We start from the raw sequence: 144,179 nt of genomic DNA on the forward strand, positions 1-144,179 counted from the left end.
ATTCCGACTTGAACTTGAAACAAAGAAAATCAAATACTAACTTATACAACCAACCAATGCCCACTTCAAAAAACAATACTCCATACTCCAATACACAAAAAAAAAATTCTAACAGAACATGCATCAAACAATACTCACTATAAAGGGTGGAGGTGGGTGGTCGCTACTTTTTTATGATCGCGAACTTTCCGGAGCAAAGTGGAAGATGGAAAGAATAATTTCTCGTGAGATAGAGGTCACGTGCCCCTATAATATTTCAAACAAACAACTTGATAATGTTCTAAAACGATACAAAAAAGACAAAGATCAATACCAACCTTGGCGGAAGCTAGAAACCCAAACATCCGTGAAGCGGCATACAAACAATACTACCCCTCCAATCCTTGATAAGAGTGCAAACTACTTTCCAAAGGCTTGATACTTCAAAAATTTCGAAAACTGATGTGTGGAGACATGGGCGCGGGCACGCTCTTGGCAAGGCCAATTTCAAGCGCGTGCGCGCCCTCAGTACTGTTATTTCGCGAAAGTTTTTTTTTCTTCCTTTCATGGCATGGGCGCGTGCGCCCTTTGGGCATGGCTATACTTGAGCGCATGCGCGCCCTCTTCACTGGAAAAACAAATCAGTACATAGAAAACTTACTTCTTTTTCACGGCATGAGTGCGTAACAGAAGACTTAGACTTCGCGCATGCACATCTCGTCCAATACTAACTTCAGAGACTGCAAGATACAGAAAGGTTGTGCCCCTCTTACTAAGACAGAGAAATTCTGGAAGAAGGAAACTACGGAAGCGAAATAATACTATGAATCCAATACTGAGAAACTTCGGATCTCTCTCCTAGCTTTATTCAAACAAACTTTAAACACCAGTGGAATCTTGAAAACTTACTTCGAACCATAGAGAATAATGAGATGAGAGATTTTGAAACTTAAAATACTTAAACATGTTGATGAAGCGATCGCAAAGCAATTGCATGTGAATAGTGTCAGTGAACAGTAATATTGAATAGTGTCAGTGAACAGTAAATCCTTCCAGAGAAAGATTGAAACTTGAATTGAGATATAAGAACTTCTTCTTGTGAGAAATCTTTCTTCTTCTTGAAACTTGACTTGAATATTATACTAAAAAACTTAAATAAACTTGATTTTTTTTCTTGGTGAGGGATTCATCTCCTAGCATACTACTAAACCTCGCTCTGATACCATGTTGAATTCTATGTTAGTGGTGATGCTAGGAGAGTTGTGACATTGATATATTAGATAAATCAAGAAGAAGAACATAGAAGACTAGAGATTGATTAGGGTTAAAGAGTTCTTGTATTTGAGTTCTCTATCCAGAGTTACATACTTATACTAAAACTAAAATATGATAATAGAAATTACTAGATATAGATGTCCACACTTATAGAAACATGGGACTTTCCATATTGGACATATTCTAATACTGAACATATTCTAACAGCAATTTAAGCCATTATTCACATATATTTCCTTGAAAGAATGTTTTATGTAGCACTTCAATTTGCTAAATATTATACAAATCATATTGAGGTACAAATTATGTAATTGGCAGCATGTCGATCTTGCATCTGCCTTAGGCTCTGTTTGGCAGTGTGGACAAGGAGTCCATATCCATGAATAGGTGACGTGGTATACATGTTTTAGTTATCTAGTGTTTGGTTGGTAACAAACTTGAATACCATATATAACCCGGTGGATTGCGCAAACACAAAAGCAGGTATATAGGAATCAAAGGGGATATGAGAGATACGGCTAATCTTGTTTCCCTAACTAGGAGAGAGAAAGTAAAATAAAGAACAAAGTAAAAGAAACGAAAGGTTTTTGGTGGAAAGTGGAAACCCTTGTCTCTAGTCGTCTTCTCCACACTTCCAACTAGCTGCCCTCATCTTTTGCAACTCTATCCTCTGAGGTAAATCTTTGTTTCTATACTCCTTATCTTTTCCTCATAATATATATAAGTCGAGCAATCTTTGAATAAGTCAAGCAATCTTGCATGCTTGGGGTGAAGTGCTCCACATGGATTAGGTGTACAGTTCTCTTCGTCTGTTTAGGGGGTTGGGAGCTTTTCCTATCATTATATTTCTTTAAAGCTATTATTTGCCTAATTATGGGTATTACATTATATGCACTACTCAGTAATCACAAAATATCTGTTGTCAATTACCAAGTACATGCAACCTCTGAATCTTGATATTGTGTTTCTTCTTTCAATCCATGTTTGGTTGTTCCTTTATTTCTGTGTTCTACTACTCAAGCAAAATCATAATTATATATTTTCTCTTTGATGCCATGTCTGCGTAAAGTGACTCACAAAGTCACAATACCCATGAATAGTATGATGAGTGATGAACACGTCGTGAAGTTTGTGCCCACCCTTGGGGTTTTTTAGTGTGCTATATTTTTGAAATGTTTAATTTGTTTGTGGACACTAGAAAGGCTCTTGGTGAAAGTTGCTAAGGCTGTAGGCGATCAAATATGGTTTGGACATCACACCGTACCTTTTCATATTGTAGTAAAAAACTAAAGAATACTCACTAAAGGCGGATGTAATTAAAAGCGCCACTCGGCTCTCTCATTTTGTATTGACAAAGAAAATTGATATTTTGGTATTGTGTCACATTGCTTTGGACTTTTGGTGATCACATATTATCTTAGTCTCACATGGAGTTAGCTAGTATTATTCTTATTTTTAGCAGATTGTTTAGAACCTTATCACTTTACTTTTATGTGTGTTATTGCTACATGTATAGTTTATTTAGTTATTGATTATACTATAACTTATTGGCGGTTAAGCTCATTTATCTACAAGATCATGCATCTTGTACTCAAATCGATTTTGGTTTATGGAGTTATGAATATGATAAATATTTCTTTCATTTAGAACAAATGGAAAATGAGATGAAGAATTTTCAAGTCCCTTCAAGTAAGAGGACCAATTGGGCGACACCAATGGATTGATATTTTGTTAAAGCCGATGGTGGATCAAGTGCATGCACAACGGCAATACCTTGATGGTCAATTTAGCAAACATGCTTGGAGGCAAATGGAGGAGAAGTTTAAAGCTAAATTTGGGCCTTCTTTTTACAACTGAACTTCTAAAAATCATTATTGGCGTTGAAGAAAAACTACAATCATTATAAAGACTCTTCTAAGTGAGAGTGGATTTGGTTGGGATAATGAGAGAGAAATGGTTTATCTTTGATCATGATCATGTTTGGGATGATTATATCAAGGTACTTTCCTGGTCCTTTAATTCAATATAAGAACCTACTATTTTTTCTTAGCAAAAAAATAATTAGAGACCCTTATATACTTATTATTATGCAGGCCCACCGAGAATTTAATATGTGGAGAACTAAATCTATGTCTGGCTATGAGGACTTATGCATTGTTTTTTGTGATGGGGGTGCCACTGGAAAGTACAGTCGTGCGCTTGAAGAGAAAGATGTGATCAATGAAAAATCTAGTGCGATGAATGCGGAAAATTTGAATGGAGAAGGGTCTTAAAGTCCAATTCTTGCTAGTGGTGGTCTAGGTTTTGATACTCAAGAACCTATAGACTTAGATAATGAAGTTAAAACTCCCAAACCACCCAAAAGAAGTCGATCAACAACGCTATCAAGCTCTCATAATGCTAAAAAACCATGAAAAACCACTAGAGAGGGTATGGTAGAGGCAATTCATGGCATGGTAACTGCAATTACTGAAATGGCTTGTAATAAGAAGAAAGGAGTTCTTGATTCTAGTGTTGAACTTACACAAGAAGTAAAGTTGATTGCTGAATTAGAAAATGTGTCTGGGCTTGATAACTTAGCTTTCATGCAAGCTTTAGAGCTCCTTGAGGATGAGAAAAAAGCAAGGGTGTTCATGGGATTAAGGGTGGAGAGGCGAAGAAAATGGTTGCTATTTCATCTTCATAAAAACTAATTTAGGATGTGGGAACTAGAGTGGTGATCCATTTTTATGTATGTTCTTGAAAATGTGTATTTTGTTGGGGATCATTAGGTGTTTTAGTTTTTTTATAAGTGAGATTTAGAACATGGGGACTAATGTGGTGATTTATTTTGTATGGTGCTGAAAATATATATTTTGTTGAGATTATTAGGTGTTTTAGTTTTTATGAGTCCGATTTAGAATGTGGGGACGAGAGTGATGATCCATTTTTTGTATATTGATGAAAATGTAAATTTTGTTAAGGATCATTACTCATTAGGTGCTTGTGGGGACTTGATACTCATGACTTAATGAAGTTACAATTTATTTTGGATGTGATGATTACTGTTTTATGTAACTAAATGCAATTTTTTATTTATTTCCAATGTATTCTAATTGAGATTTATTAAGTGTCAAAGTATTATAACTTACAAATGTGTAGATACAGGGTCTACCAAACACCGGACAAGTTTAAACCGTGACAGAATAATTGAGGATCAAACAATTTTCAGATTAATCATTTTTATGTAATACATCTACAGAATTGGAAAATCTAATCAGTGTTAAGCAATACAAAATCTTCTGCGGCCAAACAGAGCCTTAGTTCTCGTCATAATTATAATCATAGGACAGATTAATTTATCTCGGTCAAGAGAAGAAGCCTCGACTGGATGGGATCCCGGATGGTGCATACTGAGAAAGATACTTTGGGAATTATTAGTGGCTCCTCCTCTCTTCCGAAATCATTTCAATAGGAATAAAATAGACGTTCAATTCGTTTGAGGCTTGAACCCTGCACACAAGAAAATATCAATTTCGTTTCTTGAATGAATGAATTATTCCTATTCAAAAATCTAGATGTGGTTTACAAACTTTACATGGGCACATGGACCAAAATATCGCCGATATATCCGATATATAATCGATATATATCGGTATTTTGGTACACCAACATCAATATTTTCGACATATATCCACCGAATATAGAACTCTTTTTTTTTCCGATGTATATCGGAATTTCTGATATAAAACTTTATATCGCCGATATATTCGATATTTACGATATATATCGATTGATTTTTTGACCATTTTTTAATATAAATCCGATATTTTCAATATATTTCCGATATATCCGATATTATATGTCTGATATATCCGATATTTCCAATATTTTAAATAGTTCGAAATAGTCACCAAAATAATAGATATATCCAATATATATCGGTTTTTGGATACACCGATATATTTATCCATATCGATATCTTGGGCCTTGCATGGGCATAACAAACGTATAGTTGCTATTCGCACAATCGTTTTGTTTTTTGGATAGTGCTATTCGCTCAATCTAATAAACCATTAAAGGAGAATTCTGAGGGCACGGACGGTCGGGCCTTTCTAAAGTGATTCTCATATCTTCCAAACAAGCCGATTTGTCAAATATATCACTAATTATAAGAATATTTTGACGAGATCCCATCATCCAATAGGAACCTACTCTACTCCGGAGCCCTGTCAACTTCACTACTTCAGTGATTTTCTCTGTTGAATAGACAAGGCATTTGATGGGACAAGCTTTGTAGGAGTGCCCTTTTTTCTATAGTTATCGAATTTAGTCGAGTTTAAAGATTTCTTAGTCCTAACTCCTAAGTGGTGGAACGAAACATAAACCCGAGAATCTAAGGTACGTGGCAATAAGCTTCCTGCCAAATACTTCCAGTTTTCCAACTCCCAACACTAGTCGAAAGTCGAAAGTCGAAAGTCGAAACATTTTGCTTGTTGCAAGGAGAAAAAAACGTAGAAAAAACACGTTATTTAACCGTTAAAAGAGTGGGCTGAAAACAATAGTAGGCGAAATTATATTGGGGATCTGGACTGTGGACCATAAACAGCCGCATATTAGGCTATAGGATTGAGCCGGCTTTAGACTGTGGGACTATAAGCAGCCGCATATTAGGCTATAGGATTGAGCCGGCCCTGTCTACTGTCTATACACTCGCTAGCTAACAATGAGAACTTGGTCCAAAATTTGCCTATCCGCAACTGAAGCACCTTGAAATTCAGAGATGATACACGGAAGAGCTTCCTTGAGCATAGAGGAAAGAATCTTTTTTTTTTGATAAAATTCTTCATTTCATTAATCTAAACCTGATGGTGTTGGATACCCATCAAACATACATAATTCACTTAAACCTTGTTCTTTTGACAAAATGGCTAACCCATTTGCCTTACTATTACCCAAAGTGACCATGTTGATGTTCTCCACCAAGGATCTCCACTGCCAGTTATAGTTCAATTGTGTAGTCCCCAAGATATCACTTATTAGTTTTGAATTTCTTTCCAAAATTACATTGGTGAAGCATTTTTGTCTACCAAAAGTAGCTGCAAGTTCAGCTGCCATCAACTTTGCCTGGTCCTTTGAAGTAACATGTTGAGCATGGGTAGCTGCTCCCAAAACTGCTACACTATCATTCCTAGCAACCACAACACAAATAACATTTATAAATGCCTCCAATAATGCTTATAGGCCTATATGCAACTATGAATCCTTCTTTTTTAGGAAGCATAGTGATATATGTGGCATTGTTTTTCCTATCTAAAAATCTAGAGTCCTGGAACTTATAAATCACCGCCATAATATCGAGACGAAGACTTCTCAAAATTAACAGAAAATAGGACCAGTCGATCATGCTAGATACACATATACCTCTTGTTGGAGTTATCTCTTACATGAGAATGAAAAAGAAAAGAGAAATCAGTTCTGTTCGCATGAAGAGGTCTAAGCGCGCGCGCTCAGACTGGTCTAGCCCAAGGCGCGCCCGTGCCCTTGTTACTGAAAAATGGAATAGACACTTTAGGGGGCGCACGCTCGAAATTGGCCTTGCCGAGAGCGCTAGCCCATGTCTATTTTCGCAAGTTTCTATCTACGATAATTCTTAATCAGTTTTTTGGATATAAACCAAAAACAAGGTTTTGGAAAACCTAACACAAAAGTTCTGAAATTGAAACCCAATTTTGAGAGCAATCAAGATTGAGAGAAAACCTTCTGAGAGAAAAAACCGTAAAAGAGAGGAGTGATCTAGTATGGTGGAGAAACTTGAGAGGAGTGATTGTAATCTTTCTTCCCACGTTATAAAAGGATTAGCTCTTGTGGAAGTAGGCATCATTAGCCGAACCACGGTATATCTTTGTGTTGTGGTATGCTTTATATTTTATTTGCACTATTATTTGTTGTTAATAGTTGTTTAGAGAGTTGGGCATGCTAGGTTGGTTGTAGTGAATATTTAGAATTTGTCTGAAGTAGTATTGTATTCATATTACAACTTATCTGTGTAGTGGAGATCGATTAAAATTGTTATTTCCCAACAAGTGGTATCGGAGCCAGGTTGGATTAACCTAGGTTGTTATCCGAATTTTGCTCGGAAGGTATTTGACAAAATTTTTGAGAGAAGATTTGAGTTTAAATAACTTGTAAATATGGACAATTCAGTGAACACTCACAAGACTAGTCTGAATAGAGCGAACTACACTATTTGAAAGGCCAAGATGGAAAACTTGCTCTATTGCAAGGACTTGGCACAACCCATTGAAAATGGAGGAGAAAAACCAGAAACGATTGTTGTGGCTGAGTGGAGCAAGCTTGACAGAAAAGCTATTGGGTACATTCGACAGTGTCTTCCACCATGTATCCCAAGAGACTACAGCTTTTGGCTTGTGGAATAAACTTGAAGACCTCTATGAGAGAAAGTTGGTCGGAAACAAAGTACTGCTCATTAAGAAGTTTGCCAACATGAAGCACAAAGAAGGTTCTTCAATGTCTAAGCATCTTAAAGAAGTACATAATATCATCAATCAGTTGCATTTGATGAAGATTGATATGGGTGACGAAGTTGAGGCTTTGTTACTATTAAACTCTCTACCCGACAGTTGGGAGACTTTAGCAGTTTCTCTTAACAGAGCCGCTAAGGATGGAGTTATTTCCATGGAGATGGCTACCGGGGCATTGTTGGATGATGAGACAAGAAGGGGTTCACGGCGGCCCTCTCACTTTAAAAGATACTTGTCACGAGAAGCGGGGAGAGGTAAAAGCAGGAAACCATCTCATTTTATAGGTGATGATAGAAGCAAATCTAGGGGTGAAGCTAGAACTCCTAAGGCAGAGAGACAATGTTACTATTGTGCCACCAAGGGTCATTTCAGGTATGAGTGCGAGAACGAAGAGGGATGAGAAGAATAACCGCGGTACATGAAGATATGGTAAAGAGGAACGAAAAACAGTGAGAGATACTACCGCACTAGTCGACGATGGTCTAGTGGGAATTGTGTCAGAATGTGGTGTGTGCTGTCTTAGTACCTCATGGCAGGATACAGAGTGGGTGATAGATACAGGAGCATCCTATCACGTCACACCACACAAGGAATTCTTCACTACCTACAGCTGTGGTGAATTTGGTGAGGTAAGGATGGGTAACAGTGGAGTCTCAAAGATTGTAGGCATTGGTGATGTTCATGTAGAAACCATTGTCGGATACACCTTGACACTTAAGGATGTAAGACATGTCCCTAAAATTCGGCTAAACCTAATTTCTGCTGGGAAGTTAGATGATGATAGCTTTCTAAACTCATTTGGTAACGGGGTATGGAAACTGAGGAGAGGTTCCATTGTAATAGCCAAAGGGAATAAAATTTGCTCTCTTTACAAGACACAAGCTAGTTTGTGTAAAGCAGAAGTAAATGCGGCAGAAGAAGAAGTTTCATCTGAACTATGGCACAAAAGACTGTGTCATATGGGAGAAAAAGGAATGGAAGTTCTTGCCAAGCAAAAGGCCTTGTCAGACGTCAAAGGTACGCATTTAAATAGATGCACTCACTGTTTGGTAGAAAAGCAACACAGGGTGTTTTTTCAAAGATTTTCGTCTCACAGAAAGGACAATGTCCCTGAGCTAGTAATAATCGACTTATGTGGTCCTATGAAATTAAAGTCCCACGGGAGCTTTGTACTTCTTGACTTTCATTGATGATGCATCAAGAAAAATATGGGCATATAGTCTGAAGACTAAGGATGAAGTATTTGGTGTGTTCAAGATTTTCCATAGCATGGTGGAAAGAGAGACAGGGATGCCTTTAAAGTGTATTCGCTCAGATAATGGGGGTGAGTACATAGGTTCGTTTGAAGAGTATTACAAGAGTCATGGGATTCATCATGAGCAGACCGTTCCCAAGACACCACAACAAATGGTATAGCCGAGAGGATGAATCATACCATTGTAGAGAGGATGAGATGCATGTTGTCTCACTCTAAGTTACCTAGAAGTTACTGGGTAGAAGCAATGCATACCGCCGTGCATGTGATCAACCTATCGCCATCAAAGCCTCTGAATAGCGATTATCTAGAGAGATTATAGTCAGGTAGAGATGTTGATTATGGATACTAGAGGGTATTTGGGTGCAGGGCATTTGTTCATATTTCCAAGGATGAGAGATCCAAGCTTGATAACAAAGCCAAGCAGTGCATTTTTCTGGGTTATGGGGATGAGAAGTTTGGTTACAAATTCTATGATCCGATTAACAAGAAGGTAATTAATCTGAAGTCGAGATGTTGTGTTCTTGGAAGACCAAACCATAGCAAGCATTGAGGATGGTGAGAAGCTAGAAGCTTTTACTAATGATCTTGTTGATTAAGAACCAAAAGTTCCTACTGTGGAACGTGCAGAAGGCATTGAGAATGCCGAGAACCATGGGTTTGAAGCTCATGATGATGATCCTATTGCTCATGATGGGATAGAACCTATTGATATAGAAGATGTAGATGAAATACATGAACCACCACTTGAGCAAGCAGAAGTGCATCCTCCTGAGGCACAAGAAAATAGGGCAAAGAGGTCCGTCAGAGAGAGACAAGCTTCAACCAGGTATCCACCACATACATATGTTTTACTATCTGATGGTGGATAACCTATGTACTATCAAGAGGCTCTTGAAGGTACAGACAAAGAGAAGTGGTTGAAGGTCATGCATGATGAGATGAATTCTTTGCATAAGAATCACACTTATGAGTTAGTTGAGAAACCGAAAGGAAGAAAAATTCTCAATAATAAGTTGATCTAAAAAGTCAAGCACGAGGAGAATAATCCACACCCAAGGCACAAAGCTCGCCTTGTTGTGAAGGATTTTGGTCAAAGGAAAGGTATTGACTTTGATGAAATTTTCTCTCTTGTAGTCAAGATGACTTCTATCAGGGTGGTATTGGGTCTGACTGCAAGTATGAACCTAGAGGTTGATCAACTAGTTGTCAAGACAACTTTTATTTATAGAGACCTTGAAAAAAATGTCTACAAGGACCAACCGAGGAGGGTTTGAGGTCGTGACAAAAGAACACCTAGTATGCAAGCTGATAAAGAGTTTGTATGGGTTGAAGCAAGCACCGAGAAAGTGATACATAAAGTTTGATTCCTTTATGGTGAAACAAGGATAAAAGAAGTCTGTTTCCGATCATTGTGTGTTTGTTCAGAAATTTGTAGATGGGGATTTCATATTGCTCTTGTTGTATGTGGATGATATGTTGATAGTTGGCTCGAACATCAACAAGATATCCAAGCTGAAGAAAAACTAGAGTAAGTCCTTTGAGATGAAGGATTTTGGTCAAGCAAAGCAGATACTTGGGATGCAAATCACTCGTGACAGAAAGAGTGGAAAGTTGTGGCTTTCTCAAGAAAGCTATATTGAGAAGGTGTTGAAGAGATTCAACATGGATCGCTGCCGGTCGGTTGTTCGCTTGGTGGCCTGTTTCGCATGACCAAAGAGATGTGTTCAAAGGGTGAGCATGAGCAGAGTCAGATGGAAGAGATTCCTTATGCATCTGCAGTGGGCAGCTTGATGTATGCAATGATGTGTACAAGACCGGATATTGCTTTTGCCGTTGGTGTTGTAAGCCGTTTTATGTCAAATCCGGGTAAGGAGCATTGGAAAAGTGTACGTTAAGTAAATATTGAGATATCTCAAGGGCACTTCTAAAGCGTGTTTGTGTTTTGGTGGAAGTAATCCCTTACTTGAAGGTTACACTGATGCAGACATGGCAGGTGATGTTGACTCGATAAAGTCTACCTCCGGTTATCTGTTTATTTTTGCAGGGGGAGCAGTTTCTTGGCAATCTAAGTTGCAAAAGTGTGTTGCCCTCTCCACCACAGAAGCCGAGTATATTGCAGTCACAGAGTGTTGAGATGTTATAAATGAAGAGGTTCTTCGATGAACTAGGGCTAAAGCAAAAACAGTTTGTAGTTCTATGTGACAGTCAGAGCGCCATCCATTTGAGCAAGAATCCGAGTTTTTATTCTAGATTTAAGCACATATATATGTGCGTTATCATTGGATTAGAGAAATACTCGAAGACAAGAATTTGTGTATTGAGAAGATCTATACCGACAAGAACGGGTCGGATATGATGACCAAAGTTTTACTAAAAGATAAGTTTGATGTTTGTTGTGTTATCGCCGTAATGGTAGCAGACTCCTCCTGTTGATTTGGGAATACATGGAGGTATCCCTCCTCACTGTTCAGGAGGGGGAGATTGTTGGAGTTGTCCCTTACGTGAGAATGAGGAAGAAGAGAGAAATCAATTCTGTTCGCGTGAAGAGGTCTAAGTGCGCGCTCGGGGCCGTCTAGCCTTCTCCCCGCGCCCTTATTCTTTGTTAAAGCGGAACATGCACTTTCGAGGGGGCGCGTGCACTTTCGAAATTGGCCTTGCCAAGAGCACGCCCGCGCCCATGACTATTTTCACAAGTTTCTATCTACAATAACCGCGAATGTGTTTTTTTTTTGGGATATAAACCAAAAACAAGGTTTTGGAAAACCTAACACAATAAGTCATGAAATTGAAATCCAATTTTGAGAGCAATTAAGATTGAGAGAAAACCTTTGCAGAGATAAAAACCTGTAAATAGAGGGGAGTGATCTAGTAAGGTGGAGAGACTTGAGAGGAATGATTGTAATTTTTCTTCCCACGTTATACAAGAATTAGCTCTTGTGGAAGTATATATCATTGGCCAAACTACAGTACATCTTTGTATTGTTGTATGATTTATATTTTATTTGCATTATTATTTGTTATTAATAGTTGTTTAGATTAAATTGGTTGTAGTGGATATTTAGAATTTGTCTAGAGTAGTAGTGTGTTCATATTACAAATTATCTATATAGTGAAGATCGATTGGAATGGTTATTCCCTAACACCCTAGTTTACTAATGAAAAAGAGGTAAATATTGGGAACAAATGAAATTGATGTACATTATGACGATATCATTTAAAAGGCCTTTTGAGATTGTAGATGTGGCCCTGGCGTGGCCAAAAACATATAACAATAACTGATCAGGTTGGTGAGGCCCATTTTTTAGAGGAATGAAGTGATGTGCATGTGAGCATGTGTTTGAAAAATTCCTATTATCATGTAGACAATGTACATATTATAATGTCATCCACAATAAATTTTACTCATTTTATCAGCAATGATACTGAGATAAAGAGGTTCCATACGTACCAGTTTTTAATCACTCGTCTCCTTGATGAACAATGAAGTTTTTGGTGGGTTCCTCTGCCATGAACATTCAGCGTGCATGTCTTTAGTTTGTACCGACTAAATTTTAAAAAATATCAGATTGGCTAATAAATCCATGGGACCAAAATTTCGAATGCTGATAAACCTTTTAAAGTGCTGACTGGCTTTAGCATTTCATACATTTTGGTTTTCAAATAATAATTCGGGTTAACTTTTGAGTTTTGACTTAAAAAGAAAATTTGCACATCATGATGTTGAATGTTGCACATCATTATAATGATGCCCTGTGTCGATCTTCCAGTTAACTCACTTGGATCCTCATCATTTATCCTTTGATCCCACGATATGAATGAAGTTGGTCAGATACTCACATAACCTCTCTTAGTTCATTTGTTTTCTTAGGATATGTATACATATAATCAGCTAATATCCATGTATACATTGCAATCTGGCTTAGAAATGTTGTGGTAGAAAATTTTTTTTTTTTATCAGTGCAGTGGTGACTGGTGAGAAGATTCTAATTGCCAGTATAACTAATTATCTGTCATGCTGGTCTTCATTTTTGTTTAAATCTATAATTGATCTTGCCATCTTGGAGTGAACCAGATTGTATTTCTTCAATTATCAGAGTGATCACTGATCAAACATTTTTTGGTTTTTGGATTGAGAAATTTCACGATATAATTGGTCAGAGTGATCAGACCTTATCAGTCCAACTTAATCAGTAAATGTGTAATTGACATGATATTCATTAAAAAAAAACATACTAGTATTATGCACGTGCAGACGCACGTGTGTGATATGGAGCCCATAATCTTTTTTTTTGCAGGAAGCATGTAGCAGCTACGGTCATTTTTCGATTTTTCTTTATATTCTTGCAACACAACATTTATTACCATATTTTGACAAAACAACTATTCAAATTTAATAATTTAAATAAAAATAAAACTGTCAGAAGAAATATAGACCAAAAACCTACAGGATCAAGATTAGTAAAAGATAATGATAAGTAATTGACATGATATTTACCTCTAATCAATCTTATACTACATTATTCTTTTTGCTTTTTCATAAATACCACTCTAATAGTCTGATTACAAGTATTTTTTGTTTTTTTTTGGGATTTGAGCTACCACGAGAATATCCCTATAGGAATGAGTGTTTCAAGACCGTTGGATCCAACGGTTCGAAAATCAAAAACAAAAAGAAAGAGAGAGAATATGGGTTTGTTTTTTTGGTGGTTTTTTTTTTTTAAGTCACCACGACTTGATCCCATGACCAAACTAGCCAATATGAATAAATTACAAGTTAATCTGGAGTCTAGTTTACTAACTCCCCTCTTTGGCATTTGTGAAAGACTCTTTGTAAAATTGTAATTCACATGTAAACTAACAATCACAACAACATTAAATATGAATCACAGACAAAATCAAGATTCCAAGTTTGATGTGTGTTTTGGCTCAACTTTGTTAGAAGTAAGCATGCACATTGATCCAAGTGCTGCAGTTTAATAAATCCTGAACTCAAATCAGCCTCCTCCTTGTTTGGCTGATTCTTCTTACAAGATTATATATAAATGAGCATTGAATCAGTAAATCAGAGACAAAAATTAAGATTCCTAGGTTACATTCGTCTTATGTTTGGCTTAACTTAATTTGCTAACAGTAAGCATGCAGAAAGGTCCAAATGCTGTAATTATAAGAATAGGCTTTTAACTGATATCAATTTCCTTCTTATTTTGGCAATTTGGCCGACTCGTCTTGAAATAATTTTTATTGATCGGATGAAAACAAGATTCCCTACTAATGTTTATGTAAGTTAACTGTAACTCTTTAGTAAAAAAAAAATGTAAGTTGTGACTTGTAACTAGCCAACTTGTTCATATAAAAAAGCCTCATAGTTACAGAGAAATGTTACGTTTATTTGGATCAACTTTCTGAGTAATTAGCAAGAGGGTCCAAAATCCAAATGTTGTAATCACAGTGAACTCAATCAATTTCGATTTCCTACAAAGGAGGTCTAATTAAGAAAATTTCCCTCTCCAATAAGTTTAGTCTAATCGAATTGCATTTGTGGATGCTTAATAATAAAATAACAAATTGTTCAAACTGCATATGCCGGCTCGATCAATGACTATATTTACACGCAACATGTGTTGCTTGCGGGTAGACACAAAGTTGCTATCAGTAGGAAATCCAGCAACCATCTCAATCCCCATAATAATCAACAAACTTGCCCAGTTCATCACAAATGCCAAATTATTCTCTTTTCTAGCCTTTGAATAATTTAATTAGTTGCAAATAAGTGAATAACCACTTACGTCAAAATTGACTCAATTTTTTCATGGTTTCGAACATTTTGATGAAACAGCAACACTGGTGCTAGCGTGCTACATAATTCATATGTACCTTCCTGCATTTGACTATTTGATCATTCGTACACGGTACCGTCAGTACACATCATACCATATCATCCCAAGATTCCTATTGCATATCATTGAATCTGAACTAAAAAATATAGTGATCACCGAAATTTTAAACATTGGACATTTGGACTACATACTTAGCAAGCAAATATGCATTAGGGTAATTGTCCAATTAAACCATGATAATATGAATGTGTTTCCAATTAGACCAAAAAAACTACTCAATGCAAAAAGTTACTAACATATCCCTATGCGTTTACATTATCATGGTCCCTATATGTAGTATGCATTATTATGCAATATATATGAGTCCTCACTCCTCAGTCCTCATTGAGTTCACATATCAGATGAACGATAATTAAAAAATAAAATAGCAATAATCTCAACCCTCAATCCATTCCAGCCTAGACCAACTATCATATCTTAACTGTAGTTGAATACTTGAATCTCAAAGACAAAATAGTAGTAGCTAATATCTTTCTAGGATCTTGTTTGGTTCCCAAGCAAAAGTAAATAACAACAAAAAGCAACGAGATAAATAAAAAACTGAATAAAAAATATCTATATACAGACAAACATACACTTAAAAAGAGAAAGTACTTCCCTTGATGCTAACTTTATCCAAAATGAGACAAAAGAAAAACATTACACATTACACTTGTCGGAACGAAACAGTATCGGAAGTATCAGAATTCCGGCAATCTTGATCATCATCTTGAGTCTTCACAAGAGAAATGAGTAAATCAGCAAAAGCACTAAGAATGTATTTATGAGCATGTTTGGGATTTAAAGCTAGATAACAAAGTAACAACTCATGTAAGAAATCCCAATCATTGGTAACATCTGAACACTTTCTAGATTCCACCATTTCTTGCATGGATCTTCTGAAATCTTTATATGGATCTGGTGAATATGTAGATAATGGTACACCCCCTCCAACTAATGTACTATTATTATCAGATTCTGATGATGAGGTAGTACTGGAAGATGAGGTGGAAGATTCTATGATAGAGTTAGAACGACCAGGTGATGAGAAAAAGAAACGTTGGGATGTTAAAATGGTGGCAAAGTCGGGTGTGGTGGATTCGGGTTCGGACTCGGATGTGGAGAAGTCGTCACTTGTTCTTGAAATGGTTGTAGATTTTGATGTTGTGGATTCTGGTGTGTGGTCGTAAAGTGAGTTGAAGTTTTTCATGTGGTTCTGTGATTCTTGGGGTGGTGAGGAATCAGGTGTTAATGGTTTTGTGAAACAGAGGTGGAGGTTTTTGGGTAATGTAGTTAGCATTGTGGAGAGAGGGGAAAATGAGGATGGTATTGTGTGCCAGTGTTTATATGAGAGTGTGTGGGGGAGATAGAGGAGGATGGTGGGCTTTTGGTGCTGTGTTTGTTTGCATTGAATGATTGAACAGTGACCAGACAGCCGTAAACGACATTAATATAAATATGTAATAAGGGGATAAAGTTGTAGTCTACGACCCTAGGCTGACAATGGGTTGCTCAGGGCCATGCATGGTTAGGACTCTGGAGTCAGGACCATGTAAGGTGTTTGAAACTTGTTGTTGTGGTTATTTTGAACCTTAGATGTGAAGAAATTTGGATATGGATTCATTATTAGAAAAAAAAAACAATATATTGAGCAATTTTAGTAATAGCAGAGATTTTATGTACTGGTAACTAGTAAAATGGATACTGGGAGTCTGGGACAATCCAATTTAGATCAGCACTTAGTGCACTCATTTCGATGTAGTTGGCGTTGGAATATAAACAAGAAATGCTAAATAAACAACTCAAGAGTACGTGCTTTGTATATGTGTAGTCATTTTGGTATCGGCGCAAATCCACTAAATAATTGGTGTGTATGCAACTCATGCTGTAACTATGTAAGTAAAATATGTACCTCTTAACTATATATATATACTGTGTGTACGTCAAAACGGTACATTTTTATTCAATTCTATATATATATTTTGCTTGCATTTTTTTATTCAACAAGTGAATGAAGTGATCGATCATCATTTTCAAAAATAAAACATGCAAATGCATTCAAAAAATAATATTTTTAAGGCAAAGTCATAATTAGAGCATCCGAAACAAACCTATATCTCTATCTTTTAGTGTCGTATCCCTCTCTCGATACCCTATACCCTTCTGTCACGAAATCAATTGTTGTGTACTTACAAGTTATATGAATTGGTTGGCAATGTAGCATACTAGCGTTGTAGCATCAATAACTTTCCGCTTTGTTGGAACCGAAGTAGGAGGCGGCCTATGTAGCATCAATCAATTTCGCTTATCCAAGTTTCCGACATCCTTATTGCCCTAGGGGATCCTAAACGAAGACTTACTATTAAGTCGTCCCATTAAGTTAACTTTTCCATGGGCTATATTTTTGCATGCCTAGACAGTCAAAACAGAAAAGACCTAATACCAATTTCTTGATTTGTTATGCGAAGGTAAAAGACACCTCTCATATTCCACAATTTTTATTTATTTATTTATTTATTTGAAATATTTAGAGGGTTAAGACTGATCCACACCGGTTATATCGAAAAATCTTAGTCCAATAGCTTACATTGTCCGAAGACTCATCAATCCCGGAGAGACACTAGCCCGAAAGCTTACATTACCCGAAGGCTCATCAACCCCAAAAGAAACCTAATCCGAAGCTCTCACTGATATGTCATTTTGAATAGACCCAACCACCTCCACCTTATCCATAAAGACTTGTTTTCGCTCCTTATTACACAAGGTTTTAATTCAAACAAATAAGCTTATTATCGAATAAAAGTGCATTGGCGCATCTTCCTTTAAGTCTCAACTAGTTTATTAGTCCAATTAAAACATTTTCGTAATCTCAAAATTTTACGAATCAAGACGCAAAAATCACTATTACTATATTTGTTTTTCATAAAAACCTTATCAAAACATAAAATAAATAGAAAATTTACTCTGATTGCTACAATACTTTTGATATATAGTAGTATTGTAAAGTTTTTGGAGAACAATTGTTATTATATTGTGGGATTTGTGGCGAACAATAAATAAAATTTGAAAATTAAGTAGACATTTAATTTTGTCTTGTTTTTATTTTTATTTTTAAGGAATAATATGTGGTAATTAAAGGCCAAATTTACATAATTGAAGATCTTATGAGAGCAAGTCCAATGGGTTGCTAAAAGCCATATAGCACCTCAAACACCAAAAATTCATTCCAATAGATTGCTAGAAGGCTCTTAAATTGGGTTGGTATGATAAACCAAGTAAAATTTGTAGCATTGTCTCGCAGTTGCCATAATAAGTTTAAGGTGACGGACGACACAATTTTTGACGTCTGTGTATTAAATATCGATGGACGACAAAAATTGTGCCAACTATTAAAAAAAAAAATCAACTTAAAGTTATAAACTAATGAACGGGTGGCGAAAGTGTGCCGTCCGTATCATTTACCACTTCAAAACACAAAAGAGCGATTGGAATGAAATTCAAGTTTGGTCAGCCATATTTGGTCGGGCAAAGTAAAAATCCTATGTGGCAAGGATTAGCAACTCATTTTAGCAGCCCTCCATTAGACTTGTTCTGAGTATCAACTAAGGTAGAGAAGACCCTGATTCCCACTGTCATTTTTATATGTCAATCTAAAATCTAAAATAAGGAGAATTCAAAATTTCCCTAGCAATAGCAAATATTTGTTACATTTATCGTTGTTTCCAAGAAACAATGGAATTTACATTTTCATTCTAGCTAACAAGATTTGTGTACATGAGGGCCCTTGAGTTACAGAGATAATGTGGTCCTATAACAGAATAAAAACAGGAAAACGGTTCTCAGTTATTTGAAATTCATATTTTCAAATAATTATACTCCAACCTTAAAATGAACAGAAATATCCTAGGCTTGAAATCAATCTATTAATTACATCTATCCAGACAAACTTCAGCAAGCTTAAACAAATTGAGCTGTTCAAATGCTGATTCATTAACAGTTTCTTTCTACGCCATGTGGACAGCAGAGCAGAAGCTTGGTCATTTTCTTGGAGATTACAGTATTTGGACCACAAAGCACTCAAATAATCGTGATCTTATAGTAAAGAGAGACAAGTCCAATTATCCAGCAACAGCAATCAGCAACAAAGATGAACATGCAGTAGTCTCTTTCCGTGACCAGCAACAGGTGCCCATGCAAATGCTTGATGTCCACTAAATTTGGGAACTATTTGAAACTGAGTCACGTTCATCTACTTAGTTAATTTCTTTTAAAGTACTGTTGATGATTTTGAGTGTATTACTTTCTTTTCCAGTGAAGCACTGTTGAACACTGACAGAACATATAGTTGGGAGGAAGTGAATCAATTCTTCTTTGAGTGGTAACGCACAGAAGCGCCCAAGAGTGATTGTAATCAACTATTGCCAATGCCCATTTTCCCAGCAAAAAAGGGCACTTCATCTTAGGCCGAAAAGTTATGGTTTCCTTTTGTGGTCCCATACTCCCATCATCAGGAAAAAGGTAATATTCCTTTTTGCTCAAGTCACAAAGCTGGGGATTTAGAGCCTTGGACAAATGAACTTTCTATGTACGACATAAATCAATTTCCTTCATTCTAAGCATTTGATCAGTATAGCCTTTCGAAGTTATACTATTTTTTGGCAAAATCATATTTTTCTTAATTGTGATGGTTATATCTACATCTTATGAAGTTATAAGTAAGTTGCAGCGATGAAACATGGGATTGGACATGGCGAGGTACATCATTCTCTTTTTAATTAAACTTTATTTCGACTATGTATTGATCGAAGGACTTGAGTGATTACTCAATGTATATATCAACATAAATTGATAAAATTAAGTGTTTAGCTCACTAGCAGGGGTTATATTATCAAAAAAAAAAAAAAAAAAAAAAAAAAAAACTCACTAGCAGGGATCTGCCAATGTCCTGGCGGTTAAGTACCCTTCTCGACAAGTTAGAGGTTGTATAATTAAATTCTTTTTCGGATAGTCAAATGCTAAAAGGCGTTGTATCCAAATTGACAAGATCATCAAGCCTACGGATAAATCTGTTTAATTTAATTAACAATATATTTCTTTCGAAATGTAGTTCAATTAATGATGACAAATAATGGAAACGGTGCAATTTGTTTGGTATATTTGTAGTTCAAATGGTTAAATCGAATTGATAAATCTCACTCCTAAACTAACAACAAGAAGATCATAGACCCAGTCTTAATCGTCTCTCTATTATTCCATGAAGAACTTTAGTCGCAATCACCGACGAGAGTTGTATTCAATTGACATTTCATCAACATTAAGGAATGTAGGAGCTACCTTAATTCAACGTTTCCTTCATATAACATCTTCAGTATTGATTGATAAATAAGCTGCCTTTGTCTACAGGGTGTATGATACATGTATAATATTAATAATCAAGTCATATGATCATGTTGATGAGTTGATCCTATCTTTCCGAGTACCTGAACCACCGATATTGTTTCATTTGATGACCACAGGAAAAAGAGACCCACATAATGAAAATTTATTTTGTATTTATGGTATATCTAACTAATTATAGATTGGTGGTACATACTTAAGGACCTACATACCAATGATCCAAAAATTTGTTGTGCCCTTCAAAGCAAGTGTATTCCAACTTTTAACCACAAATTGAGTCACCGATCTCTCAGTGTCTACACATTGTAAGAAAAGATAGCCACTTCGAATTAGATCTAATTATGATAAAAAGAGAATGAATTAGGTTGATTACAATGTTAGTGGCCTTCAAATATATACATTTCAATCATGGGGATTTGGGTTAACGAGTATTGCCCCCCACTAGATAAACCAATTAACCGTGGGAGGAGATCCTAATTTCCCATATAATCTTAGGGTAATACCAGTTAACCCTTCAATAATTAATATCTGAACGATAAACATTGTCCTGACTCCTAAATAGAATGGAATAGCTAGATATGATCTTCCATCCATAGTATAAAATATCGCGATATTTATCGAGATTTTAGCAAGAGATATATAAATATCACGATATGTTTAAAGATATATAAAACTATAAATATCGGTGATATTTATGATATTTTATGATATTTTGTATATATAACAATTTTATTTAATATTTATCATTATATTTTAAATAAATATAAATAATATATCATGATATATCAAAAAATATCTACAATATTCACGATATTTGTTGATATTTTAGATATATTAACAATATTTACATATGAAACAATACAAAATATTTCCAAAAAAGATAATATATTTGCAATACATATTAAGAAATTGAATATCAGATATTTTATACCATACTTACATCCACATCTAATAGGTAATTTCACCCTTAATTTAATTGCTAAAATACACGCTTTTCGTTTTCCTATATATACATTTGGAAAACACCTAAATCAAGCTAGCACGCAATAGTCAGAGCATAGATAATGGGCACGAAATACATAATGTATGATTATCATCGAATCAAAATAGTTAGTACTAGAACATAAAAGCTGCACGCTGTGCTAGAATATGCCTGATACATCAAACGACTATTCAATATTCCAATTCTATATTTCTTATTTATCATTGAAGAAGTCAGGAGATTCTAATGATGAATTTATAACATTGAGATGAATAAAGCGTGATTGCATTGACAACGAATTGCGTTGTATTGGAATATTGGAATGATGATTATTCAACGTCACCTGCGCGCAGATTGCATGATTGTCCTTCAACACAGACCTCACCATAAGGTGTCATGTCCTCCTTTAAGCAAAGTACCAGACGGTCCTACTTTCCAGCCTCCAACCCCAACTCCAACCTTCTCTTGTGACTTCAATAAAAATTTCAGTGAATGTACTCTCCAAACATTGTGGTTGGCTACGTAGTTACATGACAGGTTGAACAGAGTTGGGACCCAATAACATGCTATGAGAAGTTTGGCATACATACATGATACATCTATAATTGTCCCGGGTAATATATTTTACAAGGTAATGTTTGGCTGTTTGCTAACTATGGTCTATACAACATATATAGTACGTTAATACAGTTAATACAGATACATTAGTAAAAACAACGACATCAATAAAAAAAAAATGGAAGTGATAGGTTTGTTATTATTGGGAAAACACCTACAAACAGCTTTTCAATATCTTGTGAATGAAATCTTTATTGTCTAGTTGATATTATCTTTTGAATTAATATCACATGATTGCAGAGCACGTGTACCGTGAAGCTTAATTTATTGAATATATTAACTCATGTGATTGATATGTGGCAGATGATAAATAGTTTAGTTTTGGCATTGCATGCAAACCTTAGCACGTTAACTTGACTATGCTTGACTAGTAGACACAGAACAAAACTTGGCTTCGTCTTCCAGTATAGATGGATTAGGGTGCGGTCTCGGTCTCCTAATGATTTGTAAAATTCATAGTGTGATGGTAATTTGTTAGAAAAATGACTAGGCTATAAAAATTCGCACTCCTAATTTTTTTTACAAAAACTCAATCCACTACCCTATCCCTAGTTCAATTACTGGATTGCAATACTTTTGCACCCGAAACATTGAATTTTGGTTTTGTACTTGCTTCCAAGGACTGATCTGAGTAGAAAAGTAATGAGGCACAAGGAGATCCGTCGTCAGTGTGCCCATGGCCCCATGCAGAGCATCTTCAGACATGAAATCTTAGATCATAGCTGTAGAAGCTTGTCCTTGTTTGGAAGTTTAGTTGCAATGACAGCCAAACTTTTTATTATATAGTAGCATATGCACCATATGGTTTTTTTTGTTTACTCTTCTTTCTGTGAACATTTTGTGAATTAATTATTTAGATGCTTTAGCTGATCGACCAAGAGTAAAATCTTTCATTTACAAAGTTAATATTTAAAAAAGTGTATATATCCTTCATCAGATTTCAATTATTCCTTCATTTTATATGAATTTGGATCATTGGATGCTCTTGTGATGAGTTCAGTAATTTTTAACAAAGTGAAAATAGTTGTTGAGCTTTTCATGTTACTTGTGTGGTTAGGTCGGGTTTGCCTGTAGACATTTCCAGTAGGTTTTTAGATAGCTAAAGAGGGAGAAGTTGTCCAAATAATTGGAATAAAGTATATGAAGCTAAGGGCAGTGAGGGACAGCCCTAGCGCATAACTTCATTTGATGCATACAGTCCGCCCCATCACCTTCGCACTCTGGCCAAAGCCAAAGCATCCCCAATGGTTGTGTCATATATATATGACTTGCATAGTTGCATACGTTTCAGCTAGTACTTTGTCGTCTCTGGCCCAGCAGACCTAAATTCTGTTCCAGACTGATCCGGCCTATGCCATATTGTTTGGATCTTTATACTCGAAAGCTTGAAACTATATATGATGGCACGGCAGATGAGGTAGGAGTTTGTTGTGATGGGATTACTGACCTCGCTCACAAGTACTTCCACTGAATTGCCCAGTTGACTTCTGCTTAGAACTTGATGATTCTTGCCTAGCCAAATACTAAATACTCTTGCTTCCATTTTGGACTGCGCATACAGATTTGATAGGCTCTAATGCTCTATCTTTTCGATATCGATATTAAACATAGTCATAGCACTTCAGCATATCAGCTGCATTTGTCCCGCTTTGAGATTGAATTATTCTTGTTTAGCCTCTCTTGTTGTAGTCACTCATTTATTAAAAAGTAATTTTACCCCAAAACCACCAGCCTTTTGTTGTGCTCCACGCATACTATCTTCGTTCCAAAACTCGAAAATATGCTTTTGCAATTCAACAGCGCGCAACATCTTCTTATTCTTTACACTTCCGACCATGGTGTCTAAAAACTATCACAAAATCATCGGTTATTTCCCTTGCCCAAATTTGGCCACAAAAATGGCAAATGAGATGAGCATTTTAGCAATTGACATTTTATTGGGCCCATTATCGGTTTTTGTACCGAAGGCCTGTATTACTTATGGGCTTTAGGGGAATATATACCCGCCTAATTTCTACCGGGTCATATATATATATAAAAAAAACAGACAGATACTCTTTTTCTCATTCATTCAATCAAAGTCTCACTTCTCATTTCTTTCTCTGATCTCAAAATGCTGAAATCGTGAAAAAAAAAAAAATTCATTTTGAATAAATGGCTTTCATGACAGTCCTCGAATCAGATCTACGAGCTTTATCAGCCGAAGCTCGTCGCAGATACCCCGCTATCAAAGACGGAGCCGAACACGCTATTCTCAAGGTCCATTTAAACACTCAAATCACTTACTTAAAAAATGAGATCTGTTATTTATTTATATATATCGAAATATCAAACCTTATTAGATCTGTTTACTGATTATTATAAACTTTGTTTGCAGCTACGGTTAATGACTAGTCCTGATGAAATATCTCATAATGAGGATGTGTTACGTGTTTTTCTGATGGCATGTGAGGTTAAAACTGTAAAGTTGAGTGTGATTGGACTTTCTTGTATGCAAAAGCTTATTTCTCATGATGCTGTTCAACCCACGGCTTTGAAGGAGATATTGCACACTCTGAAAGACGTAAGTTTTGGTGGCAGTCAAATTATTATTGAGGTGTATTAGAGTGTGTCTGTTTGTTGGAATATATAACTGAGGTGCATAGGATAATTATATTTAGAATACCTGATTTGAGTTAGTTAGTATCTCCTATTATCTAGGCATTATATCGACGTAGTTAATATTAGTGGGTTAGTTAGGAGGCTAGTGATTTTGGTTACTAACGAGATTGTATCAGATTCTATAATCAGTAATTTGTTACACCAATCCAGTGGTATCTCACCATTGTTGTGGTTTATGGGGAAAAACAGACAAGGCACCTACAGGCACAGCAACGTGTGCTGATAGCTTGCAATGTAATAGAGAGTGGGGTTGGCACTTGTAGCACCAGGCCAGCGATACGCTGTAAGATGAGTGTATGCAGCAAGTGATAAAGCTTTATGGTTGATAAATTTTTATGTCGGAGTCTTAGTACTTATAACTTATAAGTAGTATATCTTTTACGATTTTGTTTCCTTCATTGTTGTACAATAATCTTTGTGTTAATTTATTTTCTCTTTACTGAATGATGATCATATCCATTTTGAAGCTGATATATTTTTTATGGTTTTATTTATTCAGCATGCTGAAATTGCTGATGAGACTGTTCAGCTTAAGACCTTACAGACTATACTTATAATCTTTCAGTCACGTCTTCATCCTGAAAATGAGGTAATTGCTTTGTGATGTTATGTTGCTCTTTGCCTTTTCTATTTCCTGATTGCTTTCTATAGAAATGGCCAGTAATGTCCTCTTTTTCCTTTTCCTCTCATATGATACGTGGTACTCTTGAACTGTACATCTTTAATGTCTTCTTAGATTCTTTCTACTGAAGTTGCTTTATGTAGTTAAATATGTACGCCATGTAAACCATTATTTACAATAGTAGAAACAGAGTTCACATGTATAATAGGGATTAAAATGTATATTGTTCTATGCACTACTATTAATCAGTGTCTGTATGGCATTTGGAATGGAATTGCAAAGAAACATTTATTGTGAAATGTGAATCATTGTGTCTAAAGTTTTACTTTTCTTTCACGTATTATTATAATAAGAGTAGCAAACTAACAACATCAATATGCCCAGGTCTGAATTTTCAAGACCTTATATATAAATGATCTATGCTGGTAATCTGAGGATTATTTTGTATCCGTGGTGTTGGTGGGTTGGAGGCCAAGTAGCATCTACGAGGACCCATAGTTTGAAAACCTCTTGTAAGTCGTTGATAAATTAATGAGATCACTTGTGCCAAAAGAAAAAAAAAGAAGAAGAAGAAATACTGCAGAATAATTTCCGCTGGATTTGTTTTCATCCAAACGGACAGCCTTCGTTTAAAGGCATCATCATAGAACCAAATTTTGCCTAACCGAACTGGACCCTTTATTTGAACGTTCTAGTGAGGCATCCTATATTTCTTTGCCAATTGTCCACTACATTAGTAGGTTTACAAAATTTCTGTCTTGCTCATTGTTTTTTTTTAAGTGCAGAGGATGTCTTCGTATTTCATTATTTATATGTTTTTTAAATAACTAAGGGTTCAGCCTTCTCGCCTTGTCCTTTTTTTTTTTTTTTTTTTTTTTTTTTTTTTTATTTTGTATAAAAAATTTTATTTTGTTTTCTAGGAGACCCACACCTGCGACTTACTAGAATGCAAAAGTATCGTTTCTCCTTTTCCATTCCTTTTTGACAAATCCAAGACAACATGCAGTCTTGCATTTGAAAATGTATTATAGGATGTATAGCCATATAGTAGGTCCACCTGTCCAAGTGTCTAACTTGATTTCCAAAGAACTCTTTCTTCCAAATAATTAGTAGCTGGGAAACGTAACTTCTTCTTCCTTGAACTAGAATGCTTCAAATTTCTAATATAGCAATGTGTGATTTGGAAAAATTTCTAATTTTGTCAAGGAAAAGGTTTTCATGTCATCATTTTGAATTTGATAGATGTGCATTAATTATATGTATGTTATGTTATCTTGTGAATGCCAAAGTGGAAGTATCTTGTTTTGTGGAATAAAAGAAAAGAAAGAAAAGGATCAGTTAACATTAGAATGCAATCTTCATTGATTTTGTCAGGAAAATACGTCTCAAGCACTTGGCATCTGTCTCCGGCTTCTTGAAAATAATCGATCCTCTGATAACGTGCACAAGTAAGTTAATGATGATTTTCTTACCTTTGATGTAAGGTAAGGTGCTTTCTTACCTTTGATCGATTATTTGATGTAAGGTAGATGCTTTCTTACCTTTCTCACCCCAGATTTTCTTAGCCATGTGAACTTTTTTTATACAGTACCGCTGCTGCTACCTTTAGGCAAGCGGTTGCGTTGATTTTTGATCATGTTATCTCTGCTGAGTCACTTCCTGCTGGTAAGATGAGTTCTTCAAGTCATGTATCTAGATCCAGTTCTGTCAGTGGAGATGTTAATCGCAGTATCAACCGCTCAGAGTAAGTACTTTTTAAGACATCATTTAGTTACTGCTTCTCAGTAATTTCACTTTCGTGTTTGTTGAGATGTTAGTATAGTCCCACAAGGGATAACTATAGCCTTGCATAAAAATATATAGTTCCTGGGGTGGGTCGCTCCACTCATCACCAGTTGGTTTTGGGTTGGATGCTCCAAGGTTTAACGTGGTATCAGAGTAGGGTAGTGTGTTTGGCCCAAAGCCCCAAAGGCCTCGTTTACTCCACATCACCCAAGTATGTTGGTCCCGTGTTGGGCTCAAGGAACACCCACAAGGGGCGTTTTTGCAATGAGTTTACATGAGAATGTACGTTAATACTATATACTATGCAGATCAGCAAATCCGTTACTGTCAACACCCTACATATTCATAAGTTGTGTAGGGTACTCTTTCAAAATGCATGGAAATATGGAATTTGCACTTTCAGTCCATTCGTCTGTCACTTTAACTAACAGAAGAACTGACAGGTCATTGGAGAGTGAATTTGTCTCTGGAGGGTCATCGCTGAAGCGTGAGAGTCTGACTAAAGTAGGAAAGCTTGGTGTTCGTTTGCTTGAAGACCTGACAGCTCTAGCTGCAGGTGGATCTGTATGTGCTGTTTTGAAACTAGTACTGTGTTTGCTGATTATATCCATATCCCTGTATCATTGATGTTAGCTTTTGGAACATTACATTGAAGTCTATGCTTTCCCAACTTCCCAATTCACAGTCGATCTCTTAAAATTGTGATTCTATAGATAGGTATCATAGTCTGCTTGTAAAAAGTTGTACCGAAGATTAACATTTCCTTTGCATCATGCCAGGCAATTTGGTTACGGGTCAGTTCTCTTCAACGGACGTTTGCACTTGATATTTTAGAGTGAGGAATCCTCTTCTCTTGTTACAGACTTACACTTTAACATGCAATGTGGTCCGTGAAATCATATGTTGTTTTTGTCTTGAAAATTTACCATAAAAGATTAAGTTAGGACAACTAAGTTTGTATGAGTTCTACTCTTATAGACGGGCCTCATAAAAAAAATATTATTTTGGTCCCATCATATGTGATATTCAAGCTATTGCAAATTGGTGTGTCTAGTTGATTGTCGATTTTGACAGTAATCTTCAATGGTTGGAAATTTTGTGGTTGACCTTATCTTAAGCTGCGTCCTACATATATACATATATAATACAACCAGTTCTCTCGAATCGTAATACACGCTCAAATTGAAATGGTGAAAGTATAAACAATATTTTGAACCGAATGATTCAAAATGATTTTTTTGGAAATAATTTGGAGAATATGATTATAAGTCATGTACTGTCGTATTAATGCAATAACATCTTATACACATCTATTAATACAAAATCTGTCCTAGTGGACCGTAAGCGTTAAACCACGTGTCATGTCAACATATAATTGCGGTCTATGTGCAACAATTGGATTTTATAAATCACAAGCTCTCGTTGGCCGCACATTTTATTTCTCAGTATGAAATAAGGAGATATAATAATTAAATGAAGAAGTCTTGTTGCCCCACTTTGGACGAGTGGGGGATGTTGATACGAGACATCCAGAAGTGGACTAACGAAGCTAAATACTTTAATAGTATTCAATCATCGTATTTAGATTGATATAGTTTCCTGCTGATTATGTAAGGTTAAATCAATCAAAGCAAATCTTAGGTGAAAGAGTTTGAGAGATAAACAACTAGGTACCTTGTTTTTGCATAAAAAAGGGGGTTGAGTTGTAGAGAAACACTACAAAAACTGGATGATCTCCTCCCTCTCTCATAACTCTCCTTCAAGAGATCTAAAGTGTGAAGAGAGAGGGAGGAGAAATACTTTCAAAGTGGGGGAAGGTTCATGCTTCTTTATATTGACCTACATTTTGATTTTAAACAAGATTGGTCAGATTGTCATGGGTGCTTGCTTTCTGCAGGTTCATTCTATCAAATTATGTGGCTATCTTTAGGACTTTGGCGTCATACCAACAGGTGATTTCTCAAATTACTTAATTTGGTAATGTCTTGGAGGCAGGCTGATAAAAATTGTTTTCCTTGTTAAGATCTCGTGTTCAGTGGTTTTAAACACATGGTCTTAGGCAGGCTCACACTGGGAAAGGTGGGTTTGTTTAAAAATTAAAGTGCATTGAAGCAGGCAAAAAGGAACCACTCTATAAAGGAAACACTTAATCTAAAGATTCAAATCATTTGTAAATGGCCGAACACTTGCCCCCTATATTTCTTTACAATGCCACGTGTTAAATTGATGTAGAATATAGCTAATATCCTTTCCTTTGGTTTTATACATTGTGGTGGTATAGATTATCTTACTCTATAGTACGTTAATTGGAATACAAGTTGGTGATATGAATTATCTCAATCTATACAAATTTGGTTACATTGACACGGGTACATGTGTCTGTATCTGAGACGGATGCGAAGTGTCTGGCAAGGCAAAATATAAAAAATTGAGGTATTTCACATACAATATGTGTGTGTGTCTGCCCCAGACACATGGATACGTATGTGACACAAATTATTTTTGAAATATGGAGTGTCCATGTAACATAGCAATTTTGGGCTTTTGGACATTGAAACTCCTTGATCCATGTCTCTGCATTTCAAAACTTTCTTTCTTTTACATGTCAATTTAGTTGTGACAATCACAAAGGCTTTCTGAAAATTTGTCAGATCTTGCGTCATCAAATATGCTCACTTCTCATGACTTCGCTTCGGACAAATGTCGAGGTAAAATTGCATTTATGATAATCAAATTGTAAAAGCAGTGATGGGCATATTTTTCTTTTCTTTTAATAATTTATTTTAAAAGGAATTGCCATATGACTTCCTCCTGCCTATTATGTCCTTCAGCTTGATGGTGAAGTAGGAGAGCCTTCTTTCCGTCGCTTGGTCTTACGGTCTGTTGCCCATGTCATCAGGCTATACAGTTCATCTCTTGTCACAGAATGTGAGGTATGTGTTGCTCATTCTTGGATTCTGAAAAGTCACACTTCACTAGGTCCACTAAAATCAATCCAACATAATAGAGCAGATTGATCTCGAGGAATTTGAGTATTAAGTAGTGGCCTAATTGAAACTCCCAAAGTTAACTTATGACTTAGATCTAATTTAATGCCTCGAAATATGTATACAAATAATTTAGGACTCCAAAGTTTGAGGATTCAAAATGGGATAAAACAGTCCGAGTTTATATAGGAGACAAACTCATAATTAATAACGGCACTACAATTGTGCTAAGTTTCAACTATTAAGGAAATAAAATCCCTCTTCAATCCCAAATTTAAGGCTTCACGTAAGAGTCTTTTCCTTTATACTGTAGTAATTCGTAATTCACGTAAACTGTTCAGATTGATTTAGATAAATTCAAACAATAGATTAATCAAATTTGAATGACGGACTGAGAGGGTCAAGAAACAGCTTAATTAATATATAAGGTAATATGGAGCTTTCTTCAAAATTTAATAAAAAATATCAAAGGTAAAGACAATTTTTATAAATTTTGTTAGCTAGGATCAAAATTAGAGTAATACCGACGAGCTAATGCACGGTTTGGGTTTTAGGAAACACATATATGAAGCTCCTTATGATCCATTGGTTTTTTCGAACACATAAAAAACAGTTGCAATTGAAGCACATAATCACATGATAATTGGTAGCTCTACAAATATGAATTTTATTAGATAATTAAAACATACATTTTTGACAATTATGCAATGTTTTGTTCAATATGTTCAAATTGAACACGATCATTTGAACAAGGCGACTGAAAGAAGCCAAAACAAATTAAATTGGAATTGTACATCAAATTAATTACCATGTATGTGTAAGTTAACATTTAAAATGAGATACCAACTTAGATTACCAAATTAAATGGTGTGACAAAGTCACGGGCAATTTCTAGTCATTATATGTATAATGTCTTTGTTTGGCTAGTTTCATGACTAAAGTAATTTTCTTAAATAAATAGCTTCACCAGTTAATAAACCCTTTCTCTGTCAAGTATTCATAAAAGACCACCCTCTGAAACTTATTCATCAGTATTTTTCAATAATGATTAATGAATAACTCTAGTGGTGTGGAAAGTTGCATGACTGCAGTTTTAACCTTGAACAGTTGTATTCCTTATGCAATTTTTCACCAAGGAGTGAACATCTGTTTGTCTTTACAGTTTTATTGAAATTGTTCTCGGACTATACTCTGCATACTGAATCTTCAGTGGTATTTTTTAAGGCTTTTGAGGGCTATTGTAGTTGAGCTTTTATCACAATCCTTGTAATTTGTTGCTCATGAGAATGCACACTGCAATACTCAAACTGCTGTCTTGACTCTGTTCCATTGTAGACATTTACTAATATGTAGCTTGTGATTCCTGACTTTGGTTTACTATCTGACTTTGCATGCTTGACTTGGTAAACTGTCGTTTTCCACTGCTTAACTACATTTGGGCCTTTTTTTTTTTATGATGTTGGATACCCCTGATAATGTAGGACAAAGAGCCTATGGTTTATTGCATTATTATGGTTTAACTACTTTTTACGTTTTTAGTCAACGAAATATACTAAAAATAAGGAAATCTCATTTATGTTATTTAAGCAATATTTAGAAAATGTCTATAAGTCTAGATTTATTTTATTTTTATTTTTGTTGTTTTTGTTTTTGTTTTTGTTTTCTATTAGGTTTGTATAGATAGGCTAGGAAAGTGTTTTTTTTTTGTGTTTTCGAAAGTTTCTAAGATGTTTTGAAAGAGTTTTCTATGAAAAAAGCTTCTAGGACGAAAATTGTTATTAATTCTCCGCATTATTAATAGACTGTTTCTCAAATTTATCCTTTTAGTGTTCTATTGAACTGTTTCTATCACTGCCGCTTCATCTCCTCTAAGTTTTATTTCTTAATTAATGAATTCTTAGGATTGATAACATAACAGTAACCAATGCATCTTTTTTTAGAAATGTGAAGTAGGCTCTGAATTATTTTATTCTTTACTAAATGTAACTGTGTAGATACCATTTAGAAACTTGTAATTGTGTAGATGATCTGTGCCTTTTCGTATTGGTTTTTCCGTACGGCAGGTTTTCCTCAGTATGTTGACAAGGGTTACAACTTTGGATTTGCCATTGTGGCACCGGATTCTTGTTCTTGAAGTGTTGAGGGTAATGTTCTCAGTACCCACTATGTATATGTCATTGTTAGTGAAATTGTTGAATCCAGTAAGTCTGATGCGTAAGTTCGTACTTCAACAATCCAGTTAGTGAAATTGTTGAATCCAGTAAGTCTCATTGATCATTCCAAAGGTGTAAAGGTAGATACGTACATTCATATAGAAAGACAAACTCATGATGCGATGACTGTTTGAGGTTATAGGCAACAGACAAATCTATTTTACTGGAATCATCAGTGGCAATTAGACCTAATGTAAATATACACACAAAAGGAAAGAAAATCAAATTCGAAGCACTATGGTCCCATCTAGGCTTACCGAATTTGCTAATGATCTGCTTATCATAAACTATTCAGTAGTAGGTGTATCAGCACAAGTAAATGATACTTGAACTTTCTGTATGTCAGGGCTTCTGTGTTGAAGTACGAACTCTTCGTCTTCTTTTTCAGACTTTTGACATGTAAGTTATCAAGTTTGGTCCATTTTTTTCATATATTTTTTACTTTTAGTTTCATTGATACATGTTGATTGCTAGTGAGTAGTGATATATAATTGCTAAGCCTTTTTCAACTATTATTGTGATTGGTAATATGTGCGAACCTTCTGTATCATAATCTATAAATTAGTTCAATACTGTTCCAACTTACAGTGTGCCCTTTTCAAGTTTCTAATGTGGTATGGAACCTTTCCTTACTGTACATTCTCTTTTGGTTTTGCAACTGTGGCATTCTATATGGTGGTTGAGATTTGTATCTTGAACCTAGCATTAAGAAGGGCTTTCATTGCTTCTTATTATAAGTACATACACTGTACACTATTGTTTTTTTTGGAGACTTGTGACCTTTTGTAAAAGTCTTTGGTGCTGACCATTTTAGTTGTCAGAAGGGCCGAGGGCATACTTTACGGAAACGCCGTCCCTTGTTGCATAGCTACGTGGAAAACAGGGATGAGTTGGGAGTGGGGGGAGATGGGGAGAAGATGCATATACACAGAGGTCATGGGTTCAGTCTCAGACGACTTGCTTAACTTTATGTACACATTATTCTGTTAACTGTGTAATCGTCATACCTGTAAAATAGACAAACAATGGAAAAAATGAGTTTAATTTTGACACCAAAATGGCCCTATTATTCTCATTGGGATATGGTCCACCGGACAACTGATACTTTGTCACTTTGAGATGCAGCATAGTCGCACCACATAGTGTACTGGATCAGTGCTTGTAATTCTGACAGTTTCTTGTACTGTAGTGCCCACATTCCTATTTCATATATCAATATTAGATAGCATGGGTACTCAAGCCCTTGCTGTCCAACATCTCAAGTGGTCCATGACTATGTAATCTTAAAATTGAAATTGCTCCACTTGTACGATGTCCAAGTCAAAATCAAGGTGAAGATATTAAAGTTTCCTTCTTGTTACTTTGCTTGATTGTCATCTAGGAACCCCAAGAACACAAATGTCGTGGAGGGCATGGTAAAAGCTCTTGCAAGAGTTGTTTCATATTTGCAGGTGAGAATATTACACTATATTTTGTATTGTTCACAATTACTTTGTCTATGTTCCAGTTTATCGTTTCTTGTTGTAAAGAGGACGTCACAATGGCCTTTTACAACTATTTACTCCACTTCTCAAAATTCGCCAGGTGGACTGCGCTTGCTCAGTATTTAGTCTTCTTTGAAAATTGTAGGGTTAACTAGTATTACCCCCCTACTAGATGAGCCAATTAGGGGAGACCCTAATTGCCCATCTAGTTGAAGGGGGGATCCTAATTGGCTCATCTAGTGGGGGGGGGGGGTAACACTAACTAACCCAAAATAGTAATTCTTCTAATATTCTATCATTCTGAGCTTTTTAGAGATCTTGTGTCACTCTCTGCACCCATCCACAGTTTTTCGTCCCTCTCTCCCTTCCCTTTCCTGCCACGATCTTTCTGTAATTTGTGTGGAGGACAATGGTTTAGCCTCCTCCGTCTTTTTTACCCTTCTCTTCTTTAGTTAGAAATACGCATCAGGACAATGTTGCCAAAAACAAATCTTGGAGATGTGAAGATTTAGGTGACATGGTGTGAGAACTAGTGCATTGCCTTCAGAGTTTCATAACTCTTATTACGTATTATAGGTTGCAGATTCAAGTGAGGAAAGCCTTGCCGCTGTTGCAGGAATGTTTAGTAGCAAAGCTAAAGGTATCTTATTTATCTATGATTTTGTCTAATCTTTCATTGTATTGTAGATGCTGCTTGTTTGTATTCTTTGCATTATGCATTTTATCAATGTGTTTGGAACGGCACTTAATCCATTGGTGGTATTTTTTTGGCTGTTCTTACTTGCAATTAGGCATTTGGCAAAGTTTCATGCCTTTTTACTATTATCATTATTGTTATAATTATTTCATCTATTATTATGATTATTATTACTATTATTTCAAAAAATTGTAAAATATTAAGTTAAAAACAGTCAGTTAGCAATCATTTACTGCCACACAAGGCACACATTCTTACGGGGGAGCTGAATCATTGTGTGACAACAGTTAAACTTAAGTTAGAAGTATTGTCCACACAGGATATTAATAACTTATTGCTTGTTGTTTGTGTTAGTACCAGCTGACCACATCTTTCGTTTTTGTAGAAGGTATATTTGTATGTTGTAGATGTTGTTTAATAACTTGGGTGTTGAATGTTCTTTATTCTTAGTTTGCTAAGTACCTAATTTGAAGTGTAGAAGTAGTGATTATCAATAATTATCTTTAAGGTGTACAGTGGTACTGGTCAAGCCTTGAGGATGTTGGGGTGGGTAGACGTGTTGTCATGCCACTGATGCACAAGTTGGATTTTCATTAAAATTGGTGTTGCTTAAAGAGTTTTCAGAAAATCTTTATTAAAAACATTGTTGATAAATTAAAAGTCAGATTTAAAAGATTGTAGAAGCTTTCCTATAAGACATTTAGACTTGTCACATATGTATAATGTATTTGGATTTGTAGTATGGGTACTTCTAAAGTTCTACACATGTTTTTAATAATTTCCAATCTGTTAATTACTCTATTCAATTGTCCTAATTGATATGGAATTCAATGAGTCATTTATTGACATATGGAGACTGGTGTCATTGATGATACTATATTCTTCAGGAATTGAGTGGAGCCTAGACAATGATGCTTCCAACGCTGCAGTCATGGTTGCTAGTGAAGCCCATGCGATTACTTTGGCAGTTGAAGGTCTTTTGGGTGTTATATTTACAGTGGCTACTTTAACAGATGAAGTTGTGGATACTGGTGAGGTAAACATCATTCGTTTCTTTTCACTTTATGGGCGTTTGTGCATCACATTATAATTATGATTCCTTTTTACTTTCCTTTTAATATCCAGCTTGAATCCCCTATCTGTGATAGTGATGAATTAGTGAAGTGCACTGGGCAAACTGCATTACTTTGTATAACGATGGTTGATTCAATGTGGTTGACAATCCTTGATGCGTTGTCCCTAATTTTGATGAGGTATGTTGAGATGGCTATTCGGAGCTTGTGATAAATTATTTTACGAGGTACAATACAGCTGCCTGATCTCTTTCTGATTATAGGTCGCAGGGGGAGGCTATTATTTTGGAAATACTGAAAGGATATCAGGCTTTCACTCAGGTAATTATAGATTAGACATACTTTTGTACAACTTATGCAGATTGTTCAATTTTTTGGTTTTTTTACTTTGTTATGGTTTTTTTTTATATATTACAAAATTTGTGGACAAATGTCTATAGTGTTTTGTATTTTTCTTAGAAGTGTTGGCATCATTAAATCAGAAAAGGTCATCCTTGTGCTCCATATATCCACGCTTTATATTTAATAACCTGTGGTTAGAGTATTGACACCATTCGTTGCAAGCCACATGCCAATGATTGTTTGAGATTATATCGCAGGCCTGTGGTGTTCTTCATTCTGTGGAACCGTTGAACTCCTTTCTTGCCTCCCTCTGCAAATTCACAATTAGTATGCCAATTGAAGTTGAAAGAAAAAGGTATGTTGTTAGGTTCGTGGTTCAAAATGTAGGTTATTGGCGAAATTTGACCCCTCTAAATCTGGAATACTTTGCCGAGCTTTTCCCTTAGTGTGAAAAGTTACGTTCTTCTGGTGATTGGCAAAATAATGGAACAAATTCTGGAACTGTTGGTCAAATCTCTAGAACATGATTGAAAACAGATATACACACCTAAGATGTGCTAGACATCATAAGTATTGATAGTCTTCCTAGATTGATATTGGCTCAAATACATATGTACATGCAAATAATTAAGAAAGAACAAAAAGAGCAATTATGACAAAGTGAATGATGCCAAAGGTCAGACTTCAGTGTAAACACATCAAACTAATTACATAGGACATGCATGTGAAAAGAAATGTTAGAAGGAAATAAGACACTCTTGCCCTCAGCTCTGCCAAAATGATCTACATCCTTCTCAACAAAAGTATACAACAAGAATCCCCAGACGGTGCTTCTCTGCCTCATAATTTTTTTATAATAGTGGTCCCACATCATCAAGTGATGGAACCAATGCTTGTGTCATCTGACAGTCTTCTCAGTTCTCAGGCATCATCAAGAACGGCCATGCTTAAGTAACTCATCACTGGATAACCAGCATACTTGACTGGGCTCAGGCGTCCACTTGGTCGCCTAATGTTTTACTTTCTCCCATTACTCTGATCAAGGAATTATCTATCAATTCGGTTGTAAAGTTGCAAATTTATCAATTGACCATAAATAGATTATTTTTCAGGTATAACTTAGTAGCAATTTATATCTTTCTTCTGCTCGGTTGGTTCTCCAGAGGTTCAAGTTATCATAACTTCATAACCCTACTTCCAATAATTGTAAAGCCAGAAGCCCAGAACCATTTGTATCAATCTCCATATCTTTTTTATTTTTCAGTTAAAGGATAGATGTTCGTATCTTCGTTCGGGTATTGACTTACTTGTATGCATTTACGTCTCTGATTATCTAATTTTATCAAGTTACTGAAGAATAGTCTTAATATTCAGCAATACCTTACAATCTCCTGGGTCAAAGCGTGCTGAATTTGTAGTAGAACAGCGAGATAGCATTGTCCTTACCCCAAAGAATGTTCAGGTATGGAATTTCTTTATTTGTTAACCTTTCAGCCAACACATTTTACTTTGCCTGGGTAATTTCTAAACATGCTATTGGCTGATCTCACCGGCCAATAACATGTTTTTTCTAACATGTTAATTTCTATCATGTTTTGTTTTGCTCAGTCTATATTATTTATAAGTGGTTCATCTAATTACAGGCCTTGAGAACCCTCTTCAACATAGCTCACAGGTTACACAATGTGTTGGGCCCATCTTGGATTTTGGTATGCGGATAATCTTTTCGATTGTTTTACCGGGGTAGATAGAGTTTCCTTTAATCCTCAGTTGTTTTGCCAACTGTGTAGGTGTTGGAAACTTTGGCAGCTCTTGATCGAGTAATTCACTCTCCACATGCTACAACACAGGTACTATTGAAATACTAAAATCCATTTCTCTTTAGTGTTTATGTGAAACCAAATTGTTCTAATGACAAGATAGTTACTAAAACAATTTTCTAATTTAGTTATGATACATAAAGCTTCCATGAGAACCTAAGTTACATTGACACGGATTCAATGTGTCTGACACAATATCAAAATTGAGGTATATCACATACAATATGTGTCCGACACGGACACATGCATGCATATCCGACAGACTTTTTTTAAAAAAAAAAAAAATGGCGTGTCCATGTAACATAGATAAGAACCTATCATCTGGTGATTCTCATTGAAAAAGTGTTAGTTGAAGGTTTAGTACTGTTATGTCCTTTTGCAATGGCCTGCAGCTTGTTTTTGTCTGTATGCAGGAGGTCTCTGCTGCTGTTCCCAAGCTGACAAGAGAATCGTCTGGTCAATATAGTGATTTCAACATATTATCTTCATTGAATTCTCAGGTGACTTAGTGATTTTGCCTTTTGGTCCCTTCATGACATAAGGATTTATGAATGTATATTCATGTTACACATTCTAATATGATGATGTCTCTTTGAGAAGCTTTTTGAGAGCTCAGGATTGATGCACATCTCTGCAGTTAAGTCCCTTTTAACTGCTCTACGTCAACTATCAAGCCAATGCATACCTGGAAACTCAAGTGGTTTTGGACAAGCTTCCAGTCAGCATATTGGAAGCATTGGTTTTTCAGTGGACAGGATGCTATCAATACTTGTTAATAATGTTCACAGTACGTATTCAAATTTTAGATTGAAGAATTTGAAGTCCACTGTCCATTTTCTTGTATTACGTTTATATTTGCATCTGATTCATGGTAAATCAAAGGTTTGTCTATTCCATGGTTTGGCATGAACAGCAATATATCCATTTTTCACATGTTTTTAAGATTTTTTGGTAAGTTTCTAGTCCTTCATGATATCTAGTTTTGTGGTTTAATTCTCACCCTGTATATGGTGAATAATTGTTTCCCCCCCTTTTTTTTAAGGGTATCATTTTTTTCATCACAGTGAATATTCTATCAAAGTTTTTAAAATCAGTTGGGGGCATAGATGCGGAGTGACCGTTATTCTAAGATGCCATCTGGATGGTTTTCGGAAGGACAATGGGGAGATACCCACCCGAAACCCATCTTTTCCATAACTGACCTTGCATTCCATCTTGCATAGAGGCCATTTTTTTTCCCTTCGACCACCCATTTCCCCAAAACCACCCTGCATTGGAGTGCTCTAATGCTGTTGAACTCATAGCTGTGACAGTTGGCTCATATTCGAAACTTCCTACTTTTTCTTTTTTCCCGTTTATTTAACATTCTGATTAAGGTGTTTTTTTTTGTTCGGGTCTTTTGAATTGCTCTCTAAGGGTTAGCGGCTGAATGGTTGTTGAAAGCTTGTATGCGTAGCCATCAATACTTATTTCAGTTTAGCCAATTATTTTGCAATCATGATAATGAGGTTAATGTTGATTTGAGATCCTTCTTAATTTGTCGCCACCACCTATGTCTTACTGCTTAAATGTAACAATAAAACCAGGCATTAAAATACTTGACTCATTTTACTCAGAGAGCTTGTGTCAACTTGAATTTCAAACCTTTTTATTCAGTTTATGCTTATCTATCTACTACATACCAGGAGTAGAGCCTTTGTGGGATCAAGTTGTTGGCCATCTTCTAGAGGTAGTAGTTGTTGATTTTTTTTCCTATTTAAAACATTTTTTTTATCGGTTTTTTTTATCTATCTATTTATTTATTTATAATATTTAGGTTGTTTTGCAGCTTGCAGAAAATCCTAGTTCTCATCTACGGAGCATGGCACTTGAGGCATTAGATCAATCAATTTCTACTGTCTTAGGTTCTCCCAAATCCGAGGGCTTTAGGCTTCATCAGCTTGTAAATCAGGAGGTTGGAACTGGGAGCTATTTTATTTTTGAACTGGGGTATGTGATACTGGTCACTCTTTAATCCTTAATCCCCTAAACTTTCATTTTGTGTTTTCAGATGGAAACCACAGATACTGAATTAAGATCTTTTGAGTGTGCAATCATATCACCATTAAAGATCCTTTACTTCTCTACTCAGTACCTTGATGTCCGAGCTGGATCTTTAAAAATTATGCTGCATGTTTTAGAGGTACTTCCGGGTTTGAATTTAGTTTCTTATTTAATGCTTCTTCTTGGAAATTCCTCTGCGCGTTTTAGGGGCACTTCTGTGGTTATTACAGTTTCTTATGTTTTCCTTCATCTAGTAGTCATTTTGGTTTTATCTGATTTCCCTCTTATTGAACTTAGAGATATGGGGAGAAGTTGTATAATAGCTGGCCGGAGATTCTTGAGATGTTGAGGTCTATATTTCTGCTTATTGTGTTTCCTTGTTGTTTGTTAGACTTCCTTTATCTGACCTTTCTCTCTCTCTCTCTCTCTCTCCATCTCCCAGGTCCGTTGCAGATGCCACTGAGAAGGATATCATTTCATTAGGTTTCCAGGTGAAAGTGATCTCCTTTGGTTGATTTGTATATATGATGAAAATGGTATAGCTGTGCTATCCCAGCTAGTATGATGTTTAACGCCTATTGATTTTAACTCATTTGTCATTTCCACATTCTCCCTCTCTCACTATGAAAGATTGATAGAGTCCAATAATCCTTTTTTTGTGGTGCAGTATTAAATCCCTTTCATTTTGTATTTTTCTGTCTTTTTTGCAGAGCATTCGTGTAATAATGAATGATGGTCTCTCATCTATACCAGCGCACTGTCTTGATGTGTAAGACCCTATGTTCTTCACATTATTTAAGTAGTTTACTGACTTCTCTCATTGTTTGGCCTCTCTTTTTCCATATCAAGACTAAAATTTCTTCTCATGTATATGTTTTGTTTTCCTTTCTCTCAAATCGGATCAACTAGAGTCATATTCTATAAATTCAAATGAAAAGAAAGTAGTAGGATTTGATATCCTACATACATCAAGAAACAATGGAGAAAAGATGGGAAAACAATGACAAGATCATAAGTATGCATCAAAGGTCCAGTCTGGATCTTCTCAGCCAAGAGTCCCATCTGTAAAAGAGGCTCCCAAAAGGAGACTCTGTCAAGTTCATCCAGCCAATTGTCAATATATTCTCCTCCAAAGGAGAAGGATCTATCCTTAAAATGCGTCCTGAACAGAAAGCTCCCATCACGTGTGTCCTGACGTTTAATTAATGGATTTTTCAATGCAAATTGCCTTCTATTTACCAGCCTTAAAGTTGGGAGAGGGGGGATCCACCTAGTGAGAAGGATATCTATTCGCGGAAGAAGCCTAATAATGTTCTAGGTGCATAACCGTGGTTTCCTGGGCAATGCACTACGTATTATTGTTGTTTTTCCTAGAGTTGCAATGATTGTAGGTGACATAGGGGAGAGACAAACGAAAAGATGAATTTTCACAAAAAGTCGTGTCATGATATGTACTCCTTGGAGTGGAAAGCTGTCAAATTGAATGTAAACTTAGTTGGTAGCTGCAAGAAAATGAAATTTGGTTGTAATAATGATTGAAGGTTGGCATTCTTCTGATTCCCCCCTAGTTGGTAGTTAACCTTCTTTCCCACCAGCTTATTCTGGGTTTCTTTATTTATTTTAAAGAAAGGAAAACTTTTGGTTTTTGTTTGTCAGTTTGTTGAAAAACAAAAAATATGCTCTTTACAGTGGTTTTGGGTAATGATAATTCCACGTTTATGTTTGCAGCTGAATGAAAGACATTGTAACTAATCATGAGTTTCTTTGAATATCTGAAATTCAGGATTTTTCTTTTAATTAATCTTTTGAAATGACTCCTTGGGATAAGATCTACAATAATACCATTTCAAAGTCAAAGTAGCACTAAGAAATGTTTCTCACCATGGTTTAGAACCTACTGTATGTTACAAGGACAAGCCATATTTTTATAGTACCATGTCGGATACTTGTCAAGATGTTGCTGTCGGACACGACACATGGACATATTGTATGTGATATATCTAATTTTTTGTAATTTGTTGTGTCGAATGTGGACACATGTATCTGTGTCAATGTAACTTAGTTTAGAACCTTAGTTTTGAGGCATGTTCTTAGTAAATTGAGTAATCAAGTTGCCTTGGCGGAGAAAGGCATCACCTGACAGTACTGATAGCAAACAATGCATTGAGAATGATATATATATTTTTTTCTTAATTTTGTTTTCAATTTTAACATATTAAGAATGCTAAGAGGAACCCCTGCATAGAGTTTCATGCAACTGCCAATTATAGTGTCGTCTGGCGTTTTTTTTATGGGTTGGGTTGTATAGATATTTGTAGCCATCTTTCCATAGGTCTACAAACAACAGCATTCTGTTAAATGATAGCTGGCTGATTATAGCTTTTCCCAAGGGTTTTCATCTGAAGAACAATTTCTGACAACAGTTTTTTAAAACAATGATCAGAATGCATCCATCTGTCTTCTCTAGAGCTTTGATTGTGTTCCTGACCAATTACGTACACATACTTTGTATTCAAGTTCGTATACAATGCTGATTATATATATTACATATCTTTCTATTAAGTTCTCATTCTAAACATAGGTAGATCTGCTTTACTTTCCGTCCGTATACAATGCTGGTTATAAATATTCCATATCTTCCTATTAAGTTCTCATTCTAAACATAAACTTGCAGATGTATAGAAGTCACAGGAGCATACAGTGCACAGAAAACGGAGTTGAATATAAGCTTGACAGCTATAAGCCTTCTCTGGACTACTACTGATTTTATTGCCAAGGGGCTCGTTCAAGGACATGTTGACGAAAATGAAACAGGTTGCCTGTATGAATATTTTTTTGACTGATTTCTTGACTATTTCTTGAGGGTTAGGTGGTTAAGACATTCTATATTATCTACTTCTACAGAAATTAAAAATGTCCAATGTACTCCACCGCTAAAAGGAGAAAAAATAGAAGGGATTCATCATGCTGACGAAAACGTTCATGGTAAAGTTCCATTTGTGGATACAGTTGATCGTGATAAGTTGCTATTTTCTGTTTTCTCGTTGCTTCAAGAGCTTGGATCTGATGTCAGACCAGAGGTATGGACCTCTTTTTTTTTTGTAATAGCTGACTGTTTCTCTAGTTTTCTATGGTTCACACTTAAAACTATTGCTGTGCAACTCAGATTATTCGAGCACCTATATCCTTTTCCAAAATTAACTTTTTCTGTGGCCTGCCATGAGGAATGCTAGCGTCCTGCCCTTTTAGGGGGTAGGACCATCCTATCTCTGTAGAGACAAAAGAAAATTACTAGTTACTTGCAAACTTCAAACACCATCCTACGAACTGTTCAACTTAAAATGACTCACCATTCACCCCCATCTTCCATCCTCTCCATCATCATCTGTCACTGTCAACACCGTCCCCACCTGTCACTGTTAAACAATGACGTCGCCACTCCCATTTCTCTCTTTATTCCTCTTTTCTTTTTCTTTCTTTTACTTTTTTTCACTCAATTTTTTCTTCTTCTCCACACCACAACCACCACCACTCACTAGTCACATGGATGATTTCAAAATTTAAAAAAATGTGGACTGTTGGAGTCTCTCTTTGTTAGTAACTAATTATTTGTGAACTTACCATGTTTTGTTTTTGGGATAATGGAATTGGAAACTCTCATAAAAATACCCATATTAGTGATTTTGCAGAGAGATTCAACTCTTTCATCTTATTTGAAGGGTCAAATGGCGTGCTTGATTTACATTTATGTATGATTTCAAATGGTTAGAGCATCTAATTTTTTGATGCTATGTTGTAATAAACTCAAATTTGTTAGTTGTATGGTGGAATGGTAATGAAAATTCTTGTGTTTGAGTTGGATCAGACAAAAAAGTAAATAAATGAGATGATCAGATTCCGTCGGACGGTGGCGCACTGGTGTAGTGGATAGCTGATTTGGAGGAGAATGACACCTTTGTTCAGAGCCCAGAAGGAGATGATGAGTTGACTCATTGAGTTTACTTCTCTAGTCTTGTTAGTAGTTACTAATGAATTGGAAGATTTGGAACCGTTAGAATAGGTGAAATGGTCACTTTTTTTTGTCTCTATAGAGCTACGATGGTCCTATCCCCATAAAGGGTCAGGATGCTAGCATTCCTCCCTGCCATATGGGGAAGAGTAATCTTCACAAATTAATTACAAAACATAACGTGCGGTCGTGTGCTGACAAATCATGTACTATCTTTGTTGGGGGCATTCCTGAAATTCTTAATAGCTGGCCATGTACTATGTTCAGGTCAAGATTTTGAGTATGTATTGGGAAGAAAATATCTTCCCTTGTTTCATGAGACTATGTCTTAGACAAAATCTCAAAGGACAGTTAGCCTTGCCAGACTTATATCGACTCTCGAGTGATTTAGCCTTGACCAAACAAAAAAAGGAGAACAATACTACCTCACTATGGACGTGATACAAATAGAAACCTATTTAATAACACTATTTTTATAATAAAATAATGTAGGGCAGTTAGTCGTACTACACTAATATTGGCTATGGGGTGAATATAACTGTGACCAAGCAAAAAAGAGAATGATACTACCTCACTGTGGACGTGATACACATATATGCATGTGTTGTTTGTAGAGCTCTATACCTTGCTTAGGGCTATCTCACAATGATAAATATCTATGATATAAGAATATTATAAGTTACCTTTTCTGGTTCTTAAGTCATAACATAAAGGTCAAAGACAGAGAGTTCGGTCATTCTTGTGATTTGCTTAATTAGAATCTACATCTTCATACTTTCCGTATGATAAATTGATGGTATTATTTATGTGCTCGAGCAGAAAACTTGAGAAGCTATTAATCAATACTGTTGAGAGTTTTGTTAACAATGTATTGAGGTGAAAGGTTCATTCTTCTATAAACCTCTATCTAGTAAATGGAGAGTAATAATAATCTCTTACAAAAATAAAAGTCTATCTTCTTAATTTAGTAATGCAGTTCTAATAGTTGGTGCCATATTCAGGTAAGGAATTCAGCAATTCGGACACTTTTTCAAACTCTAGGAAGCAATGGACATAAACTTTCAAAGAGCATGTGGGAGGACTGCCTTTGGAATTACGTTTTTCCTACACTAGATCGTGTTTCTCTCATGGTAACTTGAAAACCATATAAAACACAAGTTACAAGATTTTTTTATGGCTTTCTTGATAAGTTAATTTTCTTGATAGGCTTCCACCTCATCCAAAGATGAATGGCAAGGTAAAGAACTTGGAATGCGAGGTGGGAAAGCGGTTCACATGCTTATACATCATAGGTGAATTGATCATAAATTGTTTCATTAGTATTACTGATTTATTTCTTAGTAATTATTGGTTTGTGTAGTTATAGTTGTGATGGAGATTGAATTTTTTCGACAGTCGTAACACAGCTCAAAAACAATGGGATGAGACACTTGTGCTTGTCTTAGGTGGAATAACCCGCGTTCTACGTTCATTTTTCCCTTTCCTGCAGAGTTTAAGCAATTTCTGGACAGGTGGAACTAGTTCTGAAGTCATTGAATGGTTATATTTGTTCTATTTGCTTTACCTCTAAAATTTACATATCTACAGGGTGGGAATCTTTGCTTCTTTTTGTCAGAAAAAGCATTTTAAATGGTAGTAAAGAGGTTGCTCTTGCAGCAATAAATTGTTTACAGACAACTGCTCTTTCTCATTCTCTGAAGGTAACCTCAATATCATATCAGCTAGCCATTGATACTTTTGTAAACTACCAAATTCTTTCAACTAAAAGGATCGCATGGATCAGGGAAACTTGCCAATGCCTTATTTCAAATCAGTACTCGATGCATATGAGTTTGTTCTTCAGCAGTCAGTCGATGCTAGTGGAAGTACGGCCATCAAGGTGAAGCAGGAGATTGTACATGGGATTGGTAATGCACTAGTGATGCTAACTAATTTAATTTAGGATTTCATCTGTTATTTGAGTAGGTAACTCTGAATAAGGGGTCCTTTCATCTTCCCACATAGACGTAAAAGATATTCTTACGATTTACAAGATGAAGTTTTTTTTTGGTTGATCATTATTGTAATCCAGATCAGGGCTTCAGATCTAGATTGTACTGTGAGTCTCAGTCAGGTGAAACGTTGAGCAAGACCTTGAGATTAAACACATATCACAAGGTGTTTTACGAACATTGATGTCACAAAGGGAACATTGTGACTAAAACACATAACCATTGGATTTGATGTATAATGAACTGACACATATCATGCATAAATAAGCCACAGTATGCTTAGACTCAGAATTTTCCGGATATCTTGTAATTCCATTACTTCTTACCAAGTGGTGTACATACTATACACAGCTGATACTGGTATATTTCGAATGGAAGAGAGGTAAAGGCTGAAACGATGCATCCAATATGCAGACCCATGCTCACTTAATAAAAGCCAGAATTTAGTGATTACTATGAAAGTATCATTTGTTTGTTGCTACTACCTTTTCCAAGGAAATATATGACAGATAAAGTTGACTGGTGGTTAAACTTCTTCAGTTAACCTTTTTACCCATAATCCTCTCATGAAGCCGATGGACACGATGCAACTTCAACATGGTATCGTTAATCATCCATCTGGCTGAGCTGTCGTGTGTTGATATTTTAATCTCTATGTGAAATTGAAGATGTTAAGCACTTACATGTTATGGTATGGTAATTTCATTCATATTAGATTAGAAACCCATCACCACAAAAAGAAAAAAAAAGGTAAAAGTAAAGCGTAGAGATAGAAAGGATGGGGGTTCAGGAAGGTTGCGATAACCTTCATATCCTCCATGGTTGTATTAGTTGCATGAACATTTAGATAGCAAGATGTCTCAGTTGAAACATCATCAAACATGTTTCATTATCTAGATTGCCAACTTTGCTGTTATACATGGTGTACTAGTTATCGTGGTTCAACTCAACATGGATAAATGCATATGTAACTGATGAAAATTTTGGCAGGTGAACTGTATGTTCAGGCACAAACGATGTTTGACAGTGGCATGTACATGCAGTTGCTAGAGATCTTACACTTAGCAGTCAAACAATCCAGGAGTGCTGGCGATAGTTCAGAAGTTGATATAGTACGTCATTCCTGCAACCAGCATATCATGTCTTTGTTTTAATTGTCATCTTCATATCCTAGAATTTGGTAGTCTTCACCTATGGTCTACTAGAACAGCAGTGCAAATTTGTTTAGGATATAGTTTCTGTTTGGTTGAAGTAGTTTTACGGAAAATTTCCCTTCTAATGTTCTTCAGGTGATATTCTTCAGGAACTTCTTCCACCTGTGCAGCGAACTATGCTGGAGGTTCTACCACAATTGTGCCCGGCGGAGCACCTATCTTCACTGTGGTCCAATTTTCTGCGGAAGCTTTTGCATTTTCTTCCTAGACCTGAACTTCCTTTGCAAGACAAAGAAGTTGAAACAGACCAACTCTCTGGTAAGGACTGCAAACCAGAAAATGTTAAACGTTTCTCTATTCTGTTGAAATTTCCTATCTTTCTCCCCTGTCCCACAGAAACCAAGAAGCTGAAGTCCAATTCCCCTAATGGTGTTGCTCTCAAATCCAAAAACAAAAGTGAAGAGCCTGGATCAAACTTTGACGTAGCAACAGCTGAGCATACAGAGTCTTGGCTATCAAGTCATTTGTTAGGGGAAAAGGTTGTCCCCATGCTGGTAGATCTTTTTCAGTCAGCTCCTGCAGTTGAAAAATACAATATATTTCCTGAAGTTATTCAAGGTCTTGGAAGGTACAAGGAGTGGAGGATCTCTGGTTTTATTAGTTGATTTTGTTACTTTTTTGTGTGATTGGCAAACTATATATATATATATATACATAGCTTTCGACATTATTGTTCTCATCTCAAGTCCTTTTTTTTGTTCTATGTAATCATCAATCCATGACACCTATGTAATCCGACGGCCACGACTCAAAGTTTGTGGGATACATTTAAGCCATGTAAGTTGTAAAAGGGTAAATAGCAAGGAGAGCTTCCAGTTGTGTTCCCTTTTCCACTATTTAGAACCAGAGAACCAAGCATCTACCATATAGGGAAACACAGCTGATGTCAAACCTGTTGCTACTGGTACTTTTTATCAAATTCATTTGGAACTCAATCAAACGAAATTTAGCAGTCAAAGGCGTAACCCACTAGTTCTGACACAGAATTGTTTTTTGATGTATAGGTCACAATACATATCCATTTGTGTCATGATGTATAGGCTATTGATGGAACTAGGTGTCTTCTTGGCTATATGGATTAGGGTTTGTCTTTATAAACTTGTCTTCGTGCTCCCAAAGGAGATGCAGGTTAAGATCATGTTCACGGGTGCTTAAACACCCTAGTATACCAGGTTATGAAATATTATTTATCCATTTTGACATGTTTACAGTCAAACCAAATATGGATATATCCTATTAAGTTTTTAATGCATCTCCCATCTTTTGCCCTTGATTTCTCACTGGTCAAAACTCATTTTGAATAATGCATTTAGTTTGTGCGTGTTGTAATTGAAATATTGTATGGCTAATGAAATCGAAGTTTTTTTGTGAAGGTGTATGAGTACTAGAAGAGACAATCCAGATGGCGCGTTATGGAGATTAGCTGTTGAAGGCTTCAACAATATTCTTATTGACAATGTCACCAGGATAAATGCAGATTGTATTCCAGATCTAAATGTAGCTAGACCAACCAGAACACGTTTCTGGAAAGAAGTTGCAGATGTTTATGAAGTATTCCTCATGGGTTCATGTGGCCGCCCAATTCCTTCCAAAGTTCTCTCTTCTGCAATGCTCAAGACTAATGAGTCTCTAGAGATGACTATTTTAGATGTTCTGGGTGACAAAATTCTGAAAACACAAAGCGATGCTCCTGATGATGTAATCCTCTTTCTGTCTAGAGTTAAACTTAACCTATTAACTAGGAATATCTTGAGACTCATGCATCCATTTCATTGGGGTCAGTTCCTATATTAGTTTATTTTGATTGGTCTCATAAGATAAATATATGATCACTTTCACAAGCCTCATTTTGTACAATTCTTTTAATTACCCTTATCAGACTGTTTTAGCCATTCATTGTGTCTGAAACAGAGTATAAAACCCCATGTATGATGGCATATGCATGAGTGGAAGACCATGGTATTGCTAGTGTCTGGTGTATGGAATGGAAGTGCTAGTCTCCCGTGATTCTTTTGCCGTAGAGACTTAAAATATAAATATTGTGTCATGCATTGGGACATTTCAATATATATCTAATTAGTTTTAAGCAAAGAAGAGAAAAAAAAACATTAAATTGCCATGTAATTTTACCCAGGTGGCTAGGTGTTTTCTGATCAAGAGACTTATGTAGTTATTTTGTTAAATATGTTGAAACCAGGTTAGGAGTTCCCGATCCTAGGTGATACATAAGCTGCATTTCATTTGATGAAGTTGGTTTAGAGTGTAAATAGATTATATTGCGTATGCTTTTCATTTCAACAAAGTTACATTGTTCTTTGATTAGGCTCATGAAAAACTATGTAAACTCTTGTGAATTGTTGTTTAATAATAATAAATGTTCTAACTTTTCCGTAGATTTTGCAAAGGCTTGTTTCCACCCTAGATCGATGTGCATCACGGACATGCTGTTTACCTGTTGAGACAGTGGGACTGCTGCCTTCACATTGTAGTAGATTCTCTTTGAGCTGCTTAGAGAAGCTATTTTCTTTATGCAGGTAACTACATTATCGCTTGGAATGATTTTTCTTGTTTTCAAAGTTTGTAATTTTGAAAATGATATCAGCTATTTCTCGAAATTGATTATAATTGTGAAGACATTGATTCTATACATCATTTCCGGTGAATATAATGGCAGTGATACACTTCCCAATGTTAGTCAGTAGAAGACAGTTTTGTCATCCAAGTTGTCAACAACTTGCTTTCTTTCCTTGGGTTGTGTTACCACTACTCTTGATTTCAAACCCTCATCCGGCTTTTTATATATTGTGTTCAAGTTCCTGATCCCGGTAACCAGAACTATCATTCCATGTTCGTTATATCCATGTTTTTCCGGGTCCACTTGGTATAAGTGACCTCATATGTTGAATACTGAAAAGAGATGTAGATTATTTTTCTAGCAGGTGATCTATCATCTATCTGGGTAAGTACTTCTGTACTATATTAGACCTGATTATGTTTTTGTTTTGCTCCCCCCAGTTACACATGTGAAACCAGTGATTGGAACTCGACAAGATCTAAGGTCAGCAAAATTTCGATCATGATACTCATGAGTCGATGCGAATACATAGTAAACAAATTCTTAGTTGATGAGAATGACTCAGGTACCTAGTTTCTATGAAGTTTCTAATGCTCCTTTCCCAACTACGAATTCACTCCTTCAAGTCTTGAACCCTCCTAACATCTTGCAGGTCAACAGCTTTTGCCAATCGTCAGAATAGAAGAAATTATCTATGTTCTTCAAGAATTGGCTCGGCTGGTACTTCATTCTGAAACTGCATCTGTTCTACCTTTGCATCCGTACTTGAAGGAAGGGTTAGGAAAGAAAGAAGAACAGGACAAGCGGGCGCATCTTATCGTCCTATATCCTTCTTTCTGTGAACTGGTCGTTTCCAGGTTTGTCAACTAAAATGGTATATACGATTAGTCAAAAGGCAAATTGAGTAGACCCAATATCTTAAGATCAAATATCCGTATTCTGAATTGTTATGGTGTTACCATTGAGTATAAATATGTTAGTACCATTGTCAATGATAGTACCCCAGAATCAGAAGTAGAAAGGAGAGGTATAGGAAAACGTTCAAATAAATAGGCGGCGGTATTGACACCCCATAAAATGGGACTAGCACTCCTTTTGGATGATATATGCCATATATCATCCCATATATAGAGAGAAAAATGGATGATATATGATCATCCAAAAGGGGTGCTAGTCCCATTTTATGGGGTGCCAATACCACGGCCCCAAATGAAAATGTCCTCGCATGTGAAAACTGGCTCCATGTTGTTTATAGTCTGGTCCTTTTATGGGCAGGGAAGCTAGAGTGAGGGAGCTGGTGCAAGTTCTGCTCAGACTAATTGGCACGGAACTGGGACTCCAAAAGTTCTCTGTTACCAGTTGATACATGGAGAACAGCTCAGGGTGTTGACACGTCGGGAGTAGACTGTTGGTGAGGGAGTCCACGGAAGTGATACTCGGACTAATTGGCCCAGAACTGGAACTCACATTCTTCAGCTTACCCAGTTGATGCATAGTGCGGTTAACAAATCAGGAGAATAGCATTCGGTGATTCGCAATACATTGTTACATGTGCCACCATTGTCAGCCCAGTTAAGTTCTGTTAGGGATTTTAGTTCCAAAGGAATTTTGTTTAATGTTATTTTTTTATGTACATTAAAAATAAATATTTATATAATTGTCTCATTTCCTTTGTGTAAATGTCTTTTCATTACAATGAAGAACCAAGTCTGATGCAAGACATGTTATAACACATACACATTCTTTTTATGTTTGTGTACATTCGTGGTTTGTTGATTGTAACTGCTACCATAGCGTTCTGGCTTGTGTACGTCCTCCCGTTACCTGTATGTGTTGCAGTCTTGCAGAGTCATCTGCTTCCGTTTAGTCTATATGATATTATTACAACCTGATCATTTTGGAATCATCAATAAACCAATCTTTTAAAATTAAATAAATAGTCAAATAATCCTTCATGGAATCTATGCATATCTAACTGCAGTATTGTACATTCTACATCTATAACTGTCAGAAATTTAAATGTGGCATTCTCTCATTTCTTTTTCTTTTTGGCTCTCTGAAGGAAAATGCATAAGAGTACAAGTACACTGGGAAAAAGAAAAGAAAACCTGCAACCAGCAGAAACTATGACATGAGTTAGAGACATTACATGTTGCTGAACCTCAAGTAAGCGGTGGTCCTCCAATTTACACCGAGAAGAGCCCCACCATCAAATCTTCAGACCTGTATAGCGTCAATGTATGGGTATATGCCTGTATATCACGCCTTCATGCTTTATTTATCTCCACTTCTCGCCTGCTGCGTCAGCAATACAGAGACCATTTAGGACCATCTAGACAGAGTGGTTACGAGGTCAGTTCTTTTATACTGATTCAGGAGAAAATGATTTTTAGGTTTCGCTCGCCGAGTTATTCGAAGTTAAGATTCGACCCTTTGTTTGTATTGAAGAATGGGTACTTTTAACTTTTAAGATTAAGATGTTGAAAGTTTGTTCTTGTATTGATTTGGAAGCTTGGAAAGTGGAATATCAGACCTGTCGAATGTATCATTTAACAAACGAAGATAATTCTCGTCAATTCAAGGAACATCAAAATTTCGACGGGCAGAATATTTTTGCATTGTGTATTATCTGGGTGGACTGCCCTGCTGCTTATGATGATGTGCAGTCCTGCTTGTTGAAGCAAAACTATGGACGCCGTTTAGGGTGTCCTAGTCGTGATATTAGGTAATAGCTACTGCATCTATGAATTTAATTCAAAGCCAGAATGAAGCACAAAGGAGAGAAACTTGAAACTGATTATATATACCACTCCAGTACAAGCTTGTACTGTATGCCCAAAACGCTGCAACTACATTACATAAACAAAAGATAGACGAATTGAACTAAACATCAAACTAAATGTCCTGAACTCAGCCCGTCATCTATTTATCATCTCTCTCGTTGATCCTTGCAGCTGCAACCACAGATGCTGCTACACCACCTGGATGTGTAGCCAAGTTGGGACTGTTCCTCAGCTCCGCACCAATAATTCCCTCCTCATCTTGTCGCGTTACCGGTTTGTCATCAGGCAATAAGGCACTTGCATCCTATAGATATCCAGAATATCATTATATAGACCATTTAAATGTATAGTTATGATTTAAGCAAATATATACACAAACTTTTACCGTAAGGACATCGGCAAGCTTTGTCTTAACCTCATCTCGGTCTATCCTTGCATTCATAGTTGCTGCAGATTGAGCCATGGCGCCTACACCACCAGGAGTGATGACATTCCTACGGGTTGCTCTCACCTCTGCTGCTTGAATCGCTGCGACATCACCCTGATCGACTGGCTTATCACCTGCTGCTAATGCAGTTGCTTCGAGTGCTTCTCCAATGGTTATTTTACTTTCAATCACAATATTGGAAGTTGGCGTTGTCCTTGGCGATTGGGTGGTTTGCCTCGGAACATCTTGGGTGTAATGTCCCACAACCTGAAAGAAAACCCAACTTAGTGGTATATTGATTGAAATAACAAAAAAGAAAAAGAAAAAAAGAGTATAATCTATGCAGAAATCAGAGTCTCGCAAAACTGAAACAGATGGAGTCCGAATCATTCAATTTCCTGGATAAATTGCATTTTATTTAACCATGGATAGGATAAGACATAGGGAGCAGTAATAATAATAGTAACCTGTCCAGCAACCGATTCAGTAATAAAACGTTTCCCAGGAACGTTATTTTCAAGTTTCAACAGCAGTCATGCCTTGATCACCAGCAATATCATTGAGATCTTCGTGTCCAACTACACCAGCTCTCTCGTTGCGCATAGCAGCCGACTGCATCACAGCAGCTGGTCCACCCTTTTGGGCCTGGCCAAGCAAAGTAGTCTCAGTACTTTGCATCATAGCAGCATCTTTTGGAGCAATGGGTTGTTTAGCAAGTTCTCCAGAGACAACAAAAACATGTCCATATTTGATCGGCTCTTGCTGACAATTGTTGAGGTCTTTGTGGTTGTTGCTGACTCATTTTCAATAGGTTGAGAAGTTAGTTTTTGAATGTAGTGTTGATTGTTGGGAATCACATGCTAAGGCTGGTATATATGGCTTTAAAGTAAGTGATATGTAGACACAGGCACATCGTTTTCGTCAAGTGCATGTAGCCTGTTATAGAGCCAGTTTATTGGAGTACACGTTGATATTGGTCGGGCTGTTGGCTTCTCAGTGACCCTCCATGTGGAGCTATACTAGTCCTGCATCTATGATGTTAGGCTTCGTATAATGGTATTCAGGGCCGGCCCTGGGGCTATGTTGTGTAAGCCCTTATATAGGGCCCCCGATATATACCAAATCCAAAGGTCGCATTAAACTCTAAAAATCCACTATATTGTTAAAAGCCTAAACAAAAGCCCATTCTCATATAAAGAAAAATGAAACGAAGGCCTCATTTCGTGGACCTTGCATTTGACCCTTTGAAACTCAGGGCCGGCCCTGATGGTATTCAAAAATCAAAATAAATATCAAAATATATGATGCCGAGATTTTTATTGTCCAATTTGCACTATATCGAAAAGTAGAAAAATGTAATGTTATAAATTGCACATTTGCATTGGCAATTTTCTATTGAATACTCTCCTAAGTTGATCTTTGATAAATATACTCTCCTAAGTTAATCTTTGGTCATCGTATACATGTTGCCAACGCTTGACTTGGATGTATGAATAGGTCCAAATGAGAATCAAAGAGCAGATTCAGAGTCCCTCTGGATCAACCCTACCGTCAAAGAAACTTAAAACACTGTCTAGAGACTGACACCTCAAACAATGAATCTCCTACGTGTAATAACATTGCACAATCTCATTGTATGACTACTTGACACTGATACTGAAACCATACTCAACTAGCATCCTATTAGTCCTGTTTATGTCACTACAGTTTCATGGTTCTGCTACTTGTGGAAGCCCAGTTCAATACTACAGCCAATTTCTAACCCACTTAATTAAAAGCAAGATGAGCCAACAACAGCCAAGGAGGCCACAAGGTGACCAAGATCCTATCAAATATGGTGATCTGTTCCCAGTCTCAGGCAAGCTTGCTTCAAAGCCAATTGCACCACAAGATGCGGCCGTGACGCAATCAGCCGAGACTCAGGCCATTGGAAAGACTCTCAAAGGTGAACCTGCTTCTGTTATGCAATCTGCGGCTGATCAGAATGAGAGACGAGGCCTTATCGATCACAATTACATGACTGATATTGTGCGTGATGAAGGGGTTGAGGTTGTCGACGAAGAATATCCCGGTAGACGAACTATAACCTAGTCAGTTGGCAGGACAGGTTTTGGCTCATCTCTTATTTTGGTATCCTATTCTTAAAGGATTGTTGATGCATATTCAAAATTTCAAGCTGGCTTGATTTAACAATAAGCAGATGCTAGCTCTGTCTATCAATTATCTTTAATAGTGTACGTTAGTGAAGATTGTGATTGATTAACAAGACATCCAACAGTATTATTAGATTATATAAGAGTGTAAACCGTAAAGCTACTAAGTTTTTCATGTGTCTATAGTCCCACATGTGAGAGATAGGAGGACTCAGTGAGGACAAGTTAGTATAAAAATGAGGCTTTACTTCTGTTGAAGATATCTTTGCGCTTGGGGCAATGACGCAGCTAGTGAGGTCTAACCGAGGCGCGTCAATTGCTGGTTGAAAACTATTTCCAAACCCCCTCTTCGGCCTTGGTGAATGCCTGGGCCGTCGAGAATTTCTGGAAGGGCTCCCTCTAAACAAGGGTAAAGCCCTATAATTCTACTTACAAATTTTATCGTCTCCCAAGAGATAAGCCATGGTGTGTGCTTAATTAGCTTTGAGGTTTCCCAGGGTGCTACCAAAATGCTACCCGACGATAGACGAAAAAGCGGCGACAATTGCGGATGCTGAAGCGGTATCAACTATCAAGTGTGAAATGCGTAAATCCGAGCAAGAAAACTCACCAGGGTGGAGTAGCGGGATGCTGTGGCTGGCACTGCAAAGTTTAACCAAGGACGTACCTAATGCAATGACCCTCTTCCTTCTTTGCTTTTGTTGCGAGTGGGGAAATTTTCCTGTTGGCGCTTTCTAGAATCCTATCTAGAGTGTACAAATTGCTTTTATAAATAAATAAGGAACTTTCTGGACTTCGCTTAATGGATTAAGCCTGGGGTCTTTGACAGAAGCTCAAGTTAAGCATTGTGACAGACCTTGAATACAAACATTTCAACGTCATTCTTACTAGTTGTTTTTGTGCACGCACATCACTTGCCATCACTGGAAATCAATGCAATATTGATGCTTTTGAAGGATTAGTGTATCGATCACTCACTGCCTAATATATATATATATATATATATATATATATATATATATATATATATATATATATATATATATATATATATATATATAGATAAAAGGAATACACTTCCAAAACTAGGAAGAGCTTCCTACCTTCCTTACATCCATGCATAAAGTAATCAGCGACCTTGCCGTATGTAGCAGGGTTCAAAGTAAAATGCGGAGGGGCTTGTTGTCCCCTAGCCGCGAGTACATGGGCAATAATATTCGAGTTTCTGCAAATGTAAAAAAAATTACAATGATCAAACAAAGAGATACTGTAGTAAATATCATATGCGACTGATCTAGCTCTCCAAGATAAATTGGTTCCTTTGTGCTCAAGGACTTCAGCTAGGTGTTTGCAGTCCGTCAAAATGGTGACACGTCGGAGCTGCAAACGACGACACAAGTCTACTCCTCCTCGGATGGCTCGTGCCTCTGCCTCTTCTGGGTCAGCGGCACTGGTTCTGTCATGTCCTGCACCAATACAATATCCAAAATTATTCCATATAGAAAAACCAAGGCCTGCTTGGTTAGTATTACTATTCCAAGAGGCATCGGTAGTAAGGTAGTGGCAGTCATTTTCTATCTCGGGCCAGCTATCTATGTAATTGCTTTTAGCATAGGGTTCTTTCTTGTTAGTTATGAAGGTTGAAGCTCTACGGATTATGTTAATTGCATCTGTGTGCCTGTTGTTAAAAATTAGATCATTTCTACTGGTCCATATTGAGAACATGATAGAAGCAAGAGTACTTAGAGTGTCTCTTATCTCAGTCTTATTTTGTATTCTAGCTATAATGGTGGTGATAATAGAGGTAAGGGTAGTATCTTGATTCCAAAGTGGTCTGTCATGTCCTGATGGAAAGGTTAGAAGCATACGGGCGATGTCCGAAAGTAAATTGCGATGAAAGAGGGCATGAGTAGTGGATTCCACCGTTATTATTGCGGTAGCGGACAAATTTCGAAGGGATTAAATTTATATTCCATAGGTTTTCCCTTGTGGGAAGGTTGTTGCAGATGGCCTTCCAGAAGAAAAGTTTTACTTTTTCTGCAGTGTCTAGGTTCCACGAGTGATTCCAAAAAGTTGGATTGTGGTTGTTGTTGTCTTTTGTGCTTTTGCTTAGATACTTGGACACAGACTTCACTGTTAGTTCACCGTCTTTTTCCCCCATCCATCTTATGGAGTCAATATGCTCGTTGTGACTGAATGGTATTTTCATGATTTCTGTCACAATATCTGGAAGAAAGATGCTGTGGAGAGCAACTATCTTCCAAGTTCGAGTTCCACTGTCAATGAGATCTTCCACTCGCTGATACGGGCTTGCACATGGCAGAGGACCTATTGGTTTTCTACTTGGTAAGGTTGGTATCCAAGGATCCAACCATATGTCGATGTTTCTTCCTGTTCCGATATGCCAGCAAAGTTGGGGAAGGATAGCATCCCTTGCTTTGATAATGCCTTTCCATATCTTTGAGGCGCCTTTTGGGCATGTAGCTCTAACCCGATCGGCCCACGCGTGCATACTTCTTCATGAGACTAGTGGCCCATGGTTTTGTCGCTCTTTAATTATTCGCGAAGAGTAATTTTGCTTGTAGAAAGCGTGTTGTGATGTGAAGCAAGTTGAACTCCCAGCCCACCGCACGACTTTGGCTGACAAATCTTGTTCCAAGAAGTATAATGCACCTTATTTGTGTGGTTGTCTGTTTGTCCCCAAAAGAAGTTCGAGTTTACGGAATCCAAATTTTTTTGGATTGAAACTGGCAGGGGGAAAATCGACATGATGTACGAGGGAATTGCCGAGGTTACAGCTTTTATAAGCGTAAGTTTTCCAGCTTGAGAAAGAAGTTTTGCTCTCCACCCTTCCATTCTTTGGGTAACTTTCTCTAAAACTTCTTCAAAATCAATTTTGTTTTTCCTTCTCAGAACTAGAGGAGCTCCCAAATATTTGCCATGGGTAATGGTCTTCCCAATCTTGAGGATTCTTTTGACAATATGTTGATGTCGATGATGAGTATTATGGCTGAAGAAGATACCGGACTTCTGAAAATTGATCTCTTGTCCCGATACATTTTTAAAAGTTTCAAGGATATCTTTCAGGACGTGTGTTTTAGCTATATTTGCTCTGTTGAAAATAAAACTATCATTGGCAAAGAGCAGGTGAGATATAGGGGTATCACTTCTGCTTATTTTTACTCCGTGAAGACGCTTCTCCTTTTCGGCATTAGTGAGTAGCCGCGAGAGAACTTCCATGCAGATTATGAACAGGAAAGGTGATAGAGGGTCACCTTGTCTGATACCTCTTTCTGGCTTAAGAAAGCCTGTGGGTGATCCATTAAGCTTGAAAGAGAGAGAAGTGGTGGAGATACACTGTTTTATCCATTTCCTCCACTTTTCACAAAAACCAAGTGCTTCCATAGTTTCCAGAAGAAAATCCCATTCGACTCTGTCGAAGACTTTGCTTAGATCTAGCTTAATAGCCATGTATCCAGCTGCGCCTTTTTTCCTTTTCATAGTGCGGATAATTTCATAGGCAAGGACAATATTGTCAAAAATCTGTCTTCCTTTTACAAAAGCACTTTGGGATGGCGAGATGAATTTCTCCAAAAGCGGTTTAATTCGGTTTGCAAGAACTTTTGTGAGAATTCTTAAGCTAACATTGCACAGGCTGATTGGACGGAAATGGTCAAGAGTTTCAAGTTTTTGGCACTTTGGAATGAGGGTGATATTTGTATGATTCAACTCAGTCAAAAGGTGGTCAGAGTTCATGAAGCTCTTAATAGTGTTTAGGAGATCGAGGTGTATTATGTCCCAATACTTTTGGTAAAAAAGAATGGGTGAAGCCATCAGGGCCAGGGGCTTTGTGTGGGTCCATGGAGAAAAGCGCTTCTTTTATCTCAGCCAGAGTAACTTCTTTGGTGAGCTCTTGATTTTCTTCTGTTGAAACAACAGATTCAAAGACGTTTAGATCACTGATTTTGGTAGCTGGGTTAGATGAAGTGAAAAGATTTTTGAAGTGCTCCTCAATGGTTTTACCAATCGCATTTTGCTCCTCTACCCATGTGCCATCAGCTTTCCTGATCTTGTTAATCTCAATGCGATTCCTTCTGACAACAGTCGATAGGTGAAAATAACGTGAGTTTGTCCCATCACAGTGTAACATCGTATCTCTAGATTTATCCCTCCAGAGTTTTTCTTCGAGTTGGATGGCTTGGTTAAGGTCCTCCATCAGGTTTCGCTCGTAGATAGGGTCCGAGTTAGGGTTCAGCTGGCACTTTCTGATCTCCTCGCGGATGCTTTTGATTCTAAAATGGACATTCCCAAAAACATCCCTATTCCATTTGTTTAGATCCCTTTTAACTCTTTTTAGTTTACTGCAAAAACGGTAAGGTTGTGAGCCTTGGGAATTGGTATTCCAAGCTTTGGATATTACATTCTTGCACTCTGGCTCAGTTGTCCACATAGACTGGAAATGAAATTGTTTCGGTGTACGAGCTTGAGGCGGTGTTACATAAACCACTATAGGCCCATGATCATATCTGATGATTGGCAAGTTCACTGTTCTAGCATTCGGAAACAACGTTCTCCAATCTGAGTTTGCAATGGCTCTGTCTAAGCGTTTTTTTATGAGATCGGCTCCGTTTCGCTTAAATATTTTATTACTCCAAGTGAAAGGAACTCCTTCATATCCCAAATCAACAAAATCTGCTGTAAACATGAAATCAAGGAAGTGGGAAGCTTGAGTGACACGGAAAGGGTTACCCCCAGCTTGTTCTTCTTGACCAGTGGTTTCGTTTAGATCCCCGACAATGAGCCAGGGGGAGGAGTGATTTGCGGCAAGGTTAGTGAAGCTGTTCCAAAGATCTGATCGATGAGAGTGGTCCGGGTGGCCGTAGACAAAGGTGCATAACCATTCAGTTCCAATAGGATTGTTTTTAACAAGAGCTTCAATGTATCTTTCGCAACAATGGACAATTTCGAGATCGAAATTGTCATTCCAGCCAAGCCAAAGGCCTCCACTGTGACCGTTCGATGGGAAGTTTGCAGAATGTTGGAAACCAAGAGAGGAGAAACGATTGTGACTAGTAGACGCATCGACTTTCGTCTCAGAGAGAAAACATATATCGGGTTTGATAGAGTTCATATGTGTTTGCAGTTCACAAATTGTCGCAGAAACCCCGCTTCCACGACAATTCCAAGCAAAGATACTCATTGTTGTCGGCGGGAGGCCTCACCTGGGCCTGCCGCCAAAACATGAGAACAAGTCTGGGAGGAATGGCGAGAATACCAAACCGTCAAGCCAGACAAAAGAACCGAGAATAAAACATAGAATTGTTGAGGGAGAGGAGAGATGGATTTGTTGGGTGTAAAACCCCAGAGATAACTATGATAAAGGATAACAGGATGGTTTAAGTTATACCAATAATCACAATTATATCCAAAAGGAACATAGCAAATTTTAAAAGTGCGGATTGCATACAAATATACAAAAGTACTAATAAAAAGAAAGATATAATTGAAAAAAGGAAGAGCTACTAGTATAGCGTAACAACAAAGAGAAGTACGCAACAAACATGTCATCATAATGCAATATGGTATACATTTGAACTTAAACCACAAAGGATAAAAACATGTTGACACAAGCAGAGATGTATTCAAATAAGTAGTTAGGTTCTTTAAAAGATTTTCTTTTGTTACTATTATGACCTTTCTAGAAAGAGCACTTGAGTTAGGAAGAACATACATGCATGTGACGGTGCTTATGCAATAATAATATGCAAAAGTAGGTATTACTATGATGAGGATCCAGTGATTATCATATAAATGCCAACTTTTCAAAGTTGAACATAAAAAGATATGTAAATTGCAAACCTGATGACCGAGCAGAAGATGGTCAAAGTCTCTTTTCTCTCCTACTGCCACTGCGTTTGCAAGGTCCATTTGCTTCTCCGGTGGTTCTGCCGAGCCAAGTAAATCATTTGGTGTGTCTACGATCTCAAGACAACGCCTCACAATGGGTGAAAAGATGAGCATATCGACTTGCACTACCCACAACTTCAGTGTGACCCATGTCTAGTGGGCAAGCAATAGGGGTGATTTCCCACCAATCACTCATCCCAGGAGTAACTAGAAATTTAGGGGGTGCTGATGATGGGGGTTTGAAGAGGTTTGGATTGATGGTTTGCTTTTGGGTAATTGGTGGAGAAAGGAATGAGCTTTGGGCGGTAGAATAGTTCCCATTAGTATTTGCTGGAAAATTGGAGCCCAAACTACTAGTTATTGGGCTAGTCTCACGTATTAGGCCCATTTGAAAAGGATTTTGGTTCCAGCGGGCCCTAGGAGGAAAAGGCTTTGATAGTTTTGGACGTTTTGGAGTCACGTGGGTAGGTGTTTGGTCGAGAGACTTACCTCTCTCATCGATGTTGACTTCTCTCTCATTTGTATTTTCCTTTGAGTTTAGAGCACCAAAGACAAAAGTCTTTTCCAGCAGTACACTAGGTAGACTGTGCGTAGCCATTTTTTCTTTTGAGCCTTTGTGAAATGTCTCTATCACCTGAACACTTGAGACTGAAGCACACGTTTTTTCACGTGTTTGTTCTTGACTAATCTTAACGTGTGCTTGGTTATCCTTAACGTGTGCTGCTTCTAACGGTTCTATTGGAGCGAGAATGATCCTGTTCCTCGCATCAATTTCTGCTATCTTACTACCTTCCTTTTTCAGAATCGCTTCGTGTCCAAAGAAAAGGTTTCTTGCAACCAGCTGACTTCCCGGTGATTCTTGGCTGATCCGTCAACTTTTCTTCCTACTAGTTTCACCCACTTTGGCGATGATTTCATTTGTGGATACTAGATCATGGTTGTATGATCCCCCTCCAAAAACCAATAACACCCCTTTGGATTGTCTGCTGCTAGCAGATTCTGACATTGTGTTTCAAGGTGTCCTAGCATGGCACATTTGAAGCAAATAGGACCGGATTCCTCATACCGGAAAACGACCATTTTCTATTTCCCATTAGGAAGTTTGGAATTGTTGCCCAATACCAAAGGGAGAAAAGGGTTTACCTATACCTTGATTCTTGCATAACTCCCACATGCTTGGTATGTGTCCGGGAAAATGATTCCTGCTTCAGCCGCAATGCAGTGACTGTTCTTTTGCTGGTTATAAGTGCTGGTGGAAGTTGGTGTAGCTGTACCCAAATGATGGTTGTGTCAAACTTGAGGTTTGAGATATCAGTGAGGGGGTCGAAATCTGTAATGAGAAGAAGATGACCCATAATGGTCCAAGGCTTACTTTTTCACATCCACAAGTGATTCTTTGTCTTGAAATTGAGCAAGGAACAAGTGCATCTTCTTTGTAACTACCCAAGGAACGAATAAGTAACCTTTTGGAAACTCCCAAAAGTTTCGATGAGTTCTATTACCCTCTTGGGTTGAGCTTTGTTGTTTCGAAAAAGCCGAAGTGCTCTTTGTATGTTTCCCATGCTCTACAAGTTCATCCCACACATCTTGTGGAAATTTTGTTTCGCAATCTTCAAGACCGGTAGAGATAACACCCTACTAAAAGATGCTTCAAGTTCAAAATTTTGTTCATGATGTTGCTTATCCATAAATATGAGAAAGGGAGTTCTATAGAGGAAAGAAAAGAGGTGTGAGTGAGGGAGGTGGTGGTGGTGTTATCGTAGGAAGAGAAGAGGTGCAAGAAGGTTTGAAGGGAGATGTAGTTTGAGGAGAAAAGTTTGCTTTCTAGCAAGGAGAGTAAGTGTGAGTTGAAAAGATAGTAAAAACTAGACTTAACAATTGAACATTGATCCTTGATCCATAACGAGATAAATTGAAAAGGTGGTGTGTTCACCCTAAGATTTACTTGGAGACTTTGCTCCATTTTTTTTGCTGATGTGGCAGCTTTCAAGACAACAGGGCTTTTCCACTGCCTAATAATTGGTTTTGAGTTGGAAGTTCCAAATTTAAAATCGCATCAAACCAGAGTATTGTGTCTGACTGCCCAATACTCTGGTCATTTTGGCTCAGTGGTCATTTTGGTATCCCATGGTCTAAATTGATTAATACATTGACGACAATTATAAATTACTACTTAGTAGTTCAATTTTCTCCATAAAAACTAACAATTTAGTAGTTCAATTTACTTCAGAAAAAGTTGTCAATGGCGACAGCTAAGACCATAATAATGAGTAGTGGAGAATGCTCCAACTCGCCCAAAAAAAAATTCATCTCTTCAAAATTACAAAAGATGTTGTTCTTCATCATCTCTTCAAACCCTCAAAATTACAGAAGATGTTGTTCTTCAGAATGATGAAAAGTCTCCTGCAAATAGCAGTCAAGAAAGTGAAGAGAAAACATTTCTGCTGGAGAAAAAGCATCAACAGTGATTGATAAAGGCGATAAGGATGTGGTTATGCGTGAGGATCTTAAGGCCCTCTTTCAGAGGTTTGGAACCGTCAAGGTATTATTTTGATCAAATTCTTAATGAAGAGAAAGCATCTGCTGGAGAAAAAACAAGTCACAGTGATTGATAAAGATGACAAGGATGTGGTTATGCGTGAGGCTCTTAAGGCCCTCTTTCAGAGGTTTTGAACCGTCAAGGTATTATTTTGATTAAATTCTTAATAATTTGGGTTCATTCCATTTTTTGCCTGAAACTTTTGATCACAATGACAGAATCATCGTTATAGGAAGTTCAATCAAGTCGTCATTGATTTGGTAGAGTTTAGAAATTGGAGAGTTACAAGAAATGATAATAGGTTAAGGAAACTGTGGAATTTGGTACTATGAGGTACAAGTATCAGTCGAGCATGTCATGATTTCAAAAATAGATTAGTTGATTGTTCTTGAAATTAAGGACTGAAGCTGAAAAATTATGAGTGTAGTCATTAGTCGTTTATAGGAACTGAATCTTGAGAGATACATTGGTTCCTCTTGATTGGTTTAGGAGTTTACATGGTATCCATACATTGCTTTGTTCATACCTCTTTTTCATGTGTGTGTTGTGTACTTGAATTTCTAACCATGAAACCTTTTGACGACCTATATGATACATCAGTCACTGTAAAAGTTTCATATCGTTGGCATCTCATATGCTACTTGCTTGTTTCTTATAGAATTCTTTGTGATTCCAGTGATAATAGAATTCTTTGGAGATTGTTGGTCAAGAAGCCATAATAGCATATGAGGAACCAGGACAGTTGGCAGAGATAGATAAAAAAATTGTCTTTGGCCATGGAAGAGATTCAGCATCTTCGATCCAAGTTTATTCTAACTGAGCGCTATACATTATTTTATTTTATTAAAATTTACAAGATATATAAGTTGTAAATCGAGACTTTTTTTGAATTTGAATATCACTTTGTCTTTGCTAATTTCAGGAAAAAGAAGCGATGTTGAGGATTATTTCAGTTACAGAAAGTTCAAGCGTTGGAATTTGATCGAGTTTGTTTTGGAATCTGCTTTTATAGGCACTCTTTGTCTTTGTCATTGAGCATGATATCACTTCAATACTGTTAAAATATTTAATTTAGAAATTTGAATTCTCTGTATTCTACCTTTTCCATGTTGTTGTATAATTTTTTTTTTCCAAATTCTGATTCGAATTTGGAAATGAGGATATGGCTGCATAAAAAATAAGTGTTCATGAGTATCCAACTTCTACATATTAATTTTGTACTGCCTCTTCAAACCTATTTCGATGTATTATTTGTGCTATGTCTCAGTCGATCTAGAAATCTTCAAATCCATCAAAAGACTTATTTTGAGGCTATGCTATTGAAATTTCTCATGTTGAGAAAACACATCCCTAGCACTCATTGGTGAGATGGGTTCCATGCTTCTTGGTGACATTCTTCCTGGACAGTGCAGACCACCAAAAGAGGCATGTAAGAGAGGGTGATCAACATTTTTGGGGGAGAATACATTTGTGTTTATTGGAGAGAGCATGCTCTGTTGCTTCTTTGGAATTGATTGAGGACAACTGATTTGTGTGATGGCGAAAACATGCTAGATGACATAGCCTGATCAGAATACCGGGGAGATGAGCACATCTCTGCACTGAAGAGGTCTTCCAAATTTAATGGTGCTAGAGATTTTGTACGAATGGGGCAGTTGCCAGATGTAGGAATTAGCCGTGGTTGAGAGAAACATGATAATTGATTGAGGAGTTGCTGATGTTGATGTTGCTATTGTGGTTAAAATTCCACCAACAAGCTGAAATCATCAGCTTGAATATCTCTTGCGTTAAGGGATGATCTGAGACGACTAGACTGGAGATTGCTTCCAGGAAGATGCAAGGTAGGAACATTTGGTTGTGGCCACGCCATGGATGAGTGTGAAATGCCACTGGCTGACGGAGACATCGGTGGCGTGAAAGGATTAGGTTACATGACAGAAGCCGAGGACGGGGAGGCTGGTAGTAGACTCAAGGCATTAGCCATTTCCATAGCAGCAGATGCAGCTGAACGGGGAGAAGGAATCAAGACCGTAAGTACTTCTTACCTCCTCATTATAAGCATAAAACACATAGCTCTGGAACCACCACTCTTCAGTTTTCCAATGGATTAGAAGTGATGGTAGATAATTCACCAACAGACATCGCATTCAACCTTAACCGTCTATTAACATAGGTGATTGACCTTCTGAAGAACCAACCTCTACCAGCCCATGGATGACAAGGAGGATGTTACTGAGGGAAAACTTGAAAAAGATGGCATTGAAACAGTTTCCTAAAAGAAGAATCAGAAGACAAAATCCTGCGGAACCAAGTTCGAGCACAAAAGAAGTAGGCAAATCCACTTTTGATAAACTGAGTTCTTCCGAGTTGTTGCTCATCATTCGCCAAACCAAAATAAAGAGGCGGAAGAGATCTAAATAGAATGTTAGGTTAAGCGACACTGAAACCTTAACTTACATAACAATGCTATAATTTGCTTTTGCCTCTCCCCAGAAATGCTTCGGCATCTCATAAAAGTAAAGAAACATATCAAGAAGAAGGGACTACAATGTTTGTAGTAGAGCAAGAGCTGGCAGTACTAGACTCAGGGAACTCCATATGCCACCTGAACCAGACAGAAGTCACAATCAATGTTCATTGACACTCCATGAAGCAGAAAAAAATGGAAACAGAGAAATAATAAACAACAGTGAGTCATTTGAAGCCAACACCAGAGATTGCTGCTCTTTAGGCATTTCATACAAGGAATTGGGAATGTGCCAAGGCAGGCCTGACAAGTGTCAAGAATATCTGAAGACAAACTCCGGACTTATAACTGCAGGATTTGGTGTTCAAGCTTCACTGAAGCAGACGGGAGAGCAACAACACTTGAGTTAAAGAACTCTGGTATTTCACCACAACTTTCTGTAGATTCTTTGTTACTTCAAGTAAATGTTGGAAACATGAATGTGGAGAAAGAAAGTCCTACATTGTTAGAGGCTGATAGAGCATTGGAAAATGTAAGTTCATCTGAAAACACCAACAATATTTCCAAGATTCAACAGGAGCTTAAGGCTTTAAAGAAGGAACTAAACGAGAAAGCAGAAGAAATACAAGACTTGATTAACCTGAACCAAACTCTTACAGTCAAAGAGTGTCAGAGTAACCAACAACTGCACGAAGCGCGCAAATCATTGATCGAAGTAAGATTTGTTAGGATTGCAAGCACGTTCATATGTATAATATTCAAATACTTTTATCAGAACTCATAAAACGAAACTCTTCATTTATATAAAAGGTTTCTAGGACTTTTTGAGTAATGGCCGTGGAGCAATAATTGGGATCAAGCGACTAGGGGAGCTAGATGAGAAACCTTTTCGAAATGCATGCATACGTAAGTTTCCAATTTGGAGAATGGGATGTGAAATCATGGATAAACCGTTATGCCTTTGTTTTCGACCCCACCTACGCGGGCAAACGCCCATTAGTAGGGTCTCTATATTTTATTCATTTAATCAACAGGCTAAAGCCCAATTCGCAATATCATGGATCAATGTACAGCCCATTAACTCATGTGTCTAAGGTCAACCTTAGCCACATGGCTTGCCACTAATGTACGTTGATTTATGTCCGTGATTCATTTCTTATCAAAGAGATAGTTATCGGACAGCAGTTATACTCTATCACAATTACTCAAGATACAAGATTACTTGAGCTACAAGGACTCTCTACTCTACCTCTATAAATATCAAACTATTTTTCATAAGGAACTACGTGGAAACTTGATCCCTAGAGAATAGATCTTGGGTACGTAGGCAGCCATTATTTGGTTGGTTTCATCTCCCCAACATCAAATTCCTCGTTTCTTAGTGTGTTCTTTACCATTGCTCGTTGTGTTGAAGCGATTTTTGCCAAACATAATTGGCGCCGTCTGTGGAGAATTTAGAATTCATTATCACGTGAAACAATCAAGATGGTAAACACAAGAAGCAGACCAAATAGTCAACATATTCCTCCTGCTAATAGGAATCGCAACCTTCGAAATTCAAATTGGCCAATGCAAGAACCGTTGAACAATCAAGTTGCTCCTAGTGGTAGGATCAATTCTTAACATCCAACCGTAGCAGCGCCACCGCCACCACCACCGCCTCCTCTACCGCCACTCCTAATACGGTTGAGCGTGAGTTACGACGAGTCAAAATTTTAAAATAGGAACTTGAGAAGGAAGCTGGCAAAGAGGCAAAGGCTGGTGGACGAGGCCTAAAAATTCAACAACATCGGCTAAACGGCGGACGCAGACCATTCCAGTGTATGGGACCGTCTTGAAGATCCACTTCATCGTCCTTAACAACGTGTTATTTCTCAAACACAATCAACCAGTGCACACTCTAAGAGTAATGACCCTATTACCCGTACTTATGGGGAGAATCGGATTGGCAATGATAATTACTACCCTAGACATGTCCGATCTCAAATGGAAGATTTACCTCTGAGAAGCAATTTCAGGGAAGACCGCCATCCGAGATATGTCCAACATGACTGGGAAGGCGGGCATCCCAGACAAGAGCAACAGAACATGGAGAAGTGGTATAATTATACCGACCACCCAGCCAAGGGTGACTACCGGCCTAGACAGGCTGGTTACAAGGATAGACAAAGACAATCACCGGTCGGAGCTGATCGTGCATACCGCCAAAGATCTCTAACTCCTATAAGAGATAATGGAAGGTATCCTTCTCCACATGGGCACGATCGGGCGCCCGGTTGTTCGAGCCAATACTTTAACTCTAAATGTAACAACGGTTGAAAGAGTTGATTGCAAAAGAACTTAACGATAGAGAGTCAAGGGATGTAATTAATGAAAACTTGATACCAATGATGGTGTACTTGATAAGTTTTCGCCGACATTCAAGAAGCTTACCACCATCCCGACTTCAAACAACCCGATTTTGAACTTTATGATGAGTCGGAAGGAGATCCTGGCTTGCATGTTCTATCGTTCAAAAATAAGTTGGTGTTATGGGGTGGAGATGATCCGCTCATATGTAAGCTCTTTCCATCAACTCTAAAGGGAGAAGCATTATTTGGTTTAATGAGTTGCCTTCAAGATCAATTCACCAATTCAATGAACTAGAAAATCAGTTTGTTAATCGTTTCCGCACAATTGCAAGACGCCAAAGGATGTCGACTCACTTTTGAACATCAAGCAACAACGTGACGAAAAGTTACGACTTTTTTTGTTACTAGGTTCCGGAAGGCAAGAAAGACCGCCCTTCCTCGCTACCGCAGAACGGCGGTATAAATGCCTCCAAAAAGAAGGCCGCTGAAAAAGTATAAGGAAAAACTTCATCCCGATCGACCGACTCGGACAGGGGAAGACCGACCTTCCGTGATTTGCGGAAAATTGCCATCCTAGACAGTCCCCAATTGCATTGGGAAAAAAAGGCGCCACGGAAGAAAGTATAAGGAAAACCTTCATCCTAGACCGGACCGACCGACAGGGAAGGCCGACCTTGCAGATTTGAGAAAAGCGCCATCCCGCATGTGTCCCACTGTGCAAGGATGAAAGGTGTCACGTATAAACTAGATGGAAGACCACAATCCCGCGGACAAACTACCGACCTAGATAGACGGGTTACACGCGAAAGAAAAGACAATCTCGGTCCGGACCAACGCGTGGTACCGCCTAAAATCTCTAACTCTTGTAAGAGGTAATGGCGGTGTCATTTTCCACATAGGCTCGACCGGGCGCCCTGTCAATGCTTTTAAATCTTCCGGATAAAATGGATTTCACCCCACTTAGCATGAAGTCCCTTTGATGTAACTTCCCACTCATCATAAAGTTCATTTGAACCTTTAACGAAGCTTGTCCGATTCATCCGTGATCCGTTGCCACGAATTTCCAACCGGTGAACGCCACTTTCAGCTTCCAACGCCTATCTTTCATGGATGCTTCTTCGTGGTACTACCAAATATCTTTGAATGTGGATGACCAAGAGTTCACCGCCTTCATCACCCTAAGGCATTTTTGCTACATCGTTATGCCTTTTGGTGCGAAAATGCCGGTGCAACCTACCAAAAGCTTGTCAATACAATTTTTCCGATCTGTTGGGAAAAATAATGGAGGCTTATATCGATGATATAGTCGTTAAATTGAAGCATACTGGTGATCATCTTTCCGATCTTTAACTTGTTTTTGATTGGCTTAACAAGTATAACATGAGACTCAATCCCGCCAAATGTTCTTTTGGCCTCTCTTCTAGAAAATTTCTGGGATACCTCATGACTCGTAGAGGTATTGAGGCTAATCCTGATAAGATACGCGCCGTTATTGATATGCCATCACCAAAAAAATAAGAAAGAAATTCAACGACTTACTGGTTGACTTGCCGCTCTTCATAGATTTATTTCTAAATATTTTGATTGTTGTCATCCCTTCTTCCAGACTTTAAAGGGGGCGGCAACTTGGAATGTTGATTGTGAGATGGCATTGCAACAACTGGATAAATACTTGGTCAGTCCTCCTATATTGACAAGTCCTTCAACGAGTCAACCTAGTGGCATATTCTACGATAACTTTCGTAGAATGGGAAAGTTATCTTAGTGCGTATAGCATTGTCTTTGAAAGTCGTACTACTAAAAAAGGACATGCTCTGGCTTCTTTGATAGCTGATTTTCCGATTGATGATTATCCTATTGACGATTTCTTGCGCCAGGAAGAATCTATGGAAGACATTCTCACGCCAATAACCGGGGCTTAATTTAAGACCAACATGAAAAACAATTCCTAATCCCATTGACCTATGGATTGTTTACTCGGATGGTTTCATAGTAAACTGGTCCGAATGGATGCATTTTTGTTAAACCCAGCGGAGAAAAGATTGGGAAATAAAGGCGATGTAGCTTCGCGCCGCTTCAAATAACGGCCGAAGTATGAGGCTGCCATCCGTGCCTTGAGAACAATGGGGAGCCGAAAAGCTCGCTTTGTACATGGATTTCGCCTTTGTTGCCAATCGGTTTGGTGGGTTTTGAAGCAAGAGATGAGCGTATGGCGGCTTATCTTAGTTTGATACATAGTCTTGCTCGACAATTTGATAGCATCTCTATCACTCAAAGACCGAAATGACATATGTCATGCAAATTCATTGGCTTATCTCTCCGTCGCCGTTAGAAGCCGAAGCGGTCAAGACACATCACTTTTGTAATCATCTTTTTTCGTCGGCCTAAGTTTGAACGTTTTTACGCCGCTTAGTTCGTTACTCTCATTACAAAAATCGACGGTTACCACATTTAGCTTCACGGTTTAAATTTGAACGTTTTTACTTCGCTTAGTTCATTACTTAAAAAATCCGGACGGTTACCATATTTAGCTTTGTTACCTAAGTTTGAACGCTTTTACCGCTTTAGTTCATTACTATCATTACGAAAAAAATCTGACGAAGTTACCACATTTAGCTTCGTCAGTTTAAGTTTGAACGTTTTTACGTTCACTTAGTTCATTACTATTATTACAAAAAAATCTGACGAAGTTACCACATTTAGCTTTGTCAGTCTAAGTTTGAACGCTTTTACGCTCGCTTAGTCTATTACTATTGTTCCGACAAAATTTGACGAGGTTACCACGTTTAGCTTCGTCAGCCTAAGTTTGAAAGATTTTATGCTCGCTTAGCCTATTATCACGTTTAATTTTGTCAGTCTAAGTTGAACGGTTTTACGCTCGCTTAGTCGTTATTATCGCTACGACAAAATCGGGACGGTTACCGCGTTTTTGCCCTAAGTTCGAACGCTTTTTACGCTCGCTTAGTTCGTTATTATCACTACGACAAAATCTGATGAAGTTACCGCGTTTAGCTTCGTCAGTCTAAGTTTGAACGCTTTTACGCTCGCTTAGTTCGTTACTATCGCTACGACAAAATCTGACGAAATTACCACGTTTAATTTCGTCAGTCTAAGTTGAACGCTTTTATATTCGCTTAGTCGTTACTATCACTACGACAATATCCGACTAAGTCACCGCATTTCATTTTGTCAGGCGAAGTTTGAACGTTTTTTACACTCGCCTTAGTCTAATTTTGCAGAGTTAAGTTAGCATCAAAGTTTTTCTCTTCATGGGAGCCGCCTCATTCTATTTTATTTCAACTACATAAATCAACAACATTGTCGGTTTTTCTCGGGTATGGTCACAACAACAATATTCAATAGCAAACCCATACTTTATATTTATTTTCATCGCAAGAATTTTTAGCTCTATGATATTACATTCACACAATCACATAATCGTTGGTTTGGGAAAAGCCAATGGTTCCTTATCGTTTTTTTGCTTATATAACTTCAGATAACTCTTTTTCCGTTTCAAAGCTTAAAACTATATGCCGCTTTAATTATTTTTCTAAGGCATTGTTCGATTTTTCAACAAAAATTTTCCGAAAGCAAACAATTTCAACATCTTCATGCCGATTTTTCGGCTTAATCTTTCCGAAGTTAAACTTTTTGACAAATGCCATTATTTTTCTAAAACATTGAGGCGGTCTTTTCAACTAAACTTCTTTTCAGCTTTCTTTTCATTTTTCTACGACATTAATTGACACTTTGTTACGGAAAACTTTTCTCTCATCCGACTCTTTGTGAATATATTTTGTTTCAGATTACTACCGCCCGTTTTCTCCGCACGCCAAAAAATTGCATTACGTTAACTTTCTGAGCGGATTGAAAATTATCTTCACCTTATTTATTTTTTACAAGGCATTGAGATCATGCGGAGCGAAACTTTTCTTCGCGGTATTTTCGTGGAATATTCTTTTCTCCCGTTGTACCAATTGTTTCTACTGCGGCGACAAGAATACAATAAATCTTTCAAACTTAACCAAAATTTTACGATAACTTATAAAAAAAAAAAAAAAAAAAAATTACTAACATATCTGTTTCCGACACCGCTCTGTCATATTCTTTCCAGTTGTCTCCGTTTTCTTCGACTTCTTCGGCAGACCAATTTAATTTTGATCGAAACGCAACAATTTGAGCTTAATATCCTGAGCTAGATTATGCTGGTCAATCTTTAGTTGCCTATCCAATTCTCGTAGTAGAGAGAAATTCCGGTAGACTTAATTGTCAAACCACGCTCTGCTTCACCTGTGCGGATATCTGTCATCCTATGACAGTTTCCTGAGCAATGATACCAGCCGCCCGCTTCTCATCAGTCGCTGCATCTAAACGCTCATAACTATGATCCCTGCCTCTCCACCACAAAACCAAAACGATATCAGCACCTACAAAATACTTGTTAGAAAAAGACAAAAGAAAAAAATATGAGGTTTGGAACTTGTACGAATCTCATTTAAGACAGAATCTCCTTTCTCTAATTTTATGATCTCAAGGAGATTGGCGAGAACTTCTGATGCAAGACCAATTTGTTGAAGACGCCCTGGCTTCTCCCCACCTTCATGTATCAACCGGCCAATCTCTTTCAAGGGAACAACATTTTCTAAGATGACTCTGGCTAGTATGCGACCAAAAAAAAAAAAACTCTGTTGCTCTGGGCGCATCATTAACAGCATCCTCCAAAGTAGCCAAAATAGATTCAAACCCTTTCATCAGATGAACGTCACCAAGCAAGCTATCTCGCAACTTCGTGAGGTCGACGAGAAGCTTAGCTAACTAAGCTAAGAGATCCCTTTCCATGTCCTTCCGCTCGAACTTGGGGAATTCAATTCTTTAGTGCATAAAGCGACTTCCTCCTTATCTTTCGCACTGTAGAATTCTTTGATTGCAGAGATGGACATCTCTCTCAGACGTTCTTCAAATACAAATTTCTCAGGAGCGACTTGGGCAAGTGGGACGGTAGAAGTTCCCTGAAGACGTGCGGCAGCTGGAGCCATAGATCTATCCAAAGGACGCTCTCCACTCCATAAATCCCTGTTACCGAGATACATATTACGGTCCTGAGAGTTTAACTGATCATAAGTGGGCATCGCCATAGGCCTCTCTGAAGAGTATCTCTGCAAGGCTTCTTCTCTTGCATATGAGGTCCACTCTGACGCAGGACCATAACCATTTGGACCAGCTGGAAATCTTCTGGGATCTCCAGGAGGAGGTATGTCAGCCAATGGAACAACAGACATCAACGGCTGTCCTCTGGCAGACATCCCCCTAGCAAGACCACCTTGGGGACCAAGGGTAATGGGATTATTGTCCAAGGGCCTCTGGGACAATGGAACTGAGAGGGTCCTGTTTTTAAATGAATGTCTTTCATCCATTCGAACATCTTGAACAGCATATCCACGAATTTGAGGTTGGAATCCACGATGACCACCCATTTGAGAATTTGTAGAAGACACAACAGTTGAATAACTCGGAAGAATCATTCTAGATATTATTAGGAAACCGTATTTAAAGTTCTAATCTATTTAACTCGTGAGATTTACTTTCAATTATTATCTAATCCAACTTCATCCCTAATCTCAATTCTTATCTTCTCCACATTCTTATCTCATCCAACCGCTTTGTGTCCAATTCATATTTAACTTCCTTTTATTACTATTATTACTAAACTGCCCCTATATTTTATTTTCAACGGTATAATCTAAGTATCGCTATTCCACTGGCACGCATTGTTTAATTCAAATTTCGTATTATTACGAGACGCGTTCGGTACAGTTTTCGCCAATCGAGTTTTTTTTGCAATTTTATTTTATCGTGCATTTTCGCTATCTTTTATTTAACTACGCTATCAAGGCCCGTGATAATCGTTAATTTGACATTTTTCGTTTAGATAATTCACTAATTTTTCTCGATTGTCCATTTTTCTTATCGTTTTTACACACACGACACTTTGTTATACACTCCGCTTTACTCTTTTATTATTTCACGTTTTCTCGTGATTTATCTTCTCTTCTTTGCCATGTGAACTTTGTTCACCGACAAAAGGGAGATGTTCGACCCCACCTACGTGGCAAACGCCCATTAGTAGGGTCTCTATTTTATTCATTTAATCAACAAGTGGCTAAAGCCCATGCAATATCATGGATCAATGTCTGGCCCATTAACTCATGTGTCTAAGCGTGAACCTTAGCCACATGGCTTGCCACTAATGCGTTGATTTATGTCGATTCATTTCTTATCAAAGAGATAGTTATCGGTTGACAGTTATACTCTATCACAATTACTCAAGATACAAGATTACTTGAGCTACAAGGACTCTCTACTCTACCTCTATAAATATCAAACTATTTTTCATAAGGAACTACGTGGAAACTTGATCCCTAGAGAATAGATCTTGGGTACGTAGGCAGCCATTATTTGGTTCAGTTTCATCTCCCCCAACATCAAATTCCTCTGTTTCTTAGTGTGTTCTTTACCATTGCTCTCGTTGTGTTGAAGCAGTTTACTGCCGAAACAGCCTTTATACCAACAATGTGTTAATCTTGGTGTTGCCTTATGTAGTCCTTGCGCAGTTTGCTTTAATTTAATATGGATTTGGCTTTGCTAGCTCTTAATACTTTTGTTTCATGTTTAACCAGAGCTATTTTAAATACAAGAAGAAAACTGGGATGAAGGGATACAAATATTGTAGTGTCTGCAAAATCTTTATAAGACATCGTATGTATGCTATATTTTTCTCTATGGACAATTTTAGGAAAATTTCTGCTGCTCGAAGACAACATACGAAGAGACATTAGGTAGGCACATCAGAAGAGTAGTCGGAGTAATCGAGCACCCCATGGATTGGTTCTTTTGTTTAAGATATGATCATATGGTTTAGGCTTCGCGCACAAGCCTTTAGTATTTCTAATTTTCTATTGTGTTTATTGTTTGGAAGTTCTTAAACGTACCATATTACACCCCTGCACTAGCGAATATTTGTCCATTTTGATATTTGATATTTGCTTGGAAGTTTTCGTAAAACCTATGGGCTAATGAGCTATGTGTAATTCATGATAGTCAACAGTAAGTATTTAAATCAGAGGTTGTTCACAGTTCAGCAGGTTTTCTTATTTCTGGATCCATCTGGATGAAAGTGGCATGGGGCAAAGCTCAGTCAGTCCTGCTTAACTCTTTAAGTGACAGTTTTCCAGGTGTCTCTTAATTCAGACTATCGTAGAAGTAATAAGAGGTGCTGTTAAACGAATGTGTTCAGTTATATGATGCTAGTAGAAGCTCTATGTTATGGATGTCTTGGAAGTGTACACACCCAAATGTAAAAGTATGTGTTCGGCATAATAATAGCATGTGGAAAATCGGATTAACATTAAATGGAATTTTTCTTTGAACAAAATAATTTGATCATTAAGTATTAATGTAGATTATCCAAGATATTGTCTTTATATTCGAGTTCAAACTTCATTAATTGTTTTTGGCGCAATATGGGCACGTTTTCTTAATTCATCAGTCGCTCCACTTTCATTTGATTAAGAGTAATATTACTGACGACCCCATATTGTGTTGGGCAGACCCCAAAAAAAAACAATTATTACAAGTGTGCTATTGGACCCAAAAAAATTGAATTCGAAAACCCCAAAGTTTAAACGACCCGGCTAGGTCGTTCATTGTGCAAACCCAACGATATGGCCACACCGTTTGGATTAAACGGTGTGGCCATATCGTTGGGACTAAGTCCCAAACAAGTTGGCCACATCGTTTGAGACTTAGTCCAAACGGTGTGGCCACACCGGTCAAGAGGCCAATAAACGGTATGACTATATGGTTGGGAACTTAGTCCAAACGGTGTGGCTATATCGTTGGGGACTTAGTCCGAACGGTGTGGCCACACCGTTTAGGATTTGAACTTTGAAAAAAATATAAAGTTATGTTTCTTGGCCTCTTGATTGGTGTGGCTATATCGTTGGGTTTGCACAATGAACGACCTAGCCGGGTCGTTTAAGCTTGGGGTTTTCGAATTCAACTTTTTGGGACCAATGACACACTTGTAATAATTGTGTTTTTTTTGGGGTCTGCCCAACACAATATGGGGTCTGTCAATAACAAATACTTTGATTAATTAATCAGCTTATGAATGTGAGTATACAAGTACAACAACTTACTATTGTCGCAACAAATACAGAGTCTTTAGGTTCGGTTTTCTATTTGAAGTACTCATTTGATTCACATACATGACCAACAGAAATGAGACCTTCTCATATGTATAAGGTGAATTATATTGAGCTAAGATGAATTGTTAGTAATTCAATCTTTTTCTTCTTTCAGGCTAGCTGCATAGGACGCCAAATTTGATCTTTGCGATGTTGATAAAGATACAAGGAACAAAAGAATCTTTGCGATTGCAACTCGGAAAAAATGATGAACTTATTTGTTAAATGCAAAGGATCCTTGGGTGACCCAGAAATATTCTACAGAGTAATTACATAAAGGTGTAATCTACTGACTCACAAATATGCGCAAAACATAGCATTTGTGTTTGCCCAAACAAAATTATGTCTTCAGACCGTCATATTTTTTCCCCAAGTAATTATAAATGAGCATGTCTTCAATGCGCAAGTCGTATGGTGCGCAGGTAATTATGGGCCTTTGGATCAGTACTTCTGCCATTAAATACACACGCACCCTTGGTATGAGTGGCCGAGATGTAATGGCGCACCATACATCTCGCGCACCATAGATTTAGCCATTATAAATACCAACATTTAACAAAAAGGCCCAAACTAATTTTAAAGCCCAATACACTTGAATAATAGGCTTAACTTTTTATTTCAAAACATTGAGTACTTAATCAGTGTTTTTTTGGTGACGAGTACTTAATTAGTTCATTATCAAAATAATAGCACAATACACTTATAATAGGCTGGAGCAAATCAACTATTAACGTAGTAAGCTTCTTTCAATTCCTATAAGAAAGAAAATCTCGGGTTTCTTTTTTCCCTTAACTGTAATTTTGTCTTTTTCTTCTCCTATATTATGTTTCAACTATTACCATCCTTTTTAATTTTTGCTTTTAATTCTATCTTGATCTCGCTGTCTCAGTTTATGGAATTGAACGTTAACTCTTTGGCACAATGACAAAGCTGAATCTTGGATTATATGATGTCAAATCTTAGATTGGACAATTTGGCAATGGAGCTGCAAAGAGATTTTGCACCTTGATGTACTCTGCTGTATAGGGCTATTTAGTCGCAGCTAATGCGTAGTTTGATATTGAGTTCAATATTTTAGATTGAAATGATCAATTTGTTTATACTTACTACTCTTTGAAATAATCATTATACTTCTCAAAAGAATTAGTACAAAGGAAAATTAATTTCATATGGCAGGTTTGCTATTAATTTTTTATGCTACCGATGCATCAATTATATTCAGTGGAGGAAGGTCAGTCAATACTCTGCCAATGGTAGGTAATGCAGCTAAATGTTGTATTCCAGTTGTTAATAGTTTGACAAAAGTAAAAACACGTCATCGTGAACTATCAATGTAGTAGGCCCAGCCGCAGGCGGGCTAATTGGCTAGTAACTACTAAAAAGAGGTAAAATATTATTCTTGTTATGAAATCCATGGGCTTATATAGATGCCCACCATTGATATGTGTTATCCTGATAATCTTCTATCTTGGTATTTATCCTGATAATCTTCTATCTTGGTATTTATCATCTTCTATTTTACTGTTTATCTTGTTAATCCTTTATCTTAGAAAGAAGGTTACTTAATTGTATATAAAGGTAACCTCCTCCCATTCAGATTTACCTCAATGAATAAGAATTATCTCTATCTTATTCTCTCATTGATTCAATACATGTTAAGTTAGTGTGGTGTTCTCTCCAAATCGGTTTAATTCTAACACGTTATCAGCACGATAGTCTCTAGCTTTGGATTAAAGTTGAGCATGTTTCAAAGTTGAATACGAAGAAAGGTTAAGGTTTGTTTATCAATTTTCGTTTGTGGGTTAAGCGATTAAGAGGTAGGTTATTGCATTATGTGTATCGGTATATGTCTGTTCCATCTATTTCATAACAAGTTCAATATTGTTTGTTATTTTACTGTAAGATATCTCATCCATCTTGCATAGCGCCTCTTTACATCTGTCTTGATGGTTATTTTGTGATTCGTCAAAGTTTTTTTTCCTGTAGAATAGGGTGCTTTGCTCATGTCCTGTTTATATTCAATTGTAGCAAATTGGGGATGCATTTGTCTTTACTTGTGTTGCCATTATTTTGTTATATATATGATCATTTTTAAACTAGGTTGTGAAATAGCAACATACGGTGTTTTTCTGTACCTACTTAACAGGGAATATGATTGTGTATTTGTATGTTAATCTATGGTGTAAGTTTTATTCAATTGGATTGAAATGAATTTCTTGTTGTTGTACTAATTTTTTCTGTATGTTGATCATTTCTTGAGTGGGGTTTTTTTAGATTCACATCAGTTTGCCATTATGATCTTGTCACACTAGAAATGATGTAGATGCTTAGTTCCGTTTTCAAGTATGTTGTCATTGTGTGTTATGTCAATCATTTTTTGGATTTCTTGTGTCCCTCTTCTTTGGTGTTACTTTGTTGCTATACTTTTTGTGTTTTGCCTATGAAGTTGTGTTATAGCGGTTTGACCTGGCTCCTTCCTAATTGCATTTGCGAGTCTCAGGTTAGAATATGTCTATTTTATTTGATGATATGATTATTTATTTTGTAACTCTCTCAATTGGTTTCACATGCATGTGAGCAACGTCTGAGCTCGAGGTTCACAGATTACCGGAATAGAAAAACAATTCGAAATTCGGAATAGAAAGACACTTCTGACGAAAACAGTTGTAACTTTCTACTCGGTGATCGGTTTTGCAATCCGCTTATTGCATTAGAAAGCTAACTCAGAGATGTTTCCAACGGTGTATGGATTGGAGCATAATTCGTCCAGAGCTGATTCAGTTTTACAGTTCTTTATGGGCCAATTTCTCGTCGAATAGCGAAACGTGGTAATCTGATTTTTCAATCGGATAGGCATCGTATTCCTTACCAAATCTATGCAATTATTTGTTTTATATTGTGTGATGGATTAAAACATAGAATTACATGCTAGGGTTTTTAATTTAAGGATTTTTTTTTTCTTTTAATTTTGTTTTTTTGATGTATACTATTGAACAATGAAGTAGACCCTAAAGTTCTACGATATATTTGGAACCTGAAGTTCCAAGATCGATATTTTTAGGAACCTGAAGTTCCAAGAATTAAATTGTTAGGAACCGAAGTTCCAAAATCTATTTTTTTAGGAACCTGAAGTTCTAAGATCTATTATTTTTAGGAACCTGACGTTTCAAGATCTAATTTTTAGAAACCAGAAGTTCTAAGGTCGAATTTTTAGGAACTTGAAGTTCCAAAGATTCAATTTTTAGGAACATGAAGTTCCAAGATCGTTTGGTTGACTATATCGACTTGGTCAGGTCCAACCCATAAGGACTGGTCCGGTTTTGGCCCATTATGTTAGAATTTGAAGTTCTAACATAAATAAAGACTTGAAATTCTAAAATCATGTATGTTTAACTCCATGTATGTTTAATCTGTTACAGGCCAGTGATAGTCTAAGGGTTGTCAATGGGGCCAAACGAATGAAATAGAAGTCTCTTGGAACACCTCTACACTTTTTCTATGATTTTCGAGACCTAAAATTGAAGTTAGAACTCTGTGAAGTGGTACTGTTGTGATTTGGCTGGCAAAAGAAACTGGGTTGGCGAGTTAACCTGACATGTGGTTTGGCACATGTATCCGGTTGCCATAACTTCTCTTGCCAAAACCCTTTCGAGATGTCCCCCGTAGATATAGGCAAATTTCCAAACCGCATTAAATTTTGGTCTCACGCGTATTTGTCTTCATTTTATTTTTCACTCTCTAAAATGAAGATTTTACTAATTAAAAAAAAAGGAGGTCAAGAAGACCGACAAGTCAGCAGAAAATTAAAAACAAAAAAAAAATCCGAAAAAACAAACCACACCTAAAGTGTCCCGATATATAATATCTCCCCATCTAGCCACGAAAAGATCATATCTTATACTCCTCACGCCCACTTAAACTCTACACCAATAGCCCATAAAATTTGCAGGTATACCCTCTAAACAAATTCCCCAACAAGTAGCAAACGGAAGCAAACCCCAAAGTCGCCTGCCTCTAGATGAGAATGACCCTGATTGCCACTTAGTAAGAAGATCCACCAACAGACCAGGACTAACTCACGATAACCCAGACTCTCCAAAAAACACAAGACCAAACTTTCCATGAGATAAATAGCACAGCCATGGTTGACCCACTCTTCCAAACTAGAAAAAAAAAAGGACAAATGGACTGATGTAAATACCAGGGAAATTCTTCCTAAGATTTTCTACGCCTGTTTGTCTTTCTTTTGCAGTTTATTATGTTTTTACAGGTTCGGTTATGTGTTACAATGTTCATACTCCATTGATAACAACATTTTGCTTTTACATAGGAGGATTCAATAGAACACCTAAGCTGCTGGGTGTTGATTTTTGTTATGGTAAATATCACGCAAATTTAAAATTAAGTATGAAATTGTAAGCATTCTTAAACTACGTAAAACCCAAGATTTTAAAACATGTTATCTATTCCAACAACGGGATTATTCTCGAAGAGAAAATCTTCATGGTACACTACAAAATGGCCAAAACAGCTTAGCAAGAACTATTTATACAAATGTTAACAAAGTGAGAACTTAGTGACAAGCGAAAAAACTTACTTAGAATCCTCTTATTCATTCAAAAATCTAGTCTCATTGGGGATTAAAACAATCTGGGAGGGCATAACGAATTAATGCCACATTACAACAACAAAAACCAAAATATTCAAGGATTAAATCTTTTCCATGCCTCTCCATCAAGCACAAGTATTTTTCCACTTGTCTAACACTACACTGACATATTGAAACGAAGTCGTCTATAACCAATAATGCAATCAATGATACTAAAAACATATTAAAACAAACATCAAAATTACCAATCGCCGCAACAAAATCAACTCTTCACTGCATTATCCTCCTCTTTAGACTCCGGTCCAACTTTGGTCATCCCCAGTACATTATCCGCTTCAATTTTGGCCTTATTCCTCTGAATAGCTGCGGCAACTTCTTGCGGCATATACTTCTCATCATGCTTAGCCAAAACATCCGTAGCGGAAAAATAACACCCTAGCTCCATAGCCTTCTCAGCAAACTTCTTCCCATTGGACGCACACTCATCTTTACTCTCCTCATTATGAGGCTTAATAAAACCTTCAACAACAACAGAATGTCCTTCTCTAAACAAATCAGGTAAAGAACCTTGATATTTAACCAAAATATCGGTCAACAAATCGGTAACTATAAATTCCATTTCAGGTGACGAAACGGGTTGTGTGACACTATTTTCAAGAACTAGTCCACCTAGTCTAAACTTGTTTTTTGATGGGTTAGCGTTAAATTTTTCTAAAGCTTCGGAGGGAGTGACGTAGAAGACAAGTTGGTCTTGGAAATTGTTTAGAACTATTATTATGAAGCCGGCTATGCAGCTGAATGTTAGTGCGTATGTCCATAGACGCCGGTTTTGGAGTTGACGGGCACGTAAGCCGATGTTTTGTTTTGTGGACCGGGTTGGTTGACGACCAAGGGTAGAGAGGAATCTTTGGAGGGATGGAGATGTTGGGGGTATTTTGGGGACGGAGTGGAAATGGGATTGAGATTTTAGGGTGTGGAGTAGACGAGAATAGTGGCGGAGACGAAAAATTGAAGACATGGTGGTGAGTGTGGAAATAGATGTAGCTGCAGGAAGCCCAAAAAGTAATCCATACCTATCCGACAAGGATGCTGCCTCTCCCTGCAACAATAAGGTAAAAATAATCAAAGGATTTAGATGGCAGAAATTTAAATTTACTGTGACATCTGACATTGAAAAACAAATCCCAAGATAATATCCTACCTGCAGTGTCATATAGTGACCACCTCTCCTAAGAAAGTTGATGCCTACTCTTTCGGTTTCTTGTACACCAATGGTATCTAAAACAGCATCAAATTGTCCTTTAATTGCCAATTCAATATCCTACAAGTAGGTGTACTTGTTAGTTGAAACTTAATACTCCAGAACTAAGAAAAAGAAGGTGAACTAATGCCCAACTATCAGCTACAAGCAGTAAGCTATGAAAAAACATATGAGACACACAACTCCACTCTCATTACCTCAGCAGTATAATCAATAGCTTGCTCAGCACCAGCTTCCAGAACACGATTTACACTTCGACCACCACATGTAGTTGCTACACGGCATCCCGCAGCTGCTGAAAGCTGAATTGCAGATAAACCCACTGCTCCACCACCACCAAGCACCAACAGTCTTTGTCTGTTTTAGACAATATCAGATAATAAAGAGTAATACGCAGAAAAGTACTTGCCGACTCAGAAGAAACTCCTTTATTGAGGACAAACTAATGTATCAAAATTCAAAAACAATAATAGAGGCATCCAAATTGTGAGGATAGACGCCAAGTATGAATGTAAGACATACACATGATTTTAAGATATTAAATACCAACACGCCTGGCGTATCAAAACAAGTATATCAAAGCAGGTTTAAATTATTATATCCACTGATTAGGGTCAAAAAGTAAATAAAAATTCCACTGGTTTAAGAAGTATGTTGGCGTAGTTTCAGTGGAGTATAAATAAAAGTATTAGTAGATATAACCAAGCTTTAGGATGATCAGGTATATAAGGGTCCTAAAAGAACAAAAATAGGATAAAATGGTATCTAACATGAGTACTTGTTTTTTTATTTGGTATAACTATTACCCAGACCGAGATAGAGATAGAGATGGAAATTCATATTCATTAGATAAGTGATTGTGGATCTGATCTTAGTGGACAACCAGATTGGGACGATCAGGTCGGTTGAGGGTAGCAGAACAGCAATAGGTGGATTGCCATTCTAGCACTGTTTGGGTAAAGGGCAGGGGTGCTCTTTCCCTCTCACCAGTACTTACTATAAGAAGTAGGGGCGGAACCGGTTCAAACCTAATATCCAACACCCGCTTTTGAGTGAACTCTTGGACGAAAGGGGAACAAGGCCTTTTTCTCTCGTTTACGGGACCAGTGTCGAAGGAAAGGATTGTAGCATTCTCATGCTCGAATGAATTGACATTTGTGGATGGTTTTCGGGATTCTTCTATCTTAGAACTACAGGATCAACTACTCCGGCTTTTAGCCTTTGGAACCAGTGTCACTCGCCCATTCAAACTCTTCCGTACTGCTTCGAACTCTTCTGTCCTTCCCATCTAAAACATTTGAATCAGTGAATCCGAGGACAGAGACCTTGCCGCTGCTTTATTTAAACAGCTAAGATGACGTCTAAGACCGTCTCTTCTTTTCCACATCCTCATTCCTCCTTGGGACGGTCCTGAGACCATTCCTTTTTGCTCGCCTAATAGTAGTTCAGTCTCTTTCCCCCCAAGGAAAACCCTTTCCAGATGGAGTAGTTCATCTGTGTCTTGAAAGCCCACCCTAAATATAGGAGTTCCTATCTCTACTGCCTATCCAGCCCGAAGACTCTTATTCGTGGTGGAGTGCTTCAAGTAGGATCCAGTCCCATCCCAGCAGTGAAACTCCTTCCTGACCCGGGTCACTGCCTCTGAAGCTGGAATGACTGCCTACCCAGCAAACTATGGCTTCCAAGCCGTAGTTTTCATGTTGGTGCACTTGACGGAACTAACATCTAAGCGCCGACTAAGTCTCATTCCGTTCCGGAAGGCTTGTTCTGGCCCCCGGGGAGCAGGAGCGCACTTCCGTTTTCTATGCTGGGGAGGGGATTGAAGCTTTGATGGCAAGTTCTACTTCAGTTAAGGTTTAATCTATGAAGCATGGATACGCCAGTAAAGGTGAAGTATCGGTATCCGACACGGATACGCCCCGATACGTGTCGGATACGCGATTTAAAGTATCCGAATTTTATAATTAATTTCTAATTTCCGATACGCAGGGGATACGCGGAGGACACGCCGGGGACACGCCAGAATAGTAATCTCACGCATACAAGAAATTTTTGAGAGAGAAAAGAGGACAGTTTAGTTAGGTTTCAGTTCCTCCTCACACTTTTCTTATATAGGAAAATAATCAGTTTACAATATAGAAAGCCCAAAAAAATCCGGTTCGTGGGGGGCCCCTTAATCCCCAACCCCCCACGAACCGGGGGACACTCCACCAGCTTCCGCTGGCTCCGTTCCCCTTCTGTGATGGCGAAAATATATATATATATATATATTCAAACGTGTTCATGACGTATCCGTATCCTATATTTTTGAAAAATGCCGTGTCTCCGTATCCGTGTCGCGTGTCGGTATCCATGCTTCCTAGGGTTTAATCCCAGTTTGACACCGCACCCAATCGGAGTGCAGGAGATGCACTCCATTTCTTTGGCTCTGCCATATATCTGTCTAATAAGGAAGGATGGTGTGGTGGCCCATCACCCTTCGAGTCTCAATGTTCGCAAGATTTTAATCGAGTTGTGACATGGAACATCTAACAAATACAGGGGTGAGAGCTGCTTAACCTACCATTTGTTTAGTTCACTTAATATGTCAAAAATGGCTGCCTTTGGGCCCTTGCTACCATGGGCTGGACTGGAGGATTAGAGTCAAGGCCCAAAATATCGAATTCGGTGAATATTTCGGTGTACCCAAAACCGATATATATCGGAGATATCTCTTTTTTTGTTGACCAGTCAAAATTTTGTTTTGTATGTTGATATATCGAAAATATCGTTAATTATATCGAAAATATCGTCAATATATCAGTCAAAGTCAACAATATCGGTCAAAGTCAACAATTTATATCGTATATATCGGTCGATATATATCGTTATATAAAAAATTCCGATATATATCGAAAAAAAAGGATTCAATATTCAGTGGATATATATCGAATATATCCATGTCGGTGTACCAAAAAAACGATATATATATCAGTGATATATCGGATATAGGATATATCGGCGATATTTTGGGCCTTGTTTAGAGCAACAAAGATTAAGATGTGGAAATAATAGTAAGTTCCATAATAGCTAAAAACATAAATGAGATTAATGCCACATATTTATTTGTTGAGGTGGACAACTTAAATGTATTTGATATTATCAGTTCAAAAGGACAACTTAAATGTATTTGATATTATCAGTTCAAAGGGCAACTTAAAATGAAAATTAATTAATGGTACCTTCATTTCCGTAAGTACCCAATATTACCTAAAGAGCTCAGTGCTCTGAATTTATATATTGAGGTAGCCAACAGCAGCATACCAATAGCCTAAAAGTATGGGTTTTGCAATATTACCTAAAGAGCTCAGTGCTCTGAATTTATATATTGAGGTAGCCAACAGCAGCATACCAATAGCCTACAAGTATGGGTTTTGGCTTCAAGAATAATACATCCCATGGATCTAAACTAACTCAGCTTCTCCTGGTTGTGCTCTTAGTGTGGGAGTGTTCATCTGTCTCCGGATTTCGGTGGACAAGTCAAAAAAAAACTACTGTAACTGTTCGGAACCATTTATCTGAGAACACCACCCTGCATACAGATCTACATCTCCATTGCCAATCGGTTGACGACGATCTTGGCCCTCACATCCTCGTTGACGGTGAAGAATTTCTATGGAGGTTTTATGTAAATATATTTGAAACTACCCTCTTTTGGTGTGACATGTCTTGGCTAGACACAGATGGTCATCAGGTACAATGAAGTTTTAATGTATATACAGCTAAAAGAGATTTCAGAAAAGAGAATTATTTTGATTGTATTAGGAATGTGAGAAGGCAGGGAATATTTGATGGATATGGACAGGAATTGATGTTTACTTGGCCAAAAGAATGAAAGGAAGACTCCATGCTGGGACTCTGTAATAGGTCGAAGTGGGTGAAGCTCAGCATAAATAAAAGATAGTTTCTAGCAAAAAATCTTACATAAAATAGTTTTACATTCCAAAGTAATAACTTACAATGTCTGAAACTCTGAATCATATTACTTTTCCTATTCCTTTTTCTTATTCTGAAAAATGGGCAGAACTCCAATTTTACGGGGTGAGTCATTCGTCACCTTTATCACGCTATGTTGTCAAGGCAGGGGGGCTAGGCTCCCCAACTGGCGCCTTCACAACACCTTTGACAAAGGCACAACGATTTTCATTAAATTGGCGACTTCGAGCGCCTAGGCAACGCCTTTGACAGCATAGCCATTAAGTTGCAATGCTACAAACATCACCACAAAACGTATCAACTACTTATCAGATGCATCAAAATGGAAAACTGTGTATTATTAGTAATTCAGAATAGTGAGAGAAAATCCTCATATTTACCAAACCATAAGTCAAACTATGCCCACAATGAAGACTTAAACATACCCCTCAGCAATCCTAGCAGTACTTTTTAGAGCACGCCAAGCAGTCAATGCAGAAAAGGGAATGGCACTGGCCTCCTACATTATCAGACAAATTTTTATAAGAAAGTCATCTTCTTCAGTAAAAAAAATGAGGATCTAAGGAATACAATGTCGCAAATTGAACATGCAAAGTAATATATACCAATCCAGAAAAAAATTTATCAATGAAAAAGCATAAGTTTATCAACTGCAATAAGTTTGCATTCATAATCTACTTTACATGTCTAATGTACCAGGGTGAAAAGTGTTACGAAAATGAGTATCCTTGAAGAAAGAATTATGGTAACTATGCTAATGCAGTCAAAAGCACGCCTAGGGCAGTCTAGACTCAACCTAGCTCTTGCACTAAGAGGACTTAGAGTTGCCACACCTCACCCCTAGTGCAGGCACCTAAGGTGCGCACAGGCAACAGTTGCCAAGGCTCAACCCCAGCACTTAGCTTTGGCCTGAGCCTTTAATTACATAGAACTATCCTATACAAATAAACATTTTCAGTTTTATCAGCGTCACAATCTAAATCCCTGGCGAGGGTGGGAATCGAATCCAATACCACCCCATCTACAATACTTGTAACAACAATGACCCATAGGAATTGAGGTAAATTTGGTAAATAAGAGAGCAATTGGCTGGGTATAATATATGTGAGGAGGGGAAAACTGCCTTTTACAACCAATGTTTTTCAATATAGTAGATGGCACTGCCCTTCCATTTTCATTATGCCATGTACAGAAACAATGGCTCCAAAAGTTCAGGTAAGGCAACTCTCCCCCCTTCCCAATGGATCCGCCACTAAAGAAGTGCCTAGTTGTGGCTTTGTCTTCCCCTTCGAATTTTGACCACCAGCAAGGACTATCTCCCTAGTCTTCTCTGCACATGGCCGAGTAATGAAAAGAATGTTAATTTTCTTTTAACTCTTGTTGGAGCTATAACTAAGCTCCTTGTTTATACTCCTCAATATTATGTTATGTTATCATTGCAACTCATCCATCTAAACATTATATGTAGTATTAGGACACAAAAGCATGTCTACTACTTCACTCGATGTGCATTCTTGTAATAATACCATAAAATGGCAATAACAAAACATTAAAGATTTATAAAAATACAGTGATAAGCCTTCTTTCTCCTTTCATTTCTTTCTTGGGACTTTTAGAGAACTTTAGTTTATAATAAAAAGGTGACGAGAGTACGATGAAGAAACCAACTTAAGAAATTCATCTACGTTAGCAGTATCTTTTGCTACTCCACATGCATAGTGAGGCTACTTTTGAGTTTATTATTTCTTTTGAAAGTTAGAACGTTATTATCTAATCCCTTCAATTCTCTATTCCCCGTTGAAGGTGGGCATCGAACCCAAGACCATGGGTGCTGCCTCCCAAGTCTCGACCAGTAAGCCATAGTGTGGTTACTTCTGAGCAATTCTTTTTGTTTGGCAGGAAATGTCTCTCGCTCTCTCTCTCATTTTTATTTTCATTCTTAATGGAAATGCATCTCATCAACAGGGCAACTTTTTGGGTGAGAGAGTACAGAAATGATCGATCTCTTTCCTTTTTCTTTCTCTTTGTTGTTGCATAGGTGGGGCATTATGTTCTTCCTTGAAGGTTACATCTACATTAGAGCACAAGTCTCCCATTTTTGGCATAAACAATAAATAAAAATAAACGAGTAGACCCATCCAAACAATTTCCTACGGAAGTGTTTATGAAAGAGACTTGCAAAGTACATGAGCTGTTGTGGCTTGCACCCATTCCCTCATGGGGAGCTTGTGAATTCGAAAACCACTAGCATCATCTATGGAGTTTAACTCATGAAATTAATTAAGCCCTAAATGGGTATTCAAGATAGCTTCCCGACAGTGTTTCCCTAGAGTTGGTTACGGTCGATTACCCTTCGGGTTGGTGATGATAGCATTTGGGGCAGGTGCATGGTCATGTGGATTCTTAGGTGGACCTAAGCAAAAGTACGCCGTCATAAATGTGGCTCTTGCGTTAAGTGGAGATGATGAAACTACATAAATGGCAATGATATGTTTTATGTTTCTTTCTTTACCACCTAGTTGTTTAAGTTGTAAGCAGCAACCTCTAAATATAAGTAGGTTCAGGTAAAAGATGACACAAATTTAGACAAGTCATATGAGATACAAGTAGATGTTCCACTCTTCCAATTATACCGAACTGAAGCAGATTGATGCCACTTACAATGGGCTAAGGCAGACCTTTAATATGACTGTCGGCATGAGCTGTATGTAGGGTAGGGAACGGGTCGGGTTCAGGTCGGATATGGCTATATCCGAATCCGAACCCGAACCCGAACCCGAATAGTTTGACAATATCCGAACCCGAATCCGAATCAAACCGAAATTTAACCCCGACCGACCTGATCAGATAACACTAAAAATTCAAAAAAAGCCCAAAAATTATATCCGAACCCGAGTCCGATATATCCGAATCCGAACCCGAATAAATAAACGAATATGAAAATCGACCCGAACCCGAACTATTCGGATTCGGGTCAAACCCGACCCAATTCCCTGCCCTAGCTGTATGTGAGGTGTATTGATTCTGTAGTCTGGTAGATTGTATTTTAAGTATAGGAATATTTAGTTTACCTTAGATAGGTTGTTTCCTTTCTTTGAAGATGTAAGTATATTTATATATTGCCTCCTAACTTGGAGAAGAATATACAAGAGAATTATTATATGCAAAACCCTGTTTGACATGGTATCAGGAGCACTTCGATACTGAGCGAGTTGTGTTTTTTTTCCGAACGGCGTAAACCTGTAGTGAGTCCGATGGCCATCACTACAAGCAAATCAACCAAACTAGTCCCAACACCAGCACCACAGATCACTGTCCATCAAGACAACTCTACGTTTCCTGCTAGTATTACACTCGATGAAACCAATTACTCATTATGGTCCCAACTTATGGAGATGTGTATTGGCGCTCGCAACAAAGTTGGATACCTCACCGGAGAAACAAAAAAACCAATACTTAGAAGATCCAAATCTTGGAACATGGATTACTGAAAATCGCAAAGTCCAAAGTTGGCTTATTGACTCAATGAGTCCGTCGTTGATGCAGCGATTTATTCGTCTTCCCACAACCAAGGAAATATGGGAGGCGGTATCAAAAACTTTCTATGATGGATCGGATGAAACCTGTATTTTTGAATTGAATCAAAGGTCCTTTAATACCATGCAAAGTGGTCGACCATTGTCAACCTACTATAATGAACTTGTTGCTGTTTTCTAGGAAATTGATCACAGGATTATCTCTCAAGAAGGAACTGTTCAAGGGGTGGTCCAGCTGCATTCTGCCATGGCTAGGCCTCGAGTTCATATATTTCTCAGTGGACTTTACTCCGAATTTGGTCAGGCCCGTGGAGAAATCTTACGAAAAAACACAAAACTCGATTTAGAGAGTACATATGCATAGGTCAGGAGAGACCAACAGAAACAAACTCTAAAGCACGGACGCACCTACCAATGGGCTGTGTCCGCGTCGGACGCGGCATAGACACGGTCAAGGCGGTCAGGATGCGGTCAACATGGTCAGGACGCGGATTTTGACCCAAAAAAATAAAAAATAAATCAAAATAATATTAAAAAACTCAATTTTTTCATTTTTTGTTTTGTTAAGACTTATGACATGTTTTTAAAGTTTGATTAGGAAATATTAAACTTAATTTTGTGGCTATTTATCTTTAATAGTTTTGAATTTATGAATGTTGATACATTTAATTTAGTTTTTAATATTCAATTTATATAAAATAAAATTATAAATATTAATTAGTTTCCGTGTCCTTTGCCGCGTCCGCATCCTACCTTTTTGAGATATAATCGAGTCGCCACGTCTATGTCCGCATCAGTGTCCGCGTACGTGCAACATAGGAAACAAACAATGGGAGGTTCCCATCCAATCTTTGAAAACTCGGCTATGTTGGCTAATCATACTCGACAAGGACCATCATGGGGCTCTTCAAAGAATTGTAACATTCAAACTACTGGTAAATCTAGTGGCCTGGTATGTTCTCATTGTGGTGAAACAGGTCATTCTAAACAGCGATGCTATGAACTAATTGGCTATCCTGAGTGGTGGGACTTTCACGAAGAAACCTCGAAAGAAAATTGCAAGACAAGCTATGGTGGCATCTACCGATGACGATCCATCACCACCCACCGCAAATGTTGCTCACCCAGGCGTTGTTGGTAAGGCTTCTGTATTCTCTACAACTTCTAAGAATAATACTTGGATTATTGATACAGGTGCATCCGATCATATAACTAGGGATTCCAGTCAATTACAATTTTGTTTCCCTTCTCCTCAATCTGTTATCTCCACAACCAATGGTAGTACCTCTCCCATTACTGGAGAGGGTTCTATCATCTTATCCACTACTCTCACTTTAGATACGGTTCTTGTTGTTCCATCCCTTGAATATAATTTGTTATATGTTGGCCAAATTACCTCCACCCTTGCTTGTACTGTAACATTTTGGCCATTTTTTTGTGTTTTTCAGGACATTCTAACTCAGAAGATTCTTGGTTATGGTGTTAGACGAGGTAAACTCTACTCCTTGGAGTTAACAGAAAATGGGGGGGGAAATTCAGTCAGGCAAATCAAACTAGTAGCAAAGAGACAGCTCGAACAACCATATGGTTGTGGCACCAGAGACTAGGACACCTTTCTTTTGGTTATCTGAGGAAGTTAAAACCACACCTTTTTTCAGTTTTGAATGATTTAGATTTCAAGTGTGACACTTGTGAATTGGCTAAAAGCCATCGTATTCCATATTTACCAAGTTTGAATAAAAGTTCAGTACTTTTTGCGGTTATTCACTTTGATGTTTGGGGTCCTGCAAAGATCCCTTCTATTTCTAAAGCCCGTTACTTTGTTACATTTATTGATGAATGCACTAGAATGACTTGGGTGTCTGTGCTTAACAGAAAGGGTGATGTATACACAACTTTTTAGGAATTTCATAATATGGTTAACACCCAGCCACCCAGTACCAAAAACAAATTGTCTTCCCATAGATTGTCTCAATCGTATACATTTACATAGATTGAATCCGAAAGCCACGACCAAGTACCCAATTAGCAACCATACATCTTCCCATAGATTGTCTCAATCGTATGCATTTACTGTTAATCAATTGTCCACTGTATCTATTCCTAGTAGTGTGCAGGATGCATTAGCTGATCCAAAATGGACAAAGGCAATGAATGAGGAAATGGAGGCACTACAAAAGAATGCAACTTGGGAACTTGCCCCTTTGCCCAAAGGAAAGAAAACAATTGGATGTTGATAGGTGTTCACGGTGAAACTTAAAGCAAACGGTAGTATTGATAGGTATAAAGCGAGGTTAGTTGCAAAAGGGTATACACAAAGGATCGGTTTGGATTATCAAGAGACTTTTGCACCAGTGGCCAAGATCAACACAATTCGCATTCTTATATCTATAGTAGCTAATCGGGATTGGCCTTTGCACCAATTTGATGGCAAAAATGCATTTCTCAATGGAGATTTAGAGGAAGAGGTCTACATGGATTTGCCACCTGGAGTTAAACATAGTTCCTCATGTAGAACTAAAGTTTGTAAATTGAAGAAGTCAATTGTACGGGCTGAAACAGTCACCAAGAGCTTGGTTTGGGAGGTTCTCTTTTACAATGAAGGCATTCGGCTATAAACAAAGCAATTCATACCATACTTTGTTTATAAAACACAAAGAAGGGAAGGTAACGGCTTTGATAGTGTTGTTGATGATATGGTTCTAACAGGAGATGACCCATGCGAAATGAAAGTATTACAAGAGTATTTGGCTACTAAATTTGAAATGAAGGATCTTGGACAACTCAAATATTTTTTGGGAATTGAGGTTGCTAGATCGAAACGCGGAATTTTCCTTTCACAACGGAAATATGTGCTAGATCTTCTGACTGAAACGGGAATGTTTGCGTGCAAACCAGTAGAAACGCCTATAGAGATGAATCACAAGCTTGGACTTTTTCTAGATCAAGCTCCAGCAGACAAAGATTGTTATCAAAGGTTAGTTGGAAGATTAATCTATTTGTCACACACGAGGCCGGATATAGGCTATGCCGTGAGTGTGGTAAGTCAGTTCATGCATGCACCAAGTGAGGAACATATGAATGCAATATATCGGATCTTAAGATACCTGAAGAATGCTCCAGGAAAAGGACTCCAATTCTCAAAAAATGATGTTTTCAACATTGAAGGATACACCGACTCTGATTGGACAGGGGATCAAACAGATAGAAGATCCAAATCTGGGTATTTTACTTTTGTTGAAGGTAACCTTGTAACCTGGAGGAGCAAGAAGCAGAAAGTCGTGGCCAGATAAAGTGCAAAAGCTGAATTCCGTGGTATGGCTCATGGTATATGCGAGTTGTTGTGGATCAGAGGTGTCTTAGAAGACTTGGGAATTGAATATAAACAACTTATGACTCTTCATTGTGATAATAAGGCAGCGATTGAGATTGCACAGAATCCTGTACAACACGATTGCACTAAACATGTTGAAGTTGATCGTCATTTTATCAAGGAGAAACTCAATCACAAGATCACATAGTTTTCATTTGTCCGTTCTGAAAGTTAGTTAGCCGATATGCTCACAAAAGCAGTTTCGGGAAGGGTGTTTCATAGTATAATCGACAAGTTGAGCATGATGGATATCTATGCTCCAACTTGAGGGGGAGTGTGAGCATGAGCTGTATGTGAGGTGTAATATATTAGATTGATTCTGTAGTCTGGTAGATTGTATTTGAAGTATAGGAATATTTAGTTTACCTTAGATAGGTTGTTTCCTTTCTTTGAGGATGTAAGTGTATCTATATACAAGAGAATTATTATATGCAAAACTCTGTTTGACAATGACAGAAGACAATAATGGCTTTTTTTCCAGGGATAGAAGACAATAATAACTATCTGCGCAACGAAAACAATTTCAGGATAAAAGGGAAAAGAGAAGAAAGAAATTGTAAAAAAGAAAACAAAAGAAAATGATGAGAAATAGGAAAGACCAATTGACTATACATTCAAAATAACTAGCTGCCAAGGTTGGAATATTAAAAACCAGCAAGTATGCGTAAGGAGCCAACATGAGAGTCACTACTCAGGCTTACCACATGTGAAACCGAAGATGGTTTTGGCTTAAGTTCTTCCCCATTAAGAATGGCATAATCAGCATATGTACCTCTCGCAGCAGTCGGATGCAATGCCCCAAAAACATCTTGGCCAACATTAAGTGACCGAACTGAGCCACCAACAGCTGCAACTTCACCACTAACATCGCGGCCCAATATAAGTGGAAGTAGTGGTCCAAATATTGAACGACCATAACCAGCTCGCATCTGAAATTAAAATGTTTCCAAAGGTGAACACTTGTCTGTGCAATACACATTCATATCTATCTATTATTATAAACTGAAAAAAAAAAACTCACGCGAGTGTCGAGTGGATTGATGGAAACGGCACGTGCACGAACGAGGACATGATGAGGTTTGAGATCAGGGATTTGAACATTAGAACGAATTTCAAGAACTTCAGGTCCACCAAATCTAGGAAATACGACTGCTCTACAGCTCGTCACAATACTTCTTTTACTAATTACTAATCCTAATTTATTATTATTACTTAATGATGATGGAAAATGGCGCAATTTAGCATTGATATACACTAATCTTCTTGAAGAAGACAGTCTCCACATCGGCATTTTGTTTGTGTTCCTTGGCCACTAACACTAATACCAGACCGACTCACTTTTTTTACTTACTATTTGAAACTACTGATGTCTCAAAAGTTTTAATCATTGATTTACATAGAGATACGTATCCGTGTGTATTCCAATACTGGTGGACCGAAGGACCGAACCAACTTTTGACCCAATTTACCTTTTATAATTAAAATTGGTTTTTTCAATTTTCTTTTATAACTAACTAGAAATAATATTATCTTCTCTCATCGTTTCTTTTTTCTCTAAAACTGATACCAGGTTATCTATTTTCATTTTATTAACAAAATTTGCATTAACATAAATTGTCACTTTTTATTGAGAGTGACAGGGGAATGGTTGAGAACGTAGAATATCCTGCATTTGAGGAGCCTATATAGCCAACTGTTTTTAGAGCACTCCCAATGCAAATCACTTTGAGAGAAAATAACAACTCGTCACTCTTATTGAGCAAAAACAATGGCACAATACAAGGGCGACAATGAGAGTAGTTTTTCACTAAGTTATAATTAGAATAGCACTTGCTACTAAGATAGTTGCTGATTTGTGATTTTTGGACGGAACTTTTTATTCCGTTTCAAGTCATTTTTTTTTTGTCGTTCGGACGGGATGTTTCATTCCGTCTCGAGTGTTTTTTCGATTTTTTTTTCCTTTTCCGGACGGTATGTTTTCATTCCGTCTGAAGCGTTTTTTTTTTCCACATTCAGACGGAATAAAAACATCCCGTCCGAAATTTAAAAATCATCTCTGCATTGTGCAACTCCTAACAACTTCTCACCAAGAAGGTAAGAATGATGGGAAATAGTCTTATGTGGAGATAACAAGTTGTTGATTGCATTGGGAATGCTCTTATGTGCCTAGAGTTCATCCATTGCTAGCAACTGTAATAGCACTTGATAGAACTAATCATCGCTATCCAAGTTAGGCAAACACACTAGAAACATGCATGGTTGTTAGCTCACGTTACCAAACTCAAGCATTTTGTGATGGTTATAAATGAAGGTTTCTCTTTGATATATATATCAGCCCAGCTCCTAAAGAGATCTTAAAATAAGTACCAAACTAAATACCAAATTTAAAACAATCTACAACTTCACCTCAAAGTTAATTAAAACCTATTTTTTTGTGAATATGATCTAGTGATCTACTAACCATAAAGATCATCTTTACAAAAATTCAACTCATTTGTTATTATTGAGATTTGGTGGTGATTAATTGTTCTCTCAAATGACATCGCAATCATTTAATGTTGATTAATAGAGAGAGAAAAAAAATAAAGAAAACAATTAAAAAGAGAAAGACAAGACTAAATTGTCAACGAATTATGTGGTGAAATAAGAAAGAAGAGCATGAAAAGAGAACGTAGCAGTGTGGTCATTTATAGCGTCCCCTTCATTTGGGGTTTAAAATCACTCCATGTGTTAGCAAAGTCAAAAAGAGAAAAATCAATTGAAGTGAAAATGTTATCGCAAACATATTAGTATATGCAATTTTTAAACTCTCCCACCATAAAAATTCAGACCATTGGTATCATCACCCAAAGGTTTTACCGATTTTGCTAGTCGGTACCTGCAAGATCACAACTATTGCCAAATATATTTCTAATTTGTTTTCAATTGAAGGTCCCTTACTCCCCGGCTGTAGAATAATTAAAAATAGAATGGAGTTGGAAACCATTGGAATGGAATCCACTATAATAGTATTCAATTCCAACTTACAAAATGTGTGTTTGGCAAACATTTATAAATTATCAGAATTCAATTCTCACTTAAATTTTTGTGTTTGGTTGTCGTATGTAATCCTTTAACAAACTCCAACTTTTAGTTTATTTGATTTTTCCCATTTTTGGATTAGAAATAAAAAACTGATTCCCATAGTCTAGATCGAATTCCATTGGATTAACATGGGTCTCTCAAAGACTTAATAAATAAAAGGAGTTGGAGTCCGTTTAGAATCCAATTCTATTAGATTCCATGCCACCCAAACAGGACAAAAGTGGGTGGTCCACCAAGAATTCTAGTTAATTCTACTCCTCAAGTCCAATTCTTGGGTAAACAAGCGCACTCTAAGGTAGTGAAAATTTGAAAAGGTATAGTATGAGGAATTTAAGACAATGAGTAGTTGCCTTAAATTCCAACTAGTAAATTGGCACGAGCGTTGTGCCTGCAAAATTATAAGAACAACAATAATAATAAAGATTTCAATAGTTGTCACACCCCGAATTTCAACAGAATTCGAAAAAACATTATTTGTTCCCGACTCTTCGATCTCCGAGGTGTGACGCACTCTCAACTCCCAAAAACCCATAAACAGTTTAAATAATGCGGATAATTAAAAACCAGTAAAAATTTCAACTTAAACAAAAGTCATCTCCATTACAAAAATTTACAAATGAAAATACAAAAACATTGTCTAGACTGAAAATCTATATCACCTTAAGGGAAAACAAAATACATCCTGAAATGCAATGCTAACGCAAACCACAAGCATCAGCCAACCTTCTTCAACACTAAACCTGTCAAAACTTATCAACTATGTTCATTGAATGAACACACCCGATAAGCAAACATGCAAATCGGGTCAGCATTATAAACAATGTTGGTGTGAGTAGTCCTAAAATACAACATATAATATACATATATATACACAATCCATACGGTAGTTAGTTCCTCCACCGAGGCGCCTTAACTTTTAACGACTAATACAACATCCTTAAGTACAATAATCTAGGCAGGTAGTTCCTCCACTGAGGTGCCTTAACTTCCCACTAACCACACCACAAACTATACGCATCATAAATAAGGCATGTAGTTCCTCCATCGAGGCGCCTTAGGTTCTAACTAAACAAATAACCAACATATTACCATAATTATATTATTTAAGGTTTTCTTTGTGTGTCCCTAAAATCACGTCGTATCTATGTCTTACCTAGTTTTCCTGGCTACCACAATCGCTACCCAACGCCGAACATGTACATCCACATGCCTCCCCTTATATAATGTACCACTCCGTGCGTAACCACCCTGAGCGGGATGCCGCACACCAGGTAAATCCTCACACGGAAGCCATTATATAAGTAATGCCACTATTCGGCATAAAATATTGCGCATCTCGTTCTATTTTGCGAACGGAATAATCAAGCCACTATTCGGCTACGATTGCCCAACACATGGGTCAATCAACATCTCATATATATACAACATCTTATATATCAATATCTTATATATCAAGCCACTATTCGGCTACGATTGCCCAACACATGGGTCAATCAACATCTCATATATATACAACATCTTATATATCAACATCTTATATATCAAGCCACTATTCGGCTACGATTGCCCAACACATGGGTCAATCAACATCTCATATATATACAACATCTTATATATCAAATACGCCCACACAGGACAGATCACATGAGTTGTGGTAGTCAGGTTCTAGGATTTTCGTTACGTAATTTATTTAGGTGTCATACATTTATGACTCATAAACGTTTCACTATATCATGTGCATGTCAAATACATTATTGCACTAAGCCACAATATTTAGAAATGTCTCGAATATATCTCATAACCATTTTCATTCTTTCACGTGCCAATATATTATTGCACTAAGCCACAATCCCGTAGGCAAATATTCACCAATTGTTTCGGCAGTTAACTGCTTCAACACAACGAGAGCAATGGTAAAAAATGCACTAAGAAATAGAGGAATTTGATGTTGGGGGAGATGAAACTGAACCAAATAATGGCTGCCTACGTACCCAAGATCTATTCTCTAGGGATCAAGTTTCCACGTAATTCCTTATGAAAAATAATGTGGTATTTATATAGGTAGAGTAGAGAGTCCTTGTAGCTCAAGTAATCTTGTTGCTTGAGTAATTGTGATAGAATATAACTGTCAACTGATAATTATCTTTTGATAAGAAATGAATCCGGACATAAATCAATGTATATTAGCGGCAAGTCATGTGGCTAAGGTTCACTTTAGACACATGAGTTAATGGGCATGTACATTAATCCATGATATTGCGAATTGGGCTTTAGCCCGTTGATTAAATGAATAAAATAGAGACCCCTACTAATGGGCGTTTGCACGTGTAGGTGGGGGTCGAACACCACCCTCTTTGTCATGCGAACAAAGTTCATGGCAAAGCAAAAAAGAAAAAATTCAAGGAAAGCGTGGAAGAAGAAAAAAAAAAAGCGGAATGATAACAATGTTTTTCGTGTGAGCGTTAACGATAGGAAAATGGACACTCGAAAAAAATTCGTGAATTATCGGAAACGAAATAATGGCATATTAATGTAGACGGGATGCAATGACGTAGTAAAATAAAAGATGGCCGAAAATGCACTGAAACACAGAAATAAAATTGCAAAATAAACTGATTGCCGAAAACTGTACCGAACGTATCACGTAACAATACGAAAGTTGATTACGACGATGCGTGCCAGCGGAATAGCGATACTAGGAATAGACCATTTGAAATTAAACGTAGGGGTAATATAGTAATATAGTAATAACAGGAAGTTAAATACTAATTGGACTCAAATGTTTCGGATGAGATAAGAATTGAGAGTAGAGATGAAATTGGAGTTGGAGAAGAATCCCACCAGCACTGGAAAACCCGCTCGTAAACCTATATAAGTGCTGGGGCCGCACATCCCAATCCATAAAACCACTTTACGCTCATCCAACAAAAAAAAAATTGACGTCGCACAAAGCTCGTCTTCTTCCGTATTACTGCTGCTGTGTGGCGCCTTCTATCGAACTAGCAGTGTTCAGCTCATCTTGGATCATCGGTAAGTTAAACTTATACTCCTTATACTCAGCTATAGCAACAGTATTACCACCAAAGGTCCAATTACTAGCCCAATAGGATAGGCTAAAATCTTCTTCTTTGCTCTTTTGTCAATGACGATAATGGAGAAACGAACTCGACGAAAAGCCGCAGAATTATTTTTGGGCACGAAACTAACCCCTTTTATCCAGAGACTTAAAGTAAGCAAAACGTCAAGGGGGAAGGCCTCTTAACTAAAGTGTGCATGTGAGGCAAGCCACCAAAGGGAGAAGGTATTTTGGAAATTGGAATTAAATTAGATCATTAGAATTTGAATTTGTGTGGGTGACAAACAATGACGTGAGGATGTATTGAAAGGTGAAAACCAACTTGAACTTGGAAAGGTTATTAGTGCAACCTGAACTTGGACTTGGGTTTATAATGGGACGTAAAATAAATTGATTTGGGAAGTAAAATAAGTGTTGGAAACTAACAGACTTGTATATAGATGAATTAAGACATGGCAAGTCAGGATGTCGCAAGGAACATTACTTCAAGTTTCGAATAAATTGCATGTTCCCTCTGAACAGTAGCCAGTTGAAACAAATTTTAAAGCATCTTTTGCTGGGATTTCTGTTGAATTTTATGTGAACGATGAAGATGAGACAGCTGGATATGGATGGCAAAGAAGATAAAATAAAAAGAAACCAAAACCATGGCTGCTGCATACCAAGTTGGAAGAAAGCATTCTGGTGAATCAAGATTTAGAGAAGAAGGCGAGATTATTGACGGTACGGATATTTCGTCAAAGGATAAGAGGAAATCTGGTGAGATAAATCGAAAATCATCATCCCAATATCATCCAACTTATCAAGGCCTAAATTTTCGTAGAGTAACCAAGGGCCAAGGCGTATGAATTAATACCTTGTGATGGTGATAGGGAGAAAAGTTGTGGAAGCAGAGATAGGGAAAGAGAACGGAGAGAGGGAAGGCATGGGAGTCGGGACTGCAGTGAGAAGGACAGAAAGAGTGAGCGAGGGAATCTTGACTTGGAATTGAAGCTTTTGTCTAATTGGACGAGATGCTGAAGAAATTCGAACACATCCTCGTCGCCACGGCTGGTATCATTGCTCAGGAAACTGCTGGTGACGTTACGATGTGCGGATACCCGGCAGATGAAACGAGCATGGTTTTACAATTAAGTCCGATGGAATTTCTTTCTCTCTTGTGAAATGTCGGTAATTTCCAATTGGATATGCAACTAAAGATTGGCCGACATAATCTAGGTCGGGGATTGATCGGGTTTCAAATTGGATCTGCTAGGATATTAAGCTCAAATTATTGAGTTTCTATAAAATTAAATTTGGCTGTCGAAGAAGACTAAGAAAACGGAGAAAAGTGCGAAGAATATGACAAAGCGATTGTCGGAAAGCGGATATGTTAGTATTTGTTATCGAGTTATCTTTAAAAGTTTGGTTATCCGAAAGATTGACGAAAAGTTTATTCTTGTCGTCGCCTTGAGGTAGAAAGCAATGATACGACGGAGAAAGAAATTCACAAAAGACCCTTGAATAAAAGTTTCACTCCGCGATGATCTCAATGCCTTGGAAAAAAAAATAAATAAGGTGAAAATAATTTTCAATCCGCTCGGAAAGTTAACGTAATGCGAATTTTTTGCCGCACGGAGAAACGACGGTAGTACGAGCAAAATATATTCACAAAGAGTCGACAGAGAAAAGTTTTGCGTAACAAGGTGTCAATTAACGTCGTAGAAGAATGAAATAAGCTGAAAGAAGGTCCGTTGAGAAATATCAGCTCAATGTCTTATAGCGCTGTCGGAAAGTTTAACTCGGAAAGATTTGCCTGGAAAAATCGGCTCAATGCCTTAGAAAAAATAATGAAACTGTTGGAAAAGTTCAATTCGCTCGGAAAGATTCGCTCAGAAAAATCGGTATGAAGCTATTGAAATTGTTTGCTCGAAAAAAAAATTTCGTAGAAAGATCGGAACAATGCCTTAGAAAAAATAATTAAGCTGGCATATAGTTTCGCTTGAAACGGAAAGAGTTGTAACGAAGTTGTATAAGCAAAAGCGATAAGGAACCATTGGTTTTCCCAAACCAATGATTATGTGATTGTGTGAATGTAATATCATAGAACTAAAAATTCTTGTGATGAAAATAAAAATAAAGTATGGGTTTGCTATTGAATATTGTTATTGTGGATGATAACATACCAGCAGAAAACCGACAATGTTGTTGATTTATGTAGTTGAAATAAAATAGAACGAGGCAGCCCCATGTAGAGAAAACGCCCCCAATGCTAACTTAACTTCGGCAAAATTAGACTAAGCGAGTGTAAAAACGCGTTCAAACTTAAGCGACAAAGCGAAACGCGGTGACTTAATCGGATATTGTCGTAGTGATAGTAACGACTAAGCGAGCAAAAACCGTTCGAACTTAGGATCGACGGGTTAAACGCGGTAACCGTCCGATTTTGTAAATAGCGATAATAACGAACTAAAAAAGCGTTCAAATTTAGACTGACGAAGCTAAACATGGCAATTTCGTCAGATTTTGTTGTAGTGATAGTAATGACTAAGCGAGCGTAAAAGCGTTCAACTTAGACTGACGAAATTAAACGTGGTAATTTCGACAGATTTTGTCGTAGCGATAATAACGAACTAAGCGAGCGTAAAAGCATTCAAACTTAGACTGACGAAGCTAAACATGGCAACTTCGTCAGATTTTGTTGTAGTGATAGTAACGACTAAGCGAGCGTAAAAGCGTTCAACTTAGACTGACGAAATTAAACGTGGTAATTTCATCAAATTTTGTCGTAGCGATAGTAACGACTAAGCGAGCGTAAAAAACGTTCAAACTTAACCTGACGAAGCTAAATGTGGTAACTTCATCAGATTTTTTCGTAATGTTAGTAATGAATTAAACGAGTGTAAAAACGTTCAAACGTAGACTGACAAAGCTAAATATGGTAAATTCGTCAGATTTTTTCGTAATGATAGTAATGAATTAAGCGAATGTAAAAGCGTTCAACTTAGACTGACAAAATTAAACGTGGTAATTTCGTCAGATTTTGTCATAGTGATAATAACGAACTAAGCGAGCGTAAAAGCGTTCAAACTTAAACTGACGAAGCTAAATGTGGTAACTTCGTCAGATTTTTTTCGTAATGATAGTAATGAATTAAACGAGTGTAAAAACGTTCAAACGTAGACTGACAAAACTAAATGTGGTAACTTCGTCAGATTTTTTTCGTAATGATAGTAATGAATTAAGCGAGTGTAAAAACGTTCAAACGTAGACTGACAAAGCTAAATGTGGTAACTTCGTCAGATTTTTTCGTAATGATAGTAATGAATTAAGCGAGTGTAAAAACGTTCAAACTTAGACTGACGAAAAGATGACTGCAAAAGTGATGTGTCAAGCCCTTCGGCTTCTAACGGGCGGGCGGAGAGATAAGCCAATGAATCTGCATGACATAAGTCATTTCGGGGTCTTTGAGTGATAGAGATGCTATCAAATTGTCGAGCAAGAATATGTATCAAACTAAGATAAGCCGCCATACGCTCATATCTTGCTTCAAAAGACCCACCAAACTTATTTGCAACAAGGCGAAAATCCGTGTATAACTGGAGCTTTCGCGCCCCCAGTGTCAAAGTTGTTCTCAAGGCACAAATGGCATCCTCATACTCGACTTCGTTATTTGAAGCGGCGAAGCCAAGTCGCACAGATTTCCCAATCTTTTCTCCGCCGGGTTTAACAAAAACACATCCAATTCCTGACCCAGATTTACTATGGGAGCCATCCGAGTAAACAATACATAGATCAATGGGTTTAGGAATTGTGTTTTCAAGTTGGTCTTCATCGCCCCCAGTTATTGGCGGCAGAATGTCTTCCATAGATTCTTCCTGGCGCAAAAAATCGTCAATAGGAGAATCATCAATCGGAAAATCAGCTACCAAAGAAGCCAGATCGTGTCCTTTTTCAGTAGTACGACTTCCAAAGACAATGCTATATGCATTAAGATAACTTTCCCATTTGGCTAATCTACTTGATTCTGATAAAAAAAGACGGGTCAACCATCATCAATGAAAAGAACAGCACTAACAGCTTGAGTTGTAGCTGCCAGATATATGCCACTAGATTGACCCGTTAAAGGACTTGTCAATATAGGAGGACTGGCCAAGTATTTCTTCAGTTGTTGCAATGCCATCTCACAATCAATGTTCCAAGTTGCCGCCCTCTTTAAAGTCTCTACGAGTCATGAGGTATCCCAGAAATTTTCCAGAAGAGAGGCAAAAAGAACATTTGGCGAGATTGAGTCTCATGTCATACTTGTTAAGCCTATAAAAAAACAAGTTAAAGTTTGGAAAGATGATCACCCGTATCCTACGATTTAACGACTATATCATCGATATAAGCCTCCATTATTTTTCCCAGCAGATCGGAAAAAATTGTATTGAAGAGTAAAATCCATTTCACCCGAGAAGATTTAAACGCATGAGGCGCCCCGGTCGAGCCTATGTGGAAGATGACACCTGCCATTACCTCTTACAAGAGTTAGAGATTTTTAGGCGGTACACTTTTCGGTCCGTGGAGATTGTCTTTTTCTTTCGCATTGTAACCAACCTATCTAGGTCGGTAGTTTGCACGGGATTGTGGTCTTCCCTCTAGTTGCTTCGTGACACCTTCCATCCCTACCTGGTCGGACTCATGCGGGATGAGTTTTTTTTCTCAAATCGTGTGAAGGTCGGCCTTCCTGTCCGTCGGTCGGCCCGGGATTAAGGTTTTCCTTATATTTTCTTCGTGGCGCTTTCTTCGGAGGCATTTGTATCGCCGTTTGCGGTAGCGGCGGCCCGGTGTTTACGCCTTCCGAACCTAGTAACAAAAAAGCACGTAACTTTTGTCGCGTTGTTGCTTGATGTTTAGAAGTGAGTCGATATCCTTTGGCGTCTTGCAATTGTGGCGGAAACGATTAACAAACTGATTTTCTAGTTCATTGAATTGGTGAATTGATCTTGAAGGCAACTCATTAAACCAGGGTAATGCTTCTCCCTTTAGAGTTGATGGAAATAGCTTACATATGAGGGGATCATCTCCACCCCATAACACCAACTTATTTTTGAACGATAGAACATGCAAGCCGGGATCTCCTTCCGAGGCTCATCATAAAGTTCAAAATCTAGTTGTTTGAAGTCGGGATGGTGGTAAGCTTCTTGAATGTCGGCTTAAAACTTATCAAATGCGCCATCATTGACCGTCAAGTTTTTCATTTTACATCCCTTGACTCTCTATCATTAAGTTCTTTTTACAATCAACTCTTTTTGTTGTTCGTTAGAGTTAAAGTATTGGCTCGAACAATTTGGGCCCCGATGGTCGTGCCCATGTGGAGAAGGATACCTTCCATTATCTCTTATTGGAGTTAGAGACCTTTGGCGGTACCCACGATCAGCTCCGACCCGGTGATTGTCTTTGTCTATCCTCGTAACAACCTGTCTAGGCGGTAGTCACCCTTGGGCGGGTGGTCGGAATATTCATACCACTTCTCCATGTTTTGTTGCTTTTGTGCGGGATGCCGCCTTCCAGTCATGTCGAACATATCTCGGGCCGTCTTCCCCGAAATTGCTTCTCGAGGTAAAATCTTCTGTTGAGATCGGACATGTCAGAGGGTAGTAGTTATCCCCGCAATCCGATTCTCCCCATAAATATGGGTAATAGGGTCATTACTCCTAGGCGAATGCGGTTGATTGTTTGAGAAATAGCACGCGTTGTCGGAGGACGACGAAGTGGATCGTCAAGACGGTCCCATACTGGAATGGGCGGCGCCTTCGCGGGTCGCCTTGATGTTGTTGAATTTGCGGAAGATCGCCCAACGGCCTTTGCCTCTTTGCCGGCCTTCCTTCTCAAGTTCCTATTTAAATTTTTGACTCGTCGTAACTCACGCTCAACCGTATTAGGGGTGAATTGGAACATTACTATCACCTTTTCCGTTAGTTGGTGTGAGAGTAGTGTCCACGCCCATATCTATGTCAGAAGGATCGACATATAGCTTGCACGGGCGGACCGGAGGAGGATTACTTGACTTGTCGATTTTCTTGTTGCAAAGGTGTTAGGGTTAGTCTTTGCCGTTTATGCGGCCTTTCGATATGGCCGGAGGCGGTGGCGGTTCTTACCGCTTCTGATCGGATGTTGAGAATTGATCCTACCACTAGGATCAACTTGATTGTTCAATGGTTCTTGCATTGGCCGATTTGAATTCGAGGGTTCGCGAGTATTATTAGCGAGGAGAAATATGTCGACTATTTGGTCCGCTTCTTGTGCTTACTATCTTGATTGTTTCACGTGATAATGAATTCTAAATTCCCCACGGGCGAGCCAATTATGTTTTTGGCAAAGAAGTCGCTTCAACACAACGAGAGCAATGGTAAAAATGCACTAAGAAACAGAGGAATTTGATGTTGGGGGAGATGAAACTAAACCAAATAATGGCTGCCTACATACCCAAGATCTATTCTCTAGGGATCAAGTTTCCAAGTAGTTCCTTATGAAAAATAATGTGGTATTTATATAGGTAGAGTAGAGAGTCCTTGTAGCTCAAGTAATCTTGTTGCTTGAGTAATTGTGATAGAATATAACTGTCAACTGATAATTATCTTTTTGATAAGAAATGAATCTGGACATAAATCAATGTATATTATTGGCAAGTCATGTGGCTAAGGTTCAGCCTTAGACACATGAGTTAATGGGCATGTACATTAATCCATGATATTGCGAATTGGGCTTTAGCCCTGTTGATTAAATGAATAAAATAGAGACCCCTACTAATGGACGTTTGCCACGTAGGTGGGGGTCGAAACACCAATCATATACTACCTCATAGTAGCATCTCACATATATAATAATGGAGTGTTTATACATTTATTTCTCCCAAACATATTGCATTATATATATATATCCCAACATATTATATAATGTCACAATATCAACGTCAAATCTTAATTAGATAATGACCACCAAATTTATACAAGCTTCCACAGCATTTTAGCATTTGATTTGTCCATACAATTTACAACATATAATGCAAAGACAATTAAATGATCCACCACCCACAGATCCACAATCAAAGCCCAATATATATAAGCTTTACACACTACTCACGTCAAATCTTAATTCGATAATGACAAACAACGTTATATGATGTTCGACAATATTTTATTATTATATTTGTCCATATTCTTAAATATGTGAAAAACGGGAAAAAGTCAACATTCAAAAGTCAAAGGTCAACGGTCAAAGGTCAACGGTCAAAGTCAAAGTCTACACGTCATGGTCAAAGTCAAACTGGCATGGTCAAAGTCAAACTGGCATTTCCATGTTCGACAAGTTTAGAGTCATAGCCATGGTTCATGGCTAAGGTCAATGTGCATGGCTCATAGGCTCATGACTACGGAAACGGTTCGGACCCAACTAGCCGAGCCTAAACCTTAGAACCCAAAAGTCTAAAAGTTGGAAGACCCATTTAGATCTATTTTAAGTCCTATGGACTGGCCCAAGCAATATTAGAAACTGGCCCAAAACCTTTAAATTAAACTGGTCCATAAATTAAACAAAACAAATAGAAAAGGGCCCAAAACTTAACATAAAAACCGGCCCATTGAACTAAACCAAATTGGTCCAAAACTGTTAAGTGGTTCAGCCCAATTTTAAAAATACCAATGGAATTCGGCCCAAGACAAAATCATAGAAAACCGCCCCTAATAAACTAAACTAGAATCCACCCCAACCAAACAAAATAGAATCGGCCCAACAACAAATGAAACCGCCCATAGACTAACACTAAAACCTGGGTCCCAAAACTTAATTAAAATCGGGCCCCAAACAATACTAAAAGATTTCGGCCCAATCAACTTAACCTTGCTAAGGCCCAAGGCCCAAGCCCCAACAGTTCATCTCCTTCCTCCAGCAGCCACCACCAAAACCGGCCACCGCCACCTCTAATCTCCACTCTTCCAAACCAGATCGAAAATACTCAGGGGTAAAACCCCCACAACATTAACAAAGCCAAAAATCCCAACTCTTAAATCCACCATCTTCTCCAAATCTAGATCTAAAATCGCACCGCCATTAATGGCTTCCTACAGCCCACTCAACCATTCATCAAACCATAATCACAAAACCAACAAAATCCATCCAAAACAGTTCGAATTATATTTTTATAGGAGGATGATGGGCGAGCTACCATTACTGCCAGTTCAAAGCTTCACCCACACAGTTATACAACTCGACACAACAAGAGTATAACCAAAAAAGAAATACAAACACTTCCAAAACATATACAGGACCCTTGTTTTGTTTGGGCGCGAGGACTTGCGCGCCATTAACGAGCTCAGTTCCAACAGTTCAATAAAACTTGGTAATTAAAAACAACAACCAATATACAACAGGTTTTAACAATGCTACAGGACGCCGAGTAATGAACAGTAAAAATTTAGTAAAAACATTAGACAATAAAACAGTTTTTGTATTCCGGTGAAATAGCAAAATAGCTACTCACCTGTATGAATAGCTCCTACGAATTCCTCCGAGTCTGAGCCGTCGCGCTCCACTGCTCGAGCAAACGAGCTTCAAGCTCTGCCTCCATTTTCATTATTTTATTATCTTCAAAACCCTATTATCTAGAACAATGTGTTTATATACTTGGGTCTAAAACCCAAGCCCAACACAGACTCGGGCCCAGAAATCAGGCCCACGTATCCCGAATTTAATCCAACCAATTTTAAATAAATAAATAAATTAATAATTAATTAATAAATATGTATTTTAAAATACGGGCGTTACAATAGTCTTTAACGATACCATAGAAGTTTTAAAAACACAAATAAGGAAAAATTGGAATATTTGAAGAAAACCAACCAAATACACAATATTTTTGCTCAGTTGAAAGAAAAATACACGATATTTTCGCTCAGATAAAATTGAAGCAAATTTTGTGTGTTGTAGTCAAAGATGACTCACTAAAGATCTAAGTATTTTGATTCTGAATTGAGATTTGAGATAAAAGAAATATAAGTTTTATTAATCAACAATGGAGTTTACACACTCACTCGCTCTCGCTCTGGTTTTACAATTTTTTAGTGGGGAAGAACTCTTTCTCTCTCTCTGTCCTGCTCTGGTCTTTATATAATACTTCATTTTAGCTCATCTCCAATCAACTGTTGACGCGTTCTTCTCCTTCCTTTCCCGCTCTTTCCCACAATACTCAAACTTAAGAGAGATATTGACTCGTATGTAGATATCTCGGTTTCATATTGAAATCACGGGCTGAAATATTGGCCTAACGATATTTGTCCATGACATTATTGTGTACCTAAATATTGCATTGAATGGATTATGCAGACAAAGCTTAATAGTCTCTGAAGCCATGGGGACAATCAGGGGCGGACCCAGGAGAGGGCTGCACCAGGCTTTGGCCCGGGGTCGTTTCGTTAAAAAAAAAAGTTGTATGCCCTTTAGCCCATTAGCCCAAAGAAAAAAAAACCAAAGGCGATTCTTTCTCCCTCCGACTATGAAACCCCCCTATCTCAGTCTCTCTCTGTCTTCGTCTCTTGATTCTTCTATTCAGAGTCTGCTCCTGGAACTATTCGTGGTGATTTTGCTGTCGAGATTGGCGATGATTAGATTTGTTGTTCATTTAATTTGTTACATTGGTTTAGTTGTTTTTTTTTTATAGATTTCAGTTGCATGAGTTGGTTTGATTATAATATAATATTGTTATGGTTGTTTGAATTAGAATTGGTTGGGTGAATAAGATATTTCATGAATTGCAAAACCATTTATGCCTCTCCCATGGGTAGGATCTTTTTGTGTAAGTGTATTGAAACCATGTTTTCTTTAAGGAGGTAATCTGTAAGGTTTCATGTTTTCTTCAGTCGTTCAATGTCGAAGGGAGTGCGAAAGATAGATTATTTTTTTAAACCAAAAGAAACGGTCGACACATCCAATGTTGCTAGTACTATTGAAAAGGATGATCAAGGCCATTCAAAGTTCCAAAGAGTTGAACCCATTGGACAAGTTCGTCCCAACTCTCAAGGGATTGAACCTATTGAACAAGTTTGTCCCAACTCTCAAGGGATTAAATCTAGTCAAATCGGTGTTACTAGCTATTTGGTACGTGACCCGGGGTTACGCCGTCAAATAAGTGAATATCCTATTAATTATCGTGACGAGATCTGACGAGCTTATGTCACATTGGGGCCACTTCATTCTAGACTCGACGAATATCCGCCCACCATTGATGGAAAACAAAACCGGTATTTTAATAGTCATTAGTTTGACGATTTTCCTTGGCTAGAACATTTTGAAGAAAAAGATAGTGTTTTCTGTTTTCCTTGCTTTGTCTTTAGTTATAGACGTTCTAATTTTGTTGTTAATGGATTTCGAAGTTGGAAGAGAGTTCATTGTGGAGTTAAATATGCATTTTTACAACATGTTGGAGGCCCTTGTTACGCTCATATGTCTGTTGTAGCTGCTTGTGAGGATCTAGTGAATTCATCTCGGCACATTGGTAATCTTTTAAATGCTCAATACAAACAGGAGGTAGTGAAGAATATGTTTATGTTGAAAACTATTTTACAGACTCTTCGATGACTTGTATTACAAGGTTGTGCACTTAGAGGACATGATGAATCAATCAAGTCAAGTAATCGTAGAAACTTTCTTGAATTTATTGAGTTATTAGCTGAATTGGATCCTAATATTGATCCGTGTTTTAGATAATGCTTCCGAAAAAGCCACATATACTTTTCGAATATTGATCTATTATTATTATTATTTTTTTAAGACTCTGGTTATCGTTGTTTAGCCCGGAGAGAGTTAAAATGCTGGGTCCGCACCCTAGGGACAATATACCCTATTTCATTTGTTTCGCTGATGTGTTTGTGGTGGCCAAATATCATATATACCGATATTTATTATTATTTCATTAAATTTCTAATGCAATATCGGTGATATATTTAGGGAGAAAAGAAAAAAGAAATGACACATGTTACAAAACTATTGGATGAAAGCCATATGCAGAACCATAAAAATGTTGGATGAAGAGAAAAGAAAAAAGCCCATAACCATTTCCACGTTTCATTTTCTATTGAGAGAGGAATTGAGAGATTGTAAAACGCCCGTTAATTAGGGCGGGTCATCGAGCGAGTCGAGTCAAGCTTTAGCGAGTTCGAGTTGAGCTTGTGTGTCTCTCGAGTCGAGCTCAAATTCTTTCGAGTCGAGTTCGAGTTGGCTCATCAAGTATCCGAGTAACTCTCGAGTTTGGATCTTGACGGTTCAGAGCTATATGTTTGAACTCTATCACAAGTTTTCAATATTGATTTGATTTGTTTTGTGCATAAGTTTGAATTCGAACATATTCTAGATACAAGTGAGCAAATTTCCATATAAGAGCATCTCTAGGTGGACGTATCCGTGGTCGCATTCTTCAAATTTGAAGAAATGCGTCGGAATTTCCCGGAATTCCAACTCTAGGTGGTCGATTCGTGGTCGCATCACCGCTTGTTCGCGATTCTTGTTGTTATAAATTTGGCAATTTGGATGCGGATCGCTGGAGCGACAATAATAATAATGTCGCTACGCCATTACTAATGTCATAACTTTTTGACTTTGACCACAAACAAGGGGGCCATTATTACTGTCGCTGGCGCCACTACATCGGGCGCTGGCGCTACTACTATCGGGCGCGCCACTACTAATGTCGCGTGCTCCAACGGGAAAAAAACGGGCAAAAAATGGCCGGATTTCTACCTCCTATATCTACACTCATCTCCTTCTTTATTTTCACACACAACACTCTCAACCATTTCACACACAACACTCTCAACCTTTCACACATAACACTCTCAATGTCACAACCAAAACAAGGAAGGGGTCCAAGTTGGACAAATGAAGAAAATATTGCTCTTACTAGAGCATGGATTGAGATTGGAGAAGATCCTATAGTAGGGAATGATCAATCGGGTCAAGTTTATTGGGAACGAATTATGGCTAGAATGAATCAAATTCAAGGTTTTGACCGCAACCGTAAGTGGAAGGGAGTCTCACAACGTTGGACGATTATTTTACCGTTCTTCAACAAATATCATGCTATACTAAGAAAGCTTGAAGAACAACCTCCAAGCGGGTGGGGACGTGAAGACATTGTAAGATTCGTTTATACTTCGTTTAATTTATACTTCATTTTATATACTACTTGATATTGATTTTTTTTTTTTTTTTAATAAACGTAGCTTTCAGACGCAGCAACAACTTATGCGGCTACTACTGGAAAACCATGGATATGGCAAGATTGTTATAATCTAGTAAAAAATACGCCAAAGTGGCAAAGAACTTCGCCATTTAATGAAACGCTTGCTCCAAGAGAAAAGAAGAAAGCAAGATCCGGAGATGTTGAAGGTTTCGATTCTTCACCCTCACCCCTTCAACGCCTTTACTCTACCCCTTCACCTTCACCTTCAGAGTCACGATCCTAGCAAGACCGAAGGTTTTGGAGAGGTCGGTCGGTAGGAAGCAGAGCAAAGAAATTTGAGAAGAACAAGAAAGTTGCTTCTTTGTTGAGGGGTAATGTTGCATCCATTGCTAAAAATATGGATGATTTTCTTGAAGCTTTTAAAGAAAGTCGAAGAAATAAAGAAGAGATTCAAAATGAGCAATTTCAAAGTATGATGAAATTGAAGCAAGAGAAGACACAAAAAAAATTATTTTTGAAGCAAGAAAAACTCCGTGTTAGAGAGGAGGAAAATGAGACTAGGTTGTTGGCAATGTCACTCGACAATGTCAATCCTCGCTTTCTTGAAGGTTTTAGAGCTAAAACAAGATGCAATTGTAGCTAAATATAAAAAAAAGGCTGGAGCAAGTAGTACAAATGAAGCTTCCAACAACGAAGAAGCCAATGATGAAGAAAATGATGACTGGCTTGATAATTAGAGTAACTCTAGTAGTATTACATAAGGGTGATATGTAATAGTTATCTTTTATTTATTTATTTTTATTTTATGTTTTTGCAATCATGTATTAGTTGTCGTTCTATTAATAAAAATTGTAATTCATTTGCAAAATCAAAGGAAGTAAATTCTAAATCACACAACATAATAATAATCGTCATACAACAACCTCCTAGACTATCCTACATACGCCTCCTCTGCCGTGAACTCCTCCTCGACTGTCCTTGTGCTGAACTCTCCGTCTGTCCATGCTGTGATGAACTCACCCTTGTGCGATCAATCTGAGCCTGTAACTTATCAATCTGGCGTTGCAAATCGTCATAATCCACATGAGCCTGGGAAAGAAGTCTCTCTCTCAACACTGTAGGCGAATACCGAGGAGCGCAAGCCATCATTTACACGAATGCTTGTCTCATATCTCATGCGTAGGTCATCCTGAAATAATTATTCATTAATAATTTTTGACATTTTCATAATAAACCAAAATAATAAAACAAAACCAATAAAAATAATTACTAGAGATAGATGTCCAAGGTCGGGGCTCTAATAATGCCGAAGTGGCATCAATAGAAGAAATGGGTCGGTAAATCGCCCCGCCACTCGGACGCTCAAACTGAAAACCCAAGGCCACTCGGACCGAGGGGGATCGTCTTTGGAACAAATGTGTGCCGTCAGTCCAGGCTGAAACGTCTACCGTGGACGGTGGCCAATCTGGAATTCACGTCGACACCCAAATTGCTAACCGTATGAATGTTGCCTGCAATCGACCTCTACGGTGGGAGCAAATGACCAATAGACACCCCGAACCCAAGAACGGTAGTACTTGCTCGCCATAAGTCTGCAATGTAACTAGGTCGAAGCACGTAGCCAAGTCCAATGCACGCGTTACTCTCGATGACTTGCTCTAAGGTCATGTCCTTAGCCTCGATACATGGGTAAAGCGGATCGGGGAGGGATACCAAAGTATGGTGTGAGTATGCGTAACATCTATCCCCTAAATACCACTCCATATCACTCCCACAAGTGAATACCATCCTCCTATGAAATGAACAATGCATATCTACGGTCATTCGCGCCAATGTGCCTGAGATGTCCTCCAAGGCCTCCAAACAATAGAAGCACGTATTGCTAAGCTCGATCACGGGTTGGATGAAGTTATGTTATGACTCGATCTCATCGGTCGACGCTGCCGACAAGGTCCGTGCAAAGCCACGAGCCTAGGCCTCTCATCGGTATATTACGTGAGGATAGGATTTGCAACGAAAAATACTCATAAAACCATACCTCTAAGAGAATGACAAACCCTCCCATCCGGGGACTACCGACAATACCAATATGTCGAGGCGCCTATCTAAACAACGCGAACAAATGACGAAGATATGGCTCCACCAAAATCAATACCATTTCAACTATGCAAGTGCTCAAAGTTAGCTAGATATCCCAAATTAATCGTGGAATGGAAAGGAAAAAAGAAGACACCCATCAAATACATACGCTTTACATACTCATCAACATGTGTTTGACCATCATCGAATCAAGTGACAAATAATCTATCAAAACCGCAATCTGAATCAAGAGTCAAGCGGTGTAATGTATGCGACCTTGATGCAGAAATCCTAACACCAAGATTGTCATATGACTCCTCGGTCGACAAAGGGAAGAAAGTCATCATTTGGGCACAACTCACGGAATTCAGTGCTACATCTTAACGGATTACCTAATCCTATACTCAAACCGGATATCATGCAAAAATCTAATGGAGTGAAACCCAACTCTCCTCGAGGGAAGTGAAAAGTATGTGTACTATCCCACCATCTCTCAACTAAACCATTAATAACTCCCCCGAATGTCGGTCTTATTATAAGGGATGTCAACTAGATGAGCAAAGGGAGTCGCTAAAATTGCATCTCTAACATGGTCAAGTGCACCGACTTTCTTAATATCATCCCACCATCGGCCCTAAAGCGCGTGGAGTGCAATCAACCGATACATAACACATCTCGATGTACGCAAAAATGAAACTAAAATTAAAAAAATAAAATAAAAATATCGTATTGAACTACTAAAATTAACTACTACTACTACTAATTTATGAAATTAAAATACATACATTGTTGTTCAAGAACAACTCTTGAGACATGCCTATCATGAAATCTCTTAGACACCGCCTAAGATGGTTTGAAATCAATAGCTTCCCGCAGAAATTCAAAATTGACTTGTCGATATTGAAGCAAAGAATGGATCGTCGACCTCGGCTCCTTGATTTCAAAAGCTCGGGAAGTGGTTGGTTCATCATCTAGATCACCACCGGGATTATCCCAAACGATGCACCTGTTTTCTTCTTCCTCATCTCCACCACTCCATCGTGTTTGGTTATTATAGACGGATTCGTCGTCGGAACTCATTTTTTTCCTACTAACTAGAGTGAGTGAGTTGAAAAAAAATTTGTAAAATGACAAAAAGTCCGAGCGACATTATTAAATAAAAAAAAACAAAGACGACATTATTATCATCGGCGCGCCCCATTACCATTGAAAAGCGGTTGATGATACTGGCGCCGGTACTAATGTCGCGCAGGTGGGTCCCCAATGAATTTTGCGACCACGAATTTGCGACCACCTAGAGTTGGTCGAAATTTGATAGCAAATTCTGTGGTAGCATTCTTCAAATTTGAAGAGTATGCTACCACCACCTAGAGATGCTCTAAGGGCTGGTTAACATATTATAATGGAGGGCTGGTTAACACTGCCAGACCATCTGTTAGATCTGATTGTAGAACGTTTGAGCTTCCCGGATCTAATTCGCTTCGGTTGCGTCTGCAAGAAGTGGAGATCTCTCTGTGGGCCTCTACAGTTTCGAAATCATCTTCCGTGGCTTATCGTTCCACACCAAGACTATGTTACTAGTAAGCCTGGTACAATGGCTTATGACAGCAAAGACGTTGGTTTCTTCAGTCTTTGTGATAGAAATATTTACAAGGCAGATATACCGGAACTTACTAATAGACGAATCTGTGGCTCTTTTCAAGGAGGTTGGTTGATGGCTGTGCACCAAAATTCTGAGGTTCAACTATTCAACCCTTTCTGAAGATCTTTACTTTGTCTTCCACCTCTCACAGAATTTCCTGGTGTGCAAGGAATACTAATGCGCGGCAAAAAAGGTGGAGTTCCGAATCTCGTTTACTCGATTACTAGGTTAAATTCCCCTGATAACTACTATTTGTCTTAGAGTTATATACGAGATATGTTCATATATAGGGTGGTCATGTCATCGTCTTCGGTTACTAGTGGTGCGATAATTATGGCTATACAAGGTATACAACGAACATTAGCATTTTATAGGATTGGCGGGGATCAGGAAACGTGGACTCCAGTTACCCTAGATAAATGGTCTTGTTTCTTCTGTGATGTCACTTATTACCAAGGGAATTTCTATGCTGTTCATAACAGTGGGTATGTGGTTGTTGTTCGTGGTCTAGAAGGTATGTGGTTGTTGTTCCCTGTACCGAACAAATTATCTCTGGACCTCCGGGAAAGGTGGCTCATCGCCATCCGTCTTATATTTTGGAATCATCAGGTGACCTACTAATAGTGCTTAGAAATATTGTGGAGGACAAAGATCGAAACACTGATAACATGCTTCAAATTCCACCTCAGAAAACAGTTGGGTTCCAGGTTTATAAGTTGGATTTTGGAAGTCCTAATAAGTGGATTGAAATTCAAAGCCTTGGAGATTGTGCTCTATTCTTGGGATACAGCAGTTCGTTTTCGCTTCTGTCTAGCGATTTCTCGGGAAGTAAGTCGAACTGTATCTGCTTCACGAATGAACAGGGATTTGGAGGCCAGGATATGGGCATATTTAATTTAGAAGATGGTAGTATCAACAAATTTCTATATCCAAGTGAAACTCTCTTAGTTATGCCACTCCCAATATGGTTCGCACCAAATACATCATCGCAATCAAAGAACAGAGGAACCAGCAGAGCTTATAGGAATGGGTCTTAAAAAGCTCAAGCGTCAGGGGTGAATAAAAACTTATTCCTATTTTGGATAGGAATAGTTGACCACAATGGCTGTTGCTTTAGAAGGTTTTTCAATGTTTCATTCTGATTATGTATGCTAAATTATAAGGGGAGGTTTCCTACTGCTTTGAGGGCAGAGACTCTTAAACCTTTTGTCTATTAATGAAATGCTTATTTCGTACTGCACTTTTCTTTTCCTTTATTTACTTGTTCTTCTTTTACTAAATAACTTGTGGATATTGATTTTGAATTTTCTCGACGATCTCCTTTAACCTCCAAAGAAGAAGAATAAATTATTGGTACAAAAACTGAAAATGCTACCAAACCAACATTTTGTTTATGAGAACTAAGAAATCTGTTGGTACAGTCCTTCTAGGTTTCTCAAAACCAACCAAACAAGTAGTTGTTTCCGTATCAAGGGTGCTTTCTCAGTATCCATTTCCGAGGTTCTGAGAACATACATACAATGATGCAAACCGTTTCTGCAAGCAACAGAAGACGAGTGAAGTGGGGGATTGCCAGGACCTGCAAGTGAGGACTATGTGTATCATTGTCGCACTAAAGGCTAAATCCACTTAAAAGTGTACATGGATTCTACACAGCGAGTCAGGATGCAGGCCGAAAAGATCACATTCCAGCATAGTTCCACTCCCTTATTTTACAGTCCAGTAATTACACAACGTTCTTGACTAATTATTCAACTTAAACTTAACCTACAGGCTCAAAACTTGTTTTTTTTTTTAAGTAGTTTAAGCATTAGTGGTACTTTTATGCATTAGACCAAAAAAAGTCCTAATACTTGAAACAAAAAACCTTAAGAACCATCTTAAGAACCCCACTTTCCTACCCCCAGGTTCTTCCCACGGTTTTTTCATTTTTTTTTGGTGAATGATATCCCTTTGTTAAAAAAATAGAATTACATATATATATATATTATGAAAATAAACAAAATATGAAAATAAACCGTTAAAATATATTTGTGAAAGCATATTTTAAATAAATTTATTTATCATTTATTTTTTTGATAATCCATCTCTTCTCCTCAAATATAATATATATTTTGTTTAACAAGAAATCAAGTTAGTGTTTAAAATAGATAGCATGAGTAAAATTGTCCGAATGATTTATATTCAAACGCCAGAGCAGCAGTTATTCTAACAGAAAACAAACATGTTTTTAGAATTCAAAGAGATTTAGCATTCAGGAGGATGGCCATTCAAAGATTCAAAGATTCAAAGATTCATATTGTACAACTATACCTACACATCTAGACCAAAAGTCCTACCACCCCACCCCCACCCCCTCTGATGAGGTAATAATTCGCTCGATGAGGTAATTGCTTCCTCTAAAGCCCTCACCCCCACCTAAAAATAATATTAATAAATAAATAGAAAACAAACAAACAAATAATAAATAATAATAATAATCATCAGACTGAACACTATGTTCCAATTGCATCCCTCTCCAGCATGACTGCCTTGTAGGCATCAAAAGATGCAACAGGGCACAAAACGCAGAATGTAGAGAAAAAGGGGTTGTTTGCGAGAAAAAAAGGCTGTTTGCGTTTTTCTTACTTAGTCAATTTTTTGGGGTCGAGAGAAAACAAAGTTACTGGACCTTTCTCGTCAAAAGTTTGTCGCGCACACCGCGCTCAAACAAGCCTACTACAAGGTGCGCACGCGCTCCACCGTATTCACAGTGACTTCGACCGTTTCGGTCTAATACAAAACAAAAGTTTAAAAAAAAAACTTAACCTAACCAATACTAGAACAGAGAAAAAGATTGAGAGTGAGAGTTTATTCTTTGTTAGTGAATTGAGAGCTCTTGTAACTTGTTACTCTGTGTATCTAGTAAAGTTTGGAATTTGTCGGTGGACGTAGGCACATTGTCTAACCACGTTATATCCGTGTCTTGTGGTTTGTTCTCTTTTACATTAATTCTCTTTACTTTATATGCTTGTTAGTTGATATTGAGAAGTGTTGGGATAGTACTTGGAGGGTGTTGAAGTCTTGTATAGTAAGAAAGATCAATCCTTGTGTAGGGTTTATCTATTTGTAGTGAATAATATTGTTTCCACTGTTTATTGGTATTAGAGCCAGGTTTACGACCTAGGATTTTGAGTTTTGGTGAAGAACTATAGTGCTCGAAATTTGTGTAGACAAGGTGTTCAATAAAATTCCGAAGTGAATTTTTTTTTTGAGTTATTGTGTGTGACTTAAAAAATGGTTCCCAAGATGTCAAATGCTAGTTTGAAGTAGAGAAATTTAATGGGAAGAATAACTTTGGGATTTGGCAAGTCCAAGTACAGAACATCCTCATCCAACAAGGTTTGCACAAGGCTTTAAAAGGGATTAAATCAAAGGCGGTGAATATAAGTGATGATGATTGGGAAGAGTTCGATCTACATGCTTGTTCATCAATCTGGTTGTTTCTTGCTAATGAGGTAATGTATAATGTGATGGGAGAAAATACCGCTGTTGGTATTTGGCTTAAGCTAGAATCTATGTATATGACCAAGAGCATGACGAACAAGATGTACCTTAAGAAACATCTTTATCGGTACATGATGGTGGATGGTTCAACGATGCAAGAGCACGTTAGTGAGTTCCATTGACGTCTTGCGGATTATTTGAATGTTGGTATTAAGATGAATGATGAGGATCAAGCGGCATGTTTAATATTCTTTTTGCCGAAAGCTATGAGCATCTAATGACTACTTTTATGAATAGAGAAGATGTTGATCTTGACAAAGTTCAAAGTGTTCTTTTTTCTTATGAGTTAATGAAGAAGACACGAGTTGAGAATAACATTGATGCAGGACAAGGGCTAGTGGCAAGAGGAAGGTCGTATGAAAATGCCTCTACAAACAATGAGAGGTCTAGGTCCAAGTTAAAGAAGCCTCTGAAACATGTGAAGTGCTACACTTGCGAAGAAAAGGGACATTACACAAGTAATTGTCCTCATCCGAAGAAAGATAACAATAACAATGGTAAGAAGAAAGGTAAAGCTAAAGTTGAGGCAAGTTTTGCTTCAGGCTCTAAAGTGGAAGATGTAAGTCTTTGTGTGTCCACACAAGACTATACGGCCGATAGGTGGATTCTTGATTCCGGGTGTTCCTACCATATGTGCCCAAATAGAAAGTGGTTTACTTCTTATGAGAGCATTGATGGTGGTTCCGTTTTGATGGGTAATGACCATGCGTGCAAGACGGTTGGGATTGGAACTATACGGGTTACGATGCATGATGGTGTTGTGAGGACTTTAAATGATGTAAGACATGTTCCTGAGCTAAAAAAAATCTTATCTTTCTTGGTACCTTGGATTCCAAAGGCCACAAGTTTATGGGGGAAGGTGGAGTCCTAAAGATTGTTAGTGGCTCTTTAGTTGTTATGAAGGGTCAAAGACATGGAACCTTGTATACTTTGATGGGTAGTACGGTAGAGTCAAGTTCAGTTCAAGCAAGTACACGACAACAGGCATCCTTGACTATGTGCATACGGATGTTTGGGGACCCTCTAGAGTGGCTTCAAAAGGAGGTAACCGTTATTATGTCTCATTCATTGATGATCATACTCGCTATGTGTGAGTGTATATGATTAAAATGAAAGATGAAGTGTTTGAGATATTTAAAAAGTGGCCGGAAGGCAAGGGTTGAGAATCACACATATAGGAAGGTGAAGACTCTAAGGTCTAACAATGGTATTGAGTATACCTATGAGCCTTTCCAAGAGTTTTGTGCCTAATGAGGGTATTGCCGCATTAATCGACAAATCGAGGGGGCATGCCTGTGAGAATGGGATGGCGAGAGAGGATGAATAGAACCTTGCTTGAAAGAGAATGAGATGTTTGTTGTCTAATGCTAGTCTAGGCAAAGAGTATTGGGCAGATGCAGTGTCCATGGCGTGTTACCTGTATAATAGGTAACTAGTTTTAGCTATAGATTACAAGACACCTTATGAGGTGTGGTCAGGTAACCCAGCTGATTATAGTATTTTGAGAATGTTTGGATCGACTGCTTACTACCATGTGAGGGAAAGCAAGCTAGATCCTAGAGCTAAGAAGGCAATATTCTTGGGCTTCGCAAATGGGGTAAAGGGATATAGATTGTGGTGTCTAGAAGACCACAAGTTCCTAGTCAGCAGAGATGTTACCTTTGATGAGACTTCCGTGTTATCTTTCAGTAAGCCGGAAAAAGCTGGGCAGAATGGTGAGTCTATAGAAGTTCAAGCTACTAAGCTTGAGTTGTCTGATGCAGCAGATGACTAGTTGGTTCATGATGAGGTGCCAGATCATGAAATCATGCAGCAGCAAGAAGAAGAGCATGAGCATCCGCAACTTGTAGTGGCTGACCCTAGGCCAAAGAGACAAGTTAAGGAAGTGCACAAGTATGAGCACGATAAGCCGGTGAAACATTATGGCCAGGTGGATTTAGTGGCATATGCACTGAATATTGAAGATGATGAGCCAGATAGCTTTAAGGAAGCTGTCAGAGATGCTCATTACAAAGATTGGTTGGTTGGTATGCAGGAAGAGATGGAATCTCTTGATAGAAATCACACGTGATACCTTGTTTTATTGCCAAAGGGCAAAAAGATTATCGGCAGTAAATGGGTGTTCAGAAAGAAAGAGGTCCTTCCTGAGTGTGACAGTACTGGGTACAAGGCAAGAGTGGTAGCAAAGGGTTTCTCACAGAAGGAAGGAGTCTACTACAATGAGGTATTTTCCCCGGTGGTCAAACATACTTCCATTCGTGTATTATTGAGTTTAGTTGCTCGCTTCGACTTGGAGTTAGAGTAACTTGATGTGAAAACTGCTTTCTTGCATGGGGACTTGGAGGAAGGGATCTATATGAGACAACCGGAAGGTTTTGTTGTTGCTAAGAAAGAAGATCATGTATGCAAGTTGAATCGGTCATTGTATGGTTTAAAACAATCGCCAAGGCAATGGTACAAGCGCTTTGACACGTTCATGACACAACATGAGTATACCCAAAGTAAGTATGATTGTTGTGTTTACTTTCGTATGCTTCGTGGTAATGACTCCATCTATCTTTTGCTTTATGTGGATGACATGCTTATTGCTTCCAAAAACATGGTGGAGATAAACAAGTTGAAATCTCAACTTAGCTCTGAGTTTGAGATGAAGGACTTGGGTGGAGCAAAGAAGAAATTGGGCATGGAGAATGACAGAGATAGGAAGAAGTGATGGATAGTTGTATCTCAGGAGAAATACCTTCAGAAAGTAATTTCTCGATTTGGTATGGAGAATGCAAAGTCAGTTTCTACTCCTTTGGCTGGGCATTTTAGGCTTTTAGCTAAGTTCTCTCCTAGTTCGGTTGAGGAACAAAAGCATATGACTCATGTTCCTTATGCTAGTGCAGTGGGCAGTTTGATGTATGCTATGGTGTGCACACACCCGGACATTTCACAGGCAGTCAGTGTTGTAAGCAGGTATATGGCAAATCCTGGTAATTAAGTAGCATTGGGAGGCAGTGAAATGGGTATTGAGGTACTTGAAAGGTACCTTGGATGTGGGATTAGTTTATAGTGGAGGTACTTGTTATGTCAGTGGTTATGTGGATTCAGATTATGCAGGTGATCTAGATAGACGACGATCGAGTACTAGTTATGTGTTTATGATGCATGGTGCACCGGTTAGTTGGAGGTCTATGCTACAGGCTACAATTACTCTATCTACTACAGAGGCAGAGTATATATATGGCAGTGGCAGAGGTAGTAAAAGAGACACTATGGCTTCGAGGTCTTCTAGATGATATGGGTTTTGAGCAGAACAGTGTTGTTTTGTATTGTGATAGTCAGAGTGCTATTCATTTGGCGAAGAACCAGGTTCATCATGCTCGGACCAAGCATATTTGTAAGAGGGATTTCCCGTCATTAGATAGATGACACGTATAGGGGAAATAATCCAGGACTATATGTGTCCAGAATAAGACGAGGACTATCGGATCAGTTCTGTGGATAAGTGAACTCGTGCTTCGCATGAGTGTTTAGTGGACATGTGCCAGGCACGTGATTGACCGCCTCTAAGCACACCAGTTCTCGAAAGTCGTTAGGTTAATATGGACATCCCCGAAAGTTCAGGGGAAACTGATGAGGACGATCTTTGATGATAAGGAAGGAATCGTGATAGCATATCTTGAAGAGTTACGTTTTAGATATAATCTTCTCATAAACGATGGGACATTATGATCAGTAAGGAAACTTACCTCTTACAAGATATGGTCTAGATTCAGACTTCCATAAAGAGGGAATTCTAATAGGAAGATAGAGTCCAAAGATGGAAGGGAACTCACAAGCGGTGGAGACAACCCTAACCCTAGGACTTTCAAAGCTCTTTCTATATAAGTCGTAAGGATTTCGCTCTTAGGAACGATGAAAGATAGGGTTTGATTCTCCAATAATAAACAAGGAGATACGTAGGCAGCCGCCAAGCGGTTCAACCCTGAACTCACAATCAGCTCATACCTTCTCTACTCAGTAAAGGCTTCTTGATCATAAAGCACAGAGGAAGATTAGGGGATACTCAGAAATTCCCTTACATCTTGTGGTGTTGTCTGTGGGGACGAAAGTAGGTAAATATTCGTTCCAAATGACTGATTTAGTCTTAAAACTCTTATTGTTGTGATGGCAGGAGCAAAGAAAACAAAGGGTGGCGCTACCACACGCAGCGTCGCTATCAGAGAAGAAGAGCACGAGATGCCGGGGGTGAGAATATCGGTCAACCAAGACATGAATAATCCCCCAGGACCTATGACTAGCCCCAATGGACCAGTTGCTCCCGTGTGCAGGCCCCAAGAATAACGCTAAAGAGGAACGTCAAAATGGTGAAAATACTATCCTCACCAACCCAGAATCTGTTCAGGCAAGCCAGGCGGTACATGCTCTGGAACAGCAAAGAAGCAACCTTGAGCGAGAGTTACAACTGCTGAGGCACTTATATCAGTCTGACACAAGGAAGGAGCCACTCATCGATCTCGATGATGACGACCTTCTAGAAGGTGGTCGTGCTAGGAACCCAAGGTGTAGGGATCCAGTTTGACGCTAGCCATCTGAGTCAAAATACAGTAATTCAGATGAGGACTCAGGAACAGCCTCAGAACCAGGATCAACTGACCAAGATTGTGATGTTAACCCTTGACACCGAAAAAGAACTCAGAACAAGAGACTTTCCACCAAAGAAAGTGCATGGGAAACTGAGAAGAATGACCTAATCCGCCAAATGCATCGGATGACAGGCAAAGGGAGAAAAATGCAAGACTCCCTTGTTCAATCCACCATAATGGGGGCAGATATATCTTCTTTCGCATCACGGGTGATGAGGAAGCTATAACCCCGTGGTTACAGACAACCGAAGTTCAGTGTCTTTAATGGCAAATCAGATCCGGTGGATCACTTATTCAGGTATCGTGCCACTATGGGACAGTATGAAAGATATGACCATGTCATGTGTCAAGAGTTCAAAGCCTCCCTGTCTGGATCTACGCTCTAGTGGTACCACAATTTACCAGAGCGGTAGATCAAGTCCTCAGAGGAACTGTTTAGGACCTTCATAGATAGGTACTCGTGCAACAAGCATCAACCAAAATGGATCGATGCATTGTTTAACATCAAGAAAAAGGACGGAGAGGCATTGAGGTCCTACATGCAGCGGTTCATGGAAATTTCAATCCAAATAGAGTCTTGTGGCGAATAGGCTGCTATAATACCTTTCAAACAAGGGTTGGATGAAAACAACGCCTTATTCGGATATCTCTCCAGGAAACCACCCCGTGATTTAGAGGAACTCCTAGACAGGGTTGAAACTCATGCGGGGTGGGAAGAGGATGTCTTGAACAGACGTCAGGGAGCGAAGAAGACTAATCGGACAGTGCCTGTGGTCCCTCGAGAAGGGAACGGGAATTCTTCCCTTCAAAAATCAAAGAGAGACTGTAATCGTGGTCGCCAAAGGGCCGAATCCCCATCAAAGGGACGAATGCCTAGAGGGCAGTACCAAAATGTAGCCAGTAGTGTAGATGGAAAACCACAAAAGAAGCCTCGCATGGAAGGAGCTGAAGAAGCTCTTCCCTTGATGGACCGAAACTTCGCCCCTCTGAACAAAATGCCGGATGAGGTTCTGGACTCTATCAAGAATCAAAGTTACCTCAAATGGCTAGCTACACTTAAGCCAGGCTCGTTGGGTACCGGAGACCAAAGGACCTACTGCAAGTTCCATAAGACTAAGGGTTACAACACTGAGCCTGCATGACCCTGAAAAATGAACTACATGATCTGATCGAAAGGGGGTATTTGAAGCAGTTTGTGGCACACGAACAGGCAAATGCAGTATAGCCTAAGGAGATCAGCACGTCAGTTCAAGATCCTCCAGGTACTGGACCGCTCAATGGCCGACTCCAGATAAACATGATTTTTGGAAAGGCAAGTAAGCGAAGTGGGCAGGACATTGAAAAGGGTGCGCGATATCAGATGCGCATCACCAAACAGATGAGGATCATGAACATCGAACTGACCATGGGTGCTCAGGTCAACGCGGTTCCCCAGAAAGATCCTCTCATTCTTTTCACTAAGGCTGACTATCTCAGCATCCAGAGTCCACATGAGGATGTGTTAGTTCTCACACTCCCTTTTGGAGATTATGATTTGCACCGCATATTGGTGGACCAGGCAATTCAGCAGATGTGTTATACTATGCATTCAAAAAGTTGCAGATCCCAGATGCTGAGATGGTTGCCACCAACTCCAACATGTATGGATTTAGCGAGGACAAAGCTCTAACAGTTGGGGAGATCCAGCTACCTGTGGCTAATAGTCCGGTAACTCTCATCATAAATTTTGTTGTGGTAAAAGCTAACACACCTTATCACATGATTTTAGGCAGGACCTGGCTGCACAGACTCCGTGCCGTTCCCAACACCTATCACCAATGTCTAAAATTCCCACATAATGGGAAAATTGAGACAATCTGAGGAGATCAGGTGGCTGCCAAGACATGCTATGTTTTGGCGACAAAGCAGTCCCCACTCTCTTTTGAACTAATGGCGGTGGGGCAACTCACCAAATAACAATTATAGTTGGATCCCCTTCTCTTGAACATGGTCCCAAGAGAGAGGGAAAATCCCCCCTCGCTGGAGCCATTAGAAGAAGTGGATATTGGGGGAGGCAGCTCACCAAAAACCACTTTCATCGGCACCATGCTGAGTTCTGAAGAGCGCACGATTCTAATACAGTTCCTCTGAGAACACAAGGATGTGTTTGCTTGGTCATTCAAAGAAATGCCAGGAATTGATCCCCATGTGGCATGCAACCGATTCAATGTCCGCAGTGATGCAGTAGTAGTCAAGTAGAAACCAAGGAAAATAGGTGCTGACAGATCCAAAGCCGTAAAAGCCGAAGTTGAGAAACTAAAGGCAACTAAATTTGTCAGAGAAATCAATTTCCCCACTTGGATTTCTAATATTGTCCCAGTAAGAAAGAAGAATGGGACATGGAGAATCTGTATCGACTTCACGAATCTGAACCGTGCATGTCCAAAAGACAGTTACCCTCTGCGACGAATTGACAAATTAGTGGATGCAACGGCTGGACATGAACTGTTATCTTTCGCAGATGGGTCGTATGGTTACAACCAGATCCTTTTGCATGAGGAGGACCACAAGCATGCTAGTTTCACAACCGAGGATGGCCTGTACTGCTATTAGATCATGCTGTTCGGACTGAAAAATGCCGTGGCTACATACCAGCGCTTGGTAAACAAAATGTTTGAAGGATTGATAGGCGGCATTATGGAGGTGTATGTAGACAATCTTTTGATCAAAAGCCTAAGGCGAGGAGATCATCTATCCCACCTGAAGCGTGCATTTGACATTCTCAGGGAGTATCGCATGAAGCTCAACCCTGCAAAGTGTGCTTTCGCTGTCTCATCAGGGAAGTTTTTGGGGTATCTAGTTACTAAAAGAGGAATTGAGGCGAACCCAGATCAAATCCGGGTGCTCATAGAAATGCCCTCACCTAAAAATATGAAAGAGGTTCAAAAATTTACAGGCAGGTTAGCAACTCTGAACAGGTTCATCTCCAAGAGTTCAGATAAGTGCAAACCTCTCTTTCAGTTGATGCGAAAGAATACCTCATTTGCATGGATGGAAGAATGCCAAAAAGCATTCGATCAACTCAAAACATACCTAGGGGCACCACTAATCCTTTCCAAGCCAGTTGAGGGAGAAGTCTTGGGTCTTTATCTCTGTTCATCTGACTACGGTATCAGTTCTGTACTAATACGTGTGGATGAAAAGAAGGTTGAAAAGCCTATCTATTTCTTGAGCCGAACGTTTCTACCAGCAGAAACAAGGTACCCTAAACTTGAAAGAGTCGTTTTAGCCCTTGTTTTTGCAGCAGAGAAATTACGACCATACTTCTAGTCCCACACTATCAGAGTGATCACAAGTACCAATTGCGATCAGTTCTAGAAAGACCGATCAGATCAGGAAGGCTAGCTAAATGGTCTGTGCAACTATCAGAATATGATATTATTTATGTCCCCAGAATCTCAGAGAATGGTCAGGCACTAGCAGAATTCTTGGGAGATTTCCTAATGACCTATATAGGATACGACTCAACCACCCCCAGTTGTCCTACCTGAACCTCACAACCCCGACCAAACCCCTGGGATCCGAACTCTGGGTGGCGGCTATTTGGGAATGGGTCTTCGAATGACAAAGGCGCAGGAGTTGGAGCTGTGTTAGTTACTCCTGACAATATGCGATCAGAGAAATCCATCCGGTTAGGTTGGAATGCTTCTAACAATGAGGCAGAATATGAGGCCACACTTGCCGGCCTCACAATAGCTCTCGACTTGGGCCTAACGCACCTCACAATTTTTAGTGACTCACAGCTGGTTGTGTTTCAAGTTAATGGTGGATACGAGGCCAGGGATGAACGAATGACAAAATACCTGGAACTGGTAAGGGGCCTTCAGAGCAAGTTTGAGAACATTCAGTTTTATCAGTTGCCTCGGTCAACAAATAGACACGCAGATGCTTTGGCATATGTTGCCTAAATGTTGGGCAACAGTGAGTCTCGTTCCATCCCAATAGAGTTCTAAGGAAAATCTAGCATCCAAGCGCTCGATGTGGAGACAGTTTGTGTGATTCCACCTAGCGCACCGTACTGGATGGATGCATATAAGGCTTACCTCAAAGATGGGACACTCCCTGAGGATAAGAATGTGGCAAGGCGTCTGTTTGCAAAGATATAAAGATTCACCCTCATTGAAGATGATCTGTATAAGAAGTTTTTTCTGGGACATCACCTCAGATGTTTCTCTCCTGATCTAGTTGAACAGGTTATGTGAGAAGTTCATGAAAGAATTTGTGGCAACCACGCTGCAGAACACTAGCTCTCAATATCCTGAGGCAAGGATACTTTTGGCCTTATATGCAAAAGGATGCACAGGTTTTTGCCCGCAAATACGAAAAGTGTCAACGATATGCTCTGCTTATCCATGCTCCAGCAACATAACTACACCCATTGGCCAGCCCATGGCCATTTGCATAGTGGGGAACGGACATTGTAGGACCTTTACCACTCATTTATGGCAATGTCAGATTCTTGCTGGTCGCAACGGATTACTTCACCAAGTGGATAGAAGCAATTCCCCTTGTTTTCATTTGAGAACAGGACGTCAGAAAGTTCATTTGGAACAACATTGTCTACAGGTTTGGCATACCCAAAGTTATCATCTCAGATAATGGGTAACAATTCACTGGAGGATTGGTCACTGAGCTCTGTGAGGAGGTTCACATTACCCATATGTTCTCAACTTCAAGGTATCCACAAAGCAATGGCCAGGCTGAAGCCACTAACAGGGTTATTTTGGATAACATGAAGCGTAAATTAGATGACGTGAAAGGTTTATAGGTCGAGGAACTACCTAAGGTCCTATGGGCATACCGAACTAACGCCCAGAAGATCGATTGGTGGGTCCCTATTTTCTCTGACCTACAAAACTGAAGCTGTCATACCTCCCGAACTGGTAGCTCCCACTAAAAAGTCCGACGTTGTGCATACCCTGGACAATGAGGAATTATTATGTAGAGAGATGGATCTCCTAGATGAAAAGCAAAAAGGTGTCGCACTGTGCTTAGTTGCCAACCAGCAGACTCTGAAAAGATCATACAACAAGAGAGTCCGGATTCGATCTTTCAAATCTGGCGATCTAGTTCTGCGTGAGATCCTAGAGCCCAACGACAAGCTTAGGGACCTAACTGGGAAGGACCATACATCATCGACAAGGTTGGTCGAACTGGTTTTTACTACCTACGCACTGTTGAAGGTGACGTTCTTGTTAAGCCATGGAACGCACAACACCTTCGCAAGTACTATCAATAAATTGTTATTTAATGCTTTGTTATGCATACCTTGTCATCAATAAAGTTCTTCACCTCGAATGTATTCCTTGCACGTTCTTTATTAGTTATCCACAATGGACTATGCCTTTAGGGAATTATTTTCTCATTATCTGTTCAAGAATATTGTATGCCAATTTGCTTTAGAGCCAGTGATACTGAGTATGGGGAAGTTGAACTATATGTCAGTTCCTTTCTCATCCCCATGCAGTTGGAACTGTATGCCAGTTCTTTCAAACTGCGATTATCCTTGATGGGTTAAGCATTTAGGGAATATGACCACACTAACTATTCAGTAAACTGTATGCCAGTTTGACATGGAACGAGAGACAGTGTTCTTGCGAGCCTGAATTATATGCCCGTTCTTGGAGCTCTCAAAACATCAAACATAGGTTGTTGGGAAGATCGGGTTGGATCCAGATCCTAGCACGCAATCATTGACCTAGAACTATGTCAGCATGATGGCACTGAGGAAGACTCCTCCACTGCTGTTCTGGCGATACCCTATTTATTTTTTAAAGAAATAGGGCCTATCGTTATTAAACACAGTGTTGTGCTCATGGCACCAAGTTACTTTCGCAAAGGCATGTGCCTCTATTGCGATCGAACTTTCAGTTACAGTTAACTTGAAATGGCTTCCATGATATCCTGATCAGATTCTGGTTATGCATCATTTTAATTTGTTTAGCCTACTAGGGCACCTATTGTTGTTCCAAATGAACTTTGGGGGCAACAGGGGTAGAATATGCATAGTAGTGCATGTCATATAACATAAAATAGAAGAGCTATAGAGTTCAATAAGTAAATATCATGCATAAAATAGAAGAGTTGTAGAGCTCAGTAGAGTAAAGTGCATGTGAGCTACATAGCTCAATATTACAAACCCGTAGAATAATTGTTTAAGAATAATTGTTTTTCAAATCATGAACTGCAGAGCTAAGTCTTTACTTAGCCTGTTGAGTAGGGGTAGAATCAAACTTTGGTTCACCATTAGTGTTTGCCGCTGCGCCATCGTCAAGAACTCCTGGTTCACTATCAAGAATAGACTGTGGAGCTAGATTAGCTGGAACGGTTGAAGGTTGAACATAACACTCACTTGAAGTTGGTACTGGCAGAAAAGGAAGCTGAACTAGAGGTATGTCATCATCGGTGTCTTCGTTAGAAGATGAGGAGGCATCAGGCATAAGTTCATTCTGGATGGCAGAGATACTGGTGTCTAGATCAGGAAATAAGATGAAAGGGTTGGTTACCCACCCCTGGTCATCTAACTGACAAACATACCCAGTAGCCTCAATAGCCTCTGCGAACTTAACCTGTTTGGATGCACCCTTCAGAAACATCAAGCACTCTAAGAGCAAAACGAATGGCATTTTCAGCTGACCTCTTCTTCACCTCCTTCACCACTTGGGAATAAAATTCGGAGGTCTCCACCAAGTGGTCACCAACCTTCTTATCAGAATGAAGACGCTTCTCTTTTATAGCCCTCTCGTAGCCTGACATGACATCATTTGTATGGGCAATAGCTTGGCCAAAAGTTCTCATTTTGGTATTCTTGTGGTGAAGTTCCCCTTATACTTAGTCATGCTTTGCTTGCAGGGTGGTGAAGTGGGAGCGCAGTTCCAAGAACTTTACTTTCCAAGAGGCAGCTTCAGCAGCTCCTTTGAGCTTTTTCCAATGAGTTCTGAAGAGTGGAGATGGTGTCTCTCATATTTTGAAGCCAGTATCAGATTTCTTCTCTTTTGCCAAGAGCTGGTTAACCTGGATCTGCAGCTCCTCAGCTCTTTTCTCAGCAACCTCTTTCGCCCAGACCAGTTCACCAGTAACCATGTCGTCAGTAGCTGTACTAGCAGAGGCCGCAAAAATTGGTTCTTTCATGGCCAGAAAGTTACTTACTAACTGGAAAAGAATATAGAATGTGTAAGTAACATAATGAGAGAAACAGAACATTGAATAGAAAAGAAAGTCTTACCTTGGCTAGATGAACAACATATCGAGAGAAGGACAGATCCAGGCTCCTAGCCATATTGGCTTCAGCTTTGTCAACAGGAAGTCGCGCAGCTTCCAAAACTCCAAACGCGATATTAACATCATTAACAGAATGCTTGTTGGTAACAGGAAGTTCATCAGTTCGTCCCAACGCCTCATCACCGCGATCATCTCCCTTTCAGGGGAATCCAGAGATCGAGGCGAGAAGGGGATGTCATCACTCTCCCTCCTTCTATCACCAAATTGAAGAGGGAGAGCGATAGTTACAGCAGTTGTGTCAGCAATATCCTTCCCCTTACGATTATCGGGGAGGGAAGGGTCAACAGTCAAAGGACCATTGTCACCAGTTTGTTCAGAACCTGTAGGAGGATCTGGAACTGGTAGGGGTACAACTACATTCTTGCAAGACTTAACAGATGGGGGAATACTAGCAGGGACCTTGAAAAGTGTTTCTTCATTTACGGTGAGAGAACGAAATTTCATTTTCTTACCAGATAGGGCAACATCAGAAGGAAAAGCAGTATCATATCTCTTCAATTTAGAATGGGTGGACGCACACATTTCCCTTTTAAAATTGCTAGTCGCCAGCATTTTGCAGTTCGGGGCCCCTCCCGCCAGTGATCACACAATCATCACTGACTGCAGACTCTTGAACTGAGCCCAATGTTGCAACATCACTAGAGACGGCCACAAAACTCTTCTTCTTACGGTTTCCTCTTCTTCTGGTAATAAAAAAGGAGTCATCCTGAACTGGGGGAGGAAGAAGTCCAGCAGCCTGATCTACAGGAGGAGGGAGTGTTGTGTGCCTATAATTCACAATATTTATCCTAAAAGGGGAAAAGTCGGGGGCAAGTTGCAGTAATTCTTCAGCAGACATGTTGAAATATTCAAAAAGACGGGTGGGATCAGAAACTATCACCCAAGGCATCCTTTGTTCCTTAGGGATCTTCTTGATGATATCCACCAGAGCAGCATCATTTGCAGTTAGTTGGTTCCAGGGGGAAGAGTCGTCTAAGAAAAAACAGCAAAGAAACTTAAGGGAAAAGATTATTGTAATGATTGCCAAATTCGTAAGAAAAGAGACTTACTGGTTGGAGCATGGGTGTGTTTTCTGGGAACAGGAATTCCCACAGGCACACCATCAGAATCAAAAGGGCGAACATCCCAGGCATCACCCAACACACGAAGGTGGTGATCAGCCCAACCTTCGTCACTCTGCTTCCCCTCGAAAAAGACAATAGGAGAATTCTTGTCTCTGGTCATGAGGTAGTAGTACGATTGGTCTCGAATACGCTGGACCTCATAAAAGTAACCAAACACCTAACGATTCAGAACAAATCCATGTCTCTTGGCAAGAAGGGTATAATACATGACAGTTCTATAGAACAAGGGTGCTGCCTGACCAAGAGCAAGATTAAAGTGAATCAGACACTCTATTAGCATTGGGTGGAGGGGAAGAGTGAGTCCGACCCTAAGTTGACCAATGGTGATGAGCGCCACTTCTTTGTAAGCCAACTCGTCAGATAATCTCCCCCACTCTAGGCTAATATCTTCAGGGATGTGAAATTTCTCCCTGATCAGTTTAAGAGTAGAGAGATCCCCGAAGTTTATAAGTGACCAATTGGGATTCATGATTGAAAAAGAAAGAAAGTTTGGAGCTTTGCTTAAACCCTAATAAGAGATCAAAGGTTTCAGTATGCAGGGAAAAAAGTAGCGGAAGAGATAATGAGGGTTCTCTCACCAGATCCTTTATATACAGATAAGATGGACGGTTACAATGAGCCCAAGCATTGTGTCTTTTCGAGATGGAACTGCCATCATTACCTTTTTTGGGAAACGGCATATCTGTTCGAGCCGTCTTTTCAGAGCCTTAATTAGTTGATTACGTAAGCAGTTCCCGTAACTATTTAGGAAAATGATTCTTGCGCCAAAAATAGTATCGCTTCAAGGGCCCACGTGCTAAATGGCACGAGAGGGGGAATATGTAAGGGGGATTTCCCGTCATTAGATAAATGACACGTATAGGGGAAATAACCCAGGACTATATGTGTCCAGAATGAGACGAAGACTATCGGATCAGTTCTATGGATAAGTGAACTCATGCTTCGCACGAGTGTTTAGTAGACATGCTAGGCACGTGATTGACCGCCTCTAAGCACACGGTTCTCAAGTCGTTAAGGCCCGACATGGGCCGGTTCACGAGCGGGAAAATTGATGATGATGATCTTTGATGATAAGGAAGGAATTGTGATGACATATCTTGAAGAGTTACCTTTTAGATATAATCTTCCCATAAATGATGGGACATTATGATCAGCAAAGAAACTTATCTCTTACAAGATATGGTCTAAATTCAGACTTACATAAAGAGAGAATTCCTAATAGGAAGATAGAGTCCAAAGATGGAAGGGAACTCACAAGCGGTGGATACAACCCTAACCCTAGGACTCTCAAAGCTTTTCCTATATAAGTCATAGGGATTTCTCTCTTAGGAACGACGAAAGATAGGGTTTGATTCTCCAATAATAAACAAGGAGATACGTAGGCAGCCGCCAAGTGGTTCAACCCTGAACTCACAATCATCTCATCCCTTCTCTACTCAGTAAAGGCTTCCTGATCATAAATCACAGAGGAAGATCAGGGGATACTCAAAAATTCCCCTACAATATTGATGTCTGTTATCATTTTGTGCGGAATGTAGTTGAGGATGGTGATGTAGGATTTGAGAAAGTGGACACCCATGAGAATCCTGCTAATATGCTGACGAAGGTTGTCACCGGAGTTAAGTTCCAACAGTGTTTGGACTTGCTCCAAATCCTATATGTTTGATTAGAGCCCTTTGTGTGCATGGCCCTTCGGGGCAGTTGATGGTGAGTTTCGGGATGTTTGAAGATTTGTGCTTCTTGCTGGATGTGTTCGGCTTGGTTTTATGTGTTAAAACCTCACTGAGGTGGAGAATGTAGAGAAAAAGGGATGTTTGTGTTTCTCTTACTTAGTCAAATTTTGGTGGTCGAGAGAAAAAAAAGTTACTGGACTTTTCTTGTCAAAAGTTTGTCAGGCACGCACATGCTCAAACAAGCCTACTACTGTATGCGACGCAGCTTCCACCAGATTCATTGGTGCCTTCTCGACCGTTTTGATCCAGTACAAAACAAAAGTTTTTTTTTTTTTTTTTCTAAAAAAAAAATTAACCTAACCAATACTGGAATAGAGAAAAAGATTGATAGTGAGAGTTTATTCTTTGTGAGTGAATTGAGAGCTCTTGTAACATGTTACTCTGTGTATCTAGTAAAGCTTGGAATTCACCGGTGGACGTAGGCACATTGCCTAACCATGTTATATCCGTGTCTTGTGGTTTGTTCTCTTTTACATTAATTCTATTTACTTTATATGCTTGTTAGTTGATATTGAGAAGTGTTGGGATAGTACTTGGAGGGTGTTGAAGTCTTGTCTAGTAAGAAAGATCAATCTTTGTGTAGGGTTGATCTATTTGTAGTGAATAACATTGTTTCCGCTGTTAGTTATTCACAACACAGAACATGTTGGTGTCCCTTGCCAACTCACTAAACTCTACCACAATTTTGGACTAAATACCAGGCACTCCATCTCCGACGAGGCGCCAGTCCAGCATATCCTTGGGGTAGCACAGGCCTAATTAGCAAGGAACGATGTCCACATGGCTATGTACAAAAGAAAAATAACCAAAGAATTCCTTTGCAGACATTGAAGAGCAAATACCAACTTAAGTAACTATTCAATTGACAAACTCAAAGGGCCATGAGCCCATGATACTAGGTAGTAAGTACAGCCTCATCGTCATGTGAGAACTATAGGTCTTGCGCCGGGACTGGACTGATGTCAGACTAAACTCAGGTCTTGGGGTGGAACCTAACCAGTGTTAGACTAAACTCCGGTCTTGGTCCGGAACCTAACAGTTGTCGAACTAAACTCCTACTGCAACGTCAGTTTGTCACCCTATATTGGTCAAGTTGCCTTTCAAGCATACCCGAGGGGTATCACAGTTGGCCGTCTTAAAGATGAGCCAAACCTAGCTCTATTACCAGTTTGTAATGACCCACTCCATCACCATGTCGCCATTTAAACCACGTACTCTCTATGAGGGTTATGGGTTTCGTCAGTAGGACTTAGTACTAAGTAGAGATTCATCATCACTATAAAACACAAGGGCTTGAACAAAATCTGAACGATGCTCTTATAAATAACTCGCACAACCACCACTAAGACTAGACACCTTTCCAGCTAACCCTTGAGGTAACACAATCCTTCACCTTTAGGACAAGCACACCTGGCTCCGAAATCACTTCATTATTATGTGTATATCACTTCCAAGCACATATCCTTTAGCTGATTTTGATCACTCGTTCTTATGTGTTTGGTAGGGGGTGTATTTGTTGGGATTATTTTAATCCTGCAACTTTAACATGCTAATCTATTATTGATCAAAAAAGAATTAAAAGAAAAATACCTTCAAAGCCAGAATTGGAGATTGACAGTAAAGAGAAACTTTCCAAAGCTGAATCCAAATCACGTAGTCTTCAGCATTCTAATAGTATTCACCACACAACATACTACAAAACTCTTTTGCTTTTCTCTTACTTTTAGTTGTACTTTTCCTGGAAAGACTAATGGTCTCTTTCACCAAAAAGTCATCTTTGTATCACCTTTCCTTATATTAAAGCTGAGTACAGCTAAGGTGGACAATCAATCCTAGGTGGCAATTTCTTATAGCAGAACTCTCCCACGTGGATCAATTAAAATTGTCACGTAGACTCATCTCTCCACTAAAACTCTTCACGAGATAATAGCAAACCCAATTCATCGCCACTTCTAAACTTACTTGGTTTATGCCGCTAGCTCATCTCTTCCTTCAAAACTCATATGATAATGATAGGGGTAGGTGCTTTCTAGAGGCAGAAGATTATGCTTTTGTTAAAGGTATAACTAAAGCTTTACCTAGACATGAGAAGAGAAAAAGAAACCTTTCAGTCGATCAAGTTCTGAGCCCGATTCACATGCCTTAAAAGGTACAACAGCCCAAGCATTATATCCTATAGCAAAACCCAATTTATGGATGAAAGGTTTGCTAGATAACTAGTGGTTAGCGTCACTGTTGAGTTTAACTGCCAGCAATACATGTATGTCACCAAGATGCGAGTCAGAAACATCTTTGAGAAGATTAGAAGATTTCCCGTACCCCTTTTAATTATATAGAAAACAGTCCTCAACAGGATACGATGTTCATCAAACTTCAGTGAGCAAGTGTTTCCAAAATTGAGCTTTCCCTCGGGAAATATTATATTATACTACACAATTGTCGACTACAAGTTTGGCCAGAGTGTGTACAAGTATTACATTTCAGCATCGCATAGTTAACTTATTAGAACAAATTCTATTAGCAATCGAATCTAAGTATGAAAAATAGATAACAAATTCTATTAGCAATCGAATTGTGCTGCTCATCTTCTGATTACTATCTTATTTTTTCATTACCATCTATGTTCTTTCTACTCATCTTCATCTTCTACGTTCTTCCTGTTGATTCATTGAAAGGTATTATATATCTCTTTTCCTCATTATCTATTCATCCATGTATTTGCAAATCGACAACATCATACCACACTTCTATGTTTGTACGATCAAGTAAGGTGTATGATTGTACTTACTAGACCTTTTTTTTTTTTTTTTTTTTTCCTGAAAGGAAGATATCTTCTATGTTTTATATCCGGTTCTTCTACGTCCATCCTATATAATAGACGTCATGGATTAGATCAAAGGAGCTAATAAGTGTCTTTATTGTAGTCTGACCAATTACCATACCCTTATCGAAACATTGCAGCCACCATTCTGTGCTATCGGAGTAATATTATATACCTCCTTGTGTCACTGCAGTTAACTTTTGTTTCATCCTTAAGTCAGAGTGCACTAAACTGATTTGTACATACACAAATAGAAACACAATCATACACATATTATCATTTATAGGAAGATAAATTTTTCCGAAGATTAGATAGTCAATAGTACATACCTGTTTATATGCGCAAAGAACCAGTCTTTACAATAGTCGCTAACACCTATTGTGTAGATAAGATCATTAGTTAGATCAACAGACTAAGCGACTATGTTGAAATACCTGTACTTACTGTTGGTGCAAAATATATTGCATTAATCAATTATACATCCCTGTTTACCTGGACAAAGAACCAGTCTTTACAATGGTCTTAGAAGAATTAAAACGGATGTTTTAGGTAGAACTACAATAACTATACACTAAATTTGACTGACAGAATACCCATGTAGTCACTTACATATGTAGAAGAACATCTTGCTCTAACTGACTGCACTTTAGTAGCATGACACATTAGTGCGCAACGGGTATTCCACTTTGAAATGCTTGAGCTTGAATTCTAATCCCTTTCGGATGGCATCCACTAAGACAAACACTATGGGTATATGGGTAGAAACAAAAGGTGATCTCCTTTTTATAAAACACATAGATAGCAGTAACAATATGTATAGAATAAACAGTTCCAGCACCAGAGTTAGCAAATATGGTTATCAGAACATGCTCTTTGACATTGAATGGTCCGGGATTCATACTGAATTCCCATCGAGTTCCCTTGAAGAATACGCGTTTAGTGATTGTTGAAGCCATTAAATGTCCAAGTGGTACCACGACAATTTGAGCTGATATAGCTGTGATGGTTAAAGGCTCTTTTCTGTACCAGAAAATTTGGTTTAGAAATGAGAGCAGAACACAAGGGGGATAGTAGCGACAACAAAGCAAAGCAGGGTTCTGGGGCAAGATTATGATCTTTGCCACTGGAGCAAATGTATCCAAATACTCAATGTCATACCCCTGGGAGAAACCTTTAGCTACTAGACGGGATTTGTACCGCTCAAGTGTGCCATCAGAGTGAGTCGATATTCACTTTATAGACTAACTTAAGCCCCATAGTTTTCTTACCCTCAGGAAGAGGGACTAGATCCCGGGTTGTGTCTGCTTTAACGCCGATCACTCTTCTGCCATTGCTTGCTGCCAATGAGGTATCTTGGATGCCTCACAATCATCACCCTTTTCAGATGGGGGTTCATGAAAGGAATGAACAAGCTGCAATAAAGGATATGTAGTTCGAGTCAAGGTCTCAAAGGGAGAAAGCGTCGCGAGAACTTGATGTTCCCTTACATGATTTCTCCAAACACTTACCCCTGTTATATGATAGGGGGAGCAGAAGGATTAGCATCCAGAGGAGCAGTACTTGAGGAGTTGGTAGGCATTTATGATATGTGATAAACTCCAAATGACTAGTTTACCTACGAAATAAACGATGAATTCACAACGCAAGTAAAACTAAACTTAATGATGCTATATGTTTATCAAAGAATTCTACTCACCGTACATGAGATATAGTGGAGTAGATAAGTTCGTTCCACTCTAGTGCTCTAGCACGGATGTTTTCTAATCTAACTAAATTTTTTTAAGTCTATGAGAGTTTTACGAAGGGAATTATACTACGATGCAACTACCCACAAGATGCAACTAGTCGGTTATCGAATACTAAGGGAATGCTACGTTGATTCTATGATAAGGAGTTAGAGGGGGTTGATTCCACCTTAACTCAACTTAATCCACTAACGATTTAATCGTCGTAATCCGAATGAAGCGCCAGCGAGAACAATTGGTTATTCCTAATCCCTAATTATACATGGCATTTCTACCAATTCATAACTAGCATGTGAACAATTAAACCCATTCTCATGGTGAACTAATCATTTCTAGAGTGGAATAGAAAAAATCACGGCGATTCTACGATAATCGGAATCAAGCTTTCATCAAGGCTTCACAACCCCCTCTAATGGAGGTTTAGCCTTGAATCATTCAAGAATCATTTCCATTTATATTAAAACTAAACATAATATAAAGCATTTGAAATTTATTTAATTAAACAATAATGAAATCTAATTTAATGACTAAATTGAACTAAGGACATGAATTGAAATTAGATCTAAAATTGGAATTGACAAAATCGAAATGGATAAAGAATACTACTTTATTGATCTAATCAAATGAAGAACAAGATTCAAAGGTTTAATCTAATAAGGGATTTGAAACTAATTAAAGAAGACAATTAAATCTAGATCTAGAAGCTATTTTAATGGCTACTTTCTATTCTAAGCTATCTACCCTAATTCTCTACTAATTAATCTACCATTAACAAAGACTTAAGCTTTTGTTCTTATACATTCAGATCCAAAATTCGTGCATGGGCTTGGAGCCAGGGTTTGGGCGGAGAATCGAGCCCAAAAACCCAGTCTTTCGATCAAAAGGCTTTCTTCAGCTGCAGTTGGCTTCCACAGACTTTTCGTCCACTTCTGCTCCTCTGATTGGGTCAAGGCTTGGACCATTGCAAAGCTCTTTCCGAGCCGGTCGTTTTGACATAAGGCATGCCCAATTCGGAGTCTGAGTCCAAAGATGGCTTCGGAAGTTCTCGCTAACTTTTGCTCCTTTATCTCGCTAAAGTGGTACATTTCTGCACATAATGGACTTTGAAGCCCGAAATGCATAAAAAACGCGTGTCGGTGTTAACTCTTACTTATTATTCACATAATTGGTCTCTAGTATGATTATTAAAGGGGTTAAAACTACAGTTTTGGGCTCTTATCAAACCTTTAAAACAAACATTTTGCTTGTCCTCAAGCAAAGATGAGAAATAGAATAAGTGACAAAAATGGAGTTCTACCTAATCGTTCGCTACTGAGTCGATTGCATTGACCATATGCAACAAGGCCTTAAACCACTAGGAATTCCCTAGTGGACGAAGTTATAGCCTTCGTGAGAGTTTTCGATGAAGGTACTCACAAACTTCATCTATACTACTGGCGACTAAGAAAATAAAACTATTGTTTCCTTATTCATGCTCAACTATCTATACATCTCTCTAGCAATTACATAAGAATAACGGTCAAAGCCCTAAGTTAATATATGCATAATAATCAATCATCTACAATACATATATATACAATGAGTAGTACTATCAAATGTTTAGCGGGTTTGTTTTCGAGAACTTCGGAATAAGCGTCCTTAAGTAGGTTCTCACAATAATAGTCAAGAAACAACACTCGATTTTTTCACTCAAGTTTAAAGTTACTCCGATTGTATGCAGTGGGCACACTTTACCTTACAATCTCCATGACAACAAGGAAGAGGGGTCAATCAAACACATCGCCACTTATTTATCACACTAACTTTATTCCTAATTGGGCTTTAGAGGTCTTTATTAGGTGTTACGGGGATTAGGAGATGGTTTAAGAAGGAAAGGAAATGGATATTCAAAGGACAAGTCCGAGATAATAGAGTCTTAGGTATTATGTAACTTTAGAAAACCTTGTTATTTTCTTTTGCTTCTATACTTTGTTTCCATCCTTAGCCATATTTTTTTTTTTTCTTTTTCTTTGGCTTTTGACTCCCTTTTTATTCTATTTTTTTTTTGGAGTTTTATTTTATTTTATTTTATTTTTCTTTTCTTTGGATGGAAACTTCTTTTTCTTTATTTTTGAAGCAACTAACAATTTTTTTTTTTTTACACGGGTTTTTTTTCTCTTCTTCTTTCTTCACTCATTCTATTCTCGGACTTATTCTAAATTGGGTAGGTTGATTTATTTTTTTTTTTTTTTTTTTTTTTTTTGTTTTTGTAACAGGGGTAAAGGAATTGTGGTTTATGGAAGGGCTAATGAAAGGCTCGAGTGGCGACTAGCGGAAAATAATTCATAGGTTTGAATTTCTATATATCGATCCAAAGAAATGGCCTAAATTCTCACTTAGGATATGGTTTAGTGATCAAGCAAGTGGGCGTGTGATTTCTCTATCCGGATTTTACTTCTCCCTTGTGTCATTTCTCAAATGTTTAGCTCATATAAGGCTTTTAGGCTATATTCTCACAGGATTTGTAGAATAAGTACTCTAGCCTAGATTTGAAACTTCTTGCTAACAATCATAGATACTTCATGTAATATATTTATAGATAGATGCAAAGATTATTACCTACATTATTAACCTAAGTTTCTAACAATTATTACGATGCAACAACTATGTGAGACTTCTAGATTGTTAAGAGCATGGAGAAAGAAAACAATACCAATATTCCTAAGTGTATAGCATAAACTTATTTATTTATATTTTTAAATTTTTGAAATTTTAACTAGAAACAAATGCATATTATATATTTATATCCTAGCGGATGTCTTAATTACCGTGTTTCTATGCCCCAAACAAAGAAGCATGCTTTGTCCTCAAAGCATTGTAAATAAAGAGGGTAAGAAAAAAATACCATTGAAAGCGTGAAATTCAGAAACATCGCAAAACAATGTTAAGCGTACTAATATAGGAAATAAAAGCCGACGCAACTCTATAAGAGTTCCACCCATTATGGGGTTAACCTAATTAAATTGCTTGGGACATAAGTTGGACACTAACGTAAACTAAAACTTACCTCCACTCCCCGTTGTTATTCGGTCATCTTCGGTCATCCTCTACTTCTATAAAGAAGTGAGGTTCCTTCGTGGTCCCTGCCATGCTATGATAATTTGCGGGCTTCACATGCATTTATCATCTATGGTTGCTAACCTATTAAGTGCCACTTGGTCGATGGGGTGTAGGGTGCAACCGGTGAGGTTGTATCCGCCACCCATGCCAAAGTCATTGCACGGAAAGATCGAATAATACTATTGGTGGGTCGCGACCGCGGTGTCTACCTTAATCAATCCGTGAAGCGTGTACAAAAAGCGGGGAAAGAAACATAGCATAATACGTGAAATTAAAAGGGCATATAGGCTCGTGCTAAACTAGACATCAAAGTCACGGGAAGGTCATAGAACCGGCGTCCATTGGCTAAAAGCAATGAAAACGCTGCGCAAGTGGCGTCATTCACGGAAGAAAAAACGCCATTCCCCAAAAAATGTTTAGCATTATCCAAAACATAGCAGTTCTATGTTCATGGAGCCCAAGGGCTACCAAGGGAAAGCGTTATAGTCCCCTTTGGTCCTCAATACGGAAAATGCACGCCCCATAAGCCTCGTCACGAGAGACTCGTAGGTGTAGACATGCATATTATCGACCCAATAGCACCATGGGTCTTGTATCTCGCCGGGCATAGCAAGTCCAAGAACAAATGCTAGCAAGAACCCGGTAATCTCCATTGGTTCATCGTCAATGTTGATGGAGAACACTTGTTCTCCGTCCGGTCTAAAAAAAATGCAGTTATTATAAAAATAATATGCAAGTCTTTGGAGAATAAAGTTCAGCCCGGTCTTACCATAAGAGGTTCCCCGCCAACGTATGTGATCACCTCGCGAAACCAAGCACCGTAAGTAGTGCTTTGGAACAAATCTTGAAAAGACTGTTCGGTATCAATATTGGAGATGTCATCTCAAAATTAGCTTTGGAATAGCTGCGAATGATCCGGATACTACGCTTAAACCGGGAAAATTCTGGTCCGAGAAGTCGTGGCTGGCTTAACTTACTTAATGCTGGCCATCTTTTGTATTTTGGAATTCCAAGTAACTTAGCTGGGTTGACTAGAAGCGCTGGCATCTTTGTATTTTTGATTTCAGTAACTTAAGCTGGTCGCTCGACTAGAAGCGTGGCGTGCTTTCGACCAAATTTTTCCGAATTGTAGGGAGCGCTGCCAACTAGAACCGGTGGGCGCAGCCACCGAAGCTGCGAATTGTGAAAATGGAAAAAACGGGAATCGCGGGTGTGAAGGGTGAGTGATGGAGTTTAGGTGTAGTGTGAGTTGTGAGGATAGATTGTATCAAGTTTATATAGGTTTAAAGTTGCTAGAATGGATCGGAAAGTTGCCAAAACTAATTCGGCGGTTCAGGAAATCCTAAAATTTCCAAACTCGAAAGCGGAAACAACTCATCTCCGGATTCTAATTCAAACCCAAGATCTCTTATTTGGATTTTATGACTGAATGTACCTATTTAATCTAGATTTCATCCTACAATGATTCTCAATCACAGATATGCCTAAACTACCATATTTTCACCTTACTCCGCAGTAAATTCTAACAGTAGGGTTTTTTATTAAGAATACAACTTGAAATAATCAAACCACCCCCAAACAAGTTTGGAAGGTGGGATTAATATGAAACAAGCACACAAACTGAAAATAACCCCTTATATTAAAATTTTCATTCGGAGGTCCTTTCACTTACAGAATTCAAATTACGAAAATAAAAATTACATTATAATAAAAACAACAAAAGTAAATAAAACAACAACTACTAAAACATAAATAACAGGACTATCACTCCTCATCCTCCCTAAACACCTCGCCCGTGGTGGAGGGGCCTGAACTTCAGTGGTGGCTCACGGGCTCGGAAAGGTCCAAAGAAGATCGTCCTTCGTCGACGACGCTCATGCCTGCAGTAGCGGTGTCCTCGAGGTAAATCCGCGAGGTGGGAAGCGTGCTAGCATATCCACTCTAAACTCCGTGGGCTTCTATCTTATCTCTCCCTGCTCCCATCTCCATCTCTCATCCTCCCTACGGGTGCGGATCACCGAAGTTGTGATGAATGGTCGATGTCGAGTCCGGAGGTCCGCGACAGAGAGTGTTGAGTGAACGCGATGCCCCTATGAAGCATAGCCCGCTCAAAGATCAGAACCAACACCTCCGGAAGGCATCAGGTATCAAAGCAGGTGCCATCCTCCTCATCCTCCTCCGACTCATCCTCATCTACCCTCTGCCTCCTCCTCCTCAGCCGGCTTTTCCCTATCCTCGGGCAATTTCGGACTTGTTGGACACACTCCCTATAGATACAGCGGGTTCGATGCGGGGTAATGTAAATCCTCTCGAGGTCGGAGTTGCCTTCATCTTCAACATGATCTTAGTGATAAGCCGCAGGGAAGAGGTGCAGCGGCCGTCCGAACCTCGACAACGTGTTAAGAAAACTCCGGGATACGAGAAATCATACTTACGCTCCTCGAGTACCCATAGGACGATGGAGGCAGTCGGACCGATGTCACCTGACCTTGTCCTTGCCTAGGACATTCGAGACCAATCCTTTGGCGAGGGCCGGTTGGTTGGTCCTCGAGAAGAAGCTTTGGCGCGACACAATGGGAGTTTGGATTGTAGCTCCCATTGATGGCAAGAACGCTTCATCAACGGCTCAACCCCGTCAAACTGGGGATCTGTAAAAGCGGCATCCAGATTGATTCTAGGCGGAATGCCTAGAATCTCAACAACGATCCAGTAGTCAACTCCTCCTCTTCTTCCTCACCAAAACAAAATCCGACCCCTCCAACTCGGGTGTTGTAGAACCGTCGACCAAGTCTTCATGGTAGAAGTCTCGGTCGAAAGTACCACGACTACTCCAGTCTCTACTAGCCATTTCGTCACCGTAAAACGGGCGAAATGGTCGGCCGTGAAAATCTGCTCGGTATAATACGGCGTTGAGCCATTTAGAGTTTGATTACGGTTTGGGGTTTGTAGAGGGTGTGGTAGTGGTGGTTTTACTTGACCGACTTGAAGAACAGTGGAGGTGGTGGAGTGGTGGCAGCAGCACCAATTGGTT

At 38.4% G+C, this 144,179-nt stretch overlaps 5 protein-coding genes, 1 long non-coding RNA gene, 1 other non-coding gene and 2 pseudogenes across 17 annotated transcripts; 4 read left to right on the forward strand and 5 right to left on the reverse strand.

The window, feature by feature from the left end:
* Positions 1-15,505: 15,505 nt before the first annotated feature.
* Positions 15,506-16,270, reverse strand: LOC147499725 (transcription repressor OFP16-like). The gene has a single exon (XM_086559193.1). It carries the CDS (start codon positions 16,210-16,212, stop codon positions 15,580-15,582), a length of 633 nt encoding a protein of 210 aa, XP_086415319.1. The 5' UTR covers positions 16,213-16,270; the 3' UTR covers positions 15,506-15,579.
* A 7,693-nt stretch (positions 16,271-23,963) lies between these two features.
* Positions 23,964-52,033, forward strand: LOC147499726 (ARM repeat superfamily protein). 10 transcript variants are annotated; one of them, XR_015196032.1, is made up of 45 exons: positions 23,964-24,168; positions 24,287-24,472; positions 25,070-25,159; positions 26,567-26,640; positions 26,781-26,936; positions 27,421-27,541; positions 27,757-27,812; positions 28,875-28,929; positions 29,629-29,685; positions 29,809-29,910; positions 32,028-32,108; positions 32,524-32,576; positions 33,559-33,628; positions 34,238-34,301; positions 35,246-35,394; positions 35,484-35,611; positions 35,695-35,752; positions 36,031-36,128; positions 37,148-37,235; positions 37,417-37,482; positions 37,564-37,623; positions 38,007-38,093; positions 38,194-38,380; positions 39,279-39,322; positions 39,410-39,547; positions 39,644-39,775; positions 39,934-39,986; positions 40,079-40,127; positions 40,347-40,405; positions 42,311-42,450; positions 42,541-42,716; positions 44,647-44,775; positions 44,852-44,937; positions 45,041-45,156; positions 45,233-45,345; positions 45,429-45,552; positions 46,627-46,748; positions 46,940-47,108; positions 47,187-47,418; positions 48,224-48,548; positions 49,245-49,384; positions 49,866-49,990; positions 50,078-50,299; positions 50,701-50,996; positions 51,488-52,033. XR_015196032.1 is itself a non-coding variant. In XM_086561521.1 (44 exons), the coding sequence occupies exons 1-43, from the start codon at positions 24,064-24,066 to the stop codon at positions 50,293-50,295; spliced, it is 4,881 nt and encodes a 1,626-aa protein (XP_086417647.1). In that variant the 5' UTR covers positions 23,964-24,063; the 3' UTR covers positions 50,296-50,299; positions 50,701-51,172. The 10 variants fall into 10 exon arrangements, 4 of the variants coding, with proteins under 4 accessions (XP_086417647.1, XP_086417645.1, XP_086417646.1 ...); XR_015196030.1 differs by having other exon boundaries at positions 50,078-50,282; XR_015196033.1 differs by having other exon boundaries at positions 39,422-39,547.
* Positions 52,034-52,209: 176 nt separating this feature from the next.
* LOC147499727 (late embryogenesis abundant protein D-34-like) lies at positions 52,210-53,452 on the reverse strand. Its single transcript, XM_086561522.1, is given in 5 exon segments — positions 52,210-52,512; positions 52,594-52,902; positions 53,103-53,153; positions 53,155-53,409; positions 53,411-53,452. Coding segments are annotated over 5 exon segments (807 nt in total). The 5' UTR covers positions 53,438-53,452; the 3' UTR covers positions 52,210-52,347.
* A 965-nt stretch (positions 53,453-54,417) lies between these two features.
* Positions 54,418-54,726, forward strand: LOC147499728 (late embryogenesis abundant protein D-34 pseudogene; annotated as a pseudogene).
* A 323-nt stretch (positions 54,727-55,049) lies between these two features.
* Positions 55,050-55,205, forward strand: LOC147499729 (U4 spliceosomal RNA). Its single transcript, XR_015197283.1, has one exon. It is a non-coding gene; the product is annotated as a U4 spliceosomal RNA (small nuclear RNA).
* Positions 55,206-58,551: 3,346 nt separating this feature from the next.
* LOC147499730 (uncharacterized) lies at positions 58,552-59,988 on the reverse strand. Its single transcript, XM_086563524.1, has one exon. It carries the CDS (start codon positions 59,986-59,988, stop codon positions 58,552-58,554), a length of 1,437 nt encoding a protein of 478 aa, XP_086419650.1.
* Positions 59,989-72,464: 12,476 nt separating this feature from the next.
* Positions 72,465-73,577, reverse strand: LOC147499731 (eukaryotic translation initiation factor 4G pseudogene; annotated as a pseudogene).
* A 7,298-nt stretch (positions 73,578-80,875) lies between these two features.
* LOC147499732 (uncharacterized) lies at positions 80,876-94,428 on the reverse strand. Of its 2 annotated transcripts, XM_086561524.1 has the most exons (7): positions 94,074-94,428; positions 93,754-93,981; positions 86,569-86,642; positions 82,366-82,525; positions 82,109-82,228; positions 81,981-82,006; positions 81,295-81,426 (listed from the first exon to the last, which is right to left on the reverse strand). In XM_086561524.1, the coding sequence occupies exons 1-7, from the start codon at positions 94,341-94,343 to the stop codon at positions 81,417-81,419; spliced, it is 888 nt and encodes a 295-aa protein (XP_086417650.1). In that variant the 5' UTR covers positions 94,344-94,428; the 3' UTR covers positions 81,295-81,416. The 2 variants fall into 2 exon arrangements, with proteins under 2 accessions (XP_086417649.1, XP_086417650.1); XM_086561523.1 differs by having other exon boundaries at positions 80,876-82,006; positions 94,074-94,419.
* Positions 94,429-110,095: 15,667 nt separating this feature from the next.
* On the forward strand, positions 110,096-116,369 carry LOC147499733 (uncharacterized). The gene is made up of 2 exons (XR_015196034.1): positions 110,096-110,608; positions 114,871-116,369. It is a non-coding gene; the product is annotated as an uncharacterized LOC147499733 (long non-coding RNA).
* The last annotated feature ends 27,810 nt before the right edge of the window (positions 116,370-144,179 follow it).

Source organism: Coptis chinensis, chromosome 5 (assembly GCF_015680905.1).
Source record: "Coptis chinensis isolate HL-2020 chromosome 5, ASM1568090v1, whole genome shotgun sequence".
Taxonomy (NCBI): Eukaryota; Viridiplantae; Streptophyta; class Magnoliopsida; order Ranunculales; family Ranunculaceae; genus Coptis; species Coptis chinensis.

What these genes read in the sequence shown, in the direction of transcription:
- LOC147499726 (XM_086561517.1), top strand. Translation starts at nt 24,064, where the DNA reads ATGGCTTTCATGACAGTCCTCGAATCAGATCTACGAGCTTTATCAGCC. An exon ending in GTTATTCAAGGTCTTGGAAG is followed by an intron (nt 47,419 to 48,223) that starts GTACAAGGAGTG and finishes TTTTTTGTGAAG; the next exon opens with GTGTATGAGTACTAGAAGAG. An exon ending in TGTGAACTGGTCGTTTCCAG is followed by an intron (nt 50,283 to 50,700) that starts GTTTGTCAACTA and finishes TTTTATGGGCAG; the next exon opens with GGAAGCTAGAGTGAGGGAGC.
- LOC147499732 (XM_086561523.1), bottom strand. Translation starts at nt 94,343, where the DNA reads ATGCCGATGTGGAGACTGTCTTCTTCAAGAAGATTAGTGTATATCAAT. An exon ending in TCAATCCACTCGACACTCGC is followed by an intron (nt 93,982 to 94,073) that starts GTGAGTTTTTTT and finishes TTTTAATTTCAG; the next exon opens with ATGCGAGCTGGTTATGGTCG. An exon ending in CATCTTCGGTTTCACATGTG is followed by an intron (nt 86,643 to 93,753) that starts GTAAGCCTGAGT and finishes CTGATAATGTAG; the next exon opens with GAGGCCAGTGCCATTCCCTT.
- LOC147499725 (XM_086559193.1), bottom strand. Translation starts at nt 16,212, where the DNA reads ATGCTAACTACATTACCCAAAAACCTCCACCTCTGTTTCACAAAACCA.
- LOC147499730 (XM_086563524.1), bottom strand. Translation starts at nt 59,988, where the DNA reads ATGAGTATCTTTGCTTGGAATTGTCGTGGAAGCGGGGTTTCTGCGACA.